General features: G+C 36.1%; 1 protein-coding gene across 1 annotated transcript; it reads right to left on the minus strand.

The window, feature by feature from the left end:
* Window positions 1–32,365: 32,365 nt before the first annotated feature.
* NEK10 (NIMA related kinase 10) lies at window positions 32,366–120,592 on the minus strand. Its single transcript, XM_086741576.1, has 34 exons — window positions 120,519–120,592; window positions 120,111–120,171; window positions 118,914–119,044; window positions 118,300–118,398; window positions 115,415–115,499; window positions 114,606–114,647; window positions 112,382–112,460; window positions 111,960–112,027; window positions 110,864–110,943; window positions 109,611–109,697; window positions 107,960–108,184; window positions 107,330–107,469; window positions 105,637–105,698; window positions 104,784–104,861; window positions 102,158–102,222; window positions 100,656–100,758; window positions 100,416–100,544; window positions 100,023–100,160; window positions 99,281–99,326; window positions 98,579–98,700; window positions 98,238–98,340; window positions 88,544–88,619; window positions 72,610–72,739; window positions 71,950–72,020; window positions 66,226–66,439; window positions 54,411–54,594; window positions 54,232–54,318; window positions 46,968–47,016; window positions 44,350–44,387; window positions 39,554–39,687; window positions 36,386–36,496; window positions 33,956–34,064; window positions 32,510–32,562; window positions 32,366–32,425 (listed from the first exon to the last, which is right to left on the minus strand). The coding sequence occupies exons 1-34, from the start codon at window positions 120,590–120,592 to the stop codon at window positions 32,366–32,368; spliced, it is 3,333 nt and encodes a 1,110-aa protein (XP_086597702.1).
* Window positions 120,593–121,896: the final 1,304 nt, after the last annotated feature.

A 121,896-nucleotide genomic window follows, 5' to 3' on the forward strand; every position in this document is an offset into this window, starting at 1 on the left:
CCTGCAGCCTCATTCGGAATAATTCACGCAGATAACTAGATGTTTGTTCCTGAGCTATATTTGTTCCATATATTAAATTGTCCATTGCATTTGATCACAACCTTACTTTACATCTCCTTCTCAAAGCCTGAGGAATCTCTTCATCATGGCTTCCAAAAAGGCATGATATATATATAAACATATAATATATGTAGCATATATAATATAGAGATATATAGTATTTTATATCTATACACATATGTATATATAATGATATAAAAGCAAACAAAAAACAATTAAGTACACTTTTCACACAAACTGAATTTCCATGTTTTCCCTACAGAAATATATACTCACTTCTCATGATGAAAGAGTATGAAAAGAGGAGAAAGCTACTCCTGACTGAGACTATTCACACATGTTAATACATTGGTGGAAGTTATTTAAATACTGTGGTGACAGCTGAAGTAACAATACCTGTAGAATTCAAAATGTATTCACTGACAAGAACCTTATTTTTCACTCCTTTGCTATAATTTGTACATATTATTATTGGTTATTTCTCAAACTGATGGAATTTCTCAAACTGATAGAAGTTGTTAAACCGATATCCAAGGGTATTCCTTTCACCCACAGAAGAACTGCAAAAAATTCTGAGAAGTTCCCAGCGCCCCAGGGCTCTACAAACTCTGATTAGCAGTGAATGTGATAGTCCTCTTGAGCTAATTTGGAGGTGGCATGTCTACAATCACAGGCTAACCTATGGATCCTGCAAGTGCTTCCAGGCTCTGAAGTTTAGCATTCCAGTTTTTCCACTACACTGCTGGGTGCACCGTCCCACCTTATGTCCCACTTTCCATGCAAGATTTTCATGTCAGTCTCTGAATAAGAATAATTAAGACTTTGTGGAGTCAACTGCAGAAGGTATCCAATCCAGATATTGCCAGAGAAACTGTAATGATACTGCCAGATTCGATTCACAGAAATCATCTCACTAATCTGTAAGCGACACTGATTTTGAGATGGAGGCTGAAAGATTCTGTATCCTGTTAACAATGCCTCAATCCATCCTCTTGCTCATTAAATCTAATTAATATTGAATTATATAAAATTTAAAAGGCTATGTCATGATTGATTTGCTAGTAGTTCTTCAGATTTCTAAAATGAAAAACAATTAGCTGTTGCTACAAAAGCTTACTTGGGGGTTTTGGCAAGCTGATGCCATGTGCACACATGAAATGTTAACCATATTAATGCTATTGCTTTATGTTAATAGCAATAATGAAAGAGCAGAGGAAGAAATGAAACTCAAGTGTCTTGAGTCCCACGGCAGTACAAAGAGCGCCTCTCACTTTCGGAGTTTTACTTATGCAAGTAGAAAAATTCCTTACATACTGCAGAGCTCCTCAACCCTGCATAGACGACAGATGTATGTCTATGTCACCAGTTTCATGAGCACAAATCTCTTGGCAGCGGCAGGAGAAGTTCAATAACCAGTTCACAACAAAACATTCAGAAGCGAAGCATCAGAGCCATTGACAAATGGCAGCGATGTTCCGACAGCGGCCAACAAGGTCACACATGCAAGTGAAGCTTTGTGGAGAGCAAACTGCAAAGGCCTGTTACGGTCAGGCTCTCAAAAGACAAGCCAGGCAAATGAACGCTTATTTGTCCTGAAGAAACATAAATCTTTTCAGTTGTTACGGGGATCAGTGCATGTAAAATAGAAATTGGTCCAAGCTTCCAGATTGAGATGCAATCTGGATTGCAATTTAGAACCATCCATTTTTTCCTGCTGAAACAAAATGCCTTTTCAGGCTTGTTCAGGAGTGTGGGGCTGGGCTTATCTCTATTCCACAGGCCTCACAATGCAAGAAAATGCTTGTCTGAAGCACATTGGGAAAAACAGATCATTTGTCAGAGAAATTTCTACTGACCATGCATTGATTGCCTCCTGGCATACAAAACTTGCAGGTTCAGAGGTTATGTTTTCAGGGAAGCAATCTTAAACTGATTATGAGTGTTTTTACTGTACAGAGGCCTTCTGAGGCAGCACTGCAAGTAAAATTCAATATAAGCAACAAGGCACTGACATCCTGAATGTTTTTCCTGGGTATGCAAAAGACAAGAGACTTTTCCCTTCTTTCTTGTACATGCAAGTGAAAAACATGCACTCCTCCCTCAAGGACTGACTCAGTTGTTGCATAAAGATTAATTCTATCAATTGCAGTTCAGTCTCTTCAACACAGACTTACTTTGGGCTGTTGCCAAGGCTTTAATGGAAGCTTCACTAAAGCAGCCATAAAAAAATCATTTCATTTGTGCTAAGATGCACCCTGAACCTGAGCTTGCCTGTTTGGCTTGCCCCTGCCAGCTGACTCTTAGGTGTCAGACCTCAGTGGTTACAATCTTCTAGTGAGTCTAGTGAGTCCACACTCACACAAAAAAAAAAATCTGATCTTTCTATCTATTCACTTTCTATATTTTTCATCTTCCTGGTCAACTACATTCCTCTAGTTAGCAACTGACTTAGAAGAGAACAAACATGTAATAAAGGAATTATAATAGGAGCAATAAATACAATCAAATCAAAAGATGATACCTCCAATGGTGGCTCCCATCCCAGGTTGGGCAGCCAGCAAAATAGTCTTGCTACATGAAACTCATAGGTAGAAAACACCCTACTACAAACTTTTCTGGCCACATATGTTATGCTAAGAATATACAGGCATGGGCTAAAGGTAAGCCAATCAATATGGGAAACATATGCAACAGGAACTCCAGTGAGAGGAGAAGACAATAAAATTCTAACTCCTTGGGCCATAGGAAGGAACTATAGTGTGGTGAGAAGGAAGAGGATGGGTAAGAGTTGCTCAAGACAAAAACAGAGCTACTGCGAGGCAGCTCGAGGCTTAGATCTCTGCGAGAGCATTTTTCTGACATGCTTCTTGTACCTTGACTAGGACCAGACAAAGAGGAGAGGTCATGTTGAGTTACGTCAAGGCGTAATTTAGAAAACAGTAATGGACAGAGTGGATTTTATTTATTATGACTTGGGAAAGCTTGGGAGAGATGAAGCCTATAAAGGAAGAAATGGCTTTGTACAACACAAGAGAAATAATCTCTTAACATTTGAAATTGAAAACAATGGAGAAGAATTTTTAAAGTTAAGACTTCAAGAAAGCCAACAGGTGAGAATAATATGATATAACAGATATTTGATAGATTAAGTCATTAAGCCAGAGATTACATTTTCAATTAAATTTTAACATAAATGTTAATAAAATTCTAACAGGAAATAGTGAATTTCAGTGTCAACAAATAAAACTTGTTACAGTAGGTCTATAAAAATAGGTGATCAGTTCAAGATCACCTTTTCAAATACTTTGCAAGAACCTAAAAATAAGGTGGTGGACTGAAATGCTTGGCTGCATAGGATATGAAAAGTACAACCTGTGGTGCACAATAATACTGAAGGTAAACTAATTAATAGGAATGACATAGCAGTGACCTCTGTGAAGGAGCATTTACATGTTAAAAAAAAGCTGAGAGTAAAATAGGACACAAATATTAACAATATCAGTAAGAAGCACTGAATCCATACAGACAGAATTTTCCACGCTCAAATTAAAAAGGAATATTATTATTACATTCTTAACCATCCAGAGGAGTGGCTGAGAAAAAGAGTGCAAGCACAGAAGACTAATAATGGAATAGTTTTATGTCCATACATACTGGCTAAAAGTCACAGCGGAGCATAAGAAACAATTTTACACCATTTAGAATTTTACATTTTCTTGAAACAATTAACGCCCAGAAGAGGAGAAGCAATGCTTGATTGTTTCCTGAGTACACTATTGGATTTGGATCAAAATGATACTGACACAGTGACCATTATTATTTTTTTTTAAAAGAGCAGTCTTAAAAAGAGCAAGTCACATCCATGCCAAAACCCAGCATTTAGTCTTGGTGTGTTAGAAGTCTAGAACATGATAGAAAAGCAGCAACCTTCTAATGGCTAATAACAACATCTTTCTTGAAGGTATTAGAAGCACGAGGCTTCTAGGTCATGGGCTCTGTGGGGCTGACGGATGATGGGGGTGTAAGAGAGTACACTGTAGTGGTGCAAATGAATGAACTCTTTGCACTAATGTTCGCTATGGAGGAGCTTAGTTAGGTTTCTTCTCCCATGCAGTGCTTTGCAGGGACAATTAGGAGGAGTTGTCTCAAACTGGAAAGCCAGTAGTAAAGGTTTTAGAATGAATCAATGAAAGCAGTAGTAAAAAAATGGTCCAAAATTAGATCTACTTTAAGAGTTCTAAAGGAATTCTAATACAGAGTTGCTGAGCTACTAGCTGGGAGATGTAAATCCTCACTTAAATCAGATGTATTATCTGAAGAATGGAGGATAGGAAATCTGATGGCAATTTCTTGGAAGATTTCCAAGAGTAAGAACACCAAATCTAACTTCATTCCAGGGAATCAGCAAAAATTCTAATAGTAACAGAAGTCCCTTCAAACCACATGTAATCTAGTTCTCTGAGGCTTGGGTTGTGGCACCTTTGAGGATCTACAGAGACAGGATTCATGCTACTTCATATTTTAAACTATACATAGCATATTCTAACATAAGTGAACAATTTTCTGATCCAAAATAAAATTTTAAAATTTAACTGCTTAGTCAGTGTGGTCTAGATCACCAAAACCAAAACCAACCAACCATCCAAACATCAAATAAACAACCTTCTTAGACTTGATGATGAAGTACAGTAAATAGTAAAACAACTGTTAATTATGTACTTAAATTGATGATGTAGTGTCAAGGAACATACACTGATCACATATGATCAACTTCCACAGTTCACAATACCATGCCATGTTTCATGTCATCACTTTTTGCTACATTCCCATTTACTCTGCCTTAGCTGCTGTTCTCCTCCCTTCCATCGATTTTTCCATTTCTCACCTAGCTCAAGCTCCTGTGCTGACAGCCTGTTCTCTGGCCTACACCATTCTCTGTAATATCTAATGATTTTCCCATTCTTGCTGCTCACCTAGTTTTCAGTATGTATTCTCAACTAAATACAAAGGTCTTCATTTATTTTTGGTATACCTTTGTTCAACTTCTTGTCTCATCAGTGTTTAAACCTGTAGGGCACTCCCTGTATTAACCATAGTTCTAGTTTAATCTTGTGATAGCAAGATATTTTCCCATGGCTACTCAAAACTGATTTTGTCTGAAGAATTCTAGCTCTGATCTTCTTATTTCATCAATAATAATTTGGCATAAGAGTTCTCAAATATTTAACATGGCACATTGCATTTCATCTTGCTTTTCACATGCCTTTAGTTTCCTGAGCTTTGATCTGCATTCAAATTCCTGGGTTGTAGAGAGCACTGATCATACTTTAAAGCTCTTTTTCTCTGAAATGACCATTACCTTATCAGTGAAAGATGATTTGTACCAAACAGTCCAGCAGTTAAATAGGTTCTATAGCTGCACGAGCTCCCTGAAAACTATGTACCAATTTACTACAAAACAAGAAGGAAACAGCACCAAATGTTTTTTTTTTCATGTTAAATACTATCCTGTGTTAGAATTCATGTACAAAATTGTTAAACAATTTTACCTTAATGAAAGATTGACCCTTGTTTATAAGTTTCTAGAATCATTCTTATAGTTTGTGAGCAATGCCAAAATAAAAAGTGCAAGGCCAACTAACATATTGCTGTAGCTACTCTAAGTAGAACACAGTAGCACTCCCTAAAGTCACGGAGCCATGCTTATCTGCAAATGTGTTGAAATGATGCTTGTGAAACTAAACAATAACTGTATGTCAGACTATTTAGAAAGAGACAATCTGCAAAGGACAAGAGGCAAGTGCACCGATTAGGTACAACATCGTATATACGGTTGACGCATCATGCCATTGCAGCAGATGGCAAATCTGAAAGCAAGATTTAGCCTGTAAGATAAGTGAAACAGATAGGCTAAGATTATTTCAGAAGATTAAGATTATGGCCACTCATTTTTTTTTTATTTTTAATTACATATCAGATATTTAGGCCTCTGCCTCATACAGCACAATCTCTATATGGACATGTAAGAAGAGGGCTTTTTTAAAAACATATGTTTAACATTAAAATCAATATCAAGGGCTCACTAATATCCAAAATAAAATAATTTGGCAGTTAGGTTCAGTACTTTTTTTCCAGAGCAATCAATGGCAAAACTCCCATTAAAAGTAAGACTTTAAACCCATGAACATTCTCACAGTGGGTTCTAATAAAAAATTGCATCAAACTTCTCAACCTAAAGATGACCAAGAAGAACACAGAAACAGATTTCAAGAATATGAATTTTTGCAAAGAAAACAATAATATTATTCATCAAGAAAAGTTGAAGCAATTTAAGCAATTTAATAAGCAATTTAAACTGGACTTCAAAGTGAGAAAGGTCAGCTTAGACAACAAGAAAAATTGTCTAATGTTAACAATCGTGAAATAGTGGGCTAGGGCACCTAAAGAGATTTTCAAGCCTTAAAATATGAGTGTTTCTCAGTCACATGACCTCCCCAGGGGTTTTGATAGAGTCCAGAATAATTGCAGATATTATACACCAACAGCCAGCAGCAGCTCAGTAACCCCAGATGGCATCAGCCTGAGTCTTTCTAACTTCTGAGAGAGAACAGAGCATAACTGCTGCCTGCCAAGCTTCTGCACTCGTCGGTGAATTACCAACATCAGTTCAACTACAGCAAGATAGCGAATACAAATTGTTACAGGTAGCAGGTCTATCTGGTTATCATTTCTCCATCCCGGAACAACCAAGCTTCTGCTCAGAGACTGATAAAAGGTTCACCTTTGAAACTAGCAAAAAATAATAATTAAAAAAAAATTGGTTATATACAATCATCTGTGAGAAGTTAAACAGGTCTAACTGATCCTACTCTGAGGCAAAAGAATCAATCCCAAAATCCTTTTCAGATTTATTTTCTATTATACGAACGATCCTATTGGCCTAGAGAAAGAAAGAAGGGAAAATATATCTTATACCAGCTGTACTAGTAAATGCACTACAGGATACAAATATATTTAATTGCTTTTATGTACCTAGCTATTGTTAAAGCTATTCCTCTCCAGATACTTTAAACTAAAAGAGATCAGGGACTCCTATTCCACATTAAGGAATGTCCACACATGCAAATAATCTAGCAGAGTTCTTCCAAAAATAACTATATGCACACAGTAGCCCTTATTTAAAAAGAGCTATATGAATGTTTGAAAATAACTTAAACACTGACTCCATATCACATGAAATAGCTTGAGAAATGGCTTCATGGGTTACAGAACAGAAAATAGACTACAGATGCCTTTATTTTGCCATTCCTGTTGAAGCTTTTCTCTCCTCTCCATCTTACTCTACTTTTTTAAGTGACAGGCATTCACTAATCAAACATGAACACATCAAGCTACAATTCAGACATCCAATAACTAAAGAAAAACAATTTAAAAGCATGTTGGAGAGAGGGCTCCATCTCAATCCAACACTTCTGTTACAAAGAGGATGTCTAACACTTCCTATAGGAATAAACAGGAAGGAAAAGAGAAGGATCCAGAGCAGACTGCAATGAGAGACAGAAAAACCTGCTGTGGAACATGTGAGGTGGCGGTGAGAACAAAAAGTTAGCATAGTAAATATTTTTTTTAAATTGTCATTATCAATAATAGGCTTCTTGAGGTTTATTCTGTTCTTTGCATATGCAAACAAGATTACCAAAACTGGGATATGAACCTTTCATACCATTTTATATTACTCAAGAACATAACTTTTCTAAAATTTTGGGACAACATCAACCGCTGAGACCAAGAATGGATCTTTCAGAAGTTCTATGTTTAAACTCCTTTATTTCGTTCCAGGTTTTCAACAGTTTGCTTTTGTGCCACCACATTCAAAAACTGACCTGGATAATAGTTGTGGTGGTTTACCATTGCTGCCTTCAGAAAATTCTCTTAATTTTAGTCTCTGTACTGGACTCCCACACTCTCAGTCTGATTTCTTCAATAAAATTCAGTTCTCCTGCATTCCCTGACCTGACACTTTCTTAATGTGAGACAAATATTACTAACACCTCCTCCTGCACTTTACGACCTATGTGCTTGGATAAAGATTATGATGTGGTTCCTCCATTAGGATTTTCTCTTGAGTTTGCTGTCTCCCTGTAACTCCCCTTAGCATTTACACACTGTATATAGAGTTTAAAAGTATGTGGTCATGCAAATGCCTATTCCAGTAATTGCCTATCAGCCTTAAGGCAGAATTGAATTCCATTCATAAAGCAAGGTGTGAGTCTCTTAACATTAGAGCATGACTGCCAAATTTGTGTCATTTCTGAGAACAGAAACAAATGAAACTCTAAATTACTTTTCCAGCTATGCTCAGCAGCAGTTTGAAGATTTTGAGCCTTTTAAAACATTTCCTTTAAGAGTGTTTCCTTAGTGTCTCAGTTTTTTTTTCTCTCAGATCACGCTAATTTAATCAACAGTCGCCTCATTTACCGCATGAGTTAGCTTCACATACAAATATGAACACAGAGGAATCTGAAAGGGCTACAAAGCCTTAAAGTGATTCAAGGCACCTTTTTTTTTTTTCAGTAGAGATAGTGGTCATTCCAAGATACAAGGAAGGAGTAGTGGGTGATAACTGAAGCCCAGGAGTGGAATCTGACTGTGACTGGCAGCAGAAGAGGCCTCAGAAAGAGGTTTTATTCAGGTCTTCTGTTCTGGCCTCTGATCCTCCCAGGTAGCTCCTGCTGAGGTAGGTAAAAGCAAATACGGTGCTCTTCATTAACCAGCCTCTAGGATAGGAATTCTTTCTTTTTCCTTGGTGTTTGAACAACAGAAATCCCTCTTTTTGTCATTTCAAAATCAAACACTCAGCTTCAAGGCACCAGCAGCATTTCTGCTCCGGTCACAGTGTGTGTACAGCAAAATGATGTTTTCTCAGTAAATCAGAGAGAGCTGTAGTGTAGCTGGAGTGACAGGTTCACACTCTGGTAAGTTGCCATGATTTCCATATAAGCTTTAAAAATAGGGTTGATGAATATGTTGAATAGCATAGACCCGGGTGGGTGCCTGAAACAAAGCCCAAAGGTAAAACAACAGCAGAACATTTAGAGAAAACACTCCGACACTGAACTAACACTATGACACTTCCTCTCCTGTCCCCTTCTATCAGTACTCAAGACTCCTGTCAGACAAGTGGTAGTATAATTGGCCGCTGGTGATCTAATTACCCTCATATTGTCAATAAAGTAAAATGCATACTTTGGGCCAAATGGCCCTGGCTGATTCTTTAGTGTAATGTAAATGTACAAAATTGTTTTTTAAAGTCTAATTGTCAAATAGAGGGGAAGTTCCTTGGAAATGCTGAAGTCCATCAATATCTCACAACTTGGGAACAGCCCTGCCCTTTTGTCCTCAGGGTGGGAAAGAGCTGGCTTGTGAGAGAGCCCAACAGAGCACATGGCTTTCACTCTGTTTCACCTCACTTCACATGAAAATGACTACAAGCTCACTGCAACAGGTAGTGTTGGAAAGCAACAGAAACAAAATATAAAATAGATGGGGGTAAGAGAGTGAAGGCTAAGAGCCACTGCAGAAAGGAAAAGATGTCACATGATCACAGGCAGGATTCAAACACATGAACAGTAAACTGTTAGTGTTTGAATCACCTAGAGAGTAAACTTAAGACTTTTAGCTGTATGTCAAGAAAACCAAAGCCTGAAGCCAAAGCCATGACTTGCACAGCTAGACATGAAACAGCTGTTGAGCCTGTGATGATCATCTAGCTAGATGACTGGTCCATAGCTTTTTAATTGGCCTTTCTATTCTCAGTCACTGCTTTGAGAATAGATTTTATAAGTAGTGTCTGTATTCTACCATCTATGATCTGTTAATGATCTGATACGTCCAGCTTCCATGAGGTAATTTCTTTTGAGTTCAGAGAAATTGTTCCCCATTGATAGATACCATATATCAGAATCTACCATTGGAACAGATGCAAAGCGGCCTCTTCTTGGTAGCTGCATCAGATAAACCAAGGACTGAAGATATGTAAAATTCTACTTGTGCAAAAGATTAAATGTCCACTGCATCTGCCTATTCTTGATCACTTTTTAGGCATATTGTCCAATGCAGATAGATAACCTTTCAATGTGAAACATTTCAAGTTTCACAACTTCTTACCAGAATCATTTTTCAAAATTCTTTATCAATGTGGAATTAGGTCCTGGGTTTGGGATTTTTCTTAAGCATTTGGTGATGTAAACAGGGTTGGGAAGATGACAGCATTTCATATAGGGCTCAGAGAAAGACTTGGGAAGATTAGATTCTTCCGCTTAACAGACATCTAAAACCAGACAAACTATCAGAAACCCTGGGAAATTATATACTGCAAATTATTCTCCTTTCTGATTTTCAGCCACACTCAAGCTCCACCCAGGAAGATCACTTTCTTCTTGAAGCAACACTGAGTTCAAATCTGTTCTTGTCTAGGTGATCGACTCAAGCCAATGTGGTTTCAAGTAGAGACTGAAAACAGAGTAGCAAAGCATCCAGCCAATTCTCTTGGTTCTCTGTGAGGCTCCACATGGTATGCGAATCCCCCCATCAGCTCGTGTAGATAGCGAGTTCTATATCCAAGGCTGTCAGCAGACCTCATTTTACAAACACTACCTCCACTTAAGTTGTATTTGTATCTGGTATTCTTGTAGTAATTATCCTTATGGCTGTACTTTAAAATACTTAATTCAATTAGACAGATGAAGACATCAGGGATTGTATAAATGCATGCTGCAAAAGAAGTATGCTAGAGGACCTCTACATCTTAGGATATGGTTTTGGCAGATGTCCTGATTGCAAACACAATCTCTTTAATGTTCAAATTATGTTCTCTTAATGGTGTTTGCCCTCAGTACATTGGCTGTAATTTACAAGCTGTAAAGCTACAAATCCAGTTTGTGCCTGCTACTGTAGGTATTATTGCTCTATTAATATCTATTGAGTCTCTGAAATAGATTAAAATTCACATTCGAGACATTTTTCATGGACTGTTTCAAGCTAATGCATATTAAATAAAAAGTTTAACAGTTAGGAAGCAGATGACACTGTCTGGAATCAAAAAGGAAAAACAAAAATCTGAATGTGTTTAAAAAACATTATTACATTTGCACCTGAGGAACAGGCTAACAAGCTAACAGGAATTTGTAGAAAGCCAACACTTAAAAAGACATTGTTGTCAGTATTAGCAAGTAAAAGAAAAGGCAAAAAAAAATTGGAGGGTTAGCATTTGCATACCTAACTAACTTACATTTCTTGAAGGCATAAATAAAATGTCATGCCTTATTGAGTGCTAAGAAAACTTAGTTCATGTCCCCAAATTCTGTGAATAAAAACCCCAACATTTTAGTATGACTGTCAGTGAGGTTTCGACTCCGTCTGATGAAACACCTACAGCTTTCCAGCTAACAGAGAACAAAATAAGCATCTTTTGAATCAGCAATATATCTACTGTAAGTAAGAAGTGACCAACTAAACAATATCCCAAACATTTAGAAAGAAGAACTACACAGGAAGAGTTTTACTCCACAGATCTGAAATTAATGATGATATAAAGAGCTTGAGTGGACAAAGTACAGCCAAATGAGGATGGAAAGGTGCATGTGAGGAGGCACCGTACTGCAGTAGCTGTTAATTCCCAAGGCAAGGGATTGAAACTACACAAAGATCAAATTTTACTTGCCTCTTTCATGCATCATGTAAAAATATGTCTTCACTGAACAATAAGAATGAATACCTAACATGAATTTTCTAACTTCTGATCCCAAGTATACATACAGACTGGTCAAATAGCATACAGTTCATCAAGAAAAAGCATCAGGGAGTGCTGTCTACCAGTGGAGGACACTTTCCAAGCAGCACAGCTGGAAGACAGCAAGCCTGCACTCTATTGTACGTTCCAGCACTCACAACAGAGAGCACATTTCTACAGGATCACTGGAACTGAATGTTTCCAAATGCCCCTAATGCCATCTCTGAGGTCCTAAGAAATATACCAAAAAAAAAAAAAAGAAGAAAAACAATGAAGTAATGAAAGCAATACAAAAGGAAGCAGTATAAACACAAAAGCTGTTATCAATACATTGAAAATAGTCTTCAATACAGAGATACATCGTACTTTGTCATACTTCTCCTATCTAATAAATAAGATTGAGTAGGAGAAAAGCATTTATGTTGTGGTCATTCCTTTAGCAGGTTATGGGCACTCTTTCTCTCTCAGCCCTCTGAAACACTAACAATTCCATATCCCTTTATTTGTGGGTTATTTTTAGTTTCATAAAAATACATTATCAGCAATAAAAGATAAAATCGTGCCAGAATCCCTGATTTTTCATTTTGTAGATTTTTTTTTTCTCACAATCCTAATATCCTTTGCAGAAATTTTTTTTAGGATATAACAAGGAAAAAAAGGATAGATTCAATGACTAGATTTAATTGCAAAGAGGTCCTATATAAATAGCACATTTCACAATTCATATAAATTTTATCTATTTGTTTTAACAGTGCACTGCACTATTTCCCCTTTCCCACTGAATAACTAAAAAAATAAAGTAATTCCATGTCTAGCCAGTACCATCTAGAAAGACTATCACACAGGAGCAGTTAGAATTTTCACAATCAAAAAAAAGTCATAATGTCAGCCTGCAGGGTTGGCTCATATTCCTTCATGACTCTTGCATATGGAACACTTATTATTACTGGAAATGCTGGTATCCACAGCAGTGATTAAAAACGGAGTTGTGCTGAACAGTTATAAACTTCTGGGTTTTGCAGATCAGCTATAAGCTCATAAAGGAAATTCAGAGAATCACAGAATGGTTGAAGTTGGAAGGGACCTCTGATGGTCATCTGGTCCAACCCCCCTGCACAAGCAGGGCCACCTAGAGCTGGCTGACCAAAACCACATCTGGACAGCTTTTGAATAACTCCAAGGATGGAGACTCCACAACCTCTCCGGGCAACTTGTGCTCAGTCACCCTCACAGTAAAAAAAGCGATTCCTTTCAGTTCAGACAGACAGATGTATTTCAGACAGAACCTGATGTATTTCAGTTGGTGCCCATTGCCTCTTTTCTTGTTACTGGGCACCACTGAAAAGAGCCTGGCTCAGTCTTCTTTACATTCTCCCTTCAGGTATTTATACACGTTGTTGAGATGCTCTTTCAACTCTAGGCTGAATAGTTCATTCTTTATCTTCGTGGCCCTTTGTTGGACTATCTCCAAAATGTCCATGTCTCCCTTGTACTGGGTAGACCAGAATTGGACACAGTACTTCAGGTGTGGCCTCATCAGTGCTGAGCAGAGGGGAAGGATTACTTCCCTCAATTTTCAAGCAAATCTTATAATGCAGCCCAGGATATAGTTCACCTTCTTTGTGGTAAAGGCACATTCCTGGCTCATATTCAACTTCGTGTCACAATTACCCAGGACCCCTGGATAATTTTCTGCAAAGCTGCACCTGCACACTCCCATCCACCATTCCAGTTTTTGTCCTTTGGGCTTTTTTTTTTTTTTTTAGTTTGCTAGTGCCAGTACTAGGACATCCGTGCAATCAGCAGCATCAACAACAGTTAGGAATGATGGCAAAACACAGCTTCATATCACTAAATTTCTCCTGTATTTTATTTTTTAAATAAGTGGTTAACTGTGGTGTGAGTAACAGGACTGGAAAGTGAGTCAAGCTATTAGAAACAAATTTATCTCCTCCTCCTCAGGAAGACATAGAAAAGCTTCTTTTTTTTCAAACAAGTAAATAGTTATAAGAATATTCTTAGATGTAAGATCTCTATTTTGAGAGAAGAAAGAGGATGTAATTGCTAAAATACAAGTCAAAGAATCAAGAGACATTGATCCTACAGCTTGGAATGAAATAGGTCCACAATAAATTCTCAAAAACTTGCTATTCTCATCCATGATATGAGATGTTTCACTCAACAAAAACTTCCACCAGAGTTCTGGTCCATGGGTAAAAGGGCTAAGTTATTGCTCACTCTGTCTCTTTGTATAGCTTTTGCATCTGTAAGATGAGATCTAGATCTTAATCTTTATCTTGTTTGAGTGCCAAGATGTTTAATTCATTAATGTTTATAAAGCGCTTCAGAGTCTTAGATGGAAGATTGTATAGAAATGCAAATTACTATTTTCTCCCCTATGTTACAAAAATACAGTTGTCTTGTCTTATCTAAACAGAACTGGTATTGTTAGACTCTTAAATATAATAATGACTTTTCAAAACATTTACCATGATTTCTAGTCTTCTTCCTTCCTCCTCCATCTACTTCATCCCAGTGACACACAGTAATAATCTTCACCTCCCTCTAAAGCTGAATGCAAAAAAAAAAAATTGCAAAAAACTTCCTCAAATATGAAAGAATAACATTAAAACACTCAACAAATCTGAAGGCTTTGTATAAACATGCAAATGAGTCAAAGCCACAGGATGTTAGCCCCTACCATTAAGGATATTTAAGCCTTAATATTTTACTTGGTAATGAAGTAAACATGTAGAATAATTACTGTCAAGAAGCTAACACATTTTTAGTGAAGAGGAAATTTATCACTTGCTTTAGGAAAAAAAAAAGAGCAGTATCTGCTACAGTGAAGATTACAGAAATTCAGCCTAAAATTCACTGTGTTTTCTTGCACAGATTATGGTTAAACGTGTTTCAGGACACCTTCAATATTTTTTGAAGTTTATTTGAATGCAATGCATTGAGCTTTTCTCTTTGAAGCAGTAAACAGCAAACACTTGCAATGTGCAGTCTTGATAAATAGGAGTGAGACCAGACAAGGCAAACAAGCAGACATTCAAAAAAGATGGGTAACCTCTCTTCATTAAACAACAGATTCAGCTTGTTGTCAAGGATGTTTGGCTGAAGAACTAAGAATATCCTGTAGATCTTTCTGAGGTGTACACAAGAACAGTGCAACTTCAGAGAAACACAGAAAATAAAAGAAGAAATCTTGGAAAATAGCCTGAGGAAATGCATCTCTCCCCTACATATAAGTATGCTATCTTCTCTTCATAGGCTGACAAATACAAGGCAAGGATACACAAAGCAATTGAAACAGAAGGTGATAAAAGGTTAGGTTAAGAATTAATTTGAAATTAGAATTAAAGCTTGGATACCACAATGGTTGGGCATAGCTTGGGTTGATACGGACATTATCTTTTTCCACTACAAATAACTAAGAAAATTCCCTTTGATCGGAAGCTATGCATAGTTTCCAGGCATCCTGAAAAAGAGTACAGTCAGCTTCCAAAATGCCTTTATAATGGCAGCTTCAACAAAGTCATCTCCCCCAAGTACTCACTTGGATGGTCCACATGCTAGGTGCTTGCTCACCGCCCTAGCTCTATGTTGCAGCCATACTGCATGTTTTCTATGTTACATCGGTAAGAAAAAGCTGCAAAAAAATTCCTCCTCTGCAGGAATTCCTCTATCCCCAGATTCTAAAGCAATATATCTTGATCTTCTATGCGAGACCTCAGTGCTAGATGCACAAATGCAAAGGTTACAGGGTTCAGAAACTGCATGAAGGAGACTAACGGAGTCTCATTCTTGGGAAGAATAAAACTGTCCTCCTTATAATAAGCATTTAGTGAGTATGGGAGGTCTTGTGTCTCAACAAATGACATTCTAGAGAGGTAGTCTGATCAGACATTCAAAATGCTCCACAATGTATAGTAATTTCAGCAGAACAGTGCTGAATTATTGCTGTTGTGCTTTGCATTTACCGGACCTTTTCAACAGTTGTTCCATAATTCTGCTCTGTCAAGTAGACTCAGTTTCACCTAGTGAAATCTGAATACGAAGTCCACCAGCATGTCCTCTGCAGTCATTTCTTTCTGAGAACAGGGCTATGAAAAATTAAGTTTGTTGTCGATTAATCTGTTAAGGAACACAGTATTTTCAATTGTCCATTACTCTTTCATGTCAGAAGCATCTATTTCCATCCATTCTATAATTATTTTTCAATTTAAAAAAAAAAATCATCACTATCACCGCATCATCATTTAACAATGAACTCTCAGGAAAAACTCTTTCTGTGGGCAGGTCACGCAAGGCAAGACTCTAATCAACTGCCAGGCTTCCTTATTCAGTGAGGGTACTCAAACTGTATTTAAAGGAGCATGGGAAATGTCTGTCTCAAAGAAGGGAAGATGACAAATAGGTCCATATTAATTTAAGCCTCACTGATGATTTCTTTAAAAATAGCTGTCTGCAGTTACAGAGTGCTACACCTTCCTCATTTATTTAATGCCTAGTCTCTGCCATACAAACCTAATTGCAGAAATGATCCATTCAGCACAACGTAATTTAAGACTAACAGATTCATAGCAGAGCTTTGCAAAGGTCTCCAGGGTTTACTGTGCTGCTGCTGGCTCCTACGGGTCTTCATAAGAGGACCATTCATACCAACACTGCTAATAGGTGAAAAATTGGTCAGTCCTGCTTCTGCTTGGCACATTGCTGTCTCATTTATTTTCACTGGCTGCATTTGGACTACAAATTAATCACAACAGAGATTAGATACATAACCCTTCAGGCATATGCTGTGTCATCGGCTGTGGGCCAGAGCATCAGACCCACTATATCAAACTGACATGTTCTGCCAACATTCATCATCTTGTATAATTCCATTGTATCATGACCTGTCTGAGAAAAGGTAAAGAATTAACAGTCATGATCAAGCTAAAGAAATGTAAACCTTCGATTCCAGATACTGTTAATTAAAACAAATTTTTTAAAACCTTTGTAAATGAAGTCAATAAACATTGTTTCAATGACTCTACTTATTGTTTCAATTATTGTATTTATATATTTGTAGAACATATACATATTACACTGTGGAAGAAACTCAGAAAGGTAGTCTACAGGACAACTCCATCCCTATGTTGCCTGTGGACCAGAGAGAAAAGATGAGAAAACCGTAAGCAGGCTCACAGAGCAAATTATCTGACCTACCAACCTCCAACAACACGTCCTCATAGTCAACATGACCTTTTCAGTAGCTAGAAGGAGTAACAGTCAAACTATTCCTCACGGAGCCTTGCTATCAAGGATCCTAGATACCCACAGGCTGCTGGAACACCACAGCTGATGGCCATGTTTGGCTCTGTTCACAAAGCAGTGCTCTCTTCCCACCCATCAGCACTGCAGCGTAGGCTGCAGCAGATGCACAGGCAGTGAGTCCTAAGTATTCAGACCACAGCTTTGCCAAAGAGATTAATTTTCTGTCTTGTATGGTGGATCTGCTGATTTTATCTTTTCCTTTTTATCCTACCATGGCACTCTTTGCTGCTCTGAAAGAGAGCTATCTGACCACTTGTTCAGCCGTGTGATCATACACTCAGAAAATACAATTCACCATTTCAGCAAGTTCTGAAATACTATCTCCCTTGAATGAATATTGCTGATCACACATCAGCAAAACCATACTGACCACACTTTAGCAACAAGGCCTTCTTTTCAGGCACGTAGGAATATTGCCACTGAATTAACGACTTTTTAGCACATTAAGAGCAGCAGAGGCTACGGGAGTAAGAGTCAGTGCATTTTGAAAAGTTCTGAAACTGTAATCATGTAGCTCTGTGATACAGCAGTGCTGTTGCTAACCACAGGCCATCAGCTTCGTACTGAGTGTGCAAGGCTCCAGGCCTGAGGATTGTCAGCCTTGAATACGTCTTGACCTGCCTGCAGCTCTGTTTTACTGGCTGTAGCTGTGTTTGCAATTCCTCTAACTGACCAGTTCTGTACCTCTAATATGTTTTACATTTATCTTTGTACAGCACAACCATAGTTTTATATAGATAGCAGTAAAAAGCAGTTACTTTATGCAGAATTACGTATCACTCTAACATAATGATGCAGTATGGAGAGATACAGGTCTGGTCCAATAACAGAGGCCTTGAGAAGTGGAGACACAAGATGCAGTATAGAAGAGTACGGGTATGGGATGAGAGATGAGGCACAGGCTTGGTACCAGTGACTATAAACAACTCAAGGATGAGCAGTAACAAATACAGACCTGAACAAAACTGGGTTTAGGGGTAGCTAAAAGAACAAAGAAGCAGTATCCTGTACACTTAAAATGCACCATACATTATAAATCCAGATGTGTCATGGAGCTGCAGACCAAAGAAGAAACTGCACAAGTGTAAAAGTCTGCTAGTAAGTGTATAAAAATGATATCAAGTGGTGAATCCTAGAGTGAGGAAGAAGGAACCATCAGTATGAACAAACATTCTATTCCTTCTGGCACAGGACTCTAAATGCTAACAATTCACAGTAACACCCCCACCAGATAGGACAAGAGGTAATGGTTTTAAAATAGAAGGAGGTAGATTCAGATTGGACATCAGGAAAAATTTTTTTACGATGAGGGTGGTGAAACACTGGAACAGGTTGCCCAGAGAGGTGGTGGATGCCCCATCCCTGGAAACATTCCAGGCCAGGTTGGATGAGGCTCTGAGCAACCTGATCTGGTTGGAGATGTCCCTGCTCCTTGCAGGGGGGTTGGACTAGATGACCTTTAAAGGTTCCTTCCAACCCTAACTATTCTATGATTCTATGATTCTAAAATCACTGACGTTGGGACATAGAGGAGCAAAACAGGGGAGAAATTAAGAAGTGTTTGTAAAGTAATTTTAACTGCATTATCATTCTTTCTTTTTCTGCAACAGATCTTGACTAATAATGATTCCTGTATTAGACTCCTAAGATTTCAACTATATTAATTTTTAATAATGTATATATATTATATATAGACATACACATATTCATATATTAAAACATATGCTTCCTCTTTGTCTATAAACAGGATTTTGAATGTAGCATACTATCAATTGCACTGCTGAGGCTAACTCCCAACACTATCTATATTTGTTTCCATTGCACCAATGGAGATGGAGGCAGAAAAAAAAGACAGTACTGAAGGTACAGTAAGTCTAAATTTTGAGCAAAAATGAGTAAGTCCAGTTACAGCTTAAGTCAGGGAACATGTCCTGATTGGTGAAATTATAATCACAGTGGTGCTGGGAAAGAAAGAGGTTAGATCAAAATATGACAGCGTACAATTAGTTCAATTATGGAAGCAAAAGCTTGTTATATGTAAGTTTTTAGCTAGGAAAGGAAAGTTAGGTAGGAAATTTGAGGACTCAAATGTAGAATATTTTTAAGTGACTAGTTTTCTCACTCTGATTCTCATCATCTCCTGTTGAGAACAGTTGAACAGAGAGTATTCATATGATTTGGCTTCCTGCAAGTCAAGAAACAAAACTAATTAGAAGACCTTTCTTTCCAATTGCTGTCGTCTACCTAGACAAATTGAATGAAGAAACTTCCAGTTAAGAAGTTTTTAAATTCAAATGCATGGCAAATTCATACAGTCAAAACCAAACATTCTCAAGTGGTTTCCTCTTTTCACATCTCCTGAAATGCAGTCATTCAGAATTGCCAGCTCTTCCTAAAAGCAGGACAGAATTCATACATGCTAAAATTGTGTATATTATTCAGATTGAGGAAGTCGATGTTAGAAGCGCTCTTGTTTTTAGCAAGGAATGTTCTTGGCCTTTCTTCTTTAATATAATTCCATACATTCATGAACTAGTTGTCAAATTTCTTGATATGAAATACCAATAATCAGGGAATAATTTTGTAAGTTACAATGACTAAGAAATGCAGTCTTTCAATACTTTATTATGTGACTGTAAACATGAATTCCCTTATGGAATAAAAGTAATTCTTTGAGCCAATATCAACATTTGATTATTCAGGGATATGACAGGGGACTGGAAAATGACTCAGAGTAAAACGTATGTCAATCAGGCTACAGAATACACATATACAGTACATTCTCCTGAGAAAGTACTTGTAATCAGATGACTGTAGAAAGTAGCTGCAAGTATGAATAACAGAAGGCAGAATACTGCATAATCTTAGGTACTTCACTGCAGACAAGCAAACTGAAGAAAAGGCCTACATAAGTCACAGTTTAGATTAGCTCACAAATAATCAAAAGTTAGCTGGTTTAGTACAGTGTTTCAACATTGTTAGTACCAAACTTCGTGGAATTTTTTTCAATTAGCTAAATAATAAGTACAGCTATGCCTGTTTCTCTGATTTTTGCACAGGTTAAAGATTACAAGTATACAAGAAAAAAAAAGATACGCATTTTGAAGGGCAGCAGTTATGCACTGGTCTGGAACTCAGGAAATGTCGGTCTCATTCTCAAATCTGCTGATGATTTGCTGAACTACATATCAAACATCTTATTTTTTTGTTTCTGTGTTTCTCTAAATGTGTTTTATCTATATTGCCTATGCAGAATTTAACCATATACAAATTATTCATGACAGAACTGGCTTTTGTTACTTCTCATACAATGGGAAACACAATGGACTCTGATCTTAGCGGAGAGCATCTATGTACTAATACCATGAATTACTTAACAGCTTAGATAATGAATCTTCTGCAGCAGTTAATTGCCCAACACATAAAATGCACCAGCTCTTTCCTACAACAGCCAGCATGTCAGTTCAGTTGCAGGCAGGGAGAAAAAAACAAAAAATCCCAATGAACACTAGGAAAGAAACAGAAATGACTACTGATTCCCTGCTTTGATTTGCCTTGGTGGTTGCAGCTGTATATGCTGTCAATCTACCTCTCAGCTTGTAGTTACTGGAGAGAGAGTCTGCTCTCCTCTGCTGGCCACCAGCTAGTATTCCTCTTTTCACCGTCACAAAAACCAGCATAAAATTTGCTTCAAAGTTAATAGCACTAACAACACATTAAGAGAAACACAATAAGAGAATTAATTATACCCTATTTCTCAACAACAACAAAAAAATCATCAGGTATGAATGAACACTACACTATCATACAAATCCAGATATAATATAAACAATGATGCTTCAAAACACACCTGAAATAAGGTTCAAATTATTTCTAAGTCATTCAATGTACTCTGACAATTTAAAATTATAAGACATTTCTGCAAAAATACATTAAAATAGGTTACTGTAAGTCCAGATCGGTTTTATACAATTTTAATGTAAAACTTCTGGAGAATTCATATGCAACTTGAGTAGGATCAGCATATCAAGATTTAATTTAAATGAAGTCTTTTAGGCTAAAACATCAGCATAATCAGTTCCATTGGCAACCATACATAGCGTGGATTCACTTTATAATCCACCAGATTTAACCATACTGTGTTCCCTTTCTCCATTCTAGCAAAGCAAAACAAACACTCTTAACTACAATAGGAATTGATTTTTATTGGTAACAATGCCGGAAATGCATCATCTATGGTGTTTTGTGGTGGAACTGAACTTTACCTGCTGGTGGTACCTTAAGAATCACATGTCTTGACCCTTAAAAGACCTTTGCTATCACTACTGCACCATTGTATAGATGCAGAGATAGCGCCTGATGACTTTCTACATTACATATACATGAAAAGAGGATAGATTTTTTTTCTTCTTCAAACTTCTCATTGAGCCCTTTTTCACTGCTTCACACTTCAGGATGTTGAAGTCACACATTATAGGTGAAATAATACACTTGGATTGATAGGAAATGAATACCAGTTAGCTAGCTATAGTTAAAAAAAAAAAGTAGGAAGAAACAAACAAACAAACCTTTGCCCCTCTACAACAAGTACACAACATGTATCTGTATCAAATTACTTATTAATAATTTTCAACAGAGTTAGTAGATCTATATCACCACGTGCATTCTGGTTACTTTCGACAGTTTTGATTGCCACAGTATCAACTGTAGAGAAAAGCCTTTGTACTTAATAAGTATTCTTTACTAAACTGTAGACAAAAAATAGCTTCTTGGCTACTGTGGTGAGACATTTTTATTTCCATTTAACATAGAGTGAATAAATACTGAAATTCTGAAAGTGCTTTAAAATATTACAGTTTTGATTAGCAGCAAAGCATGTATTTAATCTTAGTCTGTTAAACAGTAAATTAATGTGTAAAAAATGTATATAAATGTACATGATACATTTTATATACACAGATCTATACAATGTGTGCCTAAAGACAGACATACAGACATTTTGAAAGAGCAGTAAAAACAGCTGTTTCTAAAATAGCAATCCTTTCAGAAGCTATGCCAGTTGCAAATAATGACCATTAACATGTCATACCAGCATAAGAATTTCCTAACATCCATATATAAGTAGAGAAATTCCTTCTAAATATTAAAATCATACTGATGATGTTTAATCTGTTCCTAGTTCTGGTACAGTGAACCTACATACATTTTCTGTCTGATCACATTAAAAGCTCTTTTTCTTCTCATGGAAGACACATGTGGATATAAATATGGTTATAGGCTTTGAACTATTCTTGCAGAAAATATGACTATGTAGCAATTCTTTTAAAAACTTACAAAAATAGAAGATATGTTGGGAATTATATTTTCTTCATAATGTATAAACCTGGAAGCATCTTCCCAATGTTCTTTGTAAAGTGCTTACGCTGTAAACAAAGCTAAAGTTAACAGTATCTTGAAATATCATGTGAGGTCTCTTGAAGCTCTCCCACACTGGAATTCCATCTGGCTACTATCTAATGAGCAAAGCTTGCCCCTTTGGTAATTAGCCTCAGCTGAAGTACAGGAAGGCTGCTTTTATTAGGAGCAATTCTGAAGCCTTTGTTTAGAATTACAACTTCTCTTCTTTTGCTGAACAGTTCTTTGTTCCCCTTGGATGGTAGAGATACCTGGGGGGAAAAAAATCAGTAGTTAGCACGTGTTGGAAGCAAGAATTTCCCACTATTCACAGTCACCAGGTATGGGATCAATCTTTGCGCTATCAGCAGAAAGCTGATGTACAAGCACGATGTTGAAGCCAAGGAACCTCAGAAGTCTATCAAAAGAAACGTTTCAGTTCAGAGTTTACAACAGAGTTTGATGCAGAAATCTCTGGGTGAAATTCTATCATTTATGCTACACACAGGGAATTAGTTCATCTAATGATCTTCTGACTCTAAATTTATGAACTAGTCTGCACTGCACACAAATAGACTTAGAGCAGCGTGGTGCAAAGGTCTCCCACAGCTAATCAATGAGGCCTGAATACAACATAATGTATTTGTGGGCCAGCTTTAACTTATGTTGCTGATGTAACATCTCCAGAGACTTCAGCACTATGGAGAACCAGTGGAAATAAAGTATTTAACATCACTTCTTTCTCCTTTTCTAATTCCTCTTTAGTCTGCTACATAGAAAATTAGCAGAGAAAGTGATGGAGCGGCTTCTGTCAGCTTTATATAGGTAAAAATTTGTCTCATAATCAAGTTGTATTATATTGTTACAATTATTCTATTAAAACACAATGTAAAGACTTCTTGTTAGAATCAGTGTTGCGAGAAAGTAAAATAGGTGTTTCTTTTTTTGTCTCAAAACTCTGCCACTCTCCATTTCTAGAGTAAGACCTCTTCTGAACATTTTCCTGACTACTTGTATACAATATGTATAACCCAGATATCTAAAGCCCTTTCAAACATTCCTCTATTCACATGGTCCTTCAGGAAGCAGAGTGTTATGTTGATTACTGAAGTACTGAAAGATATGGAAGCATTCCAGTAATAAGGAAAGGAAAAATATGAAAAATAATTCATAGTTTTGGACATATACTTCAAGATAAGCAGATAAAAATCCCTAAGCCAAAAGATGGTTATTAAAGTCAAGTACACATAAGAAATAAAAAAGCAACACATAGACTGAAGGCTGACAGCAAACTTTCATTCAGCTCCCTATGTGGATAATATAATCCTTAATGGGGCACTGTACCTGTGCAAAAAATAGAATCACAGAATGGTTTGGGTTGGAAGGGACCTTTAAAGATCATCTAGTCCAACTCCCCTGCCACGAGCAGGGACAGTTTTCACTAGATCACGTTGCTTAAAACCTCATCCAACCTGACCTTGAACAATTCCAATGACGGGGCATCCACAACTTCACTGGGCAACCTGTTCCAGTGTCTCACCACTCTCATCGTAAAAAACTTCTTCTTTATGTCCAATCTAAATCTAGCCTCTTTAAGTTTAAAACCATTGCCTGTTGTCCTGTCACTACAGGCACCGGTAAAAAAAAAGTCTCTCTCGTTTTTCTTATAAGTCTCCTTTCAGTACTGAAAGGCCACAATGAGGTCTTCTAGAGCCTTCTCTTCTTCAGGCTGAAAAACCCCCCAATTTTCTAAGCCTTTCCTCAAAGGAGAGGTGCTCCAGCGTCTGAACAGTTACTTGGGTAACAACGTGCAATTCCTCCCCTAGCCACAGTCATGAAGGACATTTTGAGATAGTTAAAAAGAATTTATCTTTGTATGGCCCTGATTTCTGACCACTGAGGCCATCCTGTCTTCCATTTCTTCAGAAAACTTTCAGATTGTCTTTCGCTTAGCCTAAGAATTCTCAAAACTCCTTTCAACAGCATCTTGCTGTGACATGGAAAGGTATTACACTCTTCTCAGCTAAACTGCCCTAGCCAGACCAAACCATCAAAGCCTCAAATAAGAAAAGAAAGTTTCCTCTTTACTTCAACTCAAAGTGTTTAGTTCACAGCAATTGTATAAGATACAGGTCTGTTAGCACAATAATTATTCCAGACTACAGTGAGCTTTCTGAACCACCTTGAGTAGGAATGTGCCTTCTTATTTGACGTTACTTGACAGACTTTATCTATGCTCTATACAAGAGCTCTGCCAGGCAGACATCTCAGACATACAGAAGTCAGTCTCAAAGTAAATCTTTTCCTCAAACTGGTAGAAAGACTTGCTTCAGAACTGTAAGAGCAAACGCATCTTATCTCAGCCAAACAATTCTGTGACGACAGATGCTTCTACTCAAAGACAGGAACCTCATATAAGAATGTCTGAGAGCTCAGGGCATAGGATCTCTGCAAGGGATCAGAGCCATCTGCCAAGTGTTGAAAACAGTCATTCCCACAGTCCAAATGCTGACAAACAGCTTCATAAACATACACTTTTTCTACAGACAGTGTGGACTTCAGGCATTTCCACTGTCAGAAGACCACTTAAATTTGTGCATTCATCACTGAACTCTATCATTGGCTCGGTACCTACCAGTCTGCCAAAATTCAGGGCAGATGCTCCTTCATTTTTTCCAATAAGAGGTGAGATGCACCTTTCCACATATCTCATTGCTAAAGAGAATCTTCACCTGAGTGAGGCGAGAGGTTCTGCGTCAACGACAGTCCCACTACATGATCAGATTATTTTGGTACTTGCACTAGATGGATCCATGGACCACTTCTCTGCTCTACCCAATGAAATCTCACGAATTACAGCCAGGTTCTACACCTAAGTAAGTCTTTTATACCTAGCAGTCCTGATACTAGTCAAATCTTGTAGTCTTGATGCTAACTGCTAGAGCAATAAACAGTTTCTGCTACATTTCCTATCATTGTGATTCATAGGAAAAAAAAAAAAAACCTAAAATAAAAAAAAAAAGACTGAATGACTAACCAAAGAGGGAAAAGTGGTTTTTATGGTATTATAATAACAGAAAAATGTAAATCTTTTTCTGTGTCATTAGATTATCAGCCATCCATGAAGTGACCAGAATGTTCCTGCAATTCTCTAAAAATCCAGTTAGCTGTAAGTTTTTCCCGCTTCGTCGTCTGATTTTTACATGCACAGCTGCTAATACTCCAGGATTCAAGGTATATATTTTCCCTAGTTTACAAGTCATTATTTCTCTAGAGCCCCACTAATGGGATGTCTTGGCACATGTATCTTCTGAGTACAGCCAATACTGGTGAGGCTGTAACAATTCAGCAAAAATTATGTCTCTAGCAAGCATGAAAAGGTGCAGTGTGGCTATTACCATATGCAGTGGTAAACTCTATCCAGCAAGTGTCTTTTAATCCATCTCTTGGCGACACATTTCATTGTCATTGGAACACTATATTCATCAATGTGACAACAGTTAGTCACTGCTTTACTCTAAGAGTTGGATTAAATTGAAGTTAGGATCAATTGCTACCCCATGTTTTCATTTTGCTTCTCCTTTTTCTTAATTTCGTTAGAACCTGTGATTTGGGAATGGCAGGCCAATACTGCCTCTTAGTGGAAGGACAGCTGACTCAAAAGATGTAGTGAATGCCGGTCTGTGGGAATAGGGTGGCATACTTACAGTGCCACACAGACCCTCTGCTCAAAGCCACCAGAACTGCAGGTGGGTAGATCAAAGACTCTTGCAGTCATGGATGTTTAAAAGTGAAAAAAAAAAAAAAAAAAAGCTGAGCTTTGGCAGACTTTTTTTACCTCCCTGTGGAGATGTACAAATCAACAGAATGCTGGTATGACTCTAATAAACATCGCTGACCAAAAAAAAAAAAATCATCTTTTGTATATGTGAGACCTAAGAAGTAAGAATCAACATGGATAACCGTTTGGAAGAAGAAAACAATTAAGAGAAAATACCAGGAAACATCAGGAGGAAGTGGTGCCAGAATGGAATAAAAAGTAGCAGAATATCTTGAATCACCTAGACTAGTGATCACTCAGATCGCCAAGCCAAAAAATCTAATTTAGATTCCAGGAGAGTTGGAGCTGTGTACTTTCCTCTACTGTCTAGTTTGGTATCTTCTAGAATATTAAAAAACATCAAGCTAAATACAAATTTGAATCTGTTAGTCATTTCACACAATTAAAGAGGTGCATTAACGTTGAAGAATACACAGATAACATGGTGAGAATTTGCAGATAGTAAAAGCTCCATTAATGCATTTCTATTTTTGAATGATGTGCCCATGGACCATCGACCCTGTACAAATGAGGACTGCCTCAAACAGTCAAAATTCAGAACTCGCTGTCATTCCTGAGCTATATTATTCTCTGTGAATAATACCCTGAGCTATTCTTTGAGTAGTTAAAAATGTATAGCTATCATTAGAACGAGACTTGACAGTTTTCTTCTTCATGAAATAGCTCTTTCTAACTACACAAATGGTTGCTTCTCTAATTCTGAAACTTCAGTAACAATGGAAAAGATTGCATTGAACAAAGTTACAAAAATTGTGACAACATATCAACGTATGCATTTGATTAGGAAGACTCTTTCCTTCTATTCTTACTTGCATTGTAGCCATTTTTTTCCTACAAAACTAATTTTAAAACAACATTTATCTCAGAAACAGATCTCTGGTCATATGAGTTTGTATTGGTTTTGGCTGGGATAGAGCTAAAATTCTTCACAGTAGTTTGTATGGTGCTATGTTTTGGATTTGTGACAAAATCAGAGTTGATAGCACACTAGTGTTTTAGTTATTGCTGAACAATGCTTATACAGCATCAAGGCCTTTTTACTACATCTTGCTTTGCCCTGCTAGAAGGGAGGCTGGGGGTGCACAAGAAGCTGGGAGGGACACAGTTGGGACAGCTGACCCCAACTGACCAAAAGGGTGTTCCATACCATATGACACCACGCTCAGCAATAAAAGCTGGGACAAAGAAGAAGGAAGGGGGCAGGGGGGGATGTTTGGAGTTATGGCACTTGTCTTCCTAAGTAACCATTAGGCAGGCATGATGAAGGCCTGCTTTCCTGGAAACGGCTAAGCATCTGCCTGCTGGTGGGAAGCAGCGAATGAACTCCTTATTTCACTTTGCCTGCATGCACAGTGTTTGCTTTACCTAGTAAACTGTCTTCATCTCAAGCCATGAGCTTTCTCACTTTTACCCTTCCAATTCTCTCCTCTACGCCACTGAGGGGAAGTGAGCGAGTGGCTGTGTGGTGCTGAGCTGCCTGCTGGGGCTACAGAGCTACAGCACTCAGCTGAACACAACTCCTGTCTCTAACCATTCCTACTTTTGTTTATTTAGAACAAATCTTTTTTCATACAACTGAGGTTCTGCTTGGATTAAGTCTCAATACAATTTATTAAAAACAGATTTTTGCATCAATTTGGGTATTACATGTCTACTTCAATACAAAAAAGCACAATGAAAATGTGAAGTCAGTATTCATTGTCCTATTCTTAAATAAGCTCACGAACAACAAGGAGCTTGCTTCTTGTGCAGTATAATATTAAATCAGAATGAGAAAAAAAAAGCAAGAGTGGCACAATGGATGTGAGCAGAATAATTTTTATAGGGGGTTTTTTTTATGCATGTTTACCAAATTTCAGTATAAATAAGTAATACAATTGGAGTGCTGAGTAATTTTAGGAGATTAGTGATAAATGGGCACAAGTTGATTATTCAAGATAAAGCTGAGGGTCATTATCCTCAGCTGGCCATTAATCCCCATGAAATGACTGGTATTGAGATAGTAATTACTATTATAATGAAAATAGAGGGGGGAAAAAAAGCATGACATTTTTCTTATGAAGCTGTCTCACTTTCTAAAGAATTAATGTTTCTCTCATCCCCCAATAAAGTTGCCTGAATAATTTTTAACTGTTTACACAGCTTATTCATCCAACTACAACTTCCATGTCATCATCTCACTTAAGGTTTGGTTTCCCATCATATGTTCCTGGAATTTTGGGGGCACAGCAAGGGGCGACAGTGATGAGAAAGACAGTGCACTCAAATCCCTCAAAAATAGAAAATAAGGAAAAAATATTTTCAGAATGTTTTCTCTATGAAGTGTGCTCCATGACGAGGCACAAGTTTGCATTATTGCACCATGTGCACTCTAGCTGTTTATTCTGCATTTAGTAGTGCTTTTGGCAATAGACACATGTCCCATGTTGCTGCAGAGCAGCTGTGGAATTCTTTGTTCCAAAGCAGAATCCATCCTGTAGGCTTACAACATATGGAACTGATACTCTCAGGTTAACTTGGTCAGAAATCAAAGAAATTTGGCCCTAAAATCAATAAATATCTTTAAAAATTTGCAACTTCACAAATCAAGTTTGTGGTGTTCTGATGTGCCTTCTGAGGACTTGTGAGCCTTTAGAGTTCTTTTTTCACACTTCTATTAGAAGAGCTAGAAACATTTTAGGCAGGGAGAGCAATTTGTTTCCTGCTAGAAACACTATCTTTCTGCTTCCATTGTAAAAGGCCCACACATGCTGCACTATTATAACTTCCCATCTTAGAAACTGAAAAACTTAAATCTAAACTAAAAGCTTTTAAAATTAATTAAGAAAGTTAAAAAAATAGGTGTATTGCCCTACATGTTGCTAAAGCAAACAAGATACAGGTATTCATTAATTCTAGTACTTTTTTCCAAAGCTTTTCCATGAACACTTTTCTAAGAAAGGGATCCCAGGAAAGCCGCAGGATGTACTGAGTTTTTGCTGGAAAATTTACAGTTGCTTCTGAAATGTTCCACTGTGTATAAAAGAGATGAAGTAGAGCAAGACTCAAAACAGTTTCAGGCAAGAATTGCTGACAGGATGTTGCTCTGAGGGCTGCAAACCAAATTCTGCACGGTGGAATAAAAACATAGTGGTGGACACTGATAAGACTGATTTGTTCTTCTAGCTTGCGAAGCTGTTCGGAGAGTTTGAGACAAAACCTAATGATGCACGTCTGCTAGCCAAATGAATAATTCAGTACTGGACAACTATCAAAACTGGACTGTTTGGCTATCTGGAGAGAGTGTGAGAAGGAAAAAAAAATGCTTAAGTTCTGAATGACATTGAGCAGAGCATACTTTAGAAAACATGGCAAGTCCTCTGGAAATAGAGACATGTTTTTGACAGCCAAGGCCAAAGCATGGTCTACCCAGCAGGTAATAGGATTCAAAAGCACAGTGAAAAACCAAGGGCATGTATTGTTGCTGGTGACAGATTAACAATTGGCTTGCAGTATGTCTATTTTGTAGCTGTCAACTAGAGCCAGGACTAGAGTGATGTACATGCAGTGGAGTGGGTCAAAGTCTACAAGAGCTGTTACATGCACATCTTAACAATTCTAAGCAAGAAGAAAAAAATAAAATCAAATCTCAACAACATACTTCTAAACTTCTAAGGAGATTCATATCCATAAGGAGATTTCACTCCATTACTTTCACCCACTCCAAAATCAATTTTGTCTTTGCTGCAGGTCCCATGAATAAAGCACAAATCAGCACAGACTGTGGATAACATATTATAAGCACTGCTGAAGAAGTCGCGTGACTCAGAGGAAACACAATGTGACTTCCAATTTTCCTGTGCTCCTGGGAAAATCAAATATATAGCACATCCACCAATGTGAAGAAGGAGGCTGAGCATTCACTAGCCTTCTCCAGACTTTATGTATGTGTGGAAATGTACTGCTTGCTGTTTTTCCCCCGTTTACTTCTGTAGGATAAACATAGCGTAAAGAAAAACACCTTATACTACACTGTCATCCTATGTGACTATGAATAACATTATCTTATGTCTCCTCTAAAATAAAATTCCCAAAATTGTTTAAAAATAACTTAAGATTCTACAGAACAACTAATCTCTAGGGAATTCCAGCACAGAAGAAAAATAAGTAGTCCTGAATAAATCAGGAAAAACAGAACGTTAATTGTTTTACTGCTGTTAGTCTCATGTGCATCTCTGTGGCATTCCTGTGTTCTACCTGTTGAAAGTACTCGCATATTTGCCTGCAATCATCTTAAGCACCCTTTATGTTTCAGGAATTACATCTACAGCAATAGGACACAAGGAAATGGGATGAAGATGCACCAGTTCAGATGCACAAGTTCAGATTGGACATTGGGAAAAAGTTCTTCACTGAGGGTGGTTGGTCACTGGAACAGGCTCCCCAGGAGAGGTGTCATGGCACCAAGCCTGTCAGAGTTCAAGGAGCGTCTGGACAATGCTCTTAGGTTTAGTTTTAGTTAGTCGTGTGAGGAGCAGGGAGTTGGATTCGATGATCCTTCTGGGTCCCTTCAACTTGAGATATTCTATGATTTTATTATTTCCTTAATAGATATCTTATTTTTATAGCAGTTTGCATAAAATACTCAAGTCCGTATTCAGCACACATCTGCTTCATTACCGTTAATTGCAGTAAGATGCTTTTTGCCAGTCTGTGAGATAAATGCCTATACAACCACCACACATTTATACATTTATAATAATACTTGCTAGATGTTGATGTTAAAAATAAGAGCCCTTTTTTTAATTTTGTTTTACAAGTTGTGTGATATTTTTTCTACAGCATCAAATCTTGGGAGTTTGTGATTAGGACAAAAATTCAAATTACTCAAAACCACTAATAAACAAATTTGTTAGACCTCATGGCTGCAAAAAGCAATTTGTAAACATGATTCAAGTATACCCGGAAGGTTTAAAGAGCGAATTATTATTTTATTTTGGGAGTGCTGAATCATGATTTTTCAAAACTTACAGCTGGCAGCTGCAAGACACTTGTAAACTGGAATTCCAATTTAATGAGTAGCCTATAAAAATATTCAGACTAACATTTGAAGCTTTTCAATCCATACAGAAAAGTTTATAGAAATAATAAATAACTGAAAAATACCACTGAGGCACCAAGAATTATACATTATTAAAACCTCTTAATATCTGTATTTGGAGTGTTGGGGTGGGTGTACGTTTGTTTATTTGTCTTAGAAAAACTAACTGTAGTCTCCTAGGCTTCAAAATGTTGATTACTGCAAAGACAAGGAACAGCCTTAACTGATGGAAGTAGTGAACTTTTTTTGCACTAAAGAATATCTGAGATGATAAATAAAGTTGCTAAAGTTAGCAGGCAAAAAGAATGAGAAATGCTAAACTTATATTGTGGACTACAATAATACTTTTAATATATTTTCTTTCTTGCCATCCTTGAAGGTTTTCTGCAGAAAAATATATCATCTCCAGGACAAGGCATTTGCCTAGTTTCAAAGATCGTTGAATTTTTTTTTCATCCCTTACACTTTTGTGCTCAATAACCACTTATTGTTGTGCTGTACTCAAACATTTTACTAAAAATGTCAGCTACATCCTTTCAACCCTGTAATGGTAGAGTATTATGATAAAATATACTTCTATTTGAATGAAACTTTTGTTCAGCTGTTGTTTTAGATGGGGAAAAATGTGAGGAAATTGCTGCCAAACTTGTACCACTCTATCATCTGAGTGAAGAAAACAGATATGGCCAAAAAACTCTGCTTAGATTAGCTAATATGCCACACGTGCATTTTTTTTCAGTCCAGGCATCCATGTATAATAATAAACCATGTACTGCACTAAGTTTGAGGAGAAATTGCAATCACATAAACAGGGAGATGATACATTTGGTTTTAGCACATCATAATTAACTTTTTATTTTTAAATTGAACAGACTCACCTGTTAGAAGAGAAATTGTAATAACCACTTTCCTCTAGAACCTCTTCAATTAGAGTCTACAAGATAAAAGAAATTCATTTCAGTACATTATCTTTATTAAAAGTAATAAATTACTACATACAAGTGTATTTATAGCTTACCTGCAACTGTTCATATGTCATCCCTTCTGCTATGTCAGAAGTGCCAACAATACCTTAAAGTAAAAGGCAAGCAACATTACGCTAATGAATTTGGGGTTTATGCTCCTTCATCAGTTTCTTAGCAATTCCACTACAAATATAATGACAAGAGAGATGCTTGATTATCAGGAGGTTATTCCACTGACCACAATGACGCTCTGCAAAGGGAGGAGGCATCTTATGGCATGATGTGAACATTTGAGGCACACGATGTTATTATATTACGGAAAAGTTCTAACTGATGGAAAATACTTTAAATACTTAATGTAACAGAACATAGCAAGGCAATTTTCTTATTCTTCCTCACTTGCAATTTTTAGTGGAAAGGGTACACAGCTAGCAGCAATTTGTGAGCACAAAAGTATTATTTGCAGGTTAAGAGATTCAAAAATTACAGATACTGAGCATCTGAACAAATTGCATTGTTGTCTCCAGAAACAAAATAAAGCTCATATTTAGAGTTATTGTTAGGGACTCATACCCTACTTAAACATAATCCTTGACACCTAGTATTATTTTTGGCTTTTGTAATATGCTGTGGAACAGATATTCTAGTTTCAACACAAAGGCCAGAAAAACCAAAGTTTCTCACCCTTCTTTCTGGTACCACAATTTTTAATGTTATTATGTCCTCTAGTCCATGGACTGTAACATAGCTTTTCCTGTATTTAGAAGAATGGAAATGGCACAAAGACCAAAATACAGGCTGCACATTTCCCTTATGCCCATTGCACAAAGAGACATACGATGAAACAAATTTCTGAACTAGGAAATGTGGTTCCCCACCCTGGATGATGCCGGTGAGGGTAGGCTGCAAGTAAAGATGGTATTCATGATTTGTCGCGCTGAGTATCACTAATTCAAAGTATATTTGACACTATTCGTTTTCTAAAGTATATATATACGCTTTACATTATATAGATGTGGTATAGCACATAGTATTTCCCTCCTCGAGTTTGTAGGGCTTGATCTAGCAAGGTAACTAAATAATTCCACTATAACGGTTTGAAACATGACAGAAGAACAATATAAGGTTTAAACAGAGTTTGTCTAAAAATCACATGTAAGGACAGGTAAATCCTAAGTAGGACATTTTCAGTTGCAAACATTTCTATTGATTTGCATGGATGAACCATGTGTTACTTGCATCTTTCAAATTTCTTTGCCATTCCAAAGTATACTCTCTTAAATTAGTAGAATGTTCCATCAGTGGTAAACTGCATATTTTACCAGGAATTAAACAAAACAAAAACCAACCAACCAAAAAAAAAACCAAACAATAATGAAAGTCGACATAACTTCACTGTTTTTAGAGAAGATCTTAGAGCAGCAAGTCTTTCTGCTTTGATACTATACACTTTATTAGAAATACGTATGCCACTACAAAGGTCTTTTTGCTTTCTGTACCTTTTCTATCATTTGGAAGCAACATATTTCCACTTGAAGAGGGAAGTGCCACATGCCAATCTGTTGTGAAGAAGCTGGGCTCAATCAGTTCAGGAGAGCCTTGCAGCAACTGGGGAAGAAAAAAGCAAAGAACATCTGAAATTTCCATCCTTCCTGTTGCCAAAATTTCAGACTTCTATGAGGTAGTTTACACTTTCCTATGTTTCTCAGTGCAATCAAAATCAAAGGAGTTTTCAATACTTTTTAGATTAATGAAAAAGTAGTGAAAACAATTATGAATGTCCTACATTCTTCTCTCCAGAAACACTGACTGAAATCTGCAAGCTGCCAATCTCCACTTAGTATAAAGTATTGAGTTCTTTAAACTATCTGAATAAAATGTCATAAACTATACATTCATGTAAAGATAAACAGGGAGGTGTATTCCCTTGAACCTAGGAGAGAAATAGCCAGTGACTCTGGTTTTCAAAACCAGGGCTTCAAGTGAAATTGTTACTTCATATTCAAGTGCTATAATTCCCCCCAGCACTTCAGAAATCTGAAAGTCAGTTGAGCTACTTGATTAAGTGAACAAGGATACTGGCATTAAACTTAAAAACATCTCGTTTTGAAAATATCCACTGGTAACAACTCTGACATGAAAATGTCTTTGCAGGCAGGAGAGAAATTCCAGTTATGCATTTCTGCAGCATGTTAACACTCCCACCGTAAAAGAAACAGAAGAATATCTGTTGTCAGAAGACCTTTACTCCACCACTGGGCACTGGAGAGATCTTTTTACCTGTTATTCTAATAAAGCTTTCTAATTCAGCATAGTTAATAAACCATGACTTTAAAATTTTATTTGCAGAAATTGCACAACCTTATAACACCTGCTGAAATAGTTCAATCTAATGATTTTCTCTATTTAGGTTCTTCTTATTACCTCCAAATGATAACCACGTTACCCAATGTATTTCTGGTGGTGATTTTGGTAAAATATGTACCATTTATTCACTGATGCTTGTCAATTCTCCACCCTCCTAACTGTGCTTTTTGTTGGTGCTTTCTATTAACAGTTTCTGTACCTATTTCCTTCCAGGTAGAAATGGCCAGGATTGCATTCAGCATTTCAAACACTTTCAATTTACTTTTTAAATAGCGTATGTGTCCCCTTTTCTCCAGGTTTGAATACAAGTTTTGAAGCTAACACAATTTTACAATTGATAACACTTATAAATTTATAAATAAATAGATTCCTTTATTTCTGGTCATTTCAAAATTATGTTAATTTTTTAATACACACTTCCTTTTTTCTTACCATATTTTGGGGCATTCTTTTGTGAAAACATCAACTCAATACACCATTAGCAAATATTTCCTTAGATTTAATGTTATAGCTAAAATGTAGGAATTGTTTTGACCTACAGGACAGCAAATTGGCCTGAAACCAACGGCTCAGAAAGGCATCTTTAACTATCTGTCAAATGTGCTACCAATGTAAACCAATGTAAACACTAAGTAGCCACCTTTCATGGAGCTTAAGCATCTCAGATTAATTACTACAAAAGTACAGGAAGGATTTAGCATTTGAGGTCAGTCCATTCCATAGCAAACAATGACTTCAAAGATTCCACAATTGAGTGCAAGGAGGTGACAATCAAATTAGATTACATAGGGGAATTATGTGAGTGATAAGAAATTATCTCTGTCATCAAATTTTAGATACATTTAGTAACATACGTAATAACCGCTTTGTCATCAACTAAAAAATGAAATATCTTAGCTTCACAGTCTCCCACAGTATACAGATGTCAAGGATGTAATTTTCAGATCCTCTGCTGACTACAATTTTCTCAGAAGACTTTGAAGGAACATTTAGAAACTCTGATATTAGTTGTTAGGTCTTTCTCTGTTGGAAAGCGCCCAGCAGGTTATTGGGACACACGCAGGCATGGTTCTTCAGTCATGTCATTCTTGCAAATCTGCAGTATTTTTAAACTGATGACACTAAACTAAACACATACTATGCAACAATGGGACAAGGTATGCTATATTCAAGTCACTCTGGGACAGTGCTTTCTTAAAATTCATTGTTTTAGTAGGAATAGATTCCAAAACATGAATAATATTGGGAAACTAATAGCAAATTAAGAAGAGCTTCCTCTTCTCTTTCTGAGCTCTGATGAGATGAAGTCTGGTTTTGATTAATAGCAGCTAGCAGGTCCTTTCCATTTACAAAACACGTTCTAATTATCAAACACAAACTTGAAACCAATCTGTAGAAACTGCTTACTTAAGAAGCCTCCATATTTCCAAATAAAGGATGGCTAGGGAACATTTATAAATATTTCCTTTTAAAAATGGACTCATACACTTATATTTTTGCGACATTAATATCAATAGCATAATTTAAATAGAAAAAGATACAAAGTAATTGGTGTACTACACCTTTTTCATTTCTGATTTCAGATTACAAGGATTGCTCTGCTGACTGAAGAGGGACTTCTTGAATCTCTCAATGATTCTCCTTTTCAAGTTGCATTGCAAAGCTGGAGGAAGCTATACAAGACAAAGAAACAAATGTTTTCAACACTCAGTTACACTTCCCATAAAGATGATGTAATCAGCAGTACCATTATTGAAAAAAGTAGCTCCATTGCAAAAGGAAACATTGATGTTTAATAGCATGGTAATAAACACCAGTACGAGATTTGATTTAAGAGCATATTATGATAATAGTCCTTAGTTTGCCCATTCTGTTAGGTTTGGCATATCGTATAACTGTCTCCCTTTGCCTTGAAGGCAAAGATCATTATAATAAACCTAAGACAGCTAATACTAGATTTGCCTTCCTGATCAAAGTGCCAGGATTTGGGACATTTTTCTACAGATGAAACCCATAAAACATTGGACTAGATTTCATATTGGCTATAATGAGTCACTCCAGATGAAATTAATGGATCTTTAAGAAGCTTAGACCTTCATTCAGTGTGTGTACAAATCAATATGAATCCTCCTCATTGCTTCAACATGCTCCTTTAAGGTCCTTATGTACATCTTAATACAATTCAGAATGTCTCTTCTGCTAGAAGTTTCCTCTGGGAGGAAACTTGTCTATAAAGCAAAACTGATTTTGTGTACCTTCTCCTGTATTTTTTTGATTGAAAAAGTACATATATTTCAATTATAGTTACAAAAGAAAAGCACAAATCATACTTTATTGTATTTTAAAATCTTCAATAGACAGTTCAAAGGAGGTCTCTTCCTTTGCTCTTAGAGATTTTTAAATCATTCTTATGCTCCACCAGTAAATGTAAAGCTTCAGCTGTTGGTAACTGCAATGACACCAGCCCAGTCTGATAACAATTCTACAGTATGTACACCCCTTTTGGAAGGATCTCCTATGCTGTTTCTCTATAGTGGCTTATGCCTAGAGACAGCGTTTATAAAACTGTGATTTTCTACCATTTAGTATAGAGTTTATAATCACATCACTGATGTAAATTCACAATGTGCCACTCCATTGAATTCAGGAAGCTTTTTGACTACTCAAGGAACGTCTGACCACTAATGATTCACATTCAAATACTGTCACAGTACACATTATAAAGACTTTTTTTCCCATTGGAACAAAGTACTGTTCTTAGACGGCTATAAATCTAGAACAGCTATACTGGCCTCACAGGAGTCTTGATTTGCTCTGGCAAACCACGGATCAAGGTTATATCTTAAGCATAAAAGACTTCATCAGACAGCTGGTAGCACACGGTTTTTGTTACAGACAGATACTACTCTCTTTTCATGTAGATAAGGCCTTACACATATGCTTTAAGTCAGGTCTTGAATGTTACTTGGCCTATAAATGAGTTTAAAAAAAAAAGACGCCTGAGAAAAGACCTGCGAAAGACTCTATACATGCCACTGCAATGAACTGTGTGCAGCTAATGTACCATACTGGGATACTCTGAAGCAAAGGTGGTAAAGGACAAGTCTACTGCATGAGCAGCTTGGAGTTGCTGCAGGCACTAGTGTTCAATTTTAGCTTTCATTTTAACGAAATCAGACATCAGATCAGTTAAAAAAAAAATCCAGGGATTTACATAATGCTTTTTTAAAAGCTTTCTGTTACATTGTTTTCCAGAGATCACTCCAACACTTGTTCCCATGGAAACTGGATTGGGAAGGCTGCTGGCAGCCAAGAACTAACAAGCAAGAACTCTCCCTTGTAAACTTCAGTTTACAATTGTCAACTGAAATATGTAACAAGAGTTTTACAAAAAAAAAAGCTACCCATTATAAAAAATATTTTACCTTATATTTGTAAGAATATAAACAAGTACAAGAGAAGCACATAGTACAGAGTGAACAAGTACAGGTATGGATCCCGGTTTCTCTGCCTTCCCATTCTGAAACCAACTGACAGTGAAACCATCAAAGTTTTTACCAGTGCTTCAGTGGTCAACTCCAAACAAGCCTCTGAGTTGGTTAGTTCTCAGTTATCAGGCATCCATATTATGATAACTTGCATTAATTACTAGGCCACTTCTTCAATAGAGGGGGGAGGTTCAGTAATGAGCACCTTTGACATACTCTTCATAGAGCATGTAAAGACAAACTGCCTCATTTCTGTTAGCAGGTGAAAGAGATCATTCTCACAATAAATTTAGTCAATTCTGATTAGTTTAAATAACATTTGTTTTCTTTGTCCCTGATAATTTATTTCCCATATTACCTGTTTTGATAAGCTTGACAGATAAAAAAAAAAGACTACAACAACATGCAAGATACACCCAAGTTCAGTTACGCTGTTCTCTTCTAAACAAAAACATACAAATTTGGCTCAGCAACCTGCAATCCCCTGAGGTGATTAACACCACTTTCCAAATATAAACACTTGATTTTGGAAAATAAATAGATTTTTATTTAATAACAGCAAATTTTGCAAGTGACTGAATTGCAGTCATCTTTCTGTCAAATAAAAAGTTTTCCATCATATTTTAAGTTGAAAGTTCAATGCAGATTTATATCATCTCCATTTTTGCTTTGGAATCAGCATGAAATAACTTTAACTCTCTTTTACTATGAAACAATTGAACTTAATTTTAAAATAAGTCTTATCGTTTGAAAAAGATCTGACATTTCAAAATATTTAACATATTCAGGGTTTGAACTATTGCACTAGAAATCCCAAGAAGGTATTACTATTTATTGATAATAAAAATTATTACTTAGAAGTTACTTTAAAATTATTGCTACAGAGGAAAGCATTTTATGTACTCTCCATGTCAGTATATGATATTAAGTCACTTAAAATATTCCTGTTGCTGGCATGACAGAACGTTGTAAAAATAATTTACTGTACAATCCATTTTTCTAAGGTGAGCCAATTAATTTTTTTCATATGACTCAATTATTGCCATCCTCCACACACTAATATTCAAGGTTAGTCTTTATTTAAATGATGTATTTTTAAAGCATCCTGCCATCTGCAAAAATGTCAAGTTCTGTTGTTTTTAAAGAACAGTGACTAAATTAGCAACACTTTGCAGTACCATCATTTTGACAACAGCAAATAACTAAAAAGTATAAAATGTCAGAAGCAACAGTAATGCATACTTGAGTGATGAAGATAATTTTGTGCAGCTGAATAAGAATCTGCTGAACAGGGTCACTGATCTGACGCACCTTCCGTTGCGATACAGCAATTCCTGCCGAAGCTGTAGATGACAACAGTAAAATCAGGAGGACAGCTTATTTTGTTGTTTTAATATATTAATAGTGTACACAGTTTAAAACCTGTAGATGTAAATACCAAGTTTTAATGCATCACTTGTTCTTCCAATACTGTTGGGAACAAAAAAAAGGATAATCTAAAAACTTAAAAGATTAGACAATGTAATTGACAATGGGTTTCAAAAGAAAATCCCTTTCTTTTCTTCACTTCTAAGTTACTCTAAGAGAGAAGTAGTATTAACATACCTCACTAATAAACGTTTTCCCACATTTATTCAAAAGGAAATGTAAAGATATGATAAACCAAAGTTTGTTATTTTAACTGACTTCCTTTACATAGACTAACACACAGGACATTCATTTTTAATATATTTTGATGTTATGAAATTTATTTTCTTTTTACCCTGAGAATTACAGTACAATGGCTGATGTGGACCATTTGGAGAAGAATTTCCTTAAAACTGTTTTTCACGTTGCCTTACAGTGATGCGTGTTGCTTTATCACAGCTAATTTTTGTTTCCAGCATCTAACAAGAGTATGTTTTGAGAGAAACCTCAAGAAAATGCCAAAGAAGCTATGACTCTCTTGGGTCTTCTTTACTTGGCATCAGAAAATTAGTGTTTCTGTTCCTTGTCATAAATTCCTCCCCACCAGATATCACTCTATCTAAAGGACATATTGATAGAGACTGCTTGAAAGGACCTGTTACCAGCACTCTCCATGATCAAAATGATACCATCATAAAGCAAGTAAATGGCATTTTTCATGTTTAGAATAAAAGAACATCAATGCTCAGCAAAGCATTATGCTGTAAAAATTCCTCCCCCCGCAAAGGAAAGAATACAGACAACTGCTCTGTATTACAGACTGTGTATTGCTTTTGCTTGTAAATTCCACAAAAGTAGTAGTGTTGACCTGTGAATATAAGGGAAAAGTGGGTTTTAAAAACTTCTAAATGCAAAGCTAGTTTATATTGATACAAAAATGCATGAGATTAAGCAAACCACGAAATAAGGTTATGCAAACCAGAAAATATTAACACAGTTTCAATTCTCATGTACATATGCATGCAATTACGAGCTATGGACATTATATACACACGACATATAATTAAAATTTTATCGTCCCTGCCATATTATATGAGAGATAAAGTTGCTCATTTTGAAGAAAAAGAAAAGACTAACAAATGTAGAAATTGAATATTTTATCATTTTTGAAAAGTGTTGTGTTTCTTAATACATCTCCATACCATTTCCCTAAGCATTAACATTTCAAGTAGACAGATCAGAAGATAAAATATTTAGTGACTAATTACTAAGAAGAGTTCATGAAGTTGGGGATCCATTATAAGAAAGGACTTGCACTTTGAGAAAACATTGCTATAAGTTATTTCTAATATTTTCTTCTAAAACAGAGATTAAAAAAATCTTTTTTTTTTCAAACACATTGTATTTTAAACATTTCCTTTAGCTACTACCTAACAACACACACAGTAGTTATACATACATGAAGTCACAAATAGTGCACATGCAGGCTTATAGTCTAGTGCTTAACTATTTAATTGGGTATCCAAATGCGATCTTTGCTAAAAAGCATCCATCATACCCAATGACAATGGCACTACATTTTGTAGTATAAACTCTGAAGAACAGACTCGGTTGAAATTAAAAATAAAAATATGACTTTAGAATTAAGAATATTACATTATTTCAAATATTTAGGCTTCCTCATATCATTTTTATTATATTATTGTTGATTTTATTTAGATAAGTGTGAATTAGTTTTCATGGCAAGGAGCAGGAAAGATGAATTTTTCTTATCTTAGTAAAAAAGCTGACTATATTCTGTTAACTAAAGAGCATTATGAACTTACCTAGTGAATCAAAAAAGGCATAGAATTTATTTGTGTTTCATGGCATAATTTAAATTTCATTCATAAGAATTAAAAGAGAAATACTGCTAATGAAGCTTTAGGTAATTTAATAGAATTAGGACATAGAGGTAAATATTATACATTCTACAATCTCTGCAGATTTACAAAGTATCATTCAGATTTTAAAATTAACAAAACAAACAGAACAACTTGATTCTTATTTACATAGTGCTCATCTATCATGCTTTGCTTGCTGAGAAAGAGTACAGAGCCAAAACAAAATTGGATACTTGAATTTTTATCTGGTAAATTGTTATTTATGATTTTTAATCTGGTGTATTTAAGTCATACCCAGAGACTAAATAAAAGCTTATCAGCAGACTACCACTATAAAACACTTAGTGTATCACTAAAGAACATTAGTTAGCAAAATTATCCTTCCAAGTTGAGTATTAGACCTGGAAGCTAAGCAAAGAGCTTAGGTCCAAGTATTGAACTTCAGCCAGTAGCCCTGTATCTCTCTTAAATACAGTTATCTCTAAACTACACTTCAGAGGCTAATTTAGCTCCATATTCTAAAATTTCCTCACACAGAAATACCCTGAGGACCATAAAGACTTATGTACAGATTTACATCCACCTAAACTTTTTTTTTTTTTTTTTTTGCAAAGTGAGCTGGTATCAAGAATGAAAATTCTACTGAGAGAGACGAAATTCAAATACTAAAATTTATTAGTCCACAACTGAACTGTTATCATTTTTTTTTCCAGTTGAATTTCTGTGCTGGCTATTTTAACAAGCAAAATAGAGCCATTCACAAACTGAAGTGTCTAGGGACCAACCAGATCTGAGCTGAGCTCTTAAAGAAAATAAAGAGATACAGAAAATGTCATTCTCTATCATGGAGAGACACATTTATAGTAGGATCAGGAAGATAATGACATCATTGCTATTGTCGAATTTTTTGTAGCAATGTCTTTTGGCAGATGGATTGGGAGAGGCAAGTGAAATTCAGTTTAACATTTTTTCCCCTAAGTCTCCTCTTAATAATCAATAAGAGGAAAAGAAGTTAGCATTTCCCCTGAGCCACTTAATGAATAATTTAGGTTGGTCTTTCTGCTCAAGGTGACAGTGGAAGCCATGCTATAATACTCTATTATATGCCACGAGAAGAACTACTTTTATTTCGCTTTTTTTGCCTCATTTTCACTTCTCTATCAACTGTTTCAACACTGCTATATTCAATCTCAAAATAAATAGTGATGTCTTGCTGTTACAACACAAGAATCTTCAGCTTTTGTTAGGACACCAATAAAAACTTTACTTCCTTGACATGTTACCTTTTTCACTGTTATCTTTCCCTGTTCTGTGGTGTTTCAATTCTCCTTTGCTGTCAATGACTTGTATTACAAAACAAAGGCAAATAAATGAGTGTCTTTTCTTTTGTGGGTCTTCTCAGATTATTTTTTTCTGAATAAAAATATGCTTAGAATATCAGCAAACAGGAAGGACTGAGTAGGAAATAATATGGATTTCCCTGTTACTCAGTGTATAGAGCTTTCTCTCTTTTCTAGTATGACAGCAACAATATGACTTAGCAGTCTAGGAGGACCAGATGTAATGCCTACTTGTAATGTCTACATGCTTCAAAGATAGCTGGAGACCCAACGTGCAGCTAGGAACAGCAGGAGTTTCCGTAAAGTCCATATACTCCAGACCACTCCACAATTTTTTTTAATCTTTTTTTTTTTTAATACAGAAGTATATAATTATTTGGAAGATGAGAACACATGTGTGTGAATTGGCTGCTGAGGACTTGATCAAAACTTTTACGAGTTTTACCCAAAAGGAAAATATTACTAACAAAAGATAACAGATTTGCTCAAATTATCCACAGGGCTGAAAATATTAACAAAGGCTAAAGTGTTTGTCTGAAGATCATTACAGCTTTGATATATTATGGCTGGATAGTGGGCTTAAACTGTGTATTGGTATTACAATGGCACGCTTCAGTAAACAGCATTGAAAACTGCCAAAAGTGGACAGCAAATTTTGATTTGTAGTGCATAATTAAAATTCCTAATACATTTTTGTATCAAAAAGCTGTGAAATAGAAGTCAGTATAGACAAAAAGTACTTTTTTAATTAAAATCAATATTTCAACTGCTCAAAAACTTTTCTTTCAAATATTATTCAATTCAGTCTATGCATTCTGAAATCACAACTTAGCAGCTTACTGCTATGTGAAGATTTTCAGTGAGAAAGAAAAGTATCTCAAACAGAAAACTTGTTTCATCAATGATGATGTACAAATATAAGATGATTTAAAAGGGCTTTATGAAATATTCCTTTCATAGGAGAAATTCCCATTGCATTCAGCAGAAGTTTTGCCAGGATAATGACCATGAAAATGAGGTCTTACTAATTTACTGTTGAAATTCATATTTTTAAAAAAAAATCATTAAGAATATTTCAGGTAACATACTTGTATCTGAAATGTAATTATCTTCTTTTCTAACATTTAAAAATATAATTATTAGATAATATCATGATTGTTCATATCGCAAAAAACTACAACTGGAAGACTATAAGACTGCCACCCCATCACGAACAGCTCCTCTGTTTTCTTAGTGCGGGCCCTGTACATGAGTGGAGGCACTCTCAAGAGTAGATCAATTGGCAGTAAAGCTGAAGAAACAAAAGAGTGGACTTTTTATCTGGAACAGGACAATAAGGTTTAAAAACTTGTAATTTGTTAGGTTTAATTTAAGTTAATGTTTGATTTTGTTGCAAGCACAAGATTACCTGGTCGCAGTCTTGATCCCGGACCTTCAATATAATCTCTATTATTATTAAAAAAAAAAAAAAAAAAAGTAGGTTTAATCCCTGACTCCTCATGTTTCCTCTAAAGGAAATCTGTCCAAATTCACTCATTTTTAACTGTGCATTTGTAAGTCACAAAAAGGCTTTCACTCTATGTGTCCAAAATAGCATGATTTCCACTAAATAAAAGCTAGATTCCATTCTTTTCCCTGATCACTTTTTAGTCTGGAAAGTACAAAAACCAATAGACAGGATTTTAATGTTTACAACTCAATAATCCACTATATTACACATTATATTGCATTTGTGCATGTTTAAGGGCATTTCAATTAACACATTTTATGGATGCAAAACATAAAGAATAAAGTAAATATTGTCTAGTGGATATAAACAGGAGTAATAATGCATACAGTACTAGAAAGTACTGTAGTAAAGTAGTAGAAAAGTACTAGTTCTAGGAAAAAAATTAATATTACATCAACAAGACAGCAATACCTCAACATCAGAAATACAGGGCCAGAAGTTTCAGTGCTAGCTTCTGCTCTATACTGAACACAAATACTGTCCCAGCCTGCAGATTTCACTAGCTGAGGTAAGCAACAATAAATGGCTACAGACAGATGGGGAACTAAAAGAATGTCCTGATGGATGGCAGCCTCAACAGCCCTTGCGTGGCAAGAATTGGTATATATTTTTTAGGCAGCAGGGAAAATTATAGTTGCAAGGAGTAGTTATGAAGAAAGATAAGGACATAGTTTTGCTAATGTTTATGTGAGGGGCAGCAATGGAGAAAAAACAAATGTGCTTGCTTCAACGCTCAAGCATTAGGAGACTTCCATTACTGCCTGCAGCAGGAGTGAAACTGGAAAGCTAGTGAGTGATAAGGAACAGACTGGATGGTGATACGCTAAGAACAACCCTGAAAGTAAACATGAAGTATTGCATTTGAAGTAACAGGAAAAGCACAACCAGTACAAAGAATATACATAGAAGATGTCAAGGTTGATGGTGGGGCTGCAGAAATGAAGGTAGGGCTGGAGAAATGTTCCTCACAGCAGTGTTCTGAATGGGCATTTGAGTGACTAGAATGCACATATCAAAACCAGGGAAGATGTTACATGCACGAGAGTCTTATGAAGCCAAGCAAGATTTTTAGCAGTGTATATTGACAGGAAAGGTTCTATCTTAGAGGTGCCAGGCAGAAAGACATATTCTGAATGCAAGAACTTTGAGAGATGTGCAAATTAAAGCAGATGCTCAGATGTCAAAGTACTGGTGAGGATGGATGTTATTTTTGAGAATGATCAAAACCTGAGGTAATGGGTAGGACTTCAGGTACAAGCAAATATGACAGCCTTTTTAGTTATGTAGTACTCAACTGCATGGCCACATGGGCACAAAGACATCTTAGAGAGATGAGCAAAAATTTAGTATAGACAGAGGGAAATACTTCTGTTGCTGCAGCTAAATTCATTATTTGCAGCATGATTTTGCAGGTAGATGAATAAGTAGACACACTTGTACAAGCAAAGACTAGAAGCAGAAGAAAAGACAAGAGAATCAGTGATAAAGCCATGTGTAACATCCAGAGGGAATTAGATGAACAGATAGCTAGTATCCTTCTAAATGGTCCATAAGAGTAGTTTCAAAAGATAGAGAGAGAATTAGAAAAAGATAGAGTCAGAAAACATGATTTCAAGCAGACAAAGACAGCGCCAATGACAAATAGCAGATCAAGAAAATAAAGGAACTATGACTTGGAAGAGGTCATTAAACAGCTTAGCAAGAATTGCTATAGCAATATTCCTTAAGTAAAAGCTAGCTCAGACAGGGTCTGTGGAGAAACAGGAGAGAGAAATTAACGCCATTATTACAAATAGTTAAGTTAAAGGTAAGAGAAAAAATTTGTTCAGGGAGCAGATGGAGCCAAGAGTGATTTGGGGTTTTTTGTCTGATGTGAAAGAAAAGTAGAAATAAAGAAACAAAGAGCAGAGTCTATGAATAAGAGTGGTGCCAAGGAGATCAGAAAAAATAATGGTTGGTCAAGAATGTGTTTGATAATAAAACAGAAAAAAAAGGGAAAGATTTTTACAAGGAGAATGGGGATGGCCATGCCATATTCTGGTTTGATTTGTCTCCTTTTTGAAAGAAATGATTCCAGAATTCCAAAAATAGATATCTACATTTATATAGAAGGTCTGGAGGAGTTTAAAAGGGAGAAGATATTACTCTACACTGTCAAATGCACAAACACATTTTTCTATAGAAAAACAGCCACTTAAAAATGCAAAAGAGAATTTGGCTAAACAACTAATGTCAGTTCAAGCTGATGTAGCAAGGTCTACCTTTAAAACTATTTATCAGTTTAATGTCAGTCCTCAAATTACTCATGTAAGGCCTCTGAGTGCAAAAACCCTCAAACAATATCCTCAAGCAGACTTAAATGTTATAGGCTGAGATAAGATGAAGTCGTAGTGATAAGTAAGGAAATATTTCATGAAGGCAACTGCACAACTGTTCCACTGTGAAACGACCAACTGGAATTGGTCATAACAATGATCAATTACATAATCTATATTAAAATCATAAATCGTACCTACCTAATCTGAGGTTGTCTTTCACAGGCACTAAAACTTCGTTTAATTATACCTGAAATAAATGCATAAATATTACCTCTGCATTCAAAATATATATACATACACATTAATATTTTCTATATCCCAGACATGGTGTCAAAATAACTTTTAAAAAGCAGTATTAAACAAACTACAAACCCCCATTTGACTATGGAGTTGCTGCTTGATAAAACAAATATTTGCTTACATCTTAACTGAAATCTCAGCCCTGCATAGTATTTTAATAAATACTTACAGAATTTCATAGAAACTAATAACATATGCTGACTAGATGTCCACAGAAGGCGAATCTGGATTTGCATTAAATAACTACCTCAGTTATTGCTACTACTGTGGGCACAATATTGTCTCTAGTCTGGATAAAAAGCTAAAACACTTACCCATTTTCTCAGAGGACCTTTGATGGGTTGCCTAAGCCTTGTTCTACCACAGTTTTATTGCCACCACTCCATTAGCTAACTATTCAAACTACTACATATGCAATACCTTACGTCTTAAATAATCCCACGGATTTTAAGACCTTGAAGACAGAGGTATGAATGGTTATTGGTCAAACATCTAATCAGCAATAAAACTGAACCTAAACATTTATGTCATTTATTGCATAGTGCCAAAAATGTGAAGAAGGAGGGGTAATGTTTAACAATATATTTATTATTTATGTACTTGGAAAGCATTGTCTTAAAGCAAGTATTTGTCTTAAAACTTTCCTATAAAACCACCCCTTTGATAGTAATTTTGACATCTGAGATCACTCTCTCCTATAAACGTCATCTCACTTCAAATGAGGAATGAGTGTATGTTTAAATTAAAAGACATTTCAGGTAACTGAAGGTCTGAGTAGTAAGATCAGGAAACTCTACAACAATTTTCCTGTACAATTAATGCATTTTAATATAATAGCCTGCATCTTTGCCTATATGAGATGTTTTTCCACAGTAGTATCATCACAAACATTATCATATAACAAAAACAGGTATCTGATCACTCAAAGAGTAGCTAAGGGAAAAAAAAGATTTTATACCAAGCTTACACCAGTTTTCCCACTGTTAGTCTTGTTACAGCAGTTATATTAGTTCTAGAGCAGCAGTAGAGGACTTTCAGAGAGCAAACACATTTCTGAGAGTCTTAAATCTTTTCTTTACATTCAAACACACTTTCTGTTGTGCTCTGAAATATATTGCTCCTATTTTTCCTCCTTTTGTGAGATCCTTTGAACTAAAAAAAAAACAAATCCTGAAGGAGGCTGGCATCTGTCACACAAAATTCACTTTAAAACCAAAAGAAATGATACAACTTTAGGCCAAATCTATCTCCCTAAAAAAGAAAATACACAGACAGAATGAAAGAAAAAAGAAACAGTATTTTATTCCTTGCTAATGCTTTGCTTAGTTGAAACTCATACTAGTTAGCCCCAAAAGAAGTTTTCATAAAAGTAGTTGATTTATGTAATAGCAAATAAACTAGGCCCTTACAGAAACAAAGATACTTCAATTAACACTGAAACAGGAAAGTAGATAGGAAAATACAGTCTCCACTGTCTAGAAAGTGAAGAAGGCCTTTGGAAATGAAAAAATATGATTGTGTCTATTCAAGGAACAGATATTTTACCTGCTTAGGATGCAAACACAATAATACAAATATACAAGTAGCTCTGACTGAACTTGAATCATATTGTTTGGGGGAAGGATTCCAAGTTACAATTTCAGACACTCTGTTATAGCAAAGACTATAATACAGGAATATATGCGAAAAAATCTGTAACAAGCCACTCCACTAGAAAGCTAAGTTTGAACGCAGCTGTTTGCTAGAATTTTAAAAACAGCTCCCCTTTCCAAGTATTCATATACAAAATTGGATTTGAAATACTATGCCCTTTGGCTGTTTCAAATAAATGGTCTCTCTATCAGTAAAGAGCTCATATCCAAATTTTCTTGATCAGTTTGATGACTCACCACATTTGACTTGCTAATCTGCCAGCTTATGAGTGGATTTACAAGTGCATGATATTTCACACCAAAGAGTCTGTCTCACCACTCACTGTACATGGCAGAGATGCAATATTTTCTGATTCATATGCTAAAGTTAGGAAAATACTTACTAATGCTAAAAAAAAAAAAACAAACAACCAGAAATCATGCTGCAGAATATCAGTAAACAATAGCCAACATCCTTCAGTGCCATTTTTATTGCTTATTTTTATGTTAAAGACCCACCCAGCAGCTATAACTGAGAGAGGAGTTTCTTTATGAAACTCCTCATTTATTCTTTTATTCAATAACTAAGCACAAGGAGACTCAGACACCTAAAAATCATTGTAACAAACACATGCATGTCCGTATACACACACCCATGAAGACTAATGACTTTAGTTATAATCCTTAGTCTTTTGCGTAAGAGTTATGCTAATCATACAAAGCCAGACAGGTAGTAAGAAACAACACACAGACGCGTAGGAAAGTTAACTAACATAAATCATGGAGCACATACTGCATAGTTCAGCCTAGGGTGTTACCTGGACCATATTTCCTTTTACCATGGTTATTCCTTTGACATGGATGGGAAGAGCAAGGCAACATACATTTTGTTCAAATGCCTTGCAACAGGCAATTTCTCAGTTCAAGACAATCTCAAGGAAAATTAAATATAAATCCCTCCGTCTCTCTCCTGTTTTGTGCCATCCTTGTTGGAATGTGAAAGATATACAAAAGCCAAAGCTTTTGATTCTCATCAGTCTCCTGATCCTGAATAGCTCTATGAAGATACATATAAAAAAATGAAGCATCAAGCATTCTACTGGCTGCTACTTTGGTCTTCAGCAGCTGATGTAATTAAAGCCACTTCTAAGGCTTTAACTTTCTAACATGCATTGACATCAGTGCAAATCATACAAATACAATCTAATATGCAGTTTAGTGCAGGCACCCAAACACATAATTTCAAGAAAAGAGTTGATAACACGATATGAGTTCAGGAAAACTTGGGAAGGCAATAACTTCTGCTTTGGCCTTCACGTTTACTTCACTGGTATCTAAAAAAAAAAAACCCTCTGAAAACACTTTCAAGTTTGATCAGACTGACAGTAAAACTGAATGAGGATTTCATATTAGCAGAAAACTTCAGTCCATCTCCTTGAATGAAATGGAAGCAATGGAAGTGCTTTTTTGAATGACAGCTTGATGATCTTTTCAGGATAAAGGTCAAATTACCTTTATTTATACAAAATACTCTTAGTGATCCGCCCTTTAAATCATTGTACACTGGAATGGACAGTCACAACAATGTTAATAAAACTGTTTTGCAGAGCAAACAGAATTACTTTTTTTGCTCATTAGTAGTGCATGTACAGCAACACAAATTGCCATAAACATACTTTAAGCTTAATTCAAGCATCATACAGGAAAACCAGACAAAGTCAAATTGGGAAAAACAAGCCTACAAAACACTGTAAGATCTCAAAAAATCTTCACTGACTGCCCGTTGTGCAAATTACGGGTTTCCTGATGCAATAATAATTTTCAACAAATTTCCTAAGCTTTCCCCTCACAACCTGATAAACCATATATAGCAGACATGAGAACATCTTACCCCCAAGACCTACCAAACTATCTAAATGTCTTGGGTAAAGAAGAAGTATCTTCTCAAATCATCAAATCCACCAAAGAATACTACTGGTCTGAATTAAAAAAAAAAAAAAACAAAAAAAAACAAAACCACCTCATCTCTGATGACAGAACTTGCAAGATAAGGTAGCTGCCTGCAATTACATCCAAATTTTGAACGAAAATACTAGCTCCAGACAGCAAGTGACATTACTGAATGGGTATTTATTTCCTACTGTATTTATTGTTATCCTCAAAGATAGATATAGGAGATCCTTTTAGAGTTACATCACTAGAACATCCTTCTGGCAGATCTGTGGTCTTTGCATTACACGGTAACTCTGAATACTATTGCATTGCAGAAATTTTGGCAAGAAAAAGTCCTGAATCTCAACATCTTTGCATATTGGTCACAAGTCAGGTAAGTTCAGAGATTCCTCCAAATACTGCAAACATATATTCAACTATAAGGTAACAGAAAAACTCTTAAGCAAGATACAGCACAAAAATGGGAGTGTGCATTGAGACTACTTAGCCCCATGAAAAGCTAGTAGCTGAGCAATTCTGAAAGGGACCTATTGTATGCTTACCTTTTTATTGTGAGTAAGGTCAGAAGGCAAGTACATAAAATCCTAGGGACTAGGGTTTTCTAATAGCATATTTTACACAGAACTAGTCTTTCAATGTATTTAGGACATTGTCTGATTGCAGTGGAAATGAACATAATGCAAGGAAACGGTATTTTCCAAAAAGTGTACCCAGATATAGAGTAAACTTTTAAACTCTCTCTCATTCAACTGACAAACTAGCTCTACTGGACTACAATGCACTAAGAGATACCACGTATTTTTCTGCTATTTGTTTTACCAGCAGAAATGCAGATACAGTTACACTGTAAATCAAAACCAGCTAAAACCCTCTTCAATACGACTAAGCTAACATAAAGTTAGGAACCTTCTTAATTTTAAAATAAGAACAATAATGCAACTAATAAGCTGTTATCATCCCATCACTCTTTGTTGCTTTTTTTTACTCAATGTGTCCCCATCCTCTGGTCAATCTTCATAATTTCAAATTATAAGGACTTCAGGGAAAGGAAAAAAAAAATCGCATCTCCCATTACTGTCTCTATGCTTCTGAAATGGGTAAAATCTTGCTTCTGTAGGATTAATAATTTCAAGTAGCATGAACAACTATTCCAGAATCTACATACCCTGCATTTGGCAATCTTAGGAGTTCTTAAAAGAGTTGGTCTTGTAGAACTATATTGTCTAGAGTAAGAACAAGAATCCTTTTCTTAAAGTATCATTGAAAAGCAAGGGGTATGTAAAACTATTAAAAATATTATGACAATTAGTGGACTATAAAAAATGCTAACCACTATTACACTGTCATTCACAGGCATACCAGCTTCTGTGCCACTGAAAAAAAATCAGTACATCACATCTTTTTACAAAATACCACCCCAATCTTAAAACAGAGCAATATTTTTCTACATTTGTAGATCATGTTTTCTCTGAAAGTGATGTGATGGCAGCATGATTAGAAAACCCTTTCAAGACCCTGATCAATACACTCATAACTGAAACTTATATTTTAATGTTCAAGTTTCCAAGTTAGCTAGATGAAAGTTAGTCACATCTTCCCCTGTAATGCTGACATGCTTGACAAAACCATGGCTGATAATTCATACACCCCTAGCCATTTATTGGTCATGAATGGAGCATAACCCAAGCAATATCCAAGTATCCTGAATTTGTAACACTTTTTTTAAAAAAGCTATCTTTTTTTTTTCCCTGAAAATAAGAAAAAATTGCCAGCATTAATTACAACTGATCTACAACGCTAACTTCAACATTAAGTAGAAACTACAGGTGATCTGAGAATGTATAACTGCAGAATTATTTTTCTGAAAAGCAATCCTTATGTATCTACCTATCATTTAAACTCTATACTGGGAGAAAAACGGGCAATGACTTCTAGAAATGCTGATCAAAGTTACTGGAATTAATAGGAATCGACTGGATCTTTCCAGTTAAAATATTTTATTAAACCAATGGAAATCTGGCACAAAAATATTTAAATCCTAGAAAGAATTGACGTATTGTTAATGTCCAAATCTTAACAAAGAAAAATTAACAACAAGGAAATCATTACCAATAACAGTTCAGGTGTGACAAGTTACAATTTGATTTCAAATGTCTGTGTACAATGCTGAACTAGCCCACAAAGAATTCAATTTCCAGGAGATGCACAATGTGTTACTCTTCAGTATAAATACCAAAATACACCAAAATAGAACATTGCCTCCACAGGCTGCTTTTTCTCAAAACATCCCTTCTATGCAGCCCCTCCCACAGTCAGACAAGACTTCCCTGTACCCTGTAACCTTCTCTTGTTACTCTCTTTTTTTTTCTTTTTTTTTTTCTTTTTTTTTTTTTCCTAAAGAAAACCTTTATAATAAACTCAGAGGTGGCTAAGCACAGATCCTTCAGTCTTTAGAATGGCAGGCTATCCAGTTACAATTAGCAAATCATACTTATGGATTTTAAGTAGAATTATGAAATCATTTATTTACCCTGCACAAATGACTAGACATTTAAATTACAAGCAGTCATATTTCTTCAGTACCTAAGACAAAATCTGAAGAAAAATCAGCTAGCAAATAGCACTACAAAGATATGAAGTAATGTTATTCTACATTTTTTGAAGCCTAGGACCTTGAAACCATAAAATTTGTTAATCTTCAGACAACTACATTCCTTCATCTTTTAAAAGGACAGTTTAAATCATCCACAGATTTTCTGTCAGAACTTCATTGGATGACTGGAAATCTCAAATTTCACTCAGCTGTAATATGAAGCTTTTTATTCTAGTATAAAATGCTCTTTGGTTTTCCTCTAATCAGAATCCCATCCCATTTAACAGGTAGATCATGGTAGTCAGAATTTACCAGGTATCTCACCATGGTTAAAGATGTCTCATATTTCTTTTTTTTTTTTAATTTTCATATTTAGACTATAATCCAAAAAGCTATTACTTAAGACAACACCCAGCAGAGCTGGTGCTTTTCTATCCGATTACCATAAATAACTACAGGCAGAATTAATGCTGGTTTTTTTCACATAATCCTTTCCTAATTCATTAGGAATCATTAAGCATTCCTTCAGTTCCATTTAGTCAATTAATCTAGACAGCTAAAGCTTGCCTCTTTCAACTTACTTTTTTACTCCATCTAACAGGGCACTCAATTTATTCATTTGCATAGCATTACTGTTACTGAGACAGAAGTTTTCACATCATCTTCCTTCTGTTTCTTATCAACACTAGTTATCTTATGCTTCAAATCTAAAAACACCTTCTTCCTCAAGTTGCCCAATAATATTCTACTTTTCATAGGCAATACTTTCAAAATATAGAGAAAAGCTACACAAAGAAAGTGTGATGCAAAATGTATTATACTGGAAATTGCTGCCACAGAGGCACAGTAATTTTAGTTTTCTTTTGCTTAGGACCCACAATAGATCCTGAACTTGCAACAAATCATGAAATATCCTAATATTTTAGAATAAACAACTACTTTGCTGTTAGAAAGTAGTGTACACTTTATTCTTAAGGAATCTTACCAAAACCAGACTCTTTCAAATGACTTGAACTGGAGCTGCTCGAGTTGTCCAATATGTCCAGCTCATCATCTAATTCAGAGAACATATCTGCACAAAAAAAAAGAGGAAAGCAAAGAAGCTTTTAACCCACCTCTGACCAGCATAATAGTGCTCCTGATGCTTCTTTTGCTAATGACTACCTTTCTCAGAGTTCTCTACAGTGCTGTGATCCTCTACCAAAATTTCTTCATATGTTCTTTCCTCATCTTTTCCACATGCAGATTGACAGCTTTCTGCTGGGAGGTCAGTATTTTTTGAAAATTCACTTTTGCAATTGGCTGTTCCACTGCTGTGGCTATGAAGACTCAACATCTCGTAATATTTCTGACAACAAAGAACAAAAATGAAATGTTACATATTGTTCTTATTCAACACTCATTAGAAAACCTGCAAATGAAAGTGTCACCTGTGTACACATACACATACAAAAATGCACTTTTTGTTCCCACTTAGCTGTTAATCCAGGAGTACATGGTCCCAGGTTCAGCCACCGATACTAAATTTAGAGCAAAACCTTCAAACTCTTAACCTAAACAAATTATTTCTATCCTTACACATAATGCATCTTTATTTTTGATGAAGGTCTTTTCACAACAAGCACTGAAAGTGAAAAAAGTAAAACAAATGCCAGATCAAAAAGAAATATTGAACAATATATATATTTAAAAAATTAAAGACTGGACAAAGACAGCAGGTTCCCAGGTACAAGTAATAGGAGATCAACTCTCTTCCAGCTTAAATAATAAACAGTAGACCAGCTCTAGACAATGCAAAACCTGCACAGCAGTCAAGATGGTAACAAAGTGGACTTGATATTAAGTGATGCCAGAGAGACTCGCCAAGGCTGAACTGACCAAATGCTGACTGGCATTACCAAAGTAGAGCTAAGAAAACCAAAACACAGAATATAAATTATTTGCCTGTAAGATTTAAGTGCTGAATCTTGTCTGTAGCATGGCGTTCTTTAATGAGTATAAAATTCTGTCTCTGCTGCTGTCAATGTTTATAGCTTTTCTGGAAAGAAAAGAGATCCCTGATCTCTGTTAATGCTTTTTTTTTTAATGCAAAATAGTTTGAAGGCAGACTGTTTTTATGATCTCTTTATATATTGTTCCAAGTCTTCTCATACTATTTCTGTTGTCCGGAAATAAATTCATGTTTCTTTTTACTCTATCTTGTCAGAGCAAAGTGTGATAAAGGAGATAAATTATATAAATAGATTAAACTAATTAGTATCTTTGATATTAAAGGAATTTCAGGAGATAACACATTCCTAAATATTTATATTCTTACCAAGTGTGTTAAAGACAATTCGGCCTGTATCTAAGACAATGTTCTCAAAAGTTTTTCCCATGAAGTATTTTGACCTTACTGGGACATAGCAGAATGGTTGTACTAGAAACCCTTTCTCCTTCAGAAATCTAACTGCACCCCTGAGTACTGACTACACCACTGGCTGCATAATGATCTGCTCCAGTTACTTCCCCATCTTTTGTTCTGCTCCCAAAACTATAACTTAACTTGTAAGAGATGGCTTGTCACGCTTTTCTCTTTAAATCTGGGTGGGAAAAGATAATTTTATACTTAAGTACTGGACTGAGCTTACATCCAAGATGCCACAATAGCAGTGACTGCAGTGTAGCACAGCATGGCAACCACTAAGGATGACTCTCAAGCTCACTTGAAAAGAGAGGTCTAGCCATGACATACGAGCACGCTTATTGTGCCCTGAACAGTCAGTGCACAATTACTGAAGAGAACTGATTTACCTGTTCTACATCAAAGAAAACAAAGTAAAGGGAGAGAAGGGTCAAATTGCATGGATATTTCAAACTTAAAACTCCTTTCAACATTGCCAATACTGAACCTCACATTCAAATGACTACCTGTTAACAATAACTGGTAAATCAAGGGGAGCCAAGGAGGAAAAACAAACAAAAAAAAAAAAAAAAAAAAAGAGCAAAAAGACTGTTGTTACCAATTGGTGATAGATCTAACTGCCACATCAAGAAAGGAAACCTGTTTGAAATGCATGAACTGAGTTCTCTAGACCTCATGATAAAAATAATAATCAGACCTGCTACAAAAACTGTTCAGAGATCAGTGGAACGTATCCTAATGACTTAAAGCAGTTACAGAAACTGTAAAGCTCTGACTTGTCTATATGTAAAATATGGTCCATTTACATAATATCTGAACATAGAGAAATACAGTATTTCATTACTAATAAGAGAGCAAGATAAAAGTTTACTGTGATATATTTTGCCCTAGCAATAGCTAATAATTCTCAAAACAGAGATTATATACTGTTCTTTCTCTTTTGAGCAGCACTCCTGACTGATTTAAAAGGACAAAAGTACACTGACTGGAGGAAGCTGGGATGTAAGTTCAATACCACTTCTGCTCAGCATTGGAGTGGGATCATAAGGACCCGTAGAATATAGGACACAAATAACATGATTTTGTGAGAAGAGCATGGAGAAAGTATTCTCCAACACCTTGAAACAACCACTTCCATATCCTTGGAGAGACTTCTTTCAAATAGGCAGAAAGTCAGAAACTTATCCTTTGAAGAAATCTATTAAACAGTGGGATATTCAAAATACCACAAACATTGAAACATAGTTAGATTGACACATATTCATTTGAACTGCGTTAACACCTACACTTTATTCTAGAATCCATTATTTTACAAATCTTTCTGGAGGCTTCATGAGTTGATCCAGTTTATTTTCACATTTTCATAATAAACTAGTACCTCTGTTTCCCCATGGGTTCAATCATTTGCCAGCTTTGTTGAAACAGACTTTGCCTTCCAGTATAAACAAATACAGTTTAAAAGGAAACCTAAGGGGAAAAGAGTCCCTGTGCAAAAATGTTCAAATTATAAACCAATTATTTTTTTTTCCAGAATTCATCTATATGACTAAGCAAAAGCATCTCTGCATTTTGGAGAAATGAAACCTAAATTGGTCTTTTCGACTTCCAACAGGAATCTAATCTTTTATAAACCGAAATTAACACTGTCAAAACAAACAAACAAACAAAAACCCCCAAAACCTAGGTCTAACTGAAATAAAGATACTGATCTTCTGTTTAGCTCTGTTTTGCCATATTGCCATCCAGAAGAATTAACTTTCCTGTCTTCAAGAAAAATAGAGCTCTCTAGTGGCATTTGCAAACAGTTTTAATTAATCTTCTTTATTAGAGACAAGTAATTACGCTATTATACTAGTCAATTGAATTTCTATTTCAAGGAGAAAAAAAAAAAAAACAAAACCAAACCAGAACTTCTGCTATTAAACTACTTGCAAAAAAACTAGAAGGAAGCAATAAAATGAGTAACATTGAACATGAAATGTTCAGGGAAAAAACCATGCTAAAGCAACGTATTTCTTGTTTTAACAGAGTAACAGCTCTTGTGCACTGGCAACAAGAAGTAGATGTTATTTATAACGGTTTTAGTAAGGCTTTTGACGATGCTTCTCATAACATATTGCAAGAAAGCTAGGGAAGTGTGACCTAGACAAAACCATGATCAGTTGGCTGTACAATTGACCATAAAAAATTGTATTAAACTTGGTAACTACCTTGAGTGTTTGCTAAACTGAAAAATGGGTAATGAGCACAATTTTGCAGGCTCCCCTCTGACCTTGTACCACAACCATTCAACGTTGTCACTGAATTACAATGATAATCTGCATAATGGGAAAGACAGACTGCCTATTAAATGTGCATAGACTGTGATGCATCCACATCATGTATCACATTACAGCATATCCATCATACACAGAGCTGCATCAATGCAAGTGACAGTAGGTTTTGAAGAAAGTTTTGACAAACTAGAGACGCTAAAAGAACTGATGAAGTTTAAATAGGGAGAATGCAAAGTTCTGTTAATAGGGAGAAACAACTGTACAAATGCACAGGCTGGGGAAGGACTGGGCAGACAGCACCTCTGCAGGAAAAGATACAGGGATTTTGGTGGATCAGAAACGGAGCATAACTCAATGGCATCATGCTGTTACAAAAAAAAAAAGTAAACATTCTGGGATGTATAAAGAGAATAATCTCCAAGAACTGTGTAATCTTTCTACTTGGTACCAATAAGGTTCTCAGTTGGACCGAGTCCAGTTTTGAACACTACACTTAAAAAATGTGGTAAGACAGCAAAGGAGAGAAATGAGAATAACCATAGGTCTACAAAACAAGAATTTACAAAGTAAGGCTGACAGGATTTGATTATTCAGTCCAAAGAAAAAAATTACAGAAAGGAGATACAACATATAAGAGAAAATAAATAGCTCTTACATATTTTCACTGTGGGAAGGATAAAAAGTAAACAGCTTAGTAACAGCTAAAATTTAGGTTTGACTTTATGACCATCTAACAGTAGTTAAGTGTTCAACTATTGCATCTATTTAGGATCCTGCAGAGAGAAATAAGTGTTCATACACTACGTAACAGGTCTGAACGTGTTCAGTAAATGCAGTGTTCTGGGGACATTCTGGGCTTAGTGCCCTCAGGGCAATTACATGACACTTAAGAGTGGGTCTGAAAATTTCAAGTGTCCTATACATCCCACATGTGGACATGCATATGTCCACTTAACATCTCCTGGAAACAAGACGTACACAACACATCTACTCTGTCAATCATACAAAGCAAGACCAACATCTTCTGAAAGCATCAGACTAACTACAGATACAGTACACAGCACAGTGTGTATGTGCTATGGGTATTTCCAGTGTTTCTAATTATCTTCTGACAGTGCTTCAGGCATCCGCATGGTTTTCCAGACGTTATCTTTGGATGGAAAAAAAAAGACTCATTGAGACACGTGATTGCTGATTGTAAAGACAGTTTTTGCATTTCTGCTGGTTCCAAACTGTTCCCTAATTTGGCATAGTTTGCCTTGGGAGAGACTTTCTGCCATTTTTATGACTGACTGGTCAAATACCTGTCAGGAGTGACAGGTAGCTCTACACCTTGGAGATGGACAAGATAATCTCTCACAACTCTTCCTGTCTTATATTCTGCGATTCTATTAAAGAACTTTGCACTAACAAATTGAAGCTCAATTAAACATATCATGGGTTTATCCTTAATGGTTTGATCATACGTTTTCATGGGTAATAATTCGGCTGTGATGAGTATTTTCTACATTCAGCAACTCTTAAAAAAAATTATACCTGCAAATCTGTTTTTGCATAATTATTTCATTCTCCAAATATAAATAATATAAATTAAAAAATGTTACTTTCTTCTTATCACGCCAACTGTAATTTCTAACATTTAAACTTGAATTCCAGTACCTGCTACATAAATGCCAAATCAGAATGGCGTCAGAACAAAATTGATGGAGTGAAAGGTGGAAGAAGAAAATAATTCCTGGAATGCTAAGCTGTCATGACATTCCTGAGTCCTCACACATTTCCAAAGCAATGGGAATTACATACAGCAGTGCACAGACAGACACTATCACTCAAATTTTTAAATAACTTTTTAATAATCAATTTTTAATAAAAATAGGGATTGAATACTCTAAGCTAATGGAAAGACTGAACTATATTGCTGCAATATTATTAATCTGTTACATTCTAAGTGTTTTAAAACCAAACACACTCTTTACTTCAACCAATACAAAAAACAGTTGCTGCATTCATACATAGCTGCTTTAAGAAAAAAAATATTTTATGCGTTGATTGGCTGAATTTAGCAAAATACTTATCTAAACACAAAGAAAGAGGAAATTAAAATGAACATTAATCCAATCTTTATGTATTTTTCTGAGTTAACAAAAAAAATTGATGAATTCAAATCAAGTTGCTAATTAAGCACTTCTTTGTATGCATGATGTGATGCTTAGAAGCTAATATGATTATTAGTACAATTGCCAACAGTGCAGAACTGAACTTGGGTATGGGCAGAAACAACTTGATGAAAATGCAGTTAAATAATTTTGTATTTCTTTGCCTTTCTGATAGCTGTGATCCTGTCCTCATTTCTTCTAACAACTTGAGGAAATTGATAGATGCTCTTAATTACAAGAGTTGCCAATAGCCTGCAGGGTGGTTACAAAAGCATGGGTTCTTAAACTGTGAGCTTTAACTCTTTCCTCCATTGGCTACACATCCTTGTGGATGAAGGAAAAGACTGGGATAGAGAAAACCCATTCCTGTGGATAAAGAAGAGTGGGAGCAGTAGAATGCTCTGTGTTTACAGGTATGCCTACAAAATGCTTCACAGACATTTACATTAGGATCTTTGTGACAGAAGGGACATACAAAGAAATCCCAATGTTTCTCAAGACTTTAGATACACCATTCACGTTTCTGAACAAATCCAGAAGAGACATAACACAGTGTACTCTTTGTCCTGGTTCTGGCTAGGATAGAGTTAATTTTCACAGGAAGTCGGGAGGGGACATAGCTGGGATAGCTTACCCAAATTAGCTAAAAGACTACTCGATGCCATGTGCCTATCATGCTCAGTATATAAAATGGGGATGGCGGAAAGGGGCAGGTTTCACTACTCCAGAGCGAGCTGGGCATCAGGATCCACTGTGAGCTATTGTACTGTGAATCCCATGCTTAGTATATTCTGTTACTGTTTGTTGGTGTGGGGGTTCACCTCTCTGTTTTCTCTTCCTTCACTATTCTGTTAAACTGCTTTTATCCCAACCCATGAGTTTTGCCTCTTTTTTTTCCTGATTCTCCTCCCCATCTCACTGCAGGGGATGGGGAAGTGGGCAGTGAGCGAGCAGCTTCATGGTATTTTAGCTGCCAAGTGGGGCTAAACCATGACACTCAATTATCTATGGGTGGATGATGAAGGTTTATGCCGCAGATGGAAGATGGGAAACTGCATCAGCCATTTCAGGTCTGGCCAGGCTCTTTAGTTTAGATGTAGTCCTGTCTGAAAACTGCTATACTGCTTCTTTCACTGTTTCCAGCCCATAAATAGTTGAATTGCTTCTGCAAGAGACACAGCCAGGCAAGCTTCTTAGCACAGGCTGTAACCAAGCTGGCTGCATGCAGAATAAACAGAGTACGCAGTAGCAGTACATCCAGTAGCATCCTAGTCCATCAGAAGTGTAATACCTTGATACCTACAGATCTAGGTCTGGGAGGGCCAGTGTTGACCTGCAGCTAAAAATGGAAGATGGCTAGATGGAATATGCAGCTAGATGGAAGATGGTTCACCTGTGCCATGTTCTTCAGCATGCTGGGTTAGGGGAAGACTTACCAGTTCAAGTGTGAAAATAGAAAAATGCAGAGAGTAACCTTGCCAATAAGCATTCTTGAGTGTTTGAACATTAGGACAAGGTACTTGGCCAATGGTGATCTAAACGAATCAGCTCAGACCAAGCACTGTTAACGAGTTCTGACTCGCTGACAAACACTGGATGTGGAGCCACTCTATAAATCATACTGCACTCAGAAACAAAAGCTGTACCTTCTTTTCCATTATCTAAGCATCTTAGTCTCTCCTTACTCTGCATAATTGGGACCTTAATTTGCATATTGGATTTTAAAATAAAATGTGTATTCTAGTGATGTTATTAATACAAAAATTAAAATAAGCTTATATTTCCAAAGAACACAGTATTACAAAAACCTGGTATAGAGAAAGAATGCGACAGAATGTGCCGTATGCACAGATCAGAACTCCAGAAATGGAGAAAAGGAAGTTACTCTCAGAGAATATATTAAAAATACGCAGACATGATAGACTACCTGGCTTATCAGAGTAGTAGGAGGTACAAATGGCTCATATTTTGTTATACATTTTTAGCTGATAGACTCTGATTATAAAGCTTATAGTTTTCTCTCTCACATTCCAAATATAGGATAGACCTCAATATTCATAATTCTACATTGGTTTAGGTGTTTTACCACCTAAAATCTGGCAATGAGAAAAACGTTATTCTATTTATATGTCAAACAGTATGTGAACACACTGGCTTGTCAAAGGCTTCTAAGCATTATTTCCAAGTTAAAAATACTTCAGGATTTTTGCAGACAGCCAAAATAATGTCTGACTTTTTCAAATCCATATACCTCAAAAAAGCAATTGAATTATTATTTGGCTACTCTCTCATCTCTTTAAGGAAAACATTAGAAAGATACTTTCATTATTACTTATATCAGCTGCTGTTTTGAGACTCAGATTTGGCTTGGAACACAGAAAACTCAGCTTTGCCACTGGTCTGTTTGGTGACCTTATACAAACTACCTTTTTCCTCTCCACCTTTTCCTACCCAGCACATGAAAATATAATATCGACCACCTCGAAATGACACGTACTATGTGAGAGATAATTGCTACTATCGTCATTACTTGTTTGGGTTCTCTGTACCCTATGTTATGTCAGCAACCTTAACCTTTCAAAAATGAACACACTAACTCGATTAAACACCTTTCATCCCTGTATCTGCTTCTTTTCTTACAAACAACAATTCTTATGGAAAGATAAGAATTTATGTAAGGGGCTGACAATGATTCTTTTTATTAGGATTATTTTCAAGCATGGATTTTATGCAATACTTGCCAGGCAAGGTAACTACACTTCTCCAACATCATCTACTGACCTGCCTTTCAATAGGCTACTTATCAGCTTCCATCCCTTTCCTAAACTACTTACAAAACAGATTCTACTCTGGCTCCAAAAGTTTTCTGTTGCTTAGTTCCACAAACCAGGACACAGAGTACACTCTTTATTTCAGGAACATTCACAGTATGACACAACTGGGATGAAAAAGGAGGCCATAAGTACATTTTAGTAGAGAGAAAATGTAGTATGAGATAGCTGGCTTCAACAAAACATTGAACTACATAGCAGAAACACTGAATTCTCTGACACCATGGAAAAATGACAAATTACCTGGCTGTGGAATCGCTGGGGCCTTGACTAAGATGAATTAGTTTGTCTATACCTCACTGAGTTTTTTTTTCAGGAACAGCTGCTTTAAATTCTTCCTAGTACTTTTAGTCAGAATATTGTCTTTTTTCAAAAGTCAAACTTTTCAGGAATAATTATTCTGTTTATTAGAAATCCTTCAACTTCATAAAATTTTCCTACAATACTGAGAACAAAGAAACAACACGGTTCCTTCTGTTTCTAAGCCCTGTAGCACTCGTCTGAAATTTGAAAGATCTTAGTCTGATTTATTATCTTATTTACAGCAAGGACACAGAATTTTAGGTCTTCCACTTCTTATTACTGAGTCATATTCCCCTCAGCTTCTGCAGTGTTCTGGATCTTTGTCAGATCCTCTTGTTTCTTTCAATATTGTTGTAGTTTTGATTAGCGAGGGAGGCCTAAGGTGGTAGCTTCTGTAGGAAACTGCTAGAAGTCGCTCCCCTTTGTTCAGTGGACTCGGCCAGGCCTAGGGCAGACCTGCTGCTGGCCAAGGCTGAGCTGATTGGTAGCAGAATGTCCTGTGATAATGCCTCTGCAATAACGTATTTAAGAAGGGGAAAACAGAGGGAAGAAAAAAAAAAAAAAAAAAAAGAGAAGATGTGAAGAAGCTGAGCAAGTGCAGAGGCGCAGAGGCCTCATGGGCCTTGCAGGCCTCACCCTCTGGCCTCTTGCCAGGCGGCCGACTGGGCCTGACTCAGCCCAGCCCGGCTGCAAGAAGTGGAGACGAGATGAGATGGATGATGTGAAGAGATTCTGAGAGGCGTCTGCCTGCCTGTTGTGAAGAATTTTTCTTGTGAGAGGAACAGCTGCAGACGACAAGGTCAGTGAAGAAGGAGGGGGAGGAGTAATGCGGCTCCTGGCCAAGATTCCCCTGCAGCCTGTGGTGACAACCATGGTGGAGCAGGTTGTCCCCCTGCAGCCCATGGAGGTCCACAGAGGAGCAGAGATCCACTTGGAGCCTGTGAAGGACCCCACAGCGGGGGAGGTGGATGCCTGAAGGCGGCTGTGGCCTGTGGAGGGCCCGCTGGGACAGCCGTTCTGGAGAGACTGCACCCCGTGGAAGAGATGACCCACGCCAGAGCAGTTTCACGAAGGATGGTGGTGTATGGGTGGGACCCCACAACAGAGCAGGGCAGGAATGTGAGGAGTTCTTCCCCCAACCATGAAGCAGTGGCGTAAAACAACGCGTGATGAACTGACCGCAACCCCCATTCCCTCTTCCCCCCTGTGCTGCTCGGGTTGGGGGAGGTGGCAGAGATCATGTTAAGCTTGGGAAGAGGGAGGGGTGGGGGGAGGTTATCTTGTTCTCTGTCTCATTATCCTGCTGTTTTTAGTAATAAATGAATAGTTTTCCCCAAGTCGAGTCTGTTTTGCCCATAACGGTAACTTTAAGGATTTTCTCCCTGTCCTGATCTCAAACCTCGAGCTGTTTTTCCTTATATTATCTCTCCCTATTCTCTCGGAGGGTGGGGGGCGTGAGAGAGAGACTGCATAGTCTGGTCCCGATCGGGGCTGAACTATGACAAATATACTTAGTAAAATAGCCATTGGTATGGAAACAGAATAATAGTATTCCTTCCTTGAGAAGATTCGCCATTATCCCCCAAAATACAGGCATTTTCCTTCTTGTTTTGTAGATGGGTGTATTTTTCAAGTATATATACAAAACAGAAGTACTCTAACTTTAATGTAAAGCTGTTAGTTCTATCATATCTTACAAATGTCTGGATAGGGCATTGCATCAAAATCCCAAATCAAGCAGCTTCCCAGCCATAGTATGTTTTTTTTTGTTGTTTTTTTTTCTTTTTATTTCAAATTTCACCACAGTTATGCAAGAGAATGACTATATCAAGATAAGAGAAAATAATTATATACAATAAACTTCCAAATGTGTAGTGTAAGAAAACTCAGAAATGGTGGAAAATAGTTGCTGATACTGTTTCAAGTTATAAATTGTACTCTGTATCTATCTTTCATCTCAGTACCTCTCATATTTCAAATGACAGTGATTTGTTAAGGTTTTTCTGGAAGTTTTTGGCATCATTTTTATTGAAAAAAAAATTATATAACACAAATAATGATCTTGGACTGATAGGTCAAAAAAAACGATTAACGATTTCTACAAGTCTTATGTTTGACCAGGAAGGTGAACAAAGAACATACTAAAAAAAAAAAAAAAAAAAAAAAAGATAAACCCCATGAGTCTTGGACCAGATGTTCCTGAAAACCTTTCTCCTACAGAGGCTCTTCAGTTCAAACTACTGAGCCCTGATAAAAGCAATCTAAGAGAGACAGAATAGCTGAACAGACAAGAGTAACAGTGTAAATTAGAACTTTGCTTCACAATTACCATAACAATAATTTTCACAGGAAGCTTTCACTACATAAAAACATTGTCCTTGTATTTTTTAAGTTAATTATCTGAGATTATATACAAGTCTGCTTCATTATGTAAAATAGTGATGTCCTTCATGAAAAGTGGTTAAAACACAGCCTGAAGCAAACAGAAGAATTTAAAAAAGTATTTCTGCAGAACTTTATCAGACAGTAAGAAAGCATGAGCAAATACTTTATCAGCATCACTGTTCTTTATTTAGCAATCTATAATTAAAAATTATATTTGCGTAGGCTCCATTTTCTAGGTGTCATTGTTTGTGAATCATACACAAGATTATCCATTTGTTCCATCCTAACCAAGTGTATATTCCCCTATTCACAAATCATTCAAAAGTGTGCAGTAATAATTAAACGTTATCAGGTTCTATCAAAACTGCAAGTACCTCAATAACAATGCCATTTTCCAACACAGAATGATATCTTCTTTTTAACATACTGTTACTTTTCCTGCATAAGCATGTCCATAAAAAATAAATTAATACCTTGTTAAAAATAAATTAAAGAGCCTGCATGGAAAATGTTCTAAGAGGATGGGTCTTTTCATTTTTATTTATTTTCTGCTTTGTTATACCTTATTTTCTCAGGTATGGCAAACAATTATAAGAAAAAATAAAGCCAAATACGTGTACTTACTTGTGATAAAATGGAAAACTGATGGTGATAGGTTACTGCATTTCGATTAGCCTCCACGAAGTGCCTCTGGGTTCGTCTCCTCTCCCGATCCAGTTTCTTCTCCAACATTAGGTGAGAGGTGGACAAAACATCCAGGTATTTCATCATCACATCAGACAGCAGTGAGCTGACCTCCACTATGTCTGGGCGTGCCTCTGCATCAGGAGTCAAGCATCTACAGAAAGAACATTCTCTAATGAAAGCTAATCACTTCTCGCATAAAAACTGTTTACTACCACTACATTCCTCTGCTGGTGTCTATCAAGTCATGATGGCCAGCACGGTATTCAAGCCTGTGTGGGACAGTTTGATACTGTGCAGCCTTGGTGTTGACACACCATAGAACACAGTTGCTGGCATCAGCTGGGACAATTTTCCTTAGCACTTCAGAGGCACCGACTCAGAGATAACTGCTATGGGGGCTGCTGCTGCGCGCTCCCAGACACACTAGGGAGTGCCTGGTGCCTCTTCCTGCACCTAGGGGAGACACTGGTCTCCCTTGTGGGGACTGTGCTCTGGTCAAGATGCTGCACCACTGGACAAAGCAGCTCTGTACAAGACAAGTGTGTTGCCAGGAGGATTTACAGGAGAACAACATCTTCACAGAGACTTTGCAGAGATGAGACCCCCAAACAATGTAAAGGAGAAGGAAAAACTAGAGATTACCCTCAAAGAAGCAGTGAATGGAGGCTTCCAAGAGGAGGTAGGCTGGAGACCTGTGACTTCTGCCATCAGAAGGAAGGCTTTTCCTCTGACTACAGATATAAAATTTCAGAACAGGTATAGTGACCTAGGAACAGGTGAGGAGGAACAAGACCTAAGAGAGGACACATCAGAGTCAGGTGAGCCTGAATCAAGTGTTCACAGCACAAATAAACAGCAGCAGCTGACAGTCATTTGAGATTGAGGAAACAGAGGTATTTCTCTACTTTGTCTGATTAGACGATTGTGAAGCCTGTTGCTTGTGAGCTGCTTGGATTCAGGACATTGTGGAGATACTAACAAGGTTTATCTGGCCCTTGGGCTATTATACCTTGCTGCTCATTCATATGGGCATGAACAACACTACCAGGGCCGACCCTAAACATACCAAAAGTGACTACAGAGCACCAGGGTCAAGCGTGAAGAGCAGGGGTCTGACGTGGTGTTCTCCTCAATTCTTCCAGTGAGAGGGAAAGGCTCAAGTCAGGGTGGATGCAACCTGTAGTCCAACACTGCTGTGTGTAGTCAAGAGCTTATGAGTAAGGATCAGAGGAACAGACCAACATGGGTCTGTTGTGGTAGGTGCCTACTATAAACCACCCAAAACTGAAGAGGAAGTCAATGAAGCATTTGTCAGACAGATGGAGGAATCTTCATGACCGCAGGCACTCATACTCACTGGGGCCTACTAATCACCCTGATATCTGCTGATGGGGTAATATGGCTGAGTGCAGCAATCATGAGATTTTTGGAATCTGTTGATGACAATTTCTTGGTGCAGCTGATTCAGAAGCTAAGTAGCAAAGGTATTCTGCCAGACCTGTTGTTCACAAACAAGGAAGAACCAGACAGGGATGTGAAGATCAAGGGCAGCTTCAGCTACAGCAACCATCAAACTGTGGAGTTCAAAATCCTGAGAGAAGTGAGAAAGATGGATTGTACAGTTATAACATAGGACATCAGGAGAGCAGAATTCAGCCTCTTCAGGGATCTTCCTCTTAGAGCCTCATGGAAGGCTGCCCTGGAAGGTAAAGAGAAAGATTGGAAGAGCTAGCTGATCTTCAGGGACACCTCAAAGCACAAGAACAGCCTACTCTTGCATGTAGGAAGTAAGAGTGGGCTACATAGGAAGAATATAGAGATATTGCTCAAAGGGTGGAGTTAGGAAAGCCAAAGCTCATCTGGAGTCACAATAGATGCAGAAAGTATCAAAGTAGCAATGGATGTGGAAGGCAGAAGGCAGGCCTTCTGTAAGTACATTGGCAACAAAAGAAAGGCTAAGGAAGATGTGGACCCACTATGCAACCTAGTGACAAAGGACACGCAAAAGGCTGGGGCACTCAATCCTTTTTTTGCTTCCATTTCCATTGAGAAACTTCGGCCTTAAGCATTCCAGATCTGTGAGCCTACCTGTAAAATTCATAAGCATGAAGCATTAGCACACAGGAGAAAATACAGTGAGAAAGCACCTAAGACAGTTGGACATACACAAACCCATTGGACCAGAGGAGACAAGCCTGAGAGTGCTGATGCACCTGGTAAATGCCACTGTCCATCATATCTGAAAGGATCAGAGGGAGGTTCCTGTAGACTGGAAAAAGTTGAATATCACACATGTATCCAAGAACAAGAGGGAGGACCCAGAAAGCTACTGGCTAGTCAACTTCACTTCCGTCCCTGGAAAGTAAGAGAGCAAATTTCCCTGAAAGTAATTTCCAAGCACACAAAGGAGAAGATGATGACTGGGAACAGCCATGATGGTTTTACCAAACAGCAGTCATACCTGACTAGCCTAATTGCTTTCTATGATGAGATTACTGGCTCTGTACACAACAGGAAAGGAGTACATGCTGTGAGTAGCTTTGTTTTAACAAGACCTTTGACAATATCCCACAGTAACCATAGGACTAGAAGGTAGGTTGATAATTGGCTGGACTTCCTTGCTCAAAAAGTGATGTCACCAGCAGTACAAAGTCCAGCTGGTGGCTGCCTGTAGCATCCTCCAAGGATTGCTACTGGGCCAGTACTGTTTAACATCTTTATTAATGACCTAGATGATGGGATGGAGTGCACTCCCAAAAGCTTTGTGAACACCAAATTGCAGGGATCATTCGATACATGCAGACCTGCTGTCAGAGGGACCTGGGCCACCTATATAGAGACCCGATTGCTATCTACATAATGGGAGGGTATAGAAAAGATGGAGCCAGATCTTCCTCAGAGGTGCACAGTGATAGGGCAAGAGGCAATAGGCACAACTTAGAACACAGGAAAGTGTGACTTGATATAAGGATTATTATTACTACTACTACTGCTACTTTTAATGACAAAGGCAGACAAACACTGAAGAGGCCCCGGAGAAGTTGTGGGATATCCATCCTTCAAGATATTCAGAACTCAGTTAGACAAGACCCTGAGCAGTGAACTACCATATCTGATTGTGTCTGCTTTGAGCAGATGGACAAGATGACCTCTAGGGGTCCCTTCCAACCTAAAGTACTTCACAGTTCTATGGTTCTTGTTTCAGGCACCCTGTTCAGTAACAGTAATAATATACTATTAGGTCTATTTTAAAATCCCCAGAATATTTTGTATGTAGTGTAGGACATGAAAGCTGATAGGGACAGTTCTGCATGTACTGTCTTAAATGTTAACTCCTGTGAACCTGATAATTAACTATGATTTCTCTGCACAGTACTATTGACCAGCTAGCATGCCGATACATTTAACCCAACATTCCTCTTTAAAGAAAGTGCCATAGAATCATTTTATTATTTCTAAAACAGTACTTTTGAAATAAACATAACAGCCACATAAAGTAGCAGTTTTGAAAATGTTTTACAGTACATGAACTTCTTTATTTTAATCGGTTTTGTTTAAATTTGCTGAAAACCATTTATTCACCTCATTAATTTTCATGACTTTGTTAATCTGTTTTACTTAAAATTTTGTATTTCCTTTAAACAGATGCAAGTTTTTCACCCTTAATAAATGTTCTGTTTGATTTTTTTCTTTTAATTTTTTATTTTAATCTATTGAAATTGGTCAACATTTCCCAGAACAATGTCAGCTATAAAAGTTTTCTGATAAGTCCTAAATCCATTTCGCATGCATCTGGAATGAAATTATTCATGACTAAACACTGAGTAGATTGATGTTCAACTCTGAAAGCCCTTGATGTTTATGATTCCAGAACTTTCTTTAGTAGCTTAATCTAATAAAATTGTACTTTAATAACAATATTGTAAAATAATAAAGATAACACTAAATGCAAATTTACATTTGCAGCATGAAGCTTTCAGTGCTTTTTCTAACCATTATCAATAAACTATTTTTTATATTTATAACATTCATCTTTGAATATCTGTTGTGCATTAGTCCTTTGGAAAGAATTTGTTCATTTCTGTTAAGGTTTCCTCATCTATATTATAAGTAAGATCTCATTATTACTGCTTTTCTTTAATGTTCCTTATTTTTTCTAAATATCTCACAAAGCATAAGCCAAAACCTAAGCATAATATTTCATTTAAGGATTATCCCATAGCAAAAGAATAAACATTTTGAAAAAAAAAAAAAAAAAAAAAATTTATGCTTCCCACTGCTATTAAAATAAGCAGAAAAATTCTTACATGATAGGAAAACTTAATTTTAATATTTTCAAGCAAATATCTGTTTAATCATCTATTTAAACCAGTTAGCCTTCAACACAGCCAGTCTCATGATGATACGGGACTTTCAGTGAACCCATTTAATATAGCCATAATATCTACAATCCTAAATAACTCAATAGCTGGCCTTAGAAAAACCCTTAAAAACTTCCTATTGCAGAGTTTCTCATAATTATCAGGAATGAAAAGAAGGAAAATACAGAGGGCCAGATACTCACATAACTATCTAATTCACTGATAAAGATGTATTTAAAATTTGTAAGGTAATGCAATACATATCAATACCGATATGATGTGACTGGAATGTATTTTCTGGATGCATTTGAGATTACTACATTATTGTTAAATAGTGAGCAATTAATTAATAAAGCCAGTTATTGTAACTACAAATATCTGTATTTAAAATACTAACATTCATTTCAGGACCCCTGTTAGTTCTGTTAGCTCCTATCCTCTCCATTGTTGTCCTTCATCCTCAAGGTGTTTAAATAACAGAAACCTTTTTGCACAATAAAACATGTACAAAAAAGTTACAGTCTTTGTACAGTAAAGTGCTTTTTAGAGATGGAATTCAACATTTGAGTAAGAAAGGAAAAGCATTTTTGTGCTAAGTGGAGTTTTTTCTAAAACGGAAAAATCAAGGCAGCTAAATCTCAGCAGTGCACCAATTCATTATCTATATTTTGCCTTACAGGTGACATTATCACCAGGAAAATACAACCATAGCTAAGAGAAATATATGACGACTGAGTGGAATAAATACAGGCTCATCTTTTCCTCCATTATGGCTTTATCTCTGCTTTGTTATGTCTGCTATCCTGCTAACAGGATTAGGAGGTAGTGGGAAACATATTGTTACCAGTCAAACACAAAAAGCTAAGAATGTGATCGTACAGTGATCTATAAATAACATATTGCAATAGGGTTACTTCCTTGACCATAAACTGCACTTGAAAATGAATCAAAATTCTGTATTTGCTTGGGGGAAAGAATTGATGTGTAGGGAATTAACTACAGCACCAGTATTGTTAAACTTCAGTGCTGAGTATAAAGTCTATACTGGCTGAATAAATGCGCTGACTATACTGGCATGAGTTTTCCAGTTGCATGTATGCAACTATATTGCACATGTTATTAGCAGAGTAAGGAGAAAGGAGGTACCTCAGTTTTTCTTTAAATTAGAAGATACTTCATATTCAGAGACAAATACTGGCAGTTGATACGTCAGTAAACTGTCACGTTACCACTGCTGGAAACATACAAAACAAAACATCTTTTCAGCCGGATGTTGAAATAAAAGTAGATGAGTAATTACCTCTTAATGGTAAATGACACTTTTTCAGAGTACAGTCCTTCTGGCACAGGTTCATACACAGCCCCTACTATCTACAAAATAAATAATCTACAGTTAATTGAAGACAAATATTCCATTATTTATCTGAAGATCCCATATGATAAGTATCGCTCCTTGAAACAACCTGATGGGCATTACATCATCAGCTCTAACTTGCAGAACAACTTAGAACACATCTTCTAATGCAGAACGTTACTTCCAGTCAGGTATCCACATTAATGTAAATAAGATCAAAGGGCTACAATATCTGAATAAGGAAAACATTTTTAAAAATCCAAGAAGTTATTTATTTTTATTTGTGATCACATCCTAAGGTGTAATACACAATGCTACAGAAAATCCAGTATTACAGTACATCAACAAATTGTATATATCTAAAGCTCCTATCACTGAATGCAATGATAAAAATATGTTAGTCTGAAAGGTAATAATATACTAACATTTACAAGCAATTTTTGCAGTTAGAATGGCAAGATAGCAATTCATATAATGATAAACACTTATGCTCCTTCACACATCAGATGAGAGAAGTTTATGTTTCTATAACCTTAAACAAATTTTCATGGATCTAGTGAACACACACAGAAATAATTGGTAGTTCGATCTGGCAAATCCAAATACCTTAGTTGCCAAGGAGAGCATATTTGTGCCGTAAAACGGTGGGTTCAGAGTTGCCATCTGGTAAAGGATGCATCCTGCAGCCCAGACATCAGCCTTCTCTCCATAGGGCTCACTCTTTACAACTTCAGGGCTAAGTGAAAAATAATGCAACCCACAAGTGTTTAATTAATTCACCCAGAAGAATACCTATTTTTTTTTCAAAAAACATCCAATATTTAGTTAGTCGCTACAACATATTTTCAGAGCACATACAATTACATTCCAAAAGTTGCATTTATTTCTTTCACCAGCTAAATTCCTTAAGTAGAAGTACAATTAATAGCTTTTCCACTTCTACTGCAGCTCTCACAACACTAGTGGTTTATATTTTGTTCACTTGCCTTTTTTACTTATTTCATGTTATAATGTCTTTGGACTTAATGGATACAAATGAACTGCAGCATTCATAACTTGTTTACTATGACCGCATTTCAACAAAATGGAGTAGAGAACAGATAAATATATCACATCCTCTTGTAATTCAGATATCAGAAAGATTTGAGTAAGATTCCTATATTTAGAATGCTAATGGATATGATTTTGCTATTAATGTGAGTAAACAAACCTTGATGTGAGCAAACAAGCTTTACTCATTATATCATTTTCATCCTTTTAAAACTATTGCAATGCATTCCCTGTGAGGATGCCACATGGACACTCAGCAGCCAGCTGAATGACAATTAAAAAAAATCCATTGTAAAGATTCATTTAAAGCAAATGGAAGAAGGCAGCAATTTCAGTTTTGATTCAGTACAAAGCAGACTTCATTTCCCTTTCTGAATTTTCTCAGCACTCTTTATAAACCTGGATGATAATAATTTACATTTGTAGGGATATTGTGATGTTGGAGTTCAAGTCTTCGCAGTAAGTAAAAGTCATATCGCAATTTTTTTTTCAGTTAGCATCTTCTCCCTGTAATTATTCAGTGATATAAAAAATACTTGACTCTTTTCATCTGTAAAATTAAGTTGAAAACCTACTTGTTTTCCTTTTCCTTTCAGCTTACAATTCAGAACCACTATATCAACATCATGATTATACTACTGATATCTTTGGTAAAAATGGCTTATTTAGATCTGAGAGGTACTATGTAAATTCAATTAATGATGGAGTCTGGATAAAGTATATTGCTAGAAGGTATGCTGCTGGTATGTACAAATTGCAGAAAACAGATTTTTAAAATAAACTGGATGAGGTTCCTTAGAGAAACTATTATGCTGAAGAGAAATTAAGTGATCTTAACAGAACCGAAAGCCAAAACAGAGGTCACTGTGTGGGGAAGTGAGAGAGGCCAACAGGTCACACATTTCTGATAAAATTGATCAAGCAAGATACAGATTCCTGGGTCAAATCTAATCAGCAATTTTTCCTTGAATTTTGGTGCTGCTACTACATAACCAGAGAAGGGAATACAGGATGTTGAACATGGTGTCAGAATATAACACTATTTCTGTACTCAGACTGTCTTTATTCCTTACTGTGACACTGATTCATTAGAGGACTTTGTGGAAATTTCATTTTTACATATTAAATGTGTCTACTAGAACAAACACCAGTATTGCAACTCATCATATAGATGATGAGATCAGCAAGGCAAAGCCCCTGTCTTAGTAAAGTTCTAAGCATGCTCCTATTCAGAAGAATGAATCTCACTTGAATTTTACAAACTTTCATTCTAGTGATAATTTTCATGCATAGACATAAAGTTATAAATTATTGCTTTTAAATTACTAAATAATATTAAAATCCCAAACTGAGATTATTCAAGCCAAATCTGTGGCTTGAATCTATATGCAAAAAGTCGCACAGCAGTCACAGAAAGAATAAGCTGAATACGATCGAGAGAGAAATAGAAGCAACTATGACCTGGCCTGCAGAATCTTGTATTCATGAACAGCAGGGAAGAACCTAGCTGGATGTCCAGACTAAAGAGCAGTCAACGGGGCTGCTGACTAGGAAAAATGTATTTGTTACTACTATGATTTGGAAATCACTGAAACAATAAAGTGCTGACAAGGTTGCACTTTTAGCATGGTTTCACACAAATGCATAATAGCTAGAAGTTAATGAAGTCATTTGGCCTGCTTATTCATGCTGAAAAGACTTCTTGTTCTAAATGCATATCTAATTTCTTTAAAAAAAAAAAAAAAAAAATCAAAAGGAGATCTTGCAGCAGAGTACTACTTGATCTTTTCTTCCAGAACAAATGTCTTTAGTCAGAAGTCTCTGATATTTAGAACATTAGGATAATGAATATCTTAAATACTCTCTCATGCTTAAGAAATGCTTTAAATTACTGAAGTAATATTTATCTAAGGTGCTCCATGAAAGTTCTACAGAGAATATAAAATCCTATACTTATGTGATGCTATGCTTTCCTGCCTAATTAATTCTGTCACTTAGATTTTTAAATAGAATTTTCAAATATTGTTTATTTACTTTTAAGAGATGTAGTGAAATCCCTCACCATGTTCTACAGGCTCGCCTCACCATCTGCTATTTAGAAGTGTGGGTGGGGTACAGTACTTGTTGACTAGCAAAACAGTTCTGCAGTGAAGTTGCATCTTTTGGATCTGTACTGTTGAGGGATGCCAAGCAGAGAAAGTACCCAGTTTCATTCCTGTACACTGCCACCCACAAACAGGAGAGTGGTGGAAGTACATACAGTTTGCTTAATTCAGTTGACAACTGTGTATAAACTGTCACCGTCTGGTCAAGACCAGAAAGAATGAGTAGAACCAGACTCTGAATTTTATGCCATAAAAACCCTACAAAACCAGTTTTAGCCACAAACTTGGAAAATTAGTTTAAGGATGTAGCATTGGTATGATCTTTTTTTAATTTATTTGTAAAGGCAGGATTCTTCCTTTAATGCTTAGATTAAGAGATCTCAACTGGCTGAAATAGGACAGTGGCGCTAATTAAATTTTTAGCAAACAGATGTCCACATCATAAAATGCATTCCATATCAAAATAAAATACATAAAGGAAGAAACTCTAAAAGCTGATAAAGAATTTCTTTTCCATTGCTCCAAGGGTTGATCATACTGCTGCTTTGCAGCAGTCCTGATGCTATTATATTCGCAGTCTTGGATATTAAAAGAGGCAGCAGATACTTATATAATTAGTCATATAATTCTTGCAGCTAACATATTCAGGATAACCACTCTAGTTTTCCTCTAGGTTTACAAATCACTGCTCATTTCTAAATTACATATTCAAGCTGAAAAAGCTTACTTCAGCAGCATTATGTTAAATACAGGAGACTCCTTCAGTGAACAAATGTCCATAGCAAAAAGCAAGACTAAATTCTTCCACATGAAAGACACAGAAATATATCCACAGAATAATTCTCCAAATTCTCAGCATCCTTGAACAGACAGTTTTATAACTGTTTCTCTGAAAGTTCACTCTTGCTCAACATATCAGCATTGCTTTTATATTTAATGTCTTCCATGGCAATAGCCTTAAAATTTCAAAGTCTTCAATTTGATTAAGACATTGCTTAATCCAAAGAGTTAATTGTTCTTTCTTCTGAACTACTTTTGCAAAATTAAGTATCTATCTTAAATACAGAAAACAGCTTTCCATAATACTCCGTATTTTTAACTAGAATTTAATAAAGAATATCAAATCTCGTCAATATTTGCGCTGCTTGTAAGACAGTACCACTTCACAATATCATTTCTACACAGCCTTGGAGACATTACTGCAATCAAGCTTTCAGTTATCATTTTGCTCACTGATGTTATTTTGTTATGGTATTTAAGAATACCTTTATCAGAGATTTACAAACAGATTGTCCCAGTCCAAAACTGCTACATTAGCACAATCACACACCCACGTGAAAGATTACTATCCATACTGGATTAGCTCATGCTCACATTACTTATTAGCGCATAGAAGTTCCAAAATGAAGGAAGAAGTCCTGAGTTTAGAGGAGGAGGAGAGGGGGAGCTGAGGGAATGACGTTTTTAAAACTGCATTAATTTTCTAGAGCTTCTAAGAAATGTTGTCAGTAATATCAGGCTGACTTTATATGGGATACAATCAACGAAGACTTCCCAAGCTACAAAGAACTTCAGTAAGCCATTCGTGACTCAGCTTGGTACAGTGTTCACTGGTTAGTCCTAGTGCTTCCGACGGGTGTAAGAACAAGCTGGTATACGCCATTCTAAAGTATGCTGAGTATTTTCAAAGGAGATATGATTTCAACTAGACAGTTATGGATTATATAAAGTAAGAGTGATATTTCAAGACTAACTCCCAGAAGAGATGATGGCTGTAATGAAAGAGTAAACAAGTAAGAAGCACACACCACTGCAGAAGATTTTAACAATGACAGAGTTATTGCTTTTAGTCTTTATCATTCCTTCAATTACCTACTTATAGTTTGATGGAGATTCCTGCAGCTGGTGGTGGTTATACAAACACTCATGTCTAGAAACCATAGTTCAGGAAGCAACCCAAGCTGAAAATAGTTGGGGGCTAGCAAAGTGTCAGATACTCTTAACCCATTCTTCCTTCCTTATGGATATGGACTTATTGCCACTGCTGGAGACAGGACAGTAGGGGAGACGGTAGAAAAGTTTGCCATATTATATATATATATATATTACTATATATTATATATATATATATATATATATATATATATAGCCTTTTTGTTTTGTCCCAAGTACTAAAAGAGTCTCTGCAGCTTCTATTAGCTTCAGATATTCAGATACCTTCAGTAAGTTACCTACATAATACTGGCAATGGATAGACTTTTTAGTTGCTGGCAGAACTCAAAGCAGAGGAAGGGGTTTACACATCACACCTACAACTGCCACAACTCACTATAAAAATGAGACTGCAATTCCCTGGCCCAGGCTAACCAGGGATTTATCCAGTAGTATCTTGAAAACCTTCAGAGGTAAAGACTAACCTCTCTGTGCAGCCTGTTCTACATTTCACTGTCATAATTGTGAAAAAAAAAATTTGCCTTATATCAAGTTAGAATCTCTCCTGTTTCAATGAATGTCTATTTTCCTCAGAAAAGGGCCAAGACCACCAATTTCAGTCCAAGGAATGAGAAGAATCAAGGGTTTCTATGAACCAGGTGGCCTGTTTTCATTTTACTAAACTACCATAGGGTAGTTTGAGTGTTTGGAGACTAGTGGGGAAAAAAAAATCGGTTCTCCAAATCACAGAAAGGGGAGGTGGGGGGCAGGGGAGGGGAAATAAAAAAATAAAAATAAAAATAAAAATAAAAAAAAAAAAGGAAAAAAAAAGGAGCTGCTGCTCATCTCTCACCATCAACATAATTCCAAAGGAGAGGGAAGAAAAAAAAAAAAAAAAAAACAACAAAACAATTTTTTTCTCTGAATAGGTTGCTATAAGCTCCAGATACACATTTGGTATTATAGCTTCATAATTACCACTAAAAGCAGAAGAAGAAACAGGAGCTACAAAACTGACAGTTTGAATAAAGAGCTTCTGGGAACATTGCTGAAAGCTATTTACATTTCTCACCTAGAAGAATAATTCAACACAAGCCTTTGGGGGATATTCTGTCTATTCACTGAGTGACGAAACTGGAACAGGATTTTCAATCACTAGTGAAAAACTTTTTCTTCACAGTTTTCTATTTTGAAATGTATTGCCAAGTAATTCTATAATAATTTATTACATTGTCTTCAAACTTGTATACGTTTTTCTCATTACAAATTCTGTTAAATATTTTTTCAAAATATTATATATATCTATATAAAATTCTTCACAAAAGACAACTTTTCAGGCGTCCTAAGCCTCTGCTGATGCCTATAGAAAAATTCATCATTTCCACCATTTTTCAAAAAGTATGGGTGTAGGGAAGAAATTTACTACCTTCAGTTTGCAATTTTAGAGTGTGATAAATCCTCTTGCCACGAGATGGGGAAGGTAATTTTAAAATGGTGAAAACAGCTGAGAGAGGTAACTTTCATGTGTATAATTGCTCTCTCATCAGTGTAATCTTAACAGTTTAATTTTCTAGTTCAAGCACTGCCTGTCTCTGCCCAGGAAGTTCCTCTACATTCATATAACTTAACCTGTAGAGAGGCAAAACCAATCTGAAGCCAGTGACAGGCCACTAATAACTATTGGATACAGCAGACCATATGATAACACTTCCCTTCATGTTTTTACTAACTTCTTCCCCCCAAAAAAAGGCCTGGTTTGATGTGGAAGGATACTTTTCACTGCAAATAGTAGTAAAGTTGTGTGGTCTGTCTCAGTCTGAAATGTTAATGAGCACTGAGAAACGTCTAAAAACAAGATCCCAGTAGTAAACCAGTGTAGCCCTCAGCTACGCTGCTGTTGATCAACAATTTAGAGAAATCACTAAGCTACTGCTTTCTTCCAGCACATAGACAGTGTCTCTCTGTCTAACATAGAAGCAAATGTTTTGTACTCCACTTTTGGGGGTTTTTTAGATTACAGTTTTGAAATTAAAGAAATAAAGATATGGACATTCTGTTAATTGACTTGTATTTCTTTAAATTTACAAACTTCTAAGCTGTTAAGTGTGCTAATATTATACATTATTGCTTAGAGATGCCAAATATATTAACTTTGAAAAATAATTTATGGTCTCTAGCAGTGTAACAAAACAGTGTTCCAGAACAAATGAATAACTGCCAGCAATTAACTTCTAATTCATCCATGTCACATATTAATACAAATTAAATTACATTTTTTTTAAAGTTTACTCTATTGTTCTTTACTCCTATTGCTTTGTTAAACAAAAACAAACAAACAAACATCTTTTTCATAGCTAAATCATTAAATATCCAAGGCAGAAGCATGTTCAGGGCACAAGGTTCTCTTCCTAATCCTTAAGTGCAGAGTCACTCATACTGACTTTTTTCCCCCAGCAAAACTTACAGCACATGTTACTCTGAAAGCCAAAACAGCCTCACATGCAGTAAGGTGTTTATGCTGTATATGTGAAAAATACTGTAAGCCATGAAACAAATACTGGTGTTTCGTGCCTGCTGCTCCGAGTCACTCTTTACCACCACTGTCTGCTCTGTTGTGCCAGCACAAGTACCTCTACAGCTGTATTATGTGTCAGACCAAAGACCCGACACACCTGAAAAATAACCTGGATTATTTTTCAGACAGGTCAGTTCTCTAATCTGCATCATCACTATATGTTCACACAAATGCTTGTGTTGGCCCAGGAGTAGTATGGCCACTTCAAGGTTGTTTTTTTTTTTCCCTTGCATCATTTCATTGACACTGTTTATATCAGAGCCCTAAAAAAAAACCCTGGTACTGGAAGAAATTTAGGAGACTTTTTCTTGGGAAGAAATACTACATAAAACTGCCACGAGGCCAGCTTTATAAATATAAAAGCAGCTTCCACTGAAACACAACTTTCAGTTTTACTCTTAGTTCATAATGCTCAACTAAAACTTTTTTTTTTTTTTAACTAAACCAAGAAAATGCATAAAGCGCTTCATGTCTTCTCAGTTCCTCCTTCTAAGCACAAAGCCTATATAAAAAGCTGCTGACAAGTAGAAGAATTTTATTGTGAAGACTTCTGGAAAACTGGGCAAAAATTTAAAAGAGAGGAGGAGGTTTGAGATACCACCTCATTCTATTCAGCTCACTCCCTAACCACAGTAATGGTCACCCTTGAGAAACAGGCCAGTGACCTAAACTGAACTGTCACACAATCCTGTGAGGAGAAAAACATTTAATTCCACAGGTTTCTTCTCTAAATTATCTCTAAAATTCCTTTTAGGAATAAATCAAAGCCTTTATTGACTCTTCATGAGATAGGAAGTAGATGAAAATACTGTACAAATTAATTTGTAAATAGTAATCAACAAAATCTACCAACAAATTACATTTACAACACGCTCCCGCATCTCCCAATGTAATAACTGGGCACCTTGATCTCTATAAAAATACACAGACTACTTGTCTACAGCTGGAATCAGCTGTGAGGCAAAAAATTCAGGAGTACAGTTAAGCCTGGGAAGAAAGGAGGGGTGGAGGGAGGTGTTTTTAAGATTTGGTTTTATTTCTCATTATCCTGCTCTGGTTTGATTGTTAATAAAATTAAGTTAATCTTCCCCAAGTCAAGTCTGTTTTGCCCATGATGGTAACTGCTGAATGATCTCTCCCTGTCCTTATCTCAACTTGCAAGCTTTTTGTTATATTTTTTTCTCCCACCTCCCCCCTACAGAGTAGGGAGGTGAGTGAGCAGCCGTGTGGTGCTTAGCTGCCAGCTGGGGCTAAGTCATTTTAAATAAGACCCTGATAAGACTAGGGATGCATCTCAAGCAGAAAATATGATAAAACAAACTTATGATAAGAGAGGAAATGGAAGAAAAGACTACTGGCTGCTCTGCTTGCAGACGACTCAAACATGAACCTCTTGTTCATTTAGAAGGCATCAATGCCGCTTTATAGCATTTCTTAACCAGATGTCTACCCTATTTCTGATTCTAATTATTTTCTTTCGTTCAATTACGCTAGAAGAGTATTACAGACATTCAGCCTCCCACTTGTTAGCCAATTCTTGATGTGGCTGTTCTTTTAGTCAGATGCCTAGCATACCTCATGCTGCCTCCAGTAATTCTTAAGCCACAGCTGGCCTGACATTCCTTGAAGTAGTGAATCTACTACTGCACAAAATAGGAAAGGGTGAAAAGAGGAGAGCAGACCCTTAAAAATCTAGTATTAACATTTCTCTAATGAGACATGGCCTGGTGCTTATTCTAATAACATCTCCACAGAGTCCAAGAACTCCATTATGTTACAGTGGCAAGTGCTTTCTCTTATTCTACCATTAAAGTTATTGTAACAATAAAACTCATCGTTCTGTGTGGAAACTCAGCTGTGGCAATACCCCAAGAAACAGTATAAAAGAGATGGAAGAAACCAAGGAAATCATAGAATCATAGAATAGTTTGTGTTTGAAGGGACCTTTAAAGGTCATCTAGTCCAATCTCCCTGCAAAGAGCAGGGACATCTCCACCTAGAACAGGTTGCTCAGAGCCCTGTCCAACCTGGCCTTGAATGTTTCCAGGGATGGGGCATCTACCACCTCTCTGGGCAACCTATGTCAGTGTTCCATCACCCTCATTGTAAAATTTTTTTTCCTTATATCCAGTCTGAATCCTTTACTTTAAAACCATTACCCCTCATCCTATCACAACAGGCCCTACTGAAGAGTTTCTCCCAGTCTTTCCTGCAGGCCCCCTTTAGGTACTGAAAGGCCACTATAAGGTCTCCCTGGAGCCTTCTCTTCTCCAAGCTGGGGACTTCTCTCAGCCTGTCCTCATAGTAGAGGTGTTCCAGCCCTCTAATCATCTTTGTGGCCTTTCTCTGAACCCTCTCCAACAGGTCCATGTTGGGAGCTCCAGAGCTGGATGCAGTACTCCAAGTGGGGTCTCACCAGGGCAGAGTAGTGGGAGAGAATCACTTCCCTCGACCTGCTGGCCACAATTCTTTTGACGCAGCCCAGGATGGGGTTGGCTTTCTGGGCTGCAAGCACACATTGCTGGATCATTTTGAGCTTCTCATCCATCAGCACTCCCAAGTCCTTCTCCTCAGGGCTGGTCTCTATCCAGCCCTGTATTTGTGCATGGGATTGCCATGACCCAGGTGCAAGACCTTGCATTTGGCCTAGTTGAACTTCATAAGGTTTGCATAGACCCACATCTCCAGCCTGTCAAGATCCCTCTAGATGGCATCCCTCCCCTCCAGTGTGTCGACCACACCACACAGCTTGGTGTCATCACCAAACTTGCTGAGGGAGCACTCTATCCCACTGTCCATGTCACTGACAAAGATGTTGAACAGGGCCGGGCCCAATACCAACCCCTAAGGAATGCAAAGACTAAGGCAGTTTGAACAATCCTTGACAGAGCTTTGAAATCTGGCTAGTACAAAAAAGTGAGCAACTGAACAGAAGTCACACCAGAAACTAAAGACCAAGACCCAAGTGAAAACATGAAATAGCTTTAACTGACCACCAAAGACATAGTAAACCAGCAAACACACTATTAAGGAAACATCAAAGATAGCAAGATGACATATAATGGCACTAGAAATTGAAACAGCACACCATATACTGAGCAGCAAAGTAAAGTAGAACAAGAAATAGTAAAGATTTAGAAATAGTAACAATCTGCCAAGATATCAATACAGCTGACACCTAAGATAGAAGAGAATGGGGGAAAAAAAACAAAAACAAAACAAAAACAACAACAAAAAAAAAAAAACAGAAAGAATCCACTAAAAGTATTTTAATTATATATACCAAAAGTATTATATGCTATGACTTTAAGCTACTTCTAAGCCTTTGTGAGTAAAACAACTCTCTTCCTAGGACAGGAAAAAACCCATCTGTATGAACTAGTCCATGGCACTTCTGAAGTGGCCTGTTTTCTTTTAGACCTAGATTTTTTTGCATTCTCTCCCGTCTAATATTAAGTTATGTCTTATGGTGGGGACTTCTATAATTTCCATTGAAACATCTTTCCAGAGATAAATACAAATATCTTCATGCTTTCTTACTTTGTTTCCCATTCTTTCCAGTTTTACTCCCATGTATAATGCTATGTAACACTGGACGCGGTACTAAGTACATTTCAAATGTGAGGTGACAGCTGTTATTCAGCCAAACTTGTTACTTAACAAAAATTATAAAAAATTAAATTATTTGGTCTTCTTTTTATAAGTCAATCTCCATCAACTACTTATAATGTTCTTCCTTGAAGTTCATCCAGCTTATCATTTTAGTAATGGTATGTCCACAATGAAACATAACGTTCTATGCAGGGCTGCCCTCTGGCATACAGAGACACTATTATCTGCCTGTCCTCAGCCATACTGTCCCTGTGGATTCCACCACCAACTGCACTGGACTTTTTGCTGATGTGTTATTATAAACCTATGCCTCAACTACAGCCACACTATCACAATTACATTCCATTGCTGTTTTTCATTCTTAGAGTGAACGCTTGTATTAATCTACTTTAAGAAGATTCTCTGATAAAAATACTGTATTAATACACCGAACGGGTTATTTAACTTCTGTTACCTTTCTAATCAAATCAGCAAATCCTCTTCAGGAGCCAAGTGCAAGATCAGTTTTTCACTAGTGCTCTATTCTCCCTCACCTCACAGTACCCTCAGTTTCCTCTTCTCTTGGTTATCTAAACATACCAAACTACCATCACAGGATAGCATCAACTGCAGCTTATTTGAAAGGTAACATTTCAGCTGAACTTAAAGACTTTACTCACCAAAAACTGTGCCTCTACTCATTATCCATCACCGAATTTTCACAAACATTGAAAGAATCTAAACTCTCAAATTTGGTTGAAATGGGTGAAATGGTTCAGAGGTTATTTTTGGAGGAAGAAAAAACTGCTGGAAAAACTGGTACTCAGTTTGATCATATAGCATCATAAAGCAGGCTTAATACATCATTAAGTATGTACGAAAGTACAACATACTTCCTTATTTTAAATAATCCTTCCTAATACAAAAATGCTTTAAATAAGTGAAATATTATCATGTCACCAGAATAAGCAATGAGAAAAAACAGCTACTGCACACACACAATATCAATTTATGGAGTGCTCTCACAAGATATGGCTATAAATAGAAGTAGTGACCACTACTAGAAAATAAATTTGGGTAGCATAACACAGTATGTAGACTGTGTAGTCCATAAACAGAAATTAAGGTCAATCAATATTTCTCCTCCACAGCAAAGGAGATGAGAGACCCAAGTAAAACAGTACCTCTAATTACCATAAAAATTAGTTTCCTTGAAACACCACAAAGAGAAAGCACTTCAAATTTAGCACAGAAGGCCAAATCTTACATAAGATTGTTCCGTGTATCAGTTTCCCAACATTTTAGGACAATTACGTTTCAGAAAGATCAAGTTAGTTCATCAACTAACGTGGAACACTCTCAGCCTCTTCTTAATGATACCTGAGGGGTCTGCTCTTCCTCACAGTTCCCAACAGCTTTTCAGGATCAGACAAGTTCTCAAGAAATTATATTGGTATTTGCCATTCCATCCCAATCTCAAAATTTACTTCATTTGCCAGAGTTTTTCTAAAATTTTGGTATACATATACAATTACAAAAGCAGTTATCACAACCATGACTCAGCTAACTTTTAGTTACATCTCTCGATCTGTTGTTGATACATCCCAATCCTGTTTGTGAAACAAAGAAATGGCAGGTACACACGAAAGGAAAGATCACTCTCTATAACCATGTACAATTTGCTATGTTTCTTCTGGGATGGCCTTTGAGACAGCAGGATAATAAAGATTCTGTCACCACTAACTTGGAGCAGATTGTTTCTGGTGACTTATGAGCTGGAAAAAGACTTCAGAATTCATTATCAATTCCCCAAAGCAGTCTTTTCCTCAATTTTTAATGTACTAAGTATAAACACATCCATTTAATACATTTCGTATTCTAAACATAACACATTGCTGGATTTTTTAATTCAAGGACACAAACAATTAAAAGGAATTTAATTAGTATGACAGTAGAATAAACCTGGTATGAAGCACAATTTAAAACCATCACAATTACAAAGCATAATTATATAAGCCCCTTTCTAAACATCAAACAGTGTCTACTGCTATTTTATGATGACACAGTTTTGAAAAAATTGCATTAGCAAATTGATTTAGTAAACCCCAAATACAAACATGTTTGGTACATATGGTGATATGTTTTTATCTGAGTCACTCCGCACAATGCTGAACAGTCAAATCTAAACAATAATATCAGACACTATTTTTGACATTTATTATTTTGTTTCTGTACTATATTGTCTGCTCCAAGCAGAGTGGGCTGCATCTCAAACTACCCAGAACTATTACCCTGTCAATTCAGAAGAAAGCAATTACTGCCGCTCCAAAATGACAATGCTGTTTCACACCTCTTTCTCTTCCTCCTTTCCTTTTTTTTTTTTTTTGAGCAAGAACTAATAATGCTGCACTTGATATATCTGTATTCCTAATATTTAGATTATTTTATAGCCCTTCACATCCACTTAAATCATACCAAAAAAACCCAAAACAAACAAAAAAAAACCACACAAAAAAAAATCTAGATCAAGCACGGATTAAGTCTATAGGCTCTGACTTCTGCTTCATGACTTGCATTAAAATACTCAGTTAGTTCACTTCATTCCTTATGCACAGGTTTCCATATAAAAAAATCCCACTGTCACAAACAGTACTAGCCAAATACCTTGAAGGTGGCATCAAGTGCTTTCAGCTGTTTGCAAAGTATTTTTAACATTCTTAAATTATGATGACATTGAAAAGACTTTAATGCCTTAGCCTGTCATTTTAAATATTACTCAAGCATACATTTTAAATATAAAGACATTAGTACTGTATCCTTGTTTTCTTCCCCGACTGCAGACAGGCAAGGATCACTGCTTCCATGATTTTGCCTGTGGAGTAGAACTGGCAAGTAATGTCCCAAAAGACTCTTTACTGACAGACTGCAACATATAAGTGATATTTTATGCTCGTGTCTACATCCAAATAACTGCACAAAGAGGTAGAAAAAGAATGGCCAAAGTCCTAGCTCTAATGTGAGCTTCCATGTAGAAAGACAGGGTATAAGACTAATAATATCTGTGGTATAAGCAAATATTTTTTTAAAAAATAGTGTATTTAAAACTACAGAACCCTACTCAAATAAAAATCTCCTGTAAAATGTGAAAAGACCCAAAGACATCAGCAACAAAATCTAATAGGAAAAAGAAAATAAGTTAATGTAGATAGCATAAGAAAATTACAATTCAGTGACACTGAGAGCCACAGGGGCATGGTTTGGAATCTGACATTTCTAAAGACTGATCCAACTTGCAGACACTTTACCCATAACTGTTGTTTAAAACAGCACAATAAATTCCCATCAACAGCTTCTCTGCCCTAACTGAACAAAACAAAGTAATTATTTCGAGAGTATTTGGGGAACCAATTAAGGCAGCCTTGCAATCACCTTACTTTTGCTCACTAAGCAGCAACGCATGCATTAGTCTTCAAGGTGTTGGACTTGAATATTTAACACGTTACAAGGAGTCACTCTTGAAGCCATTTTACGATTTAGAGATTTTTAGGCATTAAGCGTCAGTCATTATCATACTGGCACTCGGAAATCACAAGTAACAATTTCTAAAGTGGCAACATGAATTATATTCAACTGTCAGATGCCTGAGTTCTTGACTCTTCCTCTTACTTCAGAAGAGCCATCAGTCTCTCCCTCCATAACTTGGAACCTTTAATTACTTATTACAAGCATGCAGGCCAAACATTCTGGCAGGTATATGGCCATCATATATGGTCACAAGAGCAGAAAAGAAGATTGCAGGAGACTGACATCAAAAGAGCCTGTAAACTTCCGAGAAAGACACTGGCAGTGCCCCAGCCAGCGCAGTGGTCTTAGAAGACATTTAGAATGAAACTACTTCCAGTTTTACTTAGGATATAAAGTTCTTTCAGTAGTAGAAAGTCCCTAAAAGAAGAAAACCAACTTCTGACCTTAGAAAGCTGGACACAGAGTAGAAGCAACAGAGTGACTCTGAAAAAAGGGAAGAGCAGCTGTATGTAAAAAGGTGTTGCAAAGAAGCTGGAACAAGCCCATGAAGGAATGAGGAATATTTGGATCTGCAAGGCTTCAGCTGAGCATACTGTAAACACATTTCCTTAATAAAGCAGTAGTTAGGGTAGCCAAAGCTTAACCAATAATTTTGCAAACTAAGAGAGAGATCCAGAACTGTGGAACAGATTCACAGTTCCTTAATTGATTTCTGATGTTAGACTTTCAATCAGCTTACATGGCAGGCTCAGGACACATTAACTGCTATTAGTTGAATACTGAACTTCTGCTTTCTACAATTTAGATTTTTTTACCCAGATTACATTTGCTCACTTTTGCTCGCAATGCAGTAACCCCAATCAACAGGCATGATTGTTACTTATACATCTTGCAACACAAAAATCAATGCTCTGTCCAACCACAATTACTTTTGTTCAAGACAATCTGACATGCATATAATACTCTCTGTTACATACACTATTTACATATTGAGGGGAACCTTTTGGATAGGAAATGCTTTCTATTCCATGCTCTTGAAAAAAAAAAAAAATAAAATAAAAACCAAGCCAGTATTAATCTAGGAACTTAGGTAGCTATATTGGTACGGCAGTTTAATGCAACATGGTTCCCCGCTTTGGTATGCCAACAAAAGGGATGCCAAAGGAAATTGCAACTCACTCAGCAGCCTGAATAATATATGTCTAAGGCAAAATTTTAGAATAGTCATTTATGCATTTACAAAGCTTAAATTGCAAACAATGCATGTCACGTTTTTCCACCTTTGAAAATTTCAAACTTCAGAAAGTGTTTTTTCACTTCAATTATTAAAACCAAATGCTTACTGATCCAGAACAAATCCAATTTCAAATATTTTTCAGGAGGTAAGCTGTCCACATGTACAATGTAAGTGAACATTGAAGCCACAGCTACATTAGAAGTCATTAAAATTACCGTATATTGTTTTTACATATATTTTTATAGCTTGAAAACACATTTCTTTATCTATAAGGATATAGGTAGATGAATAAGTTACTACACAACTGCAGTTACTCCATTTTTGCATCAGTTTAACCCACAGTAACCGTTATGTTCAAGAACAGGCAACAGTAAAATAGGCAGGCAATCAACTACTGCAGAGTAGCTGCGGGGGAGTGACTTGCACCTCATTCCTTACTCCATTGTGAGTTGTCTGTCTGCTCTAAAAAAAGGAACCATGAAGATGGAAGTCACTGGACTGAATGTTGTATGCAGGAGCGCTTACCATGAGTACAGAATGGTTCCCACTATTGATGCAAGTTTGCTGTTTTCTTGCTTTTGCTTTGCAAGCCCAAAGTCAGCTACAATAAAGAAAAAGAAAAAAAAAAGATTCACATGTCAATAACCACTCTCTCTGCATGACAATCAGTGCTGGTTCACAACGGCTGAAAATCTAGGGCAGGGTGGAAGGGAGGTTTGGGTTTTTTTTAATCTTTTAAATTTTGCAGTACTGGACCATACTATCTTCCTATCCCCACATTAATCAACAACTTAGGTTTGAATCAGGCCTACTAGCTTTAAAAATATTATAAACACACCTCTGATGCTTTCAATCCAAACTACATGACCAGTTTCAGGTTTCTATTAATATAGTTGAAGATGTCCCTGTTCTTTGCAGGGGAGTTGGACTAGATGACCTTTAACGGTCTCTTCCAACCCAAACCATTCTATGGTTCTATCTTCCAATCAACTGCATGATAATAGTAAGTATCTAATAAGCAGTGAACTATTGCCCATATTAATGGAAAAAAATAACATAATGAAGGTAGTAATTGTTTCACTTTCCTTCAAATTATGATAGCTGGGGAGGGTGGACGTTCTCAAAAATTTAATTTCAAAGGAGTACAGAGGGGTCTAATATCTGAATAGTTCATGTTCAAAGATTGCAATTGGTAAGAAATAACGGTGAATCTTAGCCTTACCTTGTGACAAAATCTGTAGATTTAGATGATCATGCAATTATCTTAATATAAGTGCCTTTTGTCTAATTACCAAGTAGTTTTTAACGAAATTGTCACACACAGTCCTTAGAGACAATATTTTTAATCTAAGTTCCATGCAAACATTTCAAGCTTATTTTTTTCAATTCAATACTGTACCGCTGCCTCAATGCAACAATGCGGCTAAGACACATTGCACTTTATTACATTCAAGCACAGAGAGCAAGAGAAAAGCATTGTACTTGTTAAAGTCTGTTAATAAACTTTGTATTGTAATGCTACTTCAGAATTGGGAAGATTTGTGTGGTAAATAATAGTATTGTTTAAAATATTTTAAGGCTCCTGTTCTGCTTGGACAGAGCCCATAGCATTCCTATTCCAATTGTTTTTACAGTGAGAAAGTTCATAAACATTTTAGTTCAGTATGTTTCTACTCATCAAAAAAAAAGCTGCAGATCAGAAGAAACACAGGTATGAAAAATCAGTTTCTGTTGTTCTTGCTCACTTGCTCAGCGCAAATCTCAAGGGCCTGAAAAGGAGCAGATCTCTTATTTGGAAAGAGCCTTTGATAAGAAAGCCAAATCTAGATACCCAGGCGAGAGACCATTTTTCTCTGAACAAAATGGTCAAAGAAGGACTAGTTCTGCAGAGCTTGGAAAATACAAGTAGAAAGAATGTTAAATTAACAGGATCACTGAGAAGCCTCCATTTTGTCCTCAAGTTAAGATAATCCTCAGGTAGTTTGCTCCAGGGAATGTTAATCCCAAAAGGACCAGAGGGTTTTGCAATGTTGATACTTCAGAATTATTCATCCCAACTAATTTAAGGAATTCCCTCCTTTGCAATTCTTCACATAATATTCTATGAAGAAAGAATATTAAGACATTACATTAATCAATAAATTCAGTTCCTGGTGCTTGAAAGATTTAGGAAATGAAGGATTTAGGTGGACATGTCTGTTATGGAAGAAGTAGTCTATTTTAATACAACATTAGTGATTACCTGGAAAAAAAAAAAAGCAAGGGAAAAAAATCAGCCAGATGGAGTAAATATATTCCTTTTAAGCTCAGGTCCTCATAAATGGAAAGAAAAAAAACCCATTTCACAGGCAATAACCTTTTCCAAATGCTGCTAAGCTGTCTTGACACCAGCAAGAAATTCCTAAATACAACAGTTGCTGCCTAAGCTAAGGAATGTAAAGCACAGGACAATGAGCTTGACATTAAACATAAATGCTTTTTCTTAGCTTTTTCAAGCCCATAATACAGAATTTAATGAAAAGGAACTGCTTAATGTTGAACTGCATCAAACTAGTGAAATTGCTTCTTTTTATTTATTTAGGCATCTGTCTGCAGCTTATAAATTGGTCTACAACTTTTAATACTCCAGGATTCTTTATCTGGTGTTGATGCCAAAAGTTGCTACAATAGCTACCAAACAAATGGAACCATGAACTGTGAGAGGCTTGCCTCCCACACCATTAAATGAAGATATGACCAAATATAAAGATGACTCCTATTAACTGGTATTCACTGTTTCAGCTGTGAACTGAGCCTTGATTAATGAGGACCCATTGCAACAATTCATATTTGGCAATTTCCTGAAACAGCTTCACACCATAGAGGTATGTCTTTTAGGAGCTGGAACAGAATTGTGAGAGCATGATAACTCAATACTTGTTCAGCTTCTTATGAACTTTACCCAAGTGTCAGCTTTTAGCACAGAGAGACCTCCATAGATCTTTGATCTGATCTAGTGATTCTTAATCTTATTGGTCACTATTTAGTAAGTAGGATTTTGAATTTCAAGAAAGTATTCTTCCTGAACCATCTTGATTTACTACAGTTAATTCACACATTGGTACACCAAGCATTAAGACCTAAGTCTTAAGTACAGGAACAGACCCCTCCTCAGAAGCCAGACCTAACCAATTCACACATATCCATGTGAACACAGATGCATCCGATCATAAATCTCACCAATTTTAGAATGAAATACACAACTTACAGCTTCCAAATATTTTCCTACAGCTTCCATTCTCACTTACACAAAAAAGCAACCTACCAATTAACCGAAGTGTTGTGAGTACTTTCTGGAAGGAACTGTATTAACACTGACAATATCATGATAAACATCAGTAGAATAAAGGCGGCCAGAGAAAAATGGAAAAGAAAAGCCCTTAGAAAACCATACTGAGAAGGCCAGTGAAAGCTTTGTAAACCAGTAAATTAGGTGAACCAAAACAAAGGCTGGTAAGAGCACAGGCAGAGAGGTAGCACAAAACAGAAGGCAGGGACAGGGCAGGCAAGCTACTCAGCTACTGCCAATATCAGGATACAGACATGCATGGTGCATCAGTCCACCCAAAGGGGCAATTAAAAACCCATCTTAGGGACTGAGGGCAAGATTCTACGAGAAAGATGAGCCAGTAACCCTCTGCCAGAAAAAAAAGACCAGTCCTGCCCTTCTTCTGCACTCTCTCTGTTTTCTCTCTGGAAAACAGCTTATCTGGCACTTGTGCCTTGATATATTTAGCTCAACTTCTTTCTAGGCTAGTTTCATGCAGCTTTAATTTAGCCCCAGACCTGGCACTGCAGTCCTGAAATCATTGAATTGTCTACCACTTCAGAGGATTCCTGTTGCCCTTTGTAGTCTTGCAATGCAGGAATAAATTTTACATTAGAGAGGTAACTCACTCATCCCCTCAAAATAACAACTCCCTCATTTTGACTGTTAGATTGTCCCACCTTCCTGAAAAGTACAAATCACCGTTTTTGGACCAAAAATAAAACAAACAATGGTTCTTTTGTAGTGCAGCTGAAGACGTGTGCAGGTGAAAACAACCATTATTTTGCAGCAACAGACAACTTTTTTTTTTTTTCTTTTTTTTCTTTTGTCTCATAGATGGATCTTTCCACTGGTGTTATTAAAGTTCCTCATGGAAATGTGTCATCCACCAGCATTTTGCTTTTTGTTCAGCTGCATAAGTCATTTTCGAAAAATTATGCTTTTTCCGGTTTTAAAAACTACTTTAAACTTTCCAGATTCATGTGAATTACATGCATATCACCACTACAATCTATTGTACCATTCTAATACATGACAGTCTGTAAACTGAGGGGAATGGTAGGTAGATCAATCTAGCAAACAAGTTTTATAAAATAAAATTTCCATGGTAATAGTTTTTGGTGCTTTGTCTACTGTGCAGCCTCGACTGATGTAATTTCTTCACCACTAATTTCTCCAATGGTTGGAAGCTTGGCATCCTTCACTGAAGATGAAGATTATTTTCAAGTCTGTACTAAGACAAAAAAAAAACCTAACAAACTTTCCCCATTAGATGGATCTTTATAAACCATGACTAGACATGTAATTTCACCAGCAGTGCATTACCAATAGTCATATCTCTCCAGAGTATTATTATATTTGACTAGATTTTGTACTGCGATTGTAAACATTAAGCCTTAAGGGTTTTTTTCCTCTGTATATCAGGAATCAAGAAAATGAAACATTATTTTATTAAAAAATAGTCAAAAAACAATGCAAGACAGTTCTCAAATTGGAAGAAAAATTAACACAAAATTATGCAGTCATAATCCTCTAGATTTTGAAACATCCTTCTTCACTTGCTTTCACTTGTTTACATCCTGATTACGGTAGCAGGGTAAGTGCTAAGTAAGATTGTTTCAGAAAACATTAACATGCTGGGGAAGAGGGCATGAAGGCAGTAGAGAGCTACAAAAAAACGAGTAGGCTGACTTGACTAGTATCTTAACATCCTACAAAATGATCTCTTCAAGTTTCATAATAGCTGACTTACAAATGCCTTTTAAATCTTAGCAGTCTCTTTAAATGAACATTCTTAGGCACTTGCTATGTTTTTTTCCTCTCTTTATTGACAGAATCTGGTTTTTCATTTGCCATTTTATATCCCCAAATTTCAACTAGTAGATTGATTTTCTACAGCAAAAACAAGAGTAAAAATTTCCAGATCCTACATCTTAACAACACCGATCTCATATTTGCGTATTTGTTGCCTTAATTCATATTTGAACCCTACGTGAAATTGCCATTAATTTTTCCTAAAATCAAATACGCACAGAAAGACCAAAAGCAAAGCAAAAAAGGATGATTAATGGAGTTATCAAGTTCATCACACATATGAACTTCAGATCTACTCAGGTCATATTTTAACTATGTCCCCAGTGAACAGTTTCTTCTACCCTGAAAGGCTCAGACTGAGATAAAAATCACTTTGCTTCTCCTTCAGTAAGTTTGCAACTGTAATCAAGAAAGTTTACCAGCAACTTACTGAGTTAGAGAGATCTGGAAGATAAAAATAGAACTTTAATTTTATTTTCCATAAAAGCATATCCTGAAATCAAGAAAATCTGCAATTTAATCAACAGTGGTACATACTTATTCTACTCTTCGCCATCAATAGAATGGGAACAGAATTAATTTCTCATCATTCCCAAGTACACCTTTCTGGCTATTCTATCATTCTCCTTCCTGCGTGCTAATATCAATGCTTCATAAACTCAGTCTACTATCTGTCAGTTCTGTAAAGCTTTTAACTTCCGCACTAAGAACTTTAGCATTGATCCACAGCCAGAACTGAGATTTGTGGAAAGAGATGCAATTGTGCTATTAATCCACTATTAGTGTCCCGAATGTTTGATTTACAGTGTGAACATAAACAAGTGGAAAATTCCACTCAGCCTATTATGGAAGCTTTGAAGAATAAGTACTACAAGCATTTCCTTGAATCTTGGTATGAAGGGCAGCAATTCTGATAATGAAGACTAGTTAACTGAGCCATATAATCTGAAAAAAAAAAAAAAAAAAAAATAGCACTGATCCAAGTGACTCTGAGAAGCAGTGACTGGCACACAACAGACGCTAGTTATATCCACTTTACCTCATAGCTGCTACTTCTCTGGGCATGGCACGTAATCAGGAGGGAATAGGTCTTTTTAAAAGTGCACTCAACAAGCAGGTATTCTGAATTACAAAATTAACACGTAGCTTTCTTCCAGCATCCAGCAACGATTTGAACTTCTCAAGTCTCATTCACTTCGACATTCTGACACTTCATGGCTGCCTGCTATGATTAGAAGTGTATCAGACAAGTGAGTCGTCTCAAAACTACTACTCTGCTGCTATATAATCCTAGGTTTCAGCTCCATACAGATCCTTTCTGCTGCTATTGTACCACGTGTACTAAACACTAAACAGAGTGTGCCACCCAAAAGAGTGTATGGAACCCTTCACAATTTTCCTTTACACCAGACCTGAACGGTGTCGAAGTGATTCCACATGGCCCTCTTTGACCACGAAGATCTAAACCTTGCTGCAACTAGATGACACTGAGGAAAACTGATGATACACAGTCTTTTGTTTTGTCCTATAAACAGATGCAGCTCTGGAGCTCTAGACAGAAATATGCTGTGCTAGAAACAAAATACAGCTGCAGTAAAAAAAAAAGCTGCAATAAGAGCAGATAGAAATTTTAAAGTCACAAAACTGTAACTTCTTAATGTCTTACATAAAAAGTCTGGGCAGATTAAACCGAGATTTATAGCTAATATTGGTTCAATGAATCTCTAAAACCCTATACAAAACAATTTTAATTCAGGTTGTATCTAAAATTTAACTCTAATTCTACTTGTGTGTGTGTGTCAGAAATTATGAATCAGACATTTGACCTGACCAGAGATGCACAATTTCATTAACACTTTTCTAAAAATTTAGAATAAGACATTTTATGAAATTGCAGGTTAGCACGACTTAATATTTATATTTTCATAGCATTTGTAGCTTGACCAACTACAATTAAATGTTGTACCAACATAGAAGAGATGGTAGTTATGGTCCGCTTCCTAATCAAATTTCAGAGATGAAACAGAACAAATGACTAGGGTTGGCAGCTCCAAAGACTATATAACAACAGCAGGCTTAAAGTTCTCTACAGTCAGAAACAGAGATACTATATCACCACTAGCCTGGCTAGTATCAAACTGTAAATGTCTGTTTCCATTTGCAACAACACATGACTTAAAAGAGCCTGTAAAAGATGGATAATTCAGATTTAATTGACATGTAAAACATATCAGGAAATGCAAAGGATGTTATATATTCTTCACATTAGAATGAAGCATCTCCTGGGCTTAGGACTTTCATTTGTTTCTTGCATAATTTAAAAAACAAAATGACAAACAGAGACCTGGATAAGGATAACATTTAATCACATTCAATATTTATGAAAAAGAAAAGACAGTATGAATATATAGATTAAGAAATTCTTCCTACTGTTACCTCAGGTATTCTTTTTTTCAGTAAAACCTATAGAGATGATATTTGGAGACCATCTCTAGAAAAGGCCCCTCACAGCTAAATCTTATATTGTGCCAGGCTGGTTGCAGAGTTCTCTGCCTGTATGAATTCTAGTTTTCAGCCACCTTTCACCATAGGTTCCTACCTACCAAATTCTCCTGGAATTGTTCTAGAAGGGTCACCTGTCTGTAGCAATTTTTCCATGATTTCAGGACAAGCAAGCGTAGTTCTTTAGCAGGTTTATTTTTTTCTGTGTTGACAGCAAGGTGGGAATGTCTCCCACACTATGCACTCCTTTCCTTTTCAACCAATGTAAACTCAGAAACTGTACGAGAGGTCTTCAAGGGATTGGGAATGTGAGTGGGTCAGTTCTCACCCATGTGTTGAGAAACACCTAACTGTGGGTCACAGAACTTTCTTAAAGCAGTTCCTTGTCGGGGCTGCTGCATAGCCATGCACAGTACAGAATTAAAGCACTTTGCTCCAGTGTATTCCTCACTTTATTGGTTTTTTTTCTTCTCTTTTTTTAATCAAAATTTACCATGACAGTCTGAAACTAAGGCATCTCTCTAAAGGTGACCACATACTTCAAGGACACTAGTTATAGAGAAATAAGGTGCCTTTGTTACATTGTCAGCCTGCAGATACTCATAGCCAAAGATTAACAAGAGTTACTATTTTCAGAAGGACTGATTGAAGAGAAGAGAGCAGCAGCTTAAGACACACAAGCTTCTTTTATGAAACAAAATAATTTGGACCATCAGAGGCCATATCTTAACTACATAGTCACACAACACGGCTTCACGGGCAGCCCCCAGGAATATTACTCTAGTTAGATTGAGACAAGTTTTGGACAGTTTTGAGATTTGAAAAACTCCAGAAAATTGAACTCTCTCTCTTTAGGATGATTGTGCAGCTTGTAAACCTGGAACTATAGTTCTGAGTAGATGTTAGAGCAGATCCTGTCCTTTTATAAAAACGGACAGGTTAAATTCACTGCATAGGCAGATTTAAGATTTCTCAATATTTTAGCATATGCTTCCACCTTCTTCTGGTGTTTTGTATTTACTTTCCTCTAGAACCACTTGAAATTCTCAAATGGATAGTACACTTGCCCACAAATACTGTGAGATATAATTACCAAGACGGCAAACGCTTCAGTCTTTGGCATATATAGACTGTATAAAAGTAAATTATTCTTAATTTCATTAACATTGTGAAAAACAAGGCTCATTAAAATTCAGAAGTAATAGGTAACAGGTCTTCAGCTCCCTCCAAAAATTCAGTACACACTGGTACTAATTAAAGTACTAAACAAAGTAAGTGTTTGTTTAAATATTGCAATAGTTTTAAATCAATCACTATAGAAATGGTCAAAATAAGTTTAAGTTATTCCAATTTTTCTCATCTCATGTAAATCTTTGACAGAAACAAAAATGCTTTCCAAGGGCAATTTTGAGCTTACATTTGAAAGCACATTGACGCTTTTATATATAGATTGAACCAGAGGTAAGACAAAGGTGTTAAATCAAAACAAGAGTGCCCCTCAGTGGCAGTATGTTGAGCTAAAATACAACTATATGATACCTTAAAACAATACTCTGAACATTTATTTTCATCACTCAGGGACAAATGCTCCATTAAATCACCTTCTTTCAAAGTTATATCATTACTGACAATCTGATTTTTTTTTAGCACATACTTAAATGCATTCATTATTAAATTGTATGTACATCAGGTATAAATATTTACTATAAAACAACAGGTGCTAAACATATATGCCTATTTAGCTGAGCGTTTTGTGGTTGAGTGTGTGTGTACACCTACACTTCCTTGTTATTTTTAAAGAAGAGAGATTGATTTTTTGTATCAAGTCTTCTTCTTACAACACTACTGCAATATTCAAATTGTTTATTTAGTTCTGTGTCATGAGCAGTAAGAAAACATGCATTAGTTCTTTGAGAACTTTAAAAACTACAGTATCTGAATTGCCTGCAAACGCTTGCTGTGTGTACCAGGTTGTACTAATTCACTCAAGGAGCAAAAACTTTGTCATACTTTGGAGTACTGTTCACACATATACTGCTTTCAAAGGCTACCCTGAAACCTGCCCAGGCTCCTTCCTCCACACTGCAGAGATTACAGAAGTACACACTAAGAACATACATTACTACAGGCTTATACAAATAGCACCTCACGGCAACTGATCACTGGAAACAACTGATGGGTACTAGATAATTGCATGGTAGAATTAGAATAGAAGAGATGGCTGTTGTACTTTGTATGTTCACTAGCACTCGTTATCTGATGTAGTTATCTCTATATTCTTGCTGATTTAAACAAAAACAATCCTTAAAGCATAACTATAGTTTAATTTTTGGGGGGGCTAAATCATCTCCTTCATCATATTTGACATACATAGCTGCAAAAAATACAGTCATGGCTTATGACACCTGGTGGCAACAATCACAGAATCTGCATTAGCAATTATTTTACACAACAGTATAATAATGCAGTAATTTACTAGCTTCTAAGTATGGTGACCAATGCCTGGGAATACGAAACGTTCTGAGAGTTTTAGTAAAGAAATTCTACTCACATACATCATGGGAAAATCTCTTCAAGTAAAGTAGTTCTACTTACTAATTGTAACTTTGTCTTTATCCCCCAGCATGACATTGTTTGGAGTGAGGTCTCGATGAACAATCCTTTTCTCTTTATGCAAATAACGAAGAGCTAGACAAAGCTTAAAAACAAACAGAAAGAGCCTTACAAAGATTCTTAACTACAGCCTAAATAAAGGCACATACAATCAAACTTATATCTGATATTAGTGCCTGATATAGATAAAGATTACTTTGACGTTTATTAGCCTAACAAACATAAATTGTTGTACTAATTACATACAGGAAAGTCCTGGTAAAAAAAAAAAATACAAATAAATAAATAAATAAAATAAAAATTTTAAAAATTGAGGGCCTTACTTGGATAAATATACGCCATATTCTTTCTTCTGCAAACTGTTGTTTCTTTTCCTTCAAAGAGTAAAAGTGTTCTCCCAATGGCACTCCCTCTATGAGCTCCATGACTATGTACAATCGGTCATCTACATAAAAGAAAATGAATTAATAGAATATTACATTTATACAGAAGTTATTTTTTACTTTTTAAAAAATTATTTGTACAGTACATTTTAATCATAGTTCTACTCCTTGTTATTCCATTTTTCCCTCAATTTATATCACAGCAGCTACAAGGAATTCACTGCTCAATAATCTCTCAGTAGGCAGCTGTATGTAGCTAGCTCTTTATAAAAAAGAAAATTCAGACAATATGTCTGAGCAGTCTATATTATTCATTCAATTAGTCTCTATAGCTTTTCTCCCTAGTCAGCATTCCAGTTGTAAATTTAGGATCCTTAAACTCTATAAGACGAGAATTATGCTTTCTACATGTTTACGTTGCATCTAGTTTTACTGATAGATAAACAAACATAAATATTATTTCTCACCTTTTTTTCAATTTTAAAGGAATATAAACCTGTCTGAACTGTAGCAGTTCCTGAAGAAAATATTATCATTTATTGCTCAAATTTGACAAACTCTTTCCAAGCTCTAAGTGCTTTTATTAAATATTTCTATTTCTTCATTATGTACAACGTGGTAATTGTCTGCATTTATACTTACTTTCCAAGAAGGTTTTATAATACCGCACAACATTTGGGTGATAAAGCTGCAATGAGGAAAGAAATTAAGATGTTTAGAATATTTAAACTGACAGCATGATTTTTATAATGTTTAGCTGCACAGTGGAAGGAACGATTCCACAAAGATTCCACAAACTTGCTTATGAACTACAGTGCAGTAGACCTTTGCTGCTATGCCAAACACACAGAAGTGTTGCACATTACTACAGCAACCAGGAGGAAAATACAGCACGATTTCTATCCACTCTCCCCTTAATAACTGAAAGGGTAAGTGAAGTTCGAAGATAGGCAATTATGCCTGCATCAAAGTATTGGCTTTCTTAGCCTAAGAACACTAATGATCAGTCTGTTTTTTAAATTTTCAATTACAAAAAAAAAGACTATCTTCTCACTGTATTTTAAAGCCTAGAATTCATTAAATGGAACAAAGACTCATCAGTTTTCTTAATTTACAGAATCCCTGAAAAAAAAAAAGTTCAAATACTGACAAAGTAAGTTCAAATACAGAAAGTAAGAATCTTTAGTAACAAGCATTTGCTCTGCTGTTAACAGTACAGTAAGAAGGTTTTCAGCAGTGACAGCATTCAGGTAAAAGGAGCCAATATTGTGCTGGTCAGATAAAAACAGTAACAGCAGCTGGAAGCCCTGCTATATGAGAGCTCACAGTTAATACTGCTAACAGTAGAATGTCTATACATGAAACTAGTGTCCATGAGACATACCTGCTCTTTGATGATGGTTAATTCGGAGACAATGTTCTTTAAACTGCTGTCTCTGTCCTTTTTGTCCTTTCCAAATGCTGGATTGTGTAAATTGACTTCTTTCATTGCCAGGAGATTTTGTCCATTATGTTTTCTAACCTATTAAAAAAAATACAAAACCCTTGTAAAATTAATACAGGATGGGGACAGAAAGGATATTATTATGGCTACCAGATTAGTTATCAGAGTCATAGCTTTTTCTGTGTATGATGTGATTAGCCAAACTACAGCCCCACAATGCAGCTGCATTCCTCTACTGAAATTCAAAGAACAGTAGTGCCTAAAATAGGTATTAGATCCTCTTCATGAGGTCTCCCCTCAAACTTGTAAATTAATATCAAAAGGGAAATTTACCTTATACACACTTCCAAAAGCTCCACTGCCAAGGTGCTCTAAAATTGCATAATTGCCTATATGTTTTGTAGGTGCCTTATTCTGATTCATGCTCTCAATACTTTCAGCAATTTGCTTCAATTCATCCTCCTGGTTATAAGTTAAATGACAAATAAATAGATATAAAATTTTTCTTGTCTTTCTTGTGCTAAGAATGTGCAAAGAATACAGCTTCTTAAAGCTCTGAAGGTTTTTACTTACCTTTAATAAATTTAGCTTTGATACCAACTCTTCATAGGCACTGATATCACGCACATAATGTCCAATATCAATGAAGATTTCAAACAAGTCAGTAGGGAAAAGTCTACAAAGGTTTAAATTTTGATATATTTTAGAAACAGTGTACACAGCTACTAATCTACAGCAGAGACTTTTCAATGTTTATTATCACAACTTACTTTAGAATCTTCTAAATAATACACCTATTTGTTACTAATATCTATTCGGATATTAAGCCTCTAACATTACACATATAGGAGTTAAAGGACCTTTCACAAGTCAGACTTCAGCCTCCATGGGTTGGGTAATAATATCAATGCCAGTTCTACAAATAATTATAAGTCTCTTTAAAGACAATGTACCTCCTGAGTTTCCAGTCATTTTCCTATTTTTTTTTTCTTAGAGTACTTTATACTGTGCTTGTTGTCACTTTATCTGAGTTCCTTCTTGAAATGCATTAAGTGATAGGATTAACATGTTTGCATTTAAAGAATCCTGATACTCATCTTAGAATTTTTGTCCAAGAAGTCAAGTTTGAAAGATGAAAAGGACTGAGAAAAGCAAAAGCTAACAGAGAGTAGACAATATTTGATTAGTGATACGCTTAACTGAAGGTTTATTTCTTTTTTAAATTATGTTGGAAGTAAAAATATAGAAAATTAAGGCATTTGGAAAAATATGAAAGGCAGCAAATCAGTCCAGATTCACCACTTTCAAAATTTGACACCAACTATGAACATTCATTACAAACTGGGGCCCTTTCAGTACAGAACACACTTTTTAAAAGCAAAAGTACTTAAAAAATATATATTTAGAATTCTAGTAATTTATGATACAGAAGAAAATCATACAGAAAACTACTGACAAGCAGACCTCCCAGGCAGTATGATTACTATTGTTATAGTACTATGATGACTATCAAATTAAGCTGTTAGGTTTTACACAGCCTTTGTAGCCAGCTCAGTGAAACTGTCATCTTACTAGCAAAAATGCGTAACTGATGAAAGACAGTTTCTCCTTATTGATCCAAACCTTTCAGCAACACTTCTGAGTAAACCAGCTTGATGCAAAGTCATTCCCATGTGAAGCAGTGGAGGGCTCAGAGAAAAATTTACTGCTCCCAGTTACTTGTTACTATCGAGAGCTGTAACTTGCATCTGCTAATCTTCAGGATAAAAGTATGGTTTATTATTAAATCTGTCCTCACCATATTTAAAACATTGATTCATGAGGGAAGGAGCCCCTACAGAGCTATGTTCTCTAGCATGCATACAATAGAAGGCCTGACACTGAAAATATAAATCTTGTAGGTTGGCACTGACGCAATGCAGGAATGGCTGTCTGTAGCTGTAGAGAGAAGTTGCCCATTACTATTTCTTCTTGTTGAATATAAATGACATTTTAAAAGCACATCTTTCTGATTGGAGTGATGACTTCTGAAAGCTGTCCTAAAGGAGTTTCACAAAACATTTTTTTTCATATACCTTTTAAAGATATGTCGATTTCTTTCCATACTGAAGAGAAATCTCAGGGCTCTGAATGCATAACACTACAGCAGGAAAAATACTTAAATTAATGACAATTTTATACACAAAGGGAAAAGCCATAAACATCAATGATTCCCCTTGACTTTACATGTCAGTAAACTTCATACTTAAATGACTAGATAGATTATGTCATTAACCTGAAAATGAAGGGAGTCAAAATATATTAAGTTCCTCCTGTACTTTAAAAGTAGGCAGGGTCATTTAAGGAAAAAAAAAAAAAAAAAAAGTTTAAAAAAGTGAGTGACTACAGTTACAGCACGTGCTAAGGAACATCTAAGTCTTAATCATCTCCTTTTATTTGCAGATAGCTCAAGACTTGAGACCAGCTCTCTTCTACAATGCTGAAAAACATAAATGTAATCAGTGGCTTTGAAATGATGCAGTAGAAACAGAATTTTGCCTTTTTTCCTGAAAAATGCAATGTAGAACACCATAAGTTCTAAGAGGGGACAAAAAAGAAAAGTGAGAAAGAAAGCATTTAGAAAAAAAAAAAAATTGACCATTCTAAGTTCATCATATTTACAGAGATCTTTACGCACCCCCATTTCTATCTTTGCGTACTTCAGTTTTGATATGATCTCTACTGAAGAAAGTTTATTTTTAAAACAGCCACTGGCAGGTAGTTAACATGTATGCTTTTACACAACTCATCTTTAATTCTGTTTATCAAGAGTCAATAATACGGCACATATATGGCTGACCAGACAAAGTTGACTGTATAAAGCCAAATGATATCTGAAATAATGCAAATAGTATATGTCTTTAATATAATTTAGAATTACTTTATTGCATCAGTGACTAAATCACTACTACAGTCCAGTGCAATAATCTCTATTCAGACAATGGTAACTGCATCTTAGTAATAACTATAGAATTAATTTCCATATTAAAAACATATCTTTCAATAAACAGCAAATGCATTAAATGAAGAAAACAAAGGCCAAATGCTACTTTTTAAGGAAGCAGGATACTTGAAATTTTCCATAAAAGGAACATATGTTAATGCTGCTAAGAAGCTGTTTCTTTTACAGACAGTGTTTCTTTTTAGTCTGAAGTAAATTCCCCACCACAGCAGAAGGATAGTGTGTTACAACACCTAACATGCCACTGAGAATCACAGTCACAGCTGTACAAAATAGCCCAGACCGGCTGGGCCACAGTTGCTACCTTGAAAGTTTTTCACTGTAGAGATTACACATAGATCTTACTGTAGAAAGTCCATCAGCAAATGGAAATTATAATAGATTAATAATGAGTTAAATACATATGAAAATGGCAATAATATTTGGCTTTCTCACACTAGTATTGTAAGATAAATATTTAACATTTGTGACATGCTTCAGTTAAGGCATAATGATTTTTATACGTAGTACATATGCAGAATAAATGACTGATAGCACTGTCACTCTTGAATAATGGAGTAAGATTACTGAGGTAGTACTGTAGAAAGAAGTTGAAAATTTAATCCTTGAAAATCCAGACAATGGAGCAGTAAAGAAACCAGACAAGCATTGCAAGAATTTTAAGAAAAATGCCTATGAAATTCAAAAAGGGTATTCCAATAGCTGCAACTGTATTGCACAGCAGTAACAATGACAAAGGCAATACAGAAAGCAGTGTGAGAATCTGAGTAAGGTTTCATGAAAAAAAAAAAAAAAAAAAATACTTTTTATTGTTTGCCTGAAATGGATTTAGTTTTCATATGTGATCATTAAGTCCATTATTCATTTACATGGCTTCACGTTTAATCCAACTACAGTAGCTTAGTATCTCTTGTGAGTTACTTTCTATCACATTCTGCTGAAATCTAAAAATCTTGGTGGACATAAATTAAGGTCCTTACAGTTGTTTGAGGCGACTGTGCTGAGCATACGCTCCAGTTTATTAGGGCAACTGGAGCAGCAGTTGTTGTGTTCATCCCTGAACCCCAAACCACTACCTTCCTATAGCTTAGAGAGACACTAACACCATTTCACAGAGGCTGGAGAAGACCTACCAGATAATTAAATTACTACTGATAACTTTTAGCCTAAGTTGACTCAAACCAGTACATTTATGGGGGTACTGACATGTAAAACCAAGAGCCATTCTATGCTTATTAGCTCTATATTTATCCTGTATTTAAATTTGCTCTACTTCATGTGATGTTTTCCTGTATTTTATTTAACAGCCACAATAAGATGCTCCAGAAAGAAATAGATATTAGGACAGTGTCAAATCTACAGTAAGTTTCAATGAAGACCAAGGCACTAAAAAGAAGATGCTGGGCAACCTGAAAAAGTGGAGGAAAGATTATCACACAAAAAATGTTCACTTTCCTTTACACTATATGAGGTGCCAGAAACAAAGAAGATCAGAAGAGAACATCAGAAATTGAGTCATTATTTGACTTTTAGTTCCTGGGCCATTTGTTATTCCTGGTTTTGTTTTGGTGTCTTTTTTTTTTTTTTTCCACTTTAAGTAAGATTTTTTTACTGCACTTTAAAATAAACTTTAAAATCATGAAAAAATTCTCATGGACTGTCTGGGGTTTTCAATGGGCCGTGATAATAAAGGGAGTTACCTGTAATAAATTAGCTTTTTCAGTATTCCTTTCTTTGCTTGGTAAAGTCAACTTTGCTATTGTATATATTCCATTTGCCTGGAAATAGAGAAGAGTCAATATTAATAGCACTTCTTCTCATAGAAACCACAAATAAAAAGCAATGTTACTTTAGATAAATCAGAAGCTAATACCAATTGGCAAGTTCTCAACATCCTTCTGCACACCTAAACTATAAGATCAAATGACTTAAATGTACATAAGAATTAAATCATCACTGCATTTAAACTGATACTGCAAAGAGAGTTTGTGAACAGATAACAAAGAAATGCTTCTTTCTCTAGAGGTGACAGAAATTGCAGCAACAGATCTCCCGTCACCATGTGGATATTTTGAATTGCTGGGAACCAGAAATCCAGTCAGAAGAAATGTAAACTGGAGAAACACCAGAGTGACAGTCTGAGGAATATGTTTGTGCCTTCATTAGGATTTTGTAAAAACCATACTGTATTTCAGCTTCCATTTTCATGTAACCCTGTGTCCTCCACTAATGTACCATCACGCTAGGTTGACAGAAGAGCACTGGTAGATTTGGTTACAGTAGTGCTCCCAGTTACTTGACAAGCTTCCTGTTGGAGACTACTCTCCTCTCTAGCAGAGCTGAAGGGAATATGTGTCAGCCCTACAGAGATTCTGCTGCTGCTCCTGACATGTTTTCTTAAACTCCTCATGAAGGTAGAGTTGAGCTAAGGTTTTAGGCTGGGCAATAGAACCACTGCATTTTGTTTGTTAATTAAATGATTGTAACAAATAAGAACTATTAAGTCAAATTATCAACTATAATGCCTTACTTAACTGAATAAAGTCCTCCTACCTGTACAACCTGGTAAGCATTAGTCTCATTGAGCACCAGTTCAGTAATTGCAGCACAACAAGCTAGAACAAAAATGGAGATGTAACATTTAAGGCCAGATGCATAAAGATAATCAGATTGTGTGGTGGGTTAACCTTAGCTGAGGGCCAAACACCCATCCACCTACTCACTCACTCCCTCTCCTTAACAGGACAGTGGGAGAAAACAGGATGGAAAAGCTCATAAGTCAAGATAAAGACAGGGAAATTGCTTATCAGTTACCATCACAGGCAAAACAGACTTGACATGGGGAAAATTAATTTAACTTCTTGCCAATTAAAATAGATTTTTATTTCAAAAACACAAAGACAAAGCAACAACACCTTCTACCCCACCCTGTCCTTTTTTTCTCCTCAGACTGATCTTCGCTCTTTCACTCCCAATTCCTCTACCTGGATCTGCTGGATGAAGGTTACAGCCAGCACGTAACAATTCCACTCTGCTGCTCCTTTCTCCTCATACTTTTCTCCTGCTCCAGCATGGGTCCTCTCCGCATGCTACAGCATGAATACCTGCTCCACCAAGGTCTCTCCCATGGGCTGTGGGGGAATCTCTGCTCTGGTGCCTGAAGTACTTCCCCCCCACCTCCTTATCCTCTGACCTTGCTGTTTGCACTGCTGTTTCTCATTCCTCCTTCCCCCTGCCTCTCCTCCTCTGCTCACTCAGCATTTTTGCCCTTTCTTAACTATGTTTTCACAGATGCACCACCCGCTTCACTGATGGGCTTAGCTTGGGCCAGCTGTGGGTCTGTTGTAGAGCCAGCTGGAATCAGCCGTGATCAGCACAGGGCAATCCCTTGCCTCCTCCTAACAAAACCTCACCACCTAAACCCTATACAAAAGACTAAAAGTATAAATAAGTACTCAGAACCAAAAAAGACTTCTCCAAGTTCAGTGCTTACCCTTTCTTAGGAGTCCCTAAAGAAAGCAGAAATAACCCAGAAACATGCTCCACGCTGACAATACTTTTGGTACTGCAATTCATTTCACATTACCAGCTCTCCAGAGGTACCATTCATGATAAAGTATTCAAAAACACTTCCATATTATGTTACAGCCTTCAGGAAGATACCGCAAAGTCTCATGTAATCCTAGTAAGGATGTTTTGCATTGTCCTTCTATGGTCACTGGAAAAAGACACGATCCCTCAGAAGGCATTTAGGAATGGATAGCTGATGTGCTACTGAGAAGTCTCCTCTAAAAGGGATTCTCTCCATAGCTACTGAGGAATCCTCGCCAGACTGGTAGTCTTTAAAATACCACTTTGAAAGAGTTCCATCATAATCAATTCATGGTAGATCTACCATAGTAAATTTGAATAGGAGTAAAAATATGATCAAATAAAAATAATCTCAGGCTAAAACCAAAAGTTTATATATATATATATATATATGTTTTAGATGTTTATACAGGTGGAAGAAATACATATGATTCCCATGTACTTAATACTTTATCCTTTGCTTCTTTCTAAAAAAAAAGTGTCCTTTCTGAAAATCTGTGCAGGTATTGCACATTTAGAAATAAATACAGCTGACTTGGTGCTCCCACTCCCTAAAGCAGATATAAATGTTTACAATTTCGATTTTGAAATATTTTTAATCCCTTTGCACAACTTAAGTAAACATGTAACACAGGATTAGGCCTTATAAACCTACCTGCTTGAAGTGAGAAAATATTTTCTTGCTTCTCATCAGGACTCAAATCATCTGACAAATGAAGATGTTGAATTCTCCCTGCTGCATTTGCACTAGATAAACTTCCAACTGAAGACCGATCAGAAACAAGATTTCTTTCCCTAAAAAAAAAAAAAAAATTGCAGTGTAAAAACATGGCTTAATGTATCTTTGTTAACCATTTCTGAAGTTGTGAAAATGTGTTTGGTTTTCACTAAATTAGCTAATACACTTTGAAAAAGTAAACAAGTCTTTAAACAGAGAATTCCCGTACCACGCTCATCAACTATATTCACAATTCTAGTTCACTAAACAGGTGTCTAATTAATAGGGAAATTAAGTAGACAGTAATGACATGTTTATAATCTATTCATGACTTAGTTTATACACTCAAAATATGAAAACACTTTAAGATAACAATGCAATATGCATAGCTGAAAAAAAAATGTTGCTTATTCATTATGTTCTAAATAGCCTTTTAATTTCTGCAGACATCACGTACAGATGAATAGAACAAAAATGCTATTTGATAAAACAGGGATTGGTCAAATATATCTTAAAATATAAAACAATCTCATATAATGGCCACAAGGTTGAGGACTGAAAACCTACCCCTGTAATATATGAAGGAGCTGCTTGATTCCACCCCAAATCCGGATTTCCACACTAGTCTCAGGGTCTTCACAAACCTGTACCAGAATCCAAACTACACTCCATAGAAGTTTGATATGATCAGAGTGGAGTAAACTGAGCAAGACTGGGACTCCTTCATATATTTTTATCTGCTCTTTGACTTGTGACTCTGCACAGAGGAGACGTAGCAACTCTGCTGTGAGCCTAAAAAAAGTGAGCACAAAGTTTTAACATTACTTTGTATTGTCTATTAGCAAAGGCAAAAAAAAAAAAAAACCACAGCCAATGTTAAAGAAGTAAGAGAGATCTATTTTTAAAAAGTTAAAGAAAACTGCTTAAAATCACTGTAAACTGGTTAAACTCACTGTTTAAAAAAAAGAAAAAAAAAGAAAAGAAAAAAGAAGGTGGTCCAAATTTTCACATGGGACGAAGTTATATTTACATTGTGTTTGATTGTCAGCATAGGCAGCCATGCATACACAGCCAGGATGGGAGTTGCCAGGTGGGCTGCAGCCACCGGTGGTACCATCTTCTTGGTAACGGCATTAGTGCTACAAGGAGCACTGACTGCACGAACTTGTAAAGCCCAGGTGTGGAATTAGAATACTTCCACAATAATTGTGATTCTTCTCCAGTATGGTTTCAATATTATGTTTAAAAAAAGGATTGGATATATCACTTTAAACATTTATACAATATTTTCATTCACTTCACTACAATTAAGGTAGACTTTCCATAGAAAATATGGTTAGGTATATTTCCTTTTCCACTTGAAGCCAAAAAGTGCATGTGTGTTTGATGCAACATATGAATTGAGATTCATATCTGAATTTAAAATTATTGTTAACGAGCATTGAACATCACCAGCTTCCTGTCTATATTAAAATTCTGATTTTTATAAGAAACTTTGGTTTACATATAATCTAAATAATTTAAAAGCCAGAAACTAAATAAAATATTTTGGCATATTCAATTTCTTGATTTTCAGTCATATGTAAAATAATTTAGATGTGTGAAATGATTAAGCATGAAATTAAAATATCTCATCAGTATTTTAAATGTGATAGGGTAGGTGACTTATCAAATTTGAGAGTCTTTTGGTTTCTTTCTGAAATGCAGACATACTATATTCAGCTAGCAGGCTTAGCTGAGATGAAAGGACATTTAAAGAACTGAAGAAACCTTTATGATTTTCTAACTGAAGCGATGTGGGGTCTGACCCAGCCTCTGGTGTAAACTACAACAGCTGTATGTATTGCAATTTTTTTATCGCTTAATATTGGGCATCCCAGGAACTGTAAGAGTTCAGCATGCTTTCCATCTAACCACTCAGGTCTGCCAAAAGCAGAGGAGATTCACCAACAAACGCGATTGCTATCACTTAATGGTAATATTGCAATTTATTTGCACCACACTGTAGGCCATCCGTGGAGCGAGAGGAGACAGCTTATAACAAAACTACTAGAAAAGACTTTGTTTTATCAATATCTGACTGAAAGTACATAGGTGTCAAAACTTTACCTTTAATATGTTAAAGTGCCACATTATCTAATTCCTCTAAATAATCACGTCCCTGAATGAAAAAGCCAAAATATATTTTAATATAATTAATCTACAAGCAAAGTCTCACCTTTTAGAAAGCAAATCGTATTCATGTAATATCACCAGCAATTTCTCAACAAGGGTGAGCTTGCTTATCTTCTCCCTACATTCTGGACTACAAATTGATTATTCCTGGCATTTGTATCAAATCAAATTATACAAAAAAAAACACATTGCTCTTTACCCTCCCTCCTTATACAACCGACGAATTATTATTTTCTCAAGTCTTAAGTAATAACATCATACTGTGCACACAAATAATTAAAGCCACAAAAAAAAAAAAAAAGCCAAAAGTGACACTGCAATAACTTCTATTTTTCCCAGTACAAAAAAGTAAATGTTAATTCATAAAAGACACAAATATATTTCAGTTGTTTCATACTAGAAATTAAGCAAATGAGGTATATTTTTATAATTAAATACAATTTCCATGAATATTTGTAATATACTCTAAACAATTTCTTACCCATTTCAAATACAACACATTTATTTCTGTGAAGAAAGTTAAATGGAAGTTGAAAATGTATATATAGCATAATTTAATTAATACTGATATTTTTAAAAATTGAACTGAAATACAACAAAAGAAATTTGGGAAAAGAGAAAATCTAGACAAATCTTGGTAAGTAAATTTTTATTGATCAAGGAATTATATCTATTCTCTTCAGTTTTGTAATTTTCCTTATAATGTTTCATCTAAAAGATAAAATTGTTATACAAGTCTGGAAGTCAGCAGAACAACAAATGTGGAAGCAGCAGCTTTTCTTCTATAAAACTACCAAGGATGAAAGACGTTGTATCTTCCTTTTCCTTTTCTTCTCTCCTGACCAGGAAAAAAAAGTCTTATCTTTATTTAAACTAGTCATTAGTGAGGAGAGGATACCTATATGTGGATTTGAGTGTATGCATTCATTATTTACTACACTGAACAATATTCTTGCTGGTTATTGTGAAGCAACGTTACATTAAGCTCACAACAAAAGATTTTTATATGCAGGAAGTCAGTAAGAATGCAAACCCTATGCAGGATTCTGGAAAAGAAAGATTCTATGACTCCAGTCTTACAAAGTTATCCACGTGAGCAAGAAATCTGCTGCAAGGACTAAAATTTCTACATAGTTTCTACTGCTTCAATATAAAATTAAGCACACTTCATAGACCTCCATAGAACAAGGCCTCATTTTGGAAAAAAAAAAAAAAAAAGGTCTTCCTCATAATATTGTCTGAAGAGATAACATTAAAATGCTTATTGTGAACTACAGCACATCAAGTTGAACCTACCTTTCTGCTAGGCTGGTAAGAGCAAGGAGGGCACCCAACAGCACATTGCTGTTTCTGGCAGATAACAAATTTACTAAGGTCTGGAAAATGAAATATGAAACACAATAAATAAATACAAATCATATTATTCTCTTTTACAACCCAAACACATATAGAGCTACTTACTGAAAAGTCAAAACTAAGACACCATACCCTTACACAATACACTTAAAAGTCTTAGGATACACCCAGACTTAGGACAAGCAAGGATATTTCTTCTCAAACTGCAATTAGCATCTCTCTTGACTGCTAAAGCATCTGTCCAACCTAATATACCACTGTAAAAATCTGTTCTTGTGTTAAATACTTCAGAACTCTAAATCAAGGCCTCCTGAAACAAAATGTTAATTTTCAGCTTATATTTAAATAATGCAATATTTAAATTAAGGCCCTGCATAGTCTGTTAACAAATAATGTAAACTTCATATTTCTCTAGATTCTCTAAAAATATGTTGTCCAATACTATCTGATAACAATTGCCAATGTTTTATTGCAGCATAATAGAATCACAAAGCAGTAGTTATACTGATCTTGATCTCTACTGTTTCTCACTTTGGCCACAAATCAGCAACGGTTAAGTATAGGTACTTCAACTGACAGTAATGTATAGCAAGGGATGTCTAGGTTGTCACTGTCTAAGTCGATGCTGTTCCATTTAGACATAGAATACTTTATAAGTGAAAAATTATAGCAGAAATTTATATAAAATAAAAATATATTTATATTAAAAATCATATAAAACCATTTACATCATAGTAACATGTATCTCAGGACAGTGTAAATATGAGTACTACTTTTTATATGAATGAGCTTAGTCCAAGCATTTATGACGTATTTATCTCAAACAACCAATAACCACGTATCAGGCCAGTTAACTTACAAGAAATAATTTTTATGATACTACTAATACATCTGTAAGACACAGAACTGAGATTATCTTACATTACAAGCTTGACAAGGTAAGGAATTTACTCTCCACCAGATCAAATCTGAAAAGCATGAGTCATTCAGTTAAGCAGCTAATTAGTTATAATTAGCAATTTTACAAAGCACTTACTTTATGTGCTCCACTTGCTATAACCCATTCTCTTTGATCTTTAACAGCTGCAAGCTTTTGGAAAATATCTACAGAACAAAGGAAGTCACATAAATTGAAGCTTTACCACCTAATATTTTTCATTTTACTAATGAAGATAATAAAACAAAACACTGGATAAGTTCTCTGAACCATGACTAGTTCATTTTACTGTTATTTCAGTGCACAAAAAAGGGATTAATTTCTTAAAGAAATATTACTTATGTACAAAACACAAGATGTGCTTTTCCACAGCAATTTTACTTTTTACTTGTATGTTGATGCCCACAATTAATCTAGTAATATCTTACTTAATGACTATCTCAAGTATTTTAAACATTTTAAGCCTCGAACAAGAAGTTGTAAGTGCCCTTAAAATTTATATTATCAGCTGTAACACTTACATGTCATGTTGACCAACTTGTCTACATTATGCCGCTCTTCTCCATAATCAAGATAGTCATTTGCTACTGTTTCCATATACTAAAAGTAGAGGGGAAAAAATAAAGGTTATCATTAAAAATAGTTTTAAGAATTCATAAACCAAAGTGTTAAGCACAGAAATAGCCTGTAGGTGGTGCATCTGTTTCACGAAAAAGGTAAGTCTGCAACCTCCCGCATACTTTTGCTGTAAAACTTGTCAGAGAACAGAAGAGATCTCGGAGGTAAAAGAATTCAAAAAGCAAGTGTAAAATTCCACAAGAGGAAAATGCACTGAAGACTATCAAACACAAAGACCCTACTTCTAGGGCCAAATTTCCCTTCTTTGCAAGCTGCTAGAGGTTCAGAAAAGTTTTCTGGAAAATTAGTACTTCATGTTTCTGCTCTCCAACTTTTCCCTCAGCATCTACCATTGGCCACTCTTTGGAACTGCCAGATGGATCTTCAGTCCACATAGGTGACAGGCTCAGACTCTACAAAATCTATACAACTGCAGGGGGAATTTTGTTGGTTTTTTTTTTCCCCTGGCTTTTTTTTTTTTCTTTCCCTTTTTTTCTTTTTTTTTGACATAGTAAGCTAGTGGGAAATGGTGGTCAATCTTTTTTAATAACCACCTGGTCAAACATATTTTTCCAGGAAATGAGAATTATCACAAGGATGTCATGTTTGTTAGTACACAAAAATCATGATATGATTTGCAGCATCACTTATGTATTAGTCTTACAAATGTTGGCTTTTTGAAATTTCCAGAACACGTATAGGGAAATTACATCAGTTTCAAGCTGATGAAGAGCTTGAAACTTCTAGCTTCTAGCTTTCAAGAGGCTAGAACTACAGTAGTAGCACATAATTTAGAAAGAAAACATACATGAAGAAGATATCACTATGCAAAGTAATATTGGTAATAATAATGTTAGTGTTCCAAAATACTTAAAAATGAGCACAGTTTTTTATATGAAATTGCCTCCCCCCAAAAAAAAAAAACTGTTTTAATGCTGTATAAAATAATTGAATGGATGGCTTCAGACTTGTGATTTGGCAAGAAGATTTGGATCACAATTCACCTTGAAATTAATGTCACCATCCAAATTTCCGAGCAATTTTTGAAAGTGTCAGCTATAACTTTTTTCAAATTGCATTTCAGAGTGCTGGAAATCCATTTAACACTTAATTTTATCTCGCTGCAAAGGACACAAAACATTAAGTTGAACAGAAGTTCAAAAATCATAAATATTGCATCTCATAAGTTTTTAAATTCGCTATGCCAGCAACACATGCATTGTAAAAATAGATTCCTCCTGCAAAGGCATACTCTTGCAGATGTCCCAAACATCTCAACAGGCCATTGCACTTTGTACTGTGCAAGCTCCTCAAAGACAGGGCTAAGCATTAATGACATGCAACACCAGAAAACGCCAAGCAGTTCCTGTGGGAACTGTATCCATTAGAAACTAACAATCTTTAACTCCCACAACGTTTCAAACAGGTGATTGTCTGACCAAAGGGCTCACAGCACACTATTGGTTCTTTGAAATACAGGTGGCTCCATAGATATTAATGAATGATGACTGCATTCTAGAAAGATACATTTGTTATTAAAATTCTCATTTTTTCTAGAAAAAAAAAACTCCCAGCAATTTCAAAGATATTCAAGGTATCTCACGTGTCACTGCTAAACTGGCACTGAACAGGTATTAAAAACCCCGGAGTAAAGAAGTATTAACATAGAGCAGTAACAATATAGCAGTCAGGTATCAATAATGTTTTGTAATGCAAAAGTACTGTAGTTCCCAAATTGAAACCTGTTCAACATTCTATCACTATGCTTTTACCTTTGAAAAGTCATTTGCTACAGTTCAAGGTGACTTTATTCATCTTACTGCAAAAGTCTACAGTTTCTTTTGACTGAACCAATTGTGCTGACTTTTCTAATTCTTATCTCACTTCAAAAGGCATTTGTTAAGCCTCCCAACTAAAAATGCTGTGTTAAATGCTGCTAGATTATAAGAACTGCTTTGTGCACTAGTGAAAAAAAAACCCACACTGACTGCTTATGTGCAAATAGAGGAATAGACTCGCTTCTTTCCATAAAGAATATATGTACGCTGCTTTTTACAGTGTATTTCATTCTAATCATAATAAACTGACATGCAACATAATGAACAAAGGTACTACAAGGAATTCTACCTGAGCCAGATTTTCAATCCCACCCAAGCTGTGGAGCATTTCCTAAAAGAAAATAAAAAAATAAATTGAGTCAAAAACCAGAGAACACTAGAATGAGAGAACACTTGAATATAAATGCTCTGTTTGTATTGAATGTTGAGAAATCTTGACTTCGGTGCTCAAAGTCAATGGATTCGGGAGATGTTCAGCACCTTCAGAGCTCAGAATTACTTACAATAAGTAGATAGATAACAACACAGAAGTGAAATTAAAAGGTTCTAAAACTGTAAAACCAGTATAAGCTTTAGAACACAGAAAATAAATACACAAAACCAAGCATTTTAACTGATGTCTGAGGTTTATTCCTATGAATAACAAATATAATAGCCAGAATAAAATTAAAAGCTAGTTATTTGTAGTTCAGAGCATTGGGCTGCTAGGAGGAATAAGCAGCTTTTAGTTTTCTTCACTTACAACATTATGAGAATTTTACGTATCTATATGGTAAAGTCAAATACAGAATCTAGGGCTCAGAGCAATGACCAAGCCATCTGTTATGGAGATTTACAGGTTCTTTATTAGGGTTAATAACAACAGCTGTTACATAAGAAATATCAGAAACTGAGCAAGTTATGCAGCTATATTGCAAATTGACTCTTGGAATCTGTTCACAAATCACATCTTCATATATAGAAATATAGGTACATACATAAAAGAAGTATGCATCCATAAGAATGCATGTTTTTATACACCTGCACCAACACAACACATATGCATGATGCTTATATGCATTCTTATCCAAGCAAGAAACAATATTCTGACATACTGACCTGATAGCTTGGATCCCTTATTAATAACCTCAGGCAGATTAATACTCTAAGAAAATGGATGGATGGAGCTTGATTAACCCACTCCCTGTAAAAGAAATATCCAAAACATAAATGAAATACAATTTAAAAATTGTAAAAATACTTAAATAAAACACTTTGATGCAGGAATCAATCGACTAGAAGATTAGTGACCTACAACAGCTGTACAACATACTATACTATAGAACTTTTAATACAATTTATAGTCAGATATAGTAACAGCTTTAAATAAATCTATTTCATTATATGAACATTGCCAGCCATCACTTATTATCACTGAACTGACACAGGAAAGTACATGCCTCCCTCTAAGCACAGACTGAACATGCTTTGATGTAAACTTAATTTAAGTTTGGATCAAGGCCCAAAAGGGCAAAAATCACTGAGAAACCACATATCAAACTTCAGTGCACAAAATACACTTATGGAAAAATATGGGTGCTACAGAAGTAAAAATAGCTAAATTTGAAATAATCTTTTGAATGATCATAATCTTTCCTGGGTTTTAAAAACTCTCATACTGTTAGTACCTGGAATAATTTGTTATTTCACTTAAATGTTCTTGATGTAGGATTATGCTTCCAAATAGAACTTCCTTTTTTATGTTTCTCCATACAATTCCCTAGCACAAAACTTGGTAGAAAACACAACTCAGATTTGCATAAAGCATCCAGCAGCAGTAATCGTGCATAAAATACCAGTAATGGAATCACTATTACCATTGCCTGTTGAAGGTATATATCCCCATCTTCCTATTTAAAATAAACTTAAAATTGGACATCTTTGCAGTGGTGGTCTTTTTGTTGTTTTAACTGGCAGGGCAGAATCTGTAGTATCTGGGCAGGTTTCCAAGGAATGGAAGAAATCTATGGGACGTGGCAGTTCTCTTCCCTTTTTATCATTTGCAGTTGGGAACGATGCCAACGGCTAAAAATATTTTTATAAAAATAAATGTTTTACAAATAGATACTAACAAAATCTCAGCCCTTCTATGCCAATATTCTGCCCAAAGCAATACTGTTTTTCATTATACATCCATAATTGGCCACTTCAGAACAGCACGAAACTTCCATGGAGAGAAAACAACCACCATATACTGGCAGGCAAAATTTGCAGGTCAGATTTTAAAGTGGCCTGGAGATAAATACCAGAGTGATTCTACAAAGTTATTCTTTCAAAAAGCTTTGACTCTTGACAGAAGTTAATTTCTTTAACAGAGCAACACATCTGTCACATTTCCAAGCAGGGACAGTAATTCTCTGAGCATGGTTAACACTTGAGAGCCTCTTCTACTATAGTTACATTTACAATACACATTACTAGATACCCTAGCATATATTCAGCATATGTCATCAGGATTTTTTCTGCCTGCTTAGTTATACTCCTTATCCAAACTACTTAAGCTAAGCTGATCACAGCTTTCCTGTCAACAGACCTACCTACAAGCAGGACTTCTGCTGACAGAGGGATGCCAGTAAGTGGGCATCTGATTTTTTTTCTTGCACCCCAACCAACATATTTATGCCAACAGAAGTCTGTAATGCACATCAGAATGACAGTTTCTAAGCTCTGACACAATGCAGTGGCAGTAGCTCCAAAGAGAGGATGCCATCATAGCCATATTTATAAAGGGCAACTACACCACCTTTGTAACTGGACTTATCTTATGGCTTTTACATACCTACTAACACATGCTTGTTTCATTAACCTCACCTGGGTGCTTTCATTTAGAATACCAGGCTCGTTTTGCTATATCATTAACAACAAATACTGAAGAAAACAAAAACAAAATATGGGCCAGATATGGCACAATGTATAAATAGAATTTAAGAAGATACAACCAAAGTTATTCTTAGATTTCTGGCAAATTAAGCTGAGCCACTGACATCCTACTGGTGGGTACTGTGATTATAAAGTTCACTTGCAAAAAAAGAAGTATGAGATTTACAGATCACTTAAATGATCTGTCTTAAACTTACTGCTGTTCAGATAATCAAAGATGAGATTGCTAGTTCCCTAGTTATTTCTGAAAAAGAGTCTAAATAAACTGACTTTTTTGTATGTTTTTTTGTTAGGTACTTCTGTAAATTCTAGGCATGACACATTAATACCTTTAAATACTCTAGGATTTTTCCTTTAAGTTTCTGTGCCACTTAAGATTTTTCAGAAAATGTACTTGGGCTTTAAAAAGGAAAAATACGACACACTGCAGTGGTGTACAGTAGTAGCAATACTGAAAAACACTTTTTTTTTTTCCAGAAAATACCTTTTTCTACCCACCTCCCTCCCCTATTTTTTAAGGTCTTGCACTTCTTCCTCGCTCAAATGAGAGCAGCATAAGAAAGTTTTCCCTTTCTAATCTTGTTATACACATGCATACAAATAAATACGAACAGTAGCATAAACTCATCTGAATTTTATGAAAACCACTTTCTATATATAGGCAGCAGTCCATAAAATACAAGTAAAATCAGTAAAATAAAAATTAAATTAGAAAAGTAAACCATAGATTACAGGTACCAGATATGGATAAATGATCAAGGAAACAAAAAAAAAAAGATGTCAGAATTTCAGTCATCCAAATTTTGTTATATAACTAGGCCTTCCTTTTTCCATCCCACTAACCCAAGAATTCAGTCTTCAAAGCCAAAATAGAAGCAATTCTTTAAAACTGAGATTATGCAGAGATATGAAGCTAGCAGTTTCCACACAGAGGTATACTATTGAAACATATGTGCCATATATATTACCAAAACAGTATGAAATGTTATCCATGCATCCTGGTTCTTTGGTTAAGGCAAGAAAGAGTGACCCTCCTTTGATATGAATGTGTTCAACATACTGACCTGCAGGTGAGTCTGTTCTTAACTAAAGCTGTAAAGATCTCTTGAAACAGCTTATGTTTGGGATGTTGGCTAAAATTTCTCTCATTCTTGTAGGTCACACTAAGAAGGGTAAAAAAAAAAAGAAAAATGATGAATTATTGATTATCTTGCACAACGTGATTTTAGATTGTCAAAACTTAACATTAGCAAGAAAAATTAAGAAATACCATATCAGCAGTTACTATGGAATAACATAACTTCAGATTTCCAGATATTAACAGTATGGAAAAACAGTTTGTCTCATGTATAACTTGGGACTATTATAATGGTATAATATAAGCTTTCCAAATAAAGAAACCCTTACTTTATTTAAATTGACGATATGAACTCTCAACAGTATGCTCTGAGTGGGGGCATGTGTCTGAAACTTACAAAAGCAGGAACGTTCACAGTTAGGTTTAGGAATTATATATGTTTAACTTTCTATCTCAGATAGTGGGTTAACATTAAAGTACAAGTAACAGACATAAGTACAAAGATAAATGTCTTCAACACCTCAAGAAACTTAAAATACATAAAGATGTTCAGAGATACAACACAGTGTCCTTATATTAGCCTTTTTTTTTTTTTTTTACCTAAAGTTTTCAAGCTGAACAGCTTCTGTTGATTCTTGCCATTGACCATGGGGTTTTTGTTCATTGCTTTTGACATTTTGCAGAGCTCTTGTCACATTGATTTGACCACTTTCAAAATGTATAGCTGGAAGCTAAGGAGTAAAGGAATATTGCTCACAAGTCAAAAACTACATTTTAAGTTTTCGACAAATGTTTTAAGTTTTCTACATTTTAAGTTTTCTACATTTTTGTTTTCTACAAAAAAATCAAGCAAAAGTACCTTTTCTCAAGTTCTGACTTGAGCTTTGGGCCTATAACCTGCCATTATAAAAATATATACACACCCCATGCAAAACAAAACTGATGTGGTAGAAAACTGATGTAAAGTAAGGCTGGAAAAGAAGTACCTGGAGATATATAAAATGTGAAGAACAGTGTCTTAAAATTTATAATAGTAAAGCGCAACAGAATCTGCAACACATACTCATCATCTGTGCTCCTTACCTGTCCTACTTCTACAATTGCACAGCCTTCGTGTTCTTTTTAGGCTGCAGAACTCAGATGTTTCAACTTTATGCTCAGAAGAAATTCTATGCCTCTATCCAGGAAGGGAGTGCGTAACTCCTGTCTCACATGGACGATTCCCTAAGTTATTCTGTCATAACTTTTTACAGAATAGAATCAGAGAAATTGTTCTGGTATTCCAAGGTCTCACACCTATCATCACGTGTAGGTTTTCTTTGCTTCAAATGGCAAACATAAGCTTCACAAAGTGACCTGAGGTGAAGGAGACTTTACTGTGTCCCGTAAGTTTCATGCACTGATATTTATGCCCTGAAGATTTTTATCTGAAGTGTTATTCTCCAGAGACAAATTATTTATGCTTGAAATGCTGACTTTTTTTAATTTTATTTTATATTCTTTACCACTCTTCATCATCTTGTAAGTACTACATCTCTAAGCCTACTTTCTCATGACACTGTGGAATGGCACGGAAGAAAACAAATCTGTCAGGGTATTTGACTACATGCAACAATACAGGAGGAAAAAAAAAAAAAAAAGCAGTGATGCCAACACAAGATTTTGCTAACATGTTTAATCATCATATCCACTGCCACGAAGTAACTGCCACAAGCTATAATCACCATCACTTATAACAAAAAAAAAATCTACAGCACATTTAGTAGTTATTGAAAAATAACAGTTATTGAAAAATACCTGTTGGTTGCTTGACTGATCATTTAAGAGAGACTGAAGTCTTTTAAGGTCAGCATAATCCCTAAGACAAAACACAACAGCATAAATACGTGTTTAGAGTTACATAAAAGTACTTCCGTAAGAGTAAAGAATGCTAACAAGCAACAATGCTGCCGACAGAAAATAAAGTTTTCTAATGTTGCTTAGTGTCCCCATTTTGAATAGAGAAGAACGTATAGCTTCTCCAGAACACCTTAAATCAACAATGGTGTAAATAAACTTTGTGACCAGAGTAACAGTTGTCATGTTTATACTGCATTTCAAATTAAAGCATTCTGTTCTGGCAGCTATTGCAAATTCCACATGGGTCCTGCTGAAGTTCAAAGACAGACACCAGATATTATACCTCACAGACATCAGATACTATACCTCACAGAGATCCCATGAGGTTTTTTGTCTGTTGCTTTTTCTGTGCTCTTCAACTTTTTGTCCTGATCAGGCATCGTGTATCACTATTATTGGATGGCTAAAAACTCACTTCCTTAAAAATAAAGTAGATAGACACAGTCATACCATTGCAGCAAAAGCGACAAATATTTACTTACAGAACCAACTGACAAGACTTTAAGAAAAAAAAAAAGCTTTACCATTTTCTCAACATGAACCTTTAGGCATTATAAGAGTATATCCTTTAGAATTCCAGGTAATATACAAGAAAATAATTAACCTAACATATGGATACCTTATTTTCCCAACACATGGCTAGATAATGTTTGTTGTCTTGCTACTTCATTTTTATTGAGATTTTTCCTCTTCTTGCATATTATTTCCATCATTTCTCACCATGGATTACCTATTTATGTTACAGCAGTGCTTACAGGCTGACATTAAGGTTGTATCATACAAGCTGTTGTCCAGACAACGGAGGATATAACAGTTTATCATCTAAATAAACAGGACAGATGAAGGGCAGAAAAAGGAGGTATGTGACAAATAAATGAGATTCAAACATCATGCATCTCTCTCTAAATTGAAGATATAAGGATTTGATGGATCAGGAATTGGTTGGATAGTTGCATCCAGAGGGTAGCGGTCAACAGCTCCATGTCCAGATTGAGAATGGTGAGAAGCAGTGTCCATCAGGGGTCCATATTGGGATCAGTATGTTTAGTATCTGAATTAGTGACACAGACAGTGGGATCAAGTGCATGCTCAGCAGCTTCGCAGATGACACAAAGCTGAGTGGTGCAGTTGACATGCCTGAGTGATGGGATGCCATCAAGAGGGACCTGGACAAGCCTGAGAAGCAGGTCCATGTGAACCTCATGAAGTTCAACAAGGTCAAGTGCAAAGTCCTGCAGACAGGTTGGGGCAACCCTCAGTATCAATATAGGCTGGAGGATGGAGGGATTGAGAGCAGCCTTGTGGAGAAGGACTTGGGGGTACTGGTGGACAAGAAGCTCAAGATGAGCTGACAACGCGCAGTTGTAGCCCAAAAAGCCAGCCACATCCTGGACTGCATCAAAAGAAGCACAACCAGCAGGTGAAAGGAGGTGATTCTGCCACTCTGCTCTGCTCTCATGAGAGCCCACTTGGAGTACTGCATCCAGCTCTGGAGCCCCCAGCATAAGAAGGACATGGACCTGTTGGAGTGGGTCCAGAAGAGGGCCACGAAGATGATTAGAGGGCTGGAGCACCTCTCCTATGAGGACAGGCTGAGAGAATTGGGGCTGTTCAGCCTGGAGAAGAGGAGGCTCCAGGGAGACCTTATAGCGGCCTTCCAGTACCTAAAGTGGGGCTTATAGGA

This window comes from Chlamydotis macqueenii, chromosome 2, assembly GCF_036417535.1.
Source record: "Chlamydotis macqueenii isolate bChlMac1 chromosome 2, bChlMac1.mat, whole genome shotgun sequence".
In the NCBI taxonomy this organism is placed as follows: domain Eukaryota; kingdom Metazoa; phylum Chordata; class Aves; order Otidiformes; family Otididae; genus Chlamydotis; species Chlamydotis macqueenii.

Coding starts and splice junctions, on each gene's coding strand:
- NEK10 (XM_086741576.1), bottom strand. CDS start 120,592: ATGCCTGATCAGGACAAAAAGTTGAAGAGCACAGAAAAAGCAACAGAC. Junction 105,699..107,329: donor TATTTTCTCACTTCAAGCAG/GTAGGTTTATAA, acceptor TTTTTGTTCTAG/CTTGTTGTGCTGCAATTACT. Junction 102,223..104,783: donor AAAAAGCTAATTTATTACAG/GTAACTCCCTTT, acceptor TTCCTGCTGTAG/TGTTATGCATTCAGAGCCCT.